The sequence below is a fragment of the Struthio camelus genome, chromosome 1 (assembly GCF_040807025.1).
Source record: "Struthio camelus isolate bStrCam1 chromosome 1, bStrCam1.hap1, whole genome shotgun sequence".
Lineage (NCBI taxonomy): Eukaryota > Metazoa > Chordata > Aves > Struthioniformes > Struthionidae > Struthio > Struthio camelus.
The window spans coordinates 128,766,589-128,910,767 of record NC_090942.1 but is presented as its reverse complement, the minus strand read 5'-3'; the positions used below and the strand labels follow the sequence as shown (position 1 = coordinate 128,910,767).

Here is a 144,179-nt window from a genome sequence, read left to right as displayed (position 1 = left end):
AATTATGGTTGTAGCTGCTGCATGGACATGCCGAGAATCTATGAAGAACCATCCTGACTGTTACTCAATCCCTTTCCTCTGTGAAATGACCATTTCCCAATTTTCGCTCTCCAGCATTCCTTTCACTCTGTTAGGATGTGGTTAATTATTCAGATGTGTTTAATTATGTGTATTACTGTAGCAGTTAGAAGCACAAGTCGTGTCCCAAGACTCAACATGGTAACTGTCATACCAACAGAAAAACAAGATGTCATTGGAGACACTCTCTTCTGAACAGGTTAACTCCATCCCACTTTCCCTTGCAGGCACAGCTCTGTTGGCTCTCGCGAAGCTCAGGAGAAAGGGTCTCGCTGGAGCCAGTAGGAGGGGGGAAGGAAACTTGCAGATTTACAGCTCAAAAAACCTCACTGTCTTCCCCCAAAGTAAACAGAGGCAGCTTTCATGCTGCAGCTCTCCTACACTCCCTCCCAGCATCAAATATCAGCAGAGACTGCTCTCTTCCCCTGCTTCTGTGTCCATGTGTCCTGTCCTGCCCTGTCTAAAGACGGGCTACAGCGGCAGGCAAAAATAAGCTTAGGCAAACCAGAGGTATAACTTCAAGGAGAATTTGCCCACCACTGTTTACCAATATGGCAACTTGCAATGGCTGCCCCCTTAGCTGCTCAGACATCCCCCTGCTCTGAGAGCAGCAGAAAGAGGAATGAGACTTAGTGTGTCCTGCTTCCTAATGGCATTTCTGGCTCCTGCAAATCAGTGAGCTTCATGGCATCGCTCTAGCTGAGCGTCTGGCTCTTCTTGATGTTAACACTGAGGGGGTCAAACCTGGGGATATCACACAGGGATTGTCTCAGACTAAATGCTGTGCCTTGCCCTTGCTGTTGTCTTTCACGAGGCAAACTGGTCTACCAGTTAAACTGGCATACTCCATCTACCTGCTGCTCTCTGTCCTTGCAGAGAGGAAATGTTGCCTAAATCATTGCGGGCCATGATCATGGTACCTGATTGAAGCTTGCCATGATGGAGAAAGGGAGCAGCCAGTCTGCAAACAAGATCAGCCACCTCTTGCCCCCAAAGCCCCACTGATCCCCAGTGCCCACTGTTTCCTAAACACACATACATTTACAGTGTCATCTGAGGGACGCCACCCTTCAGCAGAAGCCTTGCTAGCTGACTTCTGTTCCTAGCTATCTGTATGCAATGAACCTTCAGCCACATCAGTCCTCAGCACAACCCCTTTTCTTAAGCTTTATGAAACATACGACCGTGCATGATACACGCACAGAAACTCACACTCAACTCCACAAGCACAGTCAGTGCTGTCCTCTGCACTGAGTCCAAGCTGCTCCAGCACTAGTTTGCCCATACACATGCACTCTCTGTTGTTATCAAAATAGAAATTACCTCCCACACAGCTGCATTCTTGTTAGGTCTTAATTTCCTTTAGCACACGATAAAGCTCACCCCTCTTCCCAGAGATTCCATTTGGACTTCCCGTCGTATCCAGATGGGCCTCAATGAATCCACCAGCCTTTCCCAGCAAAAGCCACATAGAGAGTATTTCAAGACAGTACCACCAGTCAGTTGCAGACTTTTCCTTTTGTGAGCTCTCCCATTCTCAGCAAGTTCAGCCACTCCCAGCTGGAGAGAAGAATATTTCCCGGTATTTTGTGTTTTTCTGGGCAAAAATTCTTGTCCTGCTCCCATTTTTTCCTAGAAAAATACCTGATTTTTGGCTTTGTGCATGAATCGAGACAAGGTCAGAGAGATGCGCTTTAATGTCAGTCTACCTCTCTGGCCTCCTCTCCAGAGACTAGGACAGAAGAACTAGTTCATGATTCTGTATTGCTTCATAACTAACTACATCTTTGTTTTCTTCCTACTGCTCCTCTGGAAAAAGCATCTGCCTGAGGCAAGAAAGGCTTTATAGCACCCTGAATCATGCCTCACATGACACAGAGTGGTCTCAAGGGCAACAGTCAGGTTAAGAGAGTCTAAAAAGGTTCCTGTCCTCTTGCTACTCCAATATAAACATACTGGTCCTCAGGAAGAAGCTCTTTTTCCTAGCTTCATTTGTAGCTGCATGTGCTATTTTTGCATAGCAGGTCACTGAGTCTTTTAAATTTTATCCTATACTCCCTGAGCAGAGTTATCAGCAGTGCACAGATTTGAAAATTTGAGAAATAATAGGTGTTTCTTGAGCGAGTCTCTGCAGACCAGAAACATCTGAAGAATAGAAATATCCAGTGGAGAAACTTTTTGTAACCTTTTATCTTCTGAACATCAATCCTATCTGGTCATAAGGATGAGCACCTGAGCACACAACTCATATCCACTTCCTTAAATCCTGAATATAGTTTTTGGAGTCTGTTTTTTTTTTTTTTTTTTAGCTGATCACAAATATTAGGACACTGTTTGCCCTGGCCACCCTGATCACTGGAAAGGGTCACGCTTTCAAGGGTATGAAAGCTGCTTAGCATACAGTTAGAGAGAATAGACATCATAATGACGACAACCAACTCACTGACCAAATATAATTTCCCTTCTGGTGGTCCCCACGGTCCCCATGACACAGGCACTGCTTTTTCTGAATGTTCCTGAAGGAGTTGGTCAGCATAAAATGGGTAAAGTGCCCCTCTCTGCCTGTTTCCACCAGCACACGCGCGTGCGTACACACACACGCACACACACACACACACACACACGAGTCCATTTCATGAGTCAGTGAAGACAGCTAGAGACTGAGGAACATCCATTCAGGTGGACCACGACTTACTCATATCAGAAGTTCCTCTTATGACACAGAAGCTCTTTCCGGATTGTGCCTACAGAGCTCAGCCAAACCTTTAATGATTTTTGGTCATAAATCATTAAACATTTGAATTTATTCTCCTTAGTCTAAAATCTGAAAAGAAATGAACAAATTAGCATGAGCTCAGAAGATATTTTTGAAAATAAGATTTCCGACAGGTTATTTTTAAGACTACATCATTTCCAGACAGGCAGAACCTCCAGGTCAGTATAACGTAACAAGTAGTGGGAATATTAAGAAAGGAAGGGAGGTAACAGGGAAGAAAGAAGGTACACTAGTTCATCTAGTTTCTCTAGGTGCAAAAGTTTCTCTGGTGAATCAAGAAGACAACAGAAAGGGTGGACAGCTGAGATGCAAACTATGTGGTTTGGTTTGCTGGGAATGGAAGATTTCTCCAGGTGATGAGAGGGGACCCTGTAGAAGACAGCTTCAGGAATCACAGGAATCACAGAAAGAAAGCCTGATACTTCTGTAGCAGCCAGCTTCAAGGCATATAAACCCGTTGCCACTAATACAGTCTTCTTCACACTGAAAGAAATAGGTATGTTTTCTATATAGACTAAGAAATAAAAGCTAAAAATAGCCATAGAGTTCAATAATTGTCAATATTCAACAATTAAATAATACTGAGTCCTTGCACATTACATCTATTTCCAGAGCAGTGCACAAACAGTAATTAATAGTCATCATAACAGCTAAGAGATTGCAGAAATATTATCCCTGTTTTATAAATATGAGAAAAAGGGAAGGGGGAATAAGGGAAGGGGGAATAAGTGAAATGCCCAAGGCTACGGAGAAAAGTTACCAGCAGAGACATTTTCAGAAGGTGAGTATCTATGGAGCTGATCCTCCGCTGGTCAACAAAATGGTTTGTTACTTACACCAGCGAAAAGGGAGCACAGAATGTCACCAGTGGAGAATGGAGGAACTTTACACCTACCACTGGTGCTTTAAACGGCTGCCTAAAGTGCAGGCAATGAAATGTCAGGCTCTTTGTCTCCCAGACCCAGGTCCAGATAACGGCGTCCCCATACATCACCCTTCCCAGAAGGAAGTATGATTCAGTTACCAGAAACTGAGGGCAGAATTGGAAGTAATCAAGCTTAAGTTAAAGCAGGAGAAAATCTATATTAAACATTAATATTCGGAGATAATTTAAATATTACACAACAATAGAACACATTACAGAGGGACTTCATACACATGGGCAACTTTGTGCACATAAAACAAAATCCGGGCCCCACTGAAGTCAGTAGGATCAATATTTTACCTGTATGGTTTAACTGAACTCAATAATCTATCCGCAGGTTGTTGGTCTGAAGACTGTAAAGGACACCATATGATTCACCCCTCTCATTATTAGATAACAGGGAGAAACAAAAGGATGGAGGACTTTCATCTTCTAGGGTACATTAGGAATAATAAAATATTTCCATTACCCTGCAAAGAGGTGACGCGAGTGATTCCCCAGCCATCCCTGCTAATCCACGCTTTTCTCTTTCAACACCATTCAATGGTTAAGACAATATTTATACTTTGCCAGAATCACTTCCCTCTAAATAAAAAATGATTATACAAGCAGAGAGCACAGCAGCAAGATGCAATTGTGAGCTCCTTTTCTTCGTGTGCATGCCTAATATTTTGTTTTCAGAAGCTGACTGTTAAGTGCTGTTGGCAGAGCTGTCTCTCATGTGAACATGCTAGTGGCTCCAGTGACCAGAACGGAGAGCTGCGCATGCAGAGCAGGGCGATAATTGGGATCTCTAATTTTACAGTCGCACTAAATTATTACTAGTGGAGTTCTGCAGGGTGCTGAAATTGATCTCAGCAGTAAAACTACAAACATGGATTTTGTTTGTATCACCCTGTTTAAATTGGAGCAGTGCAGGAAATATAAACTATTATGCTTTCTTGTATTCCAGTCTTTATTACAGATATCGTCCAGCCTAAGCTATCGATAGGAGTGAGAAGAAGAATAACCCTTGACTGGCTTGGCTATGTCAGCAGAAACCTCTGGTGCAGACCCAGCTATACTGGCAAGACTTCATGTTTGCTGGGATAGCTTGGTTTGCTCATAAAATATGGCTTTATTTTAGCAGGACAAAGAGCAGAATTGTTGCCAGAGCTATATCCATGCGCAAAGTATTTTGTTCAGGTCAGTGTACCTATATTTCTGTATGGGTGAAGCACGTCTAGGACTGGCCTGGCTTATGGACTGCCATATATGAACTTTGAGAAACTTGCAGCAATCACTTTTATACGTGACCAGCTTCAGCTGTCACTCACCTCCAGTTGCAAAGGTTATTATTCCCTTAGCAACGTTAGGAGAAGGAAATGTGTCCTGTTCCTTGGTTGCTCCAAATTATGGGCCACAATATTAGTTCAAGACTTTAATGTACTGGGCTGTGAATGGGAACAGATGCAGTTGGGTGCATGCCCATTCTGCTAACTCTTACAAGGTCGTAACATTAAACGGAGGGAAGGGCAGCTGGAGATAGTAATAGCAAGGTCTACCACCTGGCAAAGCCCTTTGTCTTGAAATGGTATAAAATGAATTGAGAAATACAAATTTTTAACAATATATCAGCTGCTAAAGCTCCAAGAATAGGAGGAATATATGAGAAGTTTCCTTTGTGCGCTAGTACTGCCCCAGGATTTCTGTGTCTGAAACCAGGATCCAACCCTATGCTTTCCCTCCTGGATATCTCCAGTGAGAGAAAGGTGATGTTCCCTCACACTTCCATGTGCTTGCTGGCAAGGAAGGCTGAAGACTGGGACATTTCTGCTCCCTACATGTGTGGGCAGCATACAGCACACCTCTGAGGCCTGTTCTGGCAGACATCTAAGCACCCCAAGAACCTGCCTGCTTATTCTAAAACTCTATTCACCAAAATGCACAAGTCATTGAGCCAGAAGCAGAAGAGGCAAGAGGAAGACAGCTCCAGTCAGTGTTTAAGAAGGACCAGTTGGTGTGCTCTTCCAGAACACCCTAGGTCCTGCTCTGTGACAATTTATGTTATTACTGACATATGGCAAGAAGCAGAAAGCCCTACCACTTCCCAGGCAGGACTCAGACTCCCTGTTGCTGGCTTTCCTACTTACCCCATGAGGCTTGGGAGCAAGACCCAATCAGAGCCCCGTTACTGACTGCATAGGAGTCCTCTGTCAAAAGGACAGATAGAGGATGGCTTACGCTTCCTCCCCGACTCCCCAGCACGCTGAGTCTGATGGTTAGCATACTCTCATGTTGGAGGAAAAGAGTTTTTCTTAGGCTGCGGAGGGCTTGGAGCCAAGGCTGCTCACATTTCAGGCACATTTTCCACCCACCAGTCTTATTATATGGGGGGATGGCAGGGAGAGGAAGAAGAAAAAGACATACCACCACCACTACATTTTCTTATAAACGCTGCTGATCTTCCTCCAAAAGGCAGTATCTTCAGTGGAGTGAGTCATCCAGCATTTCCTATTCATTCCTTAAATTATCAATGGAGAGAGAGAGATGCTCAATATAAGACACAGGAAGTTTCTAGAGGCACCTCCTTCTCTCTCCTGACTGTACAGAGAATTTAGGCTGACCTAAATTAGATACCTTTGGATGTTTCTTTCTGTTTAGACAACACTAAATCAAGAGACACACTCTAGGAGCACATCTGTGTTGCTCCAGCTATGGACTGGACTTCAGCTCATGGGACAAGACTAGAACTAGTCCAAATAAAATCCTTGAAATTCAAGTAGCAAGGATGATGGGTCCTTAGCATCAGAGGACCACCTCTTGCTCTCCAAGGTCAGCTTCTCCTGCTGTTCCTTACTGGTGCTTACTGGCTAACGTGAACACAGCCAAAGCATAAACTGTGCTGTGCAGAGAGCCATGTGCGATCACGTTTATCAGGCTGGTGTACGCTCCCTTCTATTCCCATTCATCTGCTGCTCTCCCTCTTCCTCTGTTTCCTGCTCCCTGATCTCTCTTGCTGCCACTCAGCAAGCTGCTTCACTTCTAAGGATAGCTCTGCCCTCCAGGTCAGAGCTGCTGCTAGTCTTACTTCTTATAAGTGTTTGAGGAGTTCTCTCCCTCCCTTCTAGGTCTGTCTGCAACAGCTGTAGAGAACTGTCTATTACACATCTGCATCCCAACTCTAATGACACCAACTAGATTTCAAGGATACTGAACTAACAGTGTATCTTAGCAACAAATATTTATTTCAATAACAGTGCTTCTAGCTATGTTAAGCAAGCACCTACTGCAATACTCAGAATGCTGCAGAGCATTTTAGTCTGTCCCACAGCTCATTTTCTCTTGACTCATCCCCATTTAAAGAAGTTATTAAAGTCAATGTCACTGTCCCAGAGTGGTTGTCTTCACTGCCCTTGAAACTTTTTTGAAGGGCATCAGAGAAGAAGCAGACCACTATGCTCCTGCTACTCACCCACACAGACCTGCCATAGGGGCTTTTCTCTGATCACCCATTAGATAAATTTGGTTGCTGTTTATCGTAATCTACACAGAAGAGGGATGTTGAACTGTTTTCTTGCATGGACTGTTTACTGCATGTCCAAATATTGCACACCAAACACTCTTCAAACAATCCTTGACTGACATCCTCTCACTGAAGCCCTCAAGGAGAAGCAACAAGTAACATCTCAGCCAACTTCTTGCTATCTCTCCAGCTTGCAGTTCACCCAGTTCACTACAAGGTTCACCATCCATTTACATTGGCCCTTATTAGAATTCTGGGAAGGATATTTCTTTAAACGAAATTTTCTTGTTGAAAATTAGATATAGTGGCAACATTTCGCCCATCAGGAAAAGCTGCTAACATAACCACCTATCTTTGTTATTTTATTGTCATTGTACATTTTGCAGTTACCTTTTTCTCTCCCCTACTAGCCAAGCTGTGATATTTTTTGTGATATCAAACCATAATTTGTACGGTCACCATTATAAATTTGTGAAAGCGAGTAATAGCTTGTCTTACGGAATAAAATAACCCAGCATGAAATTATAGTAGCTTATCTTCATATTCCTTGGGCAGCATATTGTTGTTCTCTGATGGGTTGAAAGTCCTTTCTTTTAATAAAGGCCTCTTACTCTCACAGTAAGAGATTTTAGTGAGAATGATAACCAGAGACTTTTTTTCTCAGCATATTTCTATGCAGGATAAATTCAGCTGCTTTTATGCCTGGCCTGCATTGGAGAAGTTCAGCTTCGTTTCAAGAAGGGTATAAAATAGTTATCAGAAAGTATAGCCTCTATCATTGCATATTTTGATGGGATTTGTATAGGGTGCATTCTCCATCCTTTCCTAAAGAAAATATAGCAGGACGGATTTTTTTATTTTTTTTTTGCAAACTGCTTCACATCAGCTTGTTTGTCACCAGCTGTGAACAAAGTGGAACCTGAAAACCTCTGCTCTGAGGACTTGGTGCAGTCCAGTGCAGCCCAACAGACACTCACCAGGCTGCTGGGCATGACTCATCCTGGGCCAGCAGGCCCTTGCCAGCCTCCTGGACATGGCCGCTGGCTCGTCTCTGAAGAGCTCTTTTACCAGGTTGACTTCAGTCCAACTATTTTCTCTCTTCTCCCTCCTCCCCAGTACAAATATGTGTTTGTGTGCAGCCAAGGGAAAAACACCCTTCACAGTTTTATAAAAATAAATGGCAATCTGTCACTGAATTAGTGAGAAAGTTCTTCTGAGGTAGAAAGCAGTTCAAAAGCTGCCATTGTGCATTATTTAGCAATCCCCTTGGTGTTAAGATGGTAAATCTGCTGCCATATAAAGCGTGTGTGTGGGCAGGGGAATTAGTAATGGCACCCCATACCCTGAAACAACCATATGAAAGAGATGTTAAGGTAATAGTTATGGTGTACACCTAGACAGCTACACTTACTTATGTTGAAAGAGGAATATTGATTGGCTCTGTAATTCTTGCTTGGTAAAGGTCTAAGTCCAAAACAGACATTTGACGCTAGCTGTGCTCTTCCCCGGCCAAGTCAAGGATGCTGGCTAGTTTGTGTCTGAAAGGAAACAAGCTCTTCCTCCAATAATCTCAGCACAAAGTTACTAGCAACAAGGACTGAGAGTGAAAGTGACAACCTCGTCATTTGATTTGATTGCCTGTTGTGTTAATTTGGTGCGGAGGCACTTTGAAGCTATTGATTTGTTGCTCCATTTTTACTAGAGAGCATCTGATTATTGTATTTTGTTGCACTGTTATTAGTTTTGTAAATAAACTAAGGATCATGCTTGCTTCAATTTATGTTTGCTCTATTATCCATTTTGGTAGATTCTATAAAAAGGACACTAGGCTGATTTACTCTTTCAGACCACACCAAGGGCCACCTGCCTAATGGCAGAGGCAAACTAACCATTTGGCTCTTCTACACCGTCTATATACATGGTATACATCTGTCCTCAGTGCCCAGTAGCATCTCTCCCCCAGGATACCATATTCATAAAGCAAAACAGGCTACTCCAAATACATCACAGTCCTTTTTTTCCTGCTTTCTGAGCCGCATTTTTTGCAGTTGCATTAACCAATGACTTTTGCCAATGTCTCTCAAAGCCCTTAATAGCCTCAGAACAGTTTTTCTAGATGGAGCTTTTCTCTCCATTCACCCTGAGCAACTGCACGTATACAGGCACATGCATGTAGATCCATATAAAGTAGGGCAACCTGGATTCATAAAAGCAGGCAAGCTGTTGGTGTTTTTGTCTGTTTTCAGCAGTGCTGCACAGCTGAAGCAGGAAGCATTGCTGCAGACTAGCCATTTGACTTCCTGCTCTCTGAATACAAAGCAGTTTTCACCATTGCTGAGATGTTCATTTCTAGTCTCTTATTCTAAAAGAATCTGACATCAATTGTAAGGCAACACATCTTGGTATAATTTGCTTTTTAAGAGTCTCAAAAGAGGAGATGCCATGGAAGCTAAAGTACTGAGTGCTGCTTCATAAATTGTCCTTTATTTAAGTTTCTTTATTCACAGCTGGAGTAGCAATGCACGTCAAAGCACGGGTCGGGTTGTATGTACTTGGGAAATGAAAGATGAAAGATCTGACCTTTAAAAATGTTTCGTCTTCGTGTACTGAAAGTACAGCCATCTCTTCTTCCTTCCTCCTGCTAAGAACTATCTTCACCCTCAAGGCTTTGCAACACAGTCACCTTTAAATTAGCCTAGAAGAACAGAATGAAATATACTTCTCTTTGGAGACTGTAAGTATGCTTTGATCATGGAGGTTGAGAGCAGTTGATCAATTAGGTAGGTAGTTAAGTATCTAGCTAGAATATAACTGAGAAAATGATGGGGAAAGGTTCCCTCAAATATTTGTTTCTAAGCTGACAGATAATCCTGCTCAACCAGGTTTGCATCCCTTTCTTATGTTTTTCCAGTAAACATTTGAATTGCTCCTGTTTGTTTGCAGGAGTATTTGGAGAAGCATGGTAGTTCATCAGTGTTTGTACACAGATAAATCATGCTGCAAGAATTAGTAGGACCCAGGTTTAACCCTCACCATGCTGATGGGTGATGTTTGGGAGAAGATGAGGAAACATGGGGAGACCAGGGAGCAAGGCAGCCACCACTTTTGTCCTACACCCAAATAACTGACCAGTGACAGCAGCAGGGAAGAGAAGGAATCCTTGAAATGTGGTGAAATCCATGACCAGAGACAGTGTGTTTGTCATCCTTGAACATGAACGAGGTGCCTGACCAGGAACCAGGTAGAAGGGAGTTGGATGATAAGCGGCTCCTTATATGCACAGTCCTATTCTACCTCTGACTTTAAGGATCACTGACATAGGCTTGTTTGGAGGAAGAGTGAGCAAGTGGTAACTATTTAGTACCTGGTTCAAAATCTGACTGTTCTCTGAATGAAATGGACAGCTATTAACTCCACTGTCCAGAGGTTAAGCGTGGGAATAGAACTGGGCATCCTGGCAAGATTTCTGTTTGAGCTGAATTCAAACTGCAAACTAATACATCATTCAGAAACCCTGAAATCCTTATTACCCTATATGCTACATTGAATCAAGCTCCTCAGCTTTTGCGGAGCTCATTTCTTCTTCTTTTAAATGAGGCATTGTATCTGAAGACCAACTCTCTGTTTTAGGGACAGGCAATTAATTAAAATAATAAAAAGATTGGCGTAAATCATCACTCATCATTTGGAATAGTTCTGCAATCATTTGAGTCTGAAAAGTTCAGCTAATGGTTCTAATGTAACATTCTGCCATGAGATTTAATTCGCACTGCACAAGCCATTCAGTGGTCTAAACACAGATGCAGAAACTGCTAATAGCTATTAAGCCAGCATGTCCGTATCCAAAAGGGTGGATTTGTCCATAAAGAGACACGATGGGAATACTCTAGAGATGATTTTGGACAGCAGGCAGCAGCTCTAAACTCCATTTAATTATATGTTTGCTATTCTCTTATTGTATTTGTTTTCCATTGAGCCATGTATATAATCAGCTCTCACATGGGTTTTCCAGTTATGAACAACTAATTTCCATCAAGGGTTTTTCTTAGTTGTTTATCTGTCATGTCATTATCTGGACATAGTGCCAGACCAAGGACTGGCCCTTTTGTTTGTGGATTTGTGCAGATCAGTCATGACTCCAACAGCTTATGACTGATGTATAAGAAAGGACACACAGAGGTCACAAAAATCATAGAAGGCTGTAGTCATCATCTATCCAGTTATTTTCATTAAATTGTCCATGCTGTTCTCAGCATACCTCCGTGCAGTGTCTTTTATTGGTGTATGTGTGTTAGAAATGATATCACATCTTTCAGAAGCTATAGCAATTAATAGCATAATGGTTTGCAGCTACTTTAGGCAGTGTTGTCTCCTTGGTAATCTCTTCGTTTTCTTTTCAGCAATTGTAATGGCGGACTTAACCTAATGTGACATCTCTCCTGGTCATGTGGTCCTTGACTATAAAACTGGGTAAAACTGGCTTGAGCCCAAAGGAGCTTACCATAAAAAAAGTCTTCAGTTAATAAGCAGTGGAAAGGCACCCACTGGTTAAAGAGAAGAACATAAATGGAATCGAAAAGAAGCTAAGGAGAACATGCCCATTGCTATGGCAGCTAGGCGAAGGGTGTTCAGCCAAGATCTGACAGCTTTCTGTACCTCATCTGTGTTTCTCTTCACTATCTTTCTGCAGTTAGGAAGAAGTGATATGCTTCTTGCTGTATCACCTGCCTGTTACCCAGGGAGATAAAATTCTCCAGTAAAAATGTAACACAAGGCTGCATGCTTTCACAACCAAGCCTTATTATTTAAATTCAAACTTCTCTCCCCTTTGGGAAAAACAACATACCATATTTGATTTACAAACTTTTTATTCTCTAATTTTTGACTCACAGTATATATGAACAACTATAATTCTAGAAGAAAAGAGTGAATGCTAGTGTTGCAGAATCAGCTCCTGAATTTGTACAGAATTCAGAAGAAACTGTAAACATTTCCCTTCCTTGTTTTATTGTGCCTAACCAGTGGAAACTCCCAAATCCTAAGATAAGCCCTGGCACTGTATGGCCCTAAATTTGCCTAGTCATCTACCTTCCAGATTTAATCCCTTTCTGTCCTCCCTCTACTGCATTTTAGAATAAAACAAGGCTAAATAAGTTATTTTTAATAAGTGTTGATTACAAAATGTCCTAGTTCCATCTTGCTAAGATTGTGTGAATAGTCTACTGCTAGACTGTTCTGAACTTGACCCTCATTCTGCATCCAAAATTCAATGATACAGCTATTCCTCAGCTTGATTTTGGCAGTGTTAAAACATGCCCTCTGAAACATTATTTTTGGCAAGCTCTCAAAGTAAGAATGACTTTCAGTGTACAAATCTCACTGACTTGCTGCATAGTCTCCTTCATGATGCTTGATCAGCATCAGCTGAAGACCTTGGCTGACTAGCATAAAACCAAAAATAGTGTGTTTGACAATGCAAGTCCAAATAACAATTAATATGCAACTTCAGTGGTAACAGTAACTCAGTTTTGTGCACCAGCTACTCTGTGATTGCTCTTCCCAACTTCTGTGCAGCTGAGCTGGTCAGGAGGAAGTAGGTGCACAAGGGCTGCCTGCAGCATGAAGCTAATGATGTTGTTGTAGGTTGAGTTCTTCTGCAGAGAACTGTCTAAAGACAGTTACTGCAAAGAGCATGTACCTGAGCCTTTTTTGGTTAAAGAGGAAGTAGTAATGACTCTGCACGCTTTTGTAAGCTTTGGAAAATTTCAGAAGCATTTTTACTCTTTTTGACTGCCTCTAGCCAAATGTTAGCATCGGATTACCAACAGCGAAATGGCAGCACAGAACAGTCCAAGGGTCTCTCCCAGTCACTCAAGATAAGCACTTGAGGACCAGTTCCAAGTCTTTTTTCAGATCACCGAGTCTCCTCTCTTTACATTCTCAGAGCTTCTAGAGAAAAGCACAAGATACCCTGGGACCCTTGTATGAAATACATGAGTGTCCCTGCAGCAGTTCCTTGGAAAAGCAGCAGGAAATATTCTGTTGCTGCAGTGCTTTATATAATCCGGCAACTAAATATCCATATGGAAAGGCATACAGCTCCCCATACTGTGGGGATCTGCTCAAGTCCAGCGAAGCATAAATGACACTACTTTACCCCATCTACTCTCCTTCAGAAACCCCTGCAGGAAAAAAGTCGGAAGAGCTGCCCGGACCCTGGCACCATCTTCCAACCCCACTGAGGAAAAGCTGAGGAGCAGAGGTGATTCAGCAAAGGATGATGCAGCGTTGAATTCATTTGCCTGGCAGTCACCCTATTGCAGGTCTGCTATCTCTATTGTGCAACACCTCTTTCACTGATAATGAGTAAAATGAAAACCCTTTCTTTTCATGGGAAGGAGATACTAAACTTGCTTCAGTTTAGCTTTCTTTTCTAAAGATAACATCCTAATCTAGCATGTAGGAGTCATCCTGTGTAATAGCAACCTATATCTCCACTCTTTTAGCCACTTCTTTAACCCCAGTCTTCATGTTTCTCATAGTCTGGGTGTTGAATCCAACATTTTTCAGAGAAGGCCTTCAATACCCGTTTAAAGAAAGAATAAACATACACTCAGACTATAAGCTTGATTCTTCACTCAGTTGTGCATTATTTCACACCAATAAATAACTATAATGAAATTAGTGTTGTAAACCAGTAACAGTCATTTTGTGATGTGAGAGATCAGCCTCTATAAAACTGTATCCAGAAATTAAAGAAGTAAAACTGAAGCAGAGCAAACAGCTCTGGCATATCAAGGTAATTTATATCCTTTAATCAGAAAAAAACAGGCACAAGAGACCTTTGGAAGTGAAAATTAACTGAAACCAGGCTAATGGCATAAATAAGGGAGAAATACAGCCTCCAGGTCGGTGTAGCTGAGCTTGATGGATGTCACAAGCTAGTTTGCTAGTTTTTATTTTTAAAAGAATATAACCAATAAGGGAGGAAATGTTCCATTTAAAGCTGTAACAACTCAATTCAGAGATCTATGGGGGAATGAAAGACACAGGCACAGAGGAAAAAATAAGCTGCCAACAGCTCTAGATGATGCGTGTTGCGGCCAGAACTAATTGAATAACAAAAACCATTATTTGAGAATCATTTCTGTTGCCAAAGTTCACAACTAATGTTATTTACAAACTGCTGTATGACCACCTGCAGATCTGACTGAATTAAAAAAATACATACACATACACAAAATAGTCATGAATAACTATTTGGAAAAATGAGTGTAGAATATGCTTATTAAAAATGCCAGTTAAGCCAGCACAGTCTTCCCCTATTGCAAAGTCATCTTCCTCTGAGGGCATTTAGTGAAGGAATTTTCTAGGCTTGGTGCGCCTCTGCACCTAGAAGCCCATGGATGCTTCTAAGTACCGCAGTAGGTGTTGTCTCCAAAATTCTTCATTCCTTTTAATTCTGGGAAAAAGACTGCACATGCTCCTCTCTGGGGAAAATCTGGCCACGATTCTCACCTCATCTGTGACCTTGAAACTGTTGCTCTTGTAATATCTAGCTACGAAATCTTCATCCAAACTGCAGCGGGCTCTGCCATCTGTTTGATCCCCCACAGATCTGAGCAGAGCAGTTTTATGATCTGTGCTCACATCTACAGCGGATGATGATTTTAGAAAGGTGGAAAACGCTGCTGCTTAATAAGTTGTATGTTTTGGTTTATTTTTTATTTTGAATGCTGGCAAAAAATATCTTTATGAAGTTCTTATTTGTTCACTTTATCCAACCCTGCTTCTCCTTCCCACCAAGCAAATATTTGCTAAAATCATGGTAAACTCAGCAAAGCAGAAAGGATCAGCTTTTGGATTATATACCACTATATCTCATGTACCAACAATACTGCTTGCCAAATTCAGAGTCCACAACATTTCTAAGCACAAAAGTAATTTTCAAATCCCAGGCTAAGTCTGCAGTGCTGATGGTTTAAAATGCTCTCTTTTTTACTTGCAAGTTGACGCAATTTGGTAGAAAAATCTCCAGGAGAAAGCAAATGTACAGTTCTATATTTTATTTAATACTACTTTACCAACTACAGCAATGCTCTGAAGGTCAGTTGTGTTACATGCGGGCTCAGAAACAAACTCTGCATCAAAACATGTCCCTGAGAGGTGTATATGATTCTCTCATTTTTGCATAGAAATGATGAAGCTCTTTCTAAGGGTACTACCTCTGTGGTGCACCAACTGTGCAGCTTTTCTGTCCTATTGCTGCACAGGAATAGTATTCAAAGTATTAGAGAGACCTTGCTATGCTTCTGAAGTCACCAGAATCTAGTCAAAAAATAGCATATAAATGCAGTTGGCCTTGTGTAGCTTGTGCAATACGTGTGTGGCTCCTTCAGTTGTATATGGTGTGTAACTGTCACATGACAAACTTTCCAAAGGTGGCTTAGGTAATAAAAGATCCTGCTATAAAAGGATAAAAGATGTGATAAAAGACATGTTTGAAGGCTGGGCTGGGGCTGGGCTGGCACTCAAGAGAAGATTGTGCCTGTAAAATGCAAGCCCCAGGAAAAAAAAGAAAAACAAGCAAATTACTTCCCTGGAATGGAAAACGAAAGACACAGAGAGACTTATTTTGTTTTCTAAAGCCTGGAAGGTGTGCAGGTACTGAAGGGAAGAATAAGGTTTAAGTCTCAACCAGGCCCTCCAGCCAGCTGAACGCACCGCCCGGCAGACGTGCGGAGGGGTGTTCCTGGTCTCAAGGAGAGCCTACGTCACTGCCAGCACTGAGGACACAGAGCTTTGTTGGAAGATCCAGGAAGGATGGTCCTCCCCAAGGGACATGTTCACACAAGAGTCACTGAAATGCCTATAGTGATTCCTAGGCACTGACAGCACATTTTTCTTCCCCGGTCCATGAAGCCAGCAGGATGGCAGGGAGACAGGGGAAGTTCTGGTGCTGAACCTCAGCTCTTGAGTACCTGGCCAGAAGCCGCATGAGGAGCTGGACAGCATAGGACAGCCTTCAGAAATCATTTCTAGTGTGTTGCAGTATTGATGTGTACTCAGTCTCTTTTTTATCGTGTCTTTTGGCCAGTGAGATTGAGTATTGTAAATAAGAGACTTTTAAACATTCTTTCAAATGAGTCAAAAAAAATCTTGGTCCCATTTCCTAATAAAGGTGTACTTCTGTTCGTTGCCAGTGAAAAAAGAAACCTTAACAAACATACAGAGTTTGGGACAAACAAGGAAAAGAACCATACATTTCAAACACAATCAACCATTATAAAACATTATCAGTCTTCACTGTACACATTATAGAAGGAAAGTGCAAAGTTGATCCCGTGTTAATTAAAAATCTGAGTATGTACAGTCATAGGTCTTGATTCTATAGACCCAGTGTGAATGGCGAGGGATGCAGATTACATTTATACCTTACACATCAGTGATGGTGGCATTGTGGCTTGAATGCCATGCTCTGTGTTGGGGACAATGGCACATGTACAGACCCTGATCTCCTTGTCCCCGTGCTCACTGCTGATGCTGCTATCGATTTCACCTATGGAGCAGGCTGAGCAGCAACGATAGCAAGGACCTAAGAGACACTGTGAGGCAAAGAAGGGTGGAGGTGATGGTTCCCAAAAGCGATGAGAGAGGGGAAGGAGCCTATAAGCAGCAGCCACCTCAAGGGCAGGATATCAGAAAGTGATGTGAGAGAGTCACCCCCTTAGGGCTGCAGGGAGGGAGACATGCTGTGCATTATCTACCAGGAGAGGTGGCAGGACTTCCAAGTTTGACCTCCTGGTGCCTTTGCACCTCCTTGCCCTTCTGCTTTCTACTCACTTTGCCTTGAGCTCGTTGTCTTTTTGAGCCTGCTGCTCAAGCATATGGTGCTTTGTTTTCAGTGCCAGGGAGAGTCTGAGAATAAGCTGTCTGAATATACTTTTCATTCTTTGACCTGAGCCCATCTATGGGGGGTGGCCAACTTAGAGCTCTCCCAGATATCTTCTCTGAAGTAACTGACACAGAAGACAATGAAATTCTTAGCTTTTTACTGGAGCAGAGGGAAGGAAAAGAGTAATTGTGAAGTTCCCTGCGTTCTCCCTATTAGGATTTGTGGAAAGACACGCAGAGGGTAAGGGGACTTGACTAGACTCACTCTGCAGTGTTTAGCAGGCCTGTGGCTGCAACGGGAGAGGCTGGTGGGTAGCACAGATGCTGCAAGGTAAGAAAGAGCAGTGCATGAAGCACAGGTGTCAGTGAGCAGCAAGGACAGGGTGCTCTGTGAGAGAAGGAGAGCTGGGAGCAAGGTGACAAGGAAAACAGGGCATGGACCTCACTGACTATGTGTTCAGTCCCACAAGTATCTGAATAAGGACAGCAGAGCAGGTCCGGCGACAGCGATCAGAGCCCAGCCCTGTGATCACCAGGCACAATCCCCACCAAGGCTTCTCATAGCTTTTTTTTGAATAACTCTGATTCAAGATGTGACACCTGCACCGTTAGCTGAGCTGGCCCTGAATCTAGGCAGTTAAAGCCCTGGGAGAGGTAGGAGGGTGTGCTAAGGGCCCTGACAGGAAGAGATGGTTATGGTTGGTAAGACTGACATGGACTGAGTCCCTGACTGTTTGCTGCTCCTCCATTTAGAAGAACGGAATAGGAGAACTCCTCATACAGCAACATGGGAAATTGTCATACGGTTGTGGAAGAAATGAAGTTGCTCATTGAAAGAAACCTCAGGAGGATGAGCAGAGCGTCTCACAGAAAATAGCTGAGATATTGCTCTTCCTGAATGAAAGGACGTAGGTTCAGAGCAAGGGAAGAAGAGTTGCTCTCATCCACTTGCCAGTTCATGCAAGAAAAAAAGCAGTGCCTGAGTGAAGTGTCACATCTGTTCCTTTCCCCAGCATCACTGGGAAGGACTTTATTCCAGATACAACAACTAGGCCTCTATATTGTTTGCAATGTTTATGTAACAAATATATATACATACATATATATATATATGCAAAACCTGTCCTTAAAAATTAAGGTCTCTGCCTTCACTGGCACTGAGGTGTGCACAAGATACGCATTAAGTATCTTGTTTCTTTTGTTGTTTCAAGATTTGGTGTCAGTACATTTTAATTTGTCTGTTATGAATTGCTTTTTATATGTTATTGCTTTATCTAGCTTAATTCTATTTGTCAAAATATATCAACTATTAAATGGTTCCAATATTTTCTCTGTTTATTACTAGTATGCTGTTGTAAAATAAATGGCTACTTTAAAAATCAATCCTTTTGTTTTCTGAATGCATGAAGAGCAGTCATTGTTTAGAGAAGGAGGAGGAAATTTAGGCATTATGTCAAGAGAAAACATCCTGGCTTAAAAATTATGCAGTGTACGTCTGAATTCCTTTCACTGCGTACAGTCTCTTTTTGGCACCTCGACTGTGGCTTTGTATCAAAGGGCTCCTCGGCTGTCCATGGTCTCTGTGATTCTTTTCACATTGTCCCTTGTCCTCCTCCTTACTGAATAAAGTAAGGATTCCTCCGGGTCTCTCTAGGTATCTTCTTTTGTACTCCCACTGGAAGTGAAGTCCTGCTAGTGGTATCCTGGAGTTGACAACAGAATTAGTAGGTCAGTGAACTGGCACTGTTCCTACCTTGCTTCTCCTTGCCCTACACTATTTTTTCATACCAACCTAACATCATTTCCCAGTTCAGTGGAAGCACCACATCTTGACCTCCTTCTGCAGCATCCATGTAGTCCATAGTCTATTGGTTGCCTCACAGCTGAGCTTTCCCAGTACCTCTATCCATAGCCTGAGGACATTCAGGATTCCCATTCTGGCTTAAGCAGATGCACAAAGTTTAGGTTATGGCTTCCCTTCCTCTGGAACCAGGCTGAGCTGCATGTAAGAAAAAGCGTTCTCTATTCAAAGACAAACACTTTGCATAGCTCTGAAGTAATCTGGAAGATGAGCTATCACAAGCCGTCAAAAGTGCCTACCTACAAAACAGCTAGGAACTTCCCTTTTAAATTAAGGTATTTGCTGGGAAGTAGGCAAAATTAAGAAATGCATACTGGTGTTGTGTTACTGATAAAAGCTAGATTTAACATGCCTGCTTTGAGGGGAAGAGGGTTAAAGGATATCTCTCTTGCCTCCACACACACATGCATGTGTACAACACCTAAAACAGGTGCACTAGAATTGTGCCGAATTAGTGTCCTTATATACATTGAGGTTTGAAAACAGGAAGGGAAGGGGAGGGGAAGAGCGGGCCACAGTTTCAAGCAGTCCCCCCACCATGGATGAACAGCATGGAAAAGCATACATGGCCTTTATAAAGTTGACTTCCAAGCTTGGACTGGGAGACTTTGAGAATCTTGCTCTAGAGAAACCACTCATTCCAAAGGATTTTAAAAAATCCCCAAACCTCACAACTATGTAACAGAGCAAACAACTGAAAAATAATACAGTTGGAATATTATATTAAAGATACAGACATGTGAATCATCCTAAACTTAATAGAAAGACAAGAATCTTAATATTTAAAAAGTGTAAGTTCTAAGATGTTACAAAACAGAAAGGCTTGACCAGCTGCTGGGGACAAACTTGCTTAAGCTTCAGAAGTAAAGTTGCAAATAATTAAGTACTTCATTATTTAAGCAGTAAGGAGCAATTCAGGGCCAAAGGAACATCATAGCATGGAGTCCTTCCTTTGTAATCTAATACGTATGACAAAACTGCACTAAAGCAAACAAGGCAAGTAGATATACGTAACTGCCATCTTATTTCTGGGAAGACTAGATGTAATCTTTAACTCAATTTTGATAACCTCTGGTTATATGAACCAGTTTTGATCTTGTAACTGGTTAATTTGAGTTGTTGGAAGTGTAAAGTTCATTCTTTTTACTATTTTTCTCTCCTACAACTACCTCCTTTATTTTTCCTCGCTTGATATCTCTTTTTGACCTAACTTAAGCCAAAAGCCTTAATTTACTAGAGTATAAGGCATAAATGCATATTCCTATAACGCATCCTAAGACTTTCTCAAAAGGTCTGCAAAAGTTTCTCAGTATTACTAATTCTTTCTCTGTAAATACTGACTGCTTGCTCATCAGGTTTAGGTGGCATTGTGTCTCTCGATAATGCAACACCATCCTACAAGCTGTTTCCTGAGTTGGCGCTGAATATGAATTTCATCCTAACTCATACCTGTTGCTAAACTACTAAAGCTGGTGTCTGTATTTGCTCTCTTATCTCTATGCTGCAGGAGACTGGATCTTGTCCATCCATTATTGTAAATGGAGGTACCTTGGCTGACTTCATCAAGGCTATATTTGCCTCTTTACAGCGTCTCTGTTGAGAAATCATACTCTGAGATTGGCTGTGTGCCCCTTGTGGCTTCCTTGGGAAGGTACAAAACTCGACACTCGTACAAGAAACACTTGGGCTTGAGGCTGATGGATTGACCCCATTGGTGCACCTGCCAAAAGTGATGCAGCCGCGAGCAATGTAAAGATGGCTGGCTGTACGCAAGACCTTGGTTTCTTCAAGAGTAAGCATCACTGGAGAGGTGCACATGGACCCAGAACTCACTAAAAACACATAAGGTCAGCAAAATTGTCAAACTTTTCTTTTTTTTCCACTGCTTTCTGCATTTTGCTAAAAAGACTGTCTTTAACCTACAATGGACTGAACTGGTTAGTAGCTACTGTTAGAAGAGGACAACCATGGACAGGCAACTTGGAGACAGAAAGAACAAGAGAAAAGAAAAAAAGACCAGACCTCTGATCTCAGGGGAGGCTGAATCAAGCATGGATTACAAGCCTAATGCCCAGTGAAAGACAGCAGAGTTTGCAATCTTTTACCTTACACAGCACCATAGGGAACTTGGGGAAGGCTAGAGTGGGCACGAAAAGAACCCAGTACCAGATTTCATTATACCTGCTATAATTGCCAAAGGGTGCTAGGCTTTATTACACTTGATATAATTGCTGTTTATATCTTCCCACCCCTTTCTCCAGAAACCTCTTACTTAACTACCAAACAAACAATATTAGCTGCCGGTAAGGATGAAAGTCCTCATCTTCACTTTCTCAAATGTGACGTTTTCTTGTTGCAGGATGAAAGCTCCTTCTAGACTAATGTGTTGCAGAAAGACGGAAAGAAAGAGGATATTCCCTGTGTGCTATTAAGAAAAGTGAGCTCATGGGCACAGATCATTAGAAGAATCCTCCGAAAACGGATAGCGTTTTAAAGAAATACTTTTCAAATGACACAGTGAAACAAAAATTCCCTCTTTTTGAATAAGATCATTCTCTCTATGGGGAGATGTAAAGAACAATTATGTTTCTGACTTTGCAAAGCTTGACTATAGTACAGAAAATGTATCTTGCTTTAGAAAGACTTACTTTGATTTTGCTCAAGAAATATTTAGCACCCTCAAATCTGCAAAAATATGATAAACTAATTAAAAAGTTAAACGTGTTTTCAATGCAATAATTCCATTTAAGCCTGAAATGTTTGATGGGTTGGTGGTGTCATATTTTAATGGTATTTGCTATAACCAGACAGATTTGTATCCAGCTCCACTGAGATATTCTCATTTTTAATCCAAAATTTGCATCTACATCCAGTAAAATATGTGATGTTTCACTACATATCAGAAATTAATTCAGTGTTCCTCCAAATACAGTCTCAGTAGGATACTGTACATTAGGACGGGGATAACATGGAGTCTTTGTTTCCCAGTTCTCAGGACATCATCTTCTCCAGTGACAGGGACTGACATACTGGAGGAAGGAACTGTATTTCCTAACGTGGCTGTCTCTTCTTGCACCTCTGTTTTCTTTACAGTTCCTTGATGCAACCGTTTGAATTCCTCTGTAAGTTTTAACAACATTGTAAAGGGAGGATCTGTAGGCATTTACGGTGCTTAAATCCCTAACAGATTCTTGTGAGAAAATTCAGAGACTGATGTTTCTTACAAGAGCAGCTTTACCTTCCTCTAAGCCCTTCTGCTGTAACCCTGCTCCTGGAACTATGAAACAGGGGATACAACTGACAGTCACAGAAAGCAGAAGACAAAAGTACCTCTTTGGAGCAAAAGATCATTTAGTCGATCATTTAGTTTTCTGCCATGCAACGGAAGCCCGTGTTTTAAAACAGAACACTTCTCTGGATGTCGCAGGTTTAGCTAAGACACCTTCAGTATCTCAGGTTAGGCACTACAAAATGGAGTTAGCCAAGATCAAAGGCTATTTGCAAAAAAGTGTGCCACCATCTTTGTCAAAGTCAGATTTCACCAATGCAGTCATATGTACCTTCTCTTTACTGGATTTTTTAATCCTGGTTGATACTATCTTTTGTTCGTATTTTATTACAAACACCTAAAGGGGAAGGGAGATATGATATAACCACAGCTACTGAAATAAATGGTTACTGTCCCCTGGCCCGTGACTGAAGCATTTATCTTTTCAACGCCCAAGTGCGGGGGGCAGGAAGACAAGTTTCTCCTTTTCTTGCTTAGCTATTTTCTGTCAAATATCTTAACTGTAACTTTTGTACAGTGAATATTTATAACTGTTGTTAGTGTCAATATAATTTTTTGCAGTTATTGCACTTATTTACATTTTAATGGCCCAAGTCAATAAAGATTTATGCACCTGCCATCTGAATTTTCCACAAAAGTGGTAAATGCATCAAAACCAAGTAACTCTTGCAGAATACTCCTCCCCCAAGCATCCTTTAAATGCCTTCATTGTTTCTGGAAATAGTAAGCTTTCCATTAAAATAACCAACTCTTAAAGTTATAAGTCAAAACCAGCAAGCTCCTGCTGCATTCTTCATCACAAAACTTTCGCATATTACAAATGGACTTGCTCAGGGACTACTTTTTCTCTCTCTGTTTTTAAACATTGTCCTTTGAATGGTAAAGTCTGGATTATCACCTTGAAGGGGTCTCAGCTGCACAAGCTACGTTGTTTTCACAATTTGAGGAGAAATAAAAGATAAAGTTTGGGGCACTGCTTTGAGGAGTGTGCAGGCATGTAGGAGGGGAATGCTATGCTCCAGTGTTTGCTCCTACATACACATATCCTCTTCCAAAATGTGAGCATCACACAGGAAAGCCCGAAATCATTCCCGTCATACCTGCCCATGTTCTTCACGCAGCAGTTCAGGTTACTGAGGTGCATTTGCGCACAAGGTGCGCTTGCGCACTCATTCTGACCATACTTTTCTTGATGGGAACCGTGCCATGGGCCCTGACATCCCCATCCAAGGAATACCAGCGAGATCTATGCTGCTCTTCTGCTGCTAGCGCTCTGCTGGATCAGCTCCCTTTTAGCACCGCAATTTCTAGTCTTCTTCTAGACTAATGTGGTTATTTCTCTGCCATTCATTCATCCCTTGCTAGATACTGCAGTGAACTGATAGCTGTAGTGACATTAATGAGAAACAGGTTGGCTCCGGAGGGACTGTGTTATCTCTCTGGCATGTTCAGTCATTCCAGGCTTTTTCTGGCCCAGCAGAGATGAGGCAGGTCTGCATCATCTGCAGCTCACAGAAATGCAGAAGTACAAGGCTTCTGGTGAGTTTAGGCTAGGGTTCAATCCCAGATTAGTTTCAGGGTAGTGTTCTGACCTTGAGGCTGAGGCAAAGCTGAGGGTCAGATCATGCTCCAGCAGCACCCCAGCGCCCTGACCTGCTCTCCTAAGGTAACATTCACAAACCCTGCTGTCTCATCTCAGCCACTAGAGCTGACAGACAGAGAAACGTCAGAAATGGCAGTGCTGGAGGAGCCCTGGCCCCCCAAAAGAGCCGGTGCGGAGGTCCTGTCTTTATATACAGACTGACTCATCCGTATCATATGGCTGCTGCTGTCTTTCTTCCCAAGCAGCATTGTTTAGCAGCCAAAACACTGCTAAACCTGTGGTGCTTGTGCTCACTCTGGTTTCTGAACCCTGGCAGCTTGACTCTCTGCAAACAGATTTTCATCATGACACTGAAACACATTTCCCTCCATATGGGCAATTCCCTGTCCAATTCCAACTTCCCAGCCCCATCTCTTGAAGCAACGAGAGCAGTTCAAGTAAAGGCTCTGAACATCTTCAGTGGGAAAAGCCGGGGGGAGATCTTTGGCATTTGGAAAACAGAAAGGCTCTCCCGCTCCGTCCCCCGTCCCCGCGATGTATTCCAGAAAAATGCACCTCCTGGGCAGAGCCCAGCGCGCTGTGCCTACACCTCGGTACACTGATGTTTCCGTGAGCTACAAGCGCGCCAAGAAAAACAGCTTAAAACGGAAGGAGGGGCACAGCCGCAGCCCCCACGGCCCCAGAGCGGGTCCCCACTCGCCTCGGCACCAGCACCCCGCCGGGGCCCGGCCCTGGGCCTGGCCGCAGGGCCCTCCCGGCCGCGCCGGGCTGCACCGGGCCCACCCCGCCCCTCGGCCCGGCGGCCATTTCCCCTCGGCCGCGGCCCCCGGGCCCCGCGGCAGGTGCCGGGGCGGCGACAGGGGGCGCGCTCCCCCCTGCCCTGCCCTGCCCGTGGGGCCGGGCGGCGGCGGCCCCGCTCCCGAGGGGCTGCGGGAGGCGGCGAGGCGAGGCGGGGCGGGGAGAAGCCGCACGGCGGAGCGAGCTGAGCGCTGAGCTCACCTCCCTCCTCCTCCTCCTCCTCCTCCTCCTCCCTCCCTCCCCTCCCCGCCCGCCCGCCTTCCCTCCCTCCCTCCCCGCGCCCAGCCAGCAGCCGGGATCTCAGTATTATGGCATCGAGGAGAATGGAGACCAAACCCGTGATAACGTGTCTGAAAACCCTGCTCATCATCTACTCCTTCGTCTTCTGGGTGAGTGCGGCGCGGGGGCCGCTCCGCCCCGGCAGCCCGGCGGTGGCCGGGGTGTCCCACCTGCCCGGCGGGAGGGTGCGGGGCCGCCGGGGCCGCCGCCGGCCCCTTGCTGCGCACCCGCCCGCTGCCCCGGTTTGTCATTGAGTCACCCCCTGCGGGGTCACGTTTGCCGGAATATCTATGCGCGTTATCTATATTTAAAAAAATATATATTATTATTATTTTTTTTTTTTTTTTTTGCTTTGCCTCTTTTTCCGAGGTAGTGCGGGGGAAAGTTGCTGCGGCGGCCCCGGCTGCCCCCTTAACCGGCCGCCTGCCGGGCGGCGGCGAGCGGCGACCCCCGAAACAGGGGGGGCCGAAAGGTGGTGCCGCCGCCGGGTCGTCGCGGCCGGTGCCCCGCGGAGGGCTGCAGGGCTATCACTGCTCGAAGTCGTCGTTTATCGTTATTTATTCAGGTTAAATTCCCCCCCCCCCCCCGCCGCCACGGGTGGGGGGGACCGGTCACATCAGCGGCTCTGGAGCCGTTGGCCGGCTTCGCCCGTGTTGGCCGGTGTCTGCCGCGCGCGTTGTGTAACCCAACTCCGGCCCCTGTCAACCGTTTTTATGACCCAAATACATTAATTGAGCTGTAATGATTGACTAATGGGGGGGGGGTTGACTAACGGGGGGGGGGCCCTGGTTTCTCAGGCGGCCCCCGAGGTCGGAGATTTCCGCGGCACCCTGGCCTGTTACTCAGCGCATCGCGGGCGGGAGCGGCGTGTTGTGGCATCGCTCTGCGGATTTAAAGACCTTTTGGTGGTACATGGTGACAGCATAGGATAATGGCCCCGCTGCGTGCCACTGAAGGCCGTAATCTGCCCATCACTGATACAGTACAGTGAAGCGAATTTGTCACTTCCTACCCAGGCAAGCTTATTGTGTATGGTCGTTTTAATAGCTTTATAGCGTGAAAAGTGCCTGCGGAACAGAGTAACTCGGTTTTTCACCGTTCTGCTTAAAAAAATGTTTTCCAGACTAAGAGTTGCCTACTCATAGCAGTAATGCTGTACATCTTTGTAGTGAACCTATGCCTTTTCTCCTCCTCTTTTAACTTTAACTTCGTATACCTTTTAAAAAGGAAAAGCACCACCAAAAGTCATTCTGCTAATCCGTGTTTATAGCAGTACCCCTAGGTCGTTGTCTTTCTTGCCCCCCCTGCCCCACCCTTAAACATACTCTCTTCATTTTGGCAATATTGGCAGTAGACAGAGCAGAAGGGTCTGACGACTAAAATGGACAGGAAGCCTGAATCATCTTTTTAGTTGACGAGTAGATCCTTCGTGCTAGTCTCAGGTAGGTAGGTAGCTAAGTTTGTACGCTTACCACGGCTTACGGACTCATCCTCTCCAGTGCTCAGCTCTCAGTGGGCTCTAGGCAACTCCCCTCTTCTTCCTGTGATTAATGGGCAACTGCAGGGGCACTGGTGAATCCAACGGTGTCTTTTCACAGGATGTCTTTTTAACAGTGACCGCTGTATCTCCGTTGTATCCCGCATAAACACAGGACTTAAATTGGCAGGCCTGTCAAGCTAGCACATTTCATGAATGCTAATCTCATTAAAAAGGAGAGAACTGTGCATTAAGCCAAGCAGCTGGCTAAGGGAATTTGCACTCCAGGTAGTGCTGATGCCGGGCCAGGTTGACAGCTGTGACTTCCTGGGGTAAAAGACACAGCTGAGCTCTGGTTTGGGCCATAAGAGTGTGTCTGTGCTGGTTGGGTGCTCCGGTGCAAATTCTCTTAGTCCGACAGGCTCTCGCGTGTCCCAGTTGTCTTGGTCTTTCAGAAAGGCATGGCTCTTCCATGCACTTAACACCCAACAGCCGTTTGCCTCTTTGTCCTCTTCCTTGTGCCTGGAAAAGGAAATGAAACAGATGGAGACAGATTACTACAGCCGTGAGCAAAAGAGGATTGATTCCTTTTCTACCATGATTTGTGTTATGTTTTCCCAAGGTCATGTGGCACCAACCTAGAGAAACCTAGGCAGATCCCAAAGAGAAAAGTCAACAGAGGATCTGGTAAAGGTCCAGAGTATTTGACAGCAGACCCCAATTCTTTGTCGTTCTCTGTCATCCGTGTCCTCCTTTTGGCACACGAGGAGGAAATAAACCAACAAACAAACTGAAGTTACATTTTTGGCCCTTTTCTGAGGTATGAATCACCCCATTGAATAGAACTTGGAGTAGGCTAGACCTATTGCCAGGAGTGTAGCAGAAGTACAGTGTTCTCTGGCCACGTCCCCTCTTTCTTTTTGCAAGTTTGAGAGCTGAGGGATGTGTAGAGTTGTCTCAATCCCTCTCTGTTATTTTCTGGGATGCTCTTTATACTCTCTCCTGCTATTGCCTCCAAATGCAGAGTCAGTGTGACCCAGTGTTGGTCCCTGTGAGTTCTCAGAGCTGAAAATATGAGAAGGATTAAAGAAAAGGAACTATTTTTAAATTTTAATTCTTGGACTTACCTAAATATCAGAAACAAAACATGCTAGTGCTACAAAGTGCTGGTTTGCAGAATTTTAGTCTGAAGGCTTCCCTAGATTATTCAGGAGATTGCAAGTGAATTTGTGAAGAAGGTTCTGCATTGCTCCCCTGCAGATCATAAGGGTTTTGAGGAGTTGTCTGTTTTTTCTAGCTGTGGAGATGGAGGTGCAATATAACACACAGATGAAAGTAGTCCTCTGGCTGAGAGGTATGTGGTGGAAGTCCTTTGGATATCTGGCCAGGAGGTTATGGATTGTGATACGAGGGGACAAGGAGAGAAAATACTGGATTGAATCTGATGAGCTGTTTTGAAAAATCCAGAAGGCACTATTTGTGTTTACATGGATTATAAAAGCAGAAAACCTGTGCATGCAGAATATTCCCATCGTGAGTGATAATTTGTCAGACTTAAATCTGAACTGCATTTTGTATCAATGGGTGAGAGGTGTGTAGCTGAAGGCTTTCTGTATAAACCTTAAATAAGGCTCTACTAACTACACAGGAGCTGCAGCATGATAATGAAGAGACATGATTTACTCAGATTTTGTACTGCATAGCTCATTCCTTTCCAAATTGGTTTTATTTAACAGTATTTGATATTCTGATAGCTTCCTCTTCTCCCCCCGCCCCCTTCACCATACCTCCCAACTTCTTTTCGTAAATGTGTGAAAATGATAGAAAAATTCCATAAACAGGGATAACAAGCTTTTTATGTGCTCGTATGTATTGTTATTCATAGTAGACATTAAATGCCTAGGGTTACCAGTTTTAGTCCTTAAGGGATGCAGTAATAAAAATTCAACAGCCATTTCTTTCCTAATCAGAATTCTGTACTGAATGCATCTGGTTTGGAACTAGTAGATTAAAAAAGGCAGTAAAAGCACTGTTTGACTGTTAGCTATTTTTGTTTGTCTCCTTTTGTGTTTCATAAACTACGTGCATAAAAATCTGAGCTACAACTTGTCTTTTATTTAAAGGAAGGTGAATTTTGGATTAGAATTCAAAATGAATTTTCTGTAGAGGAGTGAAACCTTTAAGCACCCATTAGTACCTTTTATTTATCTAGTTCTTAAGTTGTCTTCTGTCTTAAAATATGTGTATTCTTAATATGAGTTCGTTACCAAAGCTTTGCGATATATTTCAATATCAAATTAACAGTTTGCCTCAATCTGTTTTGGGAGGGGGTTTTGAGGGTGTGTGCATTGGTTGTTCAAGTTACAGTGCTGCATAAAATGCGTTCTGTCTTACACACAAAGCTTACTGTTATCCCCAAAAGACACCATAGCAAAGTGATTATTTTCTATTTTTTGTTTTTGTTTTTTGGTCCTGTGAGACACTTCACACTAGAATGAGTGGTTTATACTATCATACCTGGTTTGGGGATTTCCTGCTTTTAATTCATGTAATAAAACCTTATAAGCAGAGCTTCCATTTGAATAAAAGGTGGATCATTGAATTGAAGAGCATCTTCCGACCAAGGTCAGTTATTCAGATACTAAACTAGTATCACTTGGCATACGATCAAATTGAGACTAAGATACCTTTTTGTAATAGTAATAGTTTAGTTTTCCGAGTTTTTCTTGCTGGGGAAATGGACCTGCCCACCCTCTTGGGTCGCCTTGCATGTTAGCAGATCGCAGGAGGACTGTGGACCGGTGGCACGGGCATGGCAGGACAGGTAAGTGCCACTTGGCCGCGGGGCAGAGTTGAGGCTGTGGACCTCCCATGGACGGTCGGTACCCTCGCGCAGGCTGCCTGAATAGTATGCCCAGAGAAGGTGGCATGAAAAGACAGCTGAAAATAAGTGTTTTTGTGTTGTTAATCTTTTGGCCATTTTCTCTGATCACCATGGGAGTGCTCTGTGATCTTAATTGAGGGGCGAGATGGTTAAGAGACGGTGCTGCGCACTGAGATCTGCCCAGGACTGCACAGAGGGGCGCGCCTCCCCAGTGTGAGGGGAAGAGGAAGGTGAGCTTCTGCTTCGGAAAAACAAGCCCTGCATCTCCACCTTCTGCTCAGCTCCCTGCAAATGAGGTCAGCGGTGCAGTGTTCATTTGCACTGGGGCCGCCGGTAGCAATCTTCCATGTTCCACATTCAGCAGTCAAGAGGCCTCCTGCACCTGGGAATGGCTAGAAGAACAGCTTTTAGGGCGGACAGTTTGGAGCCCTTCTGTCCCTCCAATGCTTCTGGAACGTTCCCGGTGCTGGGATTTAGACACTGAATGCTACAGCTGCATGGATAAGCTATAGGGCATTCGGTTATAATTTCAGGAGCTCACAAAGATTTTTTCTGGGAAACATCTGAGGCAAAGGACAAGCATGATAGCTTGCTCTATAACACAAATTTATGGGTGAATTGCTGACCCATGTTCAAATGCAGTAGTTGGAGCTGTGCATTATAATACGGAATTAACTTTGCATGTCCCTTCGAGTTACTAGTAGCATTAATCATCTTCACTAGGAATGTCTGGTTGGGTTATTGACATCACTGTTTTCTCCTTAGAACTTCTTTCCTGTGCTTCTGCATTCCTCTTGGCATGTATCTGCTCTTTCTAGTATGTCTTATCATGCTGGGTTTTTTCCCCTTATTTTTTTTAGTAGCTGTTAGCAGACAGTTTTAAAGCAAATACTTTAGGGAACGTTTGTGCTTCCCATGTGGCTTGGATTTTTGTGTCTTTTGGTGGTTTTGTTGGCTGCAAAATCATGATTGCTATACTTTTGGAAAGAAGTGTTATTGTAGGTACTTAGTTATCTGAAATCTAGCAAAACGGCACTTTCAAAAACACAGTATTTTTGATTTTTGAAATTCCCAGTCGTGGAGAATTTAAAGTGCACCACTGTTAAGGGACAAACCTCATGCAGTTGCCTCCTTAAATCAGTTATTTCCAATTCTGTTCTCTTAATGACATACACAAAAGATTGAAAATAATGGTGAGTACAGCCCAGGGTGAATTCTGTTGACTAAATAAATAACAGGATTAAAAAAAAAGAAAAGGCTAGATGGTGTTTAAAAACATAGCTCCAGAGTCAGCTTTCTAAATCCACTCTTGGGGTACCTACCCGATTTGGCTTGGTTTGGGTTTTTTTGATGCATTTTTCTTTTGTTTTTTGTTTTTATTAAAGCTGTAGTTTAAAAAATCCTTAATTACATTCCTAGCCAAGGAGAGCCATGCCAATGTAACAACTCTGATAAGTGAGAGTAAATAGAAAAGATAATGTTGTGATTTAGACTTATGCTCTGTGATAAGTGTTACAGCGGTTTAATACAGATAGCCTCAGAATTAAATACTAAAGAAGTTCCTTGCCTCCCCCCGTGGAATGAAACATGGGTAGGAAGGTTGGGAGTGAAAGACGTGTTGCTGCATGCTGACATTGTGTGGATCTACCATTGTTCCCTTTCCTGCCAGAGAACTGGTTTTATAAGTTTAGTCAACCTGCATATTGTGGAGCAGATGACATTGGCAAATCTATGTAGGTTTTGCATTGCTGATGCCCCTTCACATCCTAAAATTTGTGTGTGTGTGATACAAATGAGAATCGTAGGAGCAGCTCATTCAAAGGGGTAATTGACTTTGCTGTTGGTTAAATGCTCCGTCGTGTCTTGCTGTCTGTGTATCTGATTACATCTTCGCGAGATACCTGCTATGTACCTTGGAGATGGTACCTTGACAGTTTTGTGGTTTGGGGATAGTAACTTTTCTACATAACAAGTCGGTTTGGACTGGTGAAGAGGGATAAGTGGGTGAAATGAAGTGTTTGTATTTGGGAAGACAAGGGATGTATTTGTGAACAAGCTCTGGCAGAAGTCCTTGCTCCTTTGCAGGTGATGAGAAAGGAGTGTCGTGGAATACTGTTGTTTATGGGATAAACACTCTTGCTGTTTAGGGTTCAGTCCAGCTCTAGGTGATATGAAGAGCTGTTGTATAAAGTAAATAGCACAAAAAAATCCTAGAGAAGAGCGCTCAGTAGGTCTTGTTGCTAGCTTTTTTCAGTCAAGAAAACAGTATAGTCCTTTTTCTTGAATGCCAGTATGATATCATAGACCTTGCTTGTCAAGGAAGTGGAGGGAATTATCGTAGGTAAACCAGGATGAAATTTAAAATGGGTCCAAGAGCCTGATTTGATCTCTGATTTTGTGACTATTTATCAATTCCCTATACTGTCAGGGAGGTAAATTAGATTACCTCGTACTGTTAGTCATCTCCATCCCTGGATTTTTATCATCTTTTCTTCTGTGGTTTTAAGTGTCCTACAAATTTATGCACAAATGAGTTAATAGCTCAATATCCAGAAATGCTATTTGTGCATGTGAGTCTGTAGAAACATTCCTTCAGTCTTGCACATGCTTTTTGACTCGAATGAGGTTTCTTACAGAGATGCTGGCTCTCAACGGTAAGAACCCAGTCTCTTCTGCATCCACTGAATCAGAGGGTGAAAGTACTGTTGACCTCAGTGAGTTGCAAATATACATGGTTGAATCTTGAGAAGGAAATACACAGGGAAGACCAAGTTACCTGGAGAAGAAGAGGATGACAATTACTTTAAAGCCATTTTTATTTGAATACTGTCATTTCTTTAGGCTCATCACTATTAATTAGTACTTAATCACCTTTTAGAGAATAGATGTTCTGTATCAATAGAGCAGGCTTCTTTTCCATTTTAGCTTTCTTTCACTGTGATGGGCAGATGGCTCATACTTGCTGTAGGGAGTGCGCCTTTAACAGTTTTGGCGTTATAAGAGGGAAGCATTTAAATTTTTCTGCTACTAAAGGGACTCTGAAGCAAAGTAAGAAGCATGGTGTGCTCATGCCTAACTGGATTACCATTTTTTCATAGCTGAACAGGTTCTGTGAGCGCTGAGAGCAGGTCACAAGGTTTTTACGAGCTATGATAAAATATAAGTGCTGGTGTTTAATTTTGCTGTAATTTCCACATAGCGTTTTGCCAGATGTTTTCCAAATGCTCTTTTTTTCCCCTGTATCCTTCTTTTATATATCTTCTTTCATATATCTTTTCGTATATCTGAAATCCTTAGCATGAACAGCTCTTCCTGCAACTCCCTGAATTGCCATGCGGAGTTCACGGCTCACCTGTCCTTGGATTTGGTTCCTGCTTAGCAGGCAGGCAAGTGCTGCGTGGGATCTGCTACCCTGAGGAGGCTTCTCACTGCATGTGGCCGGGCTGGGTGCACTGCAAGCAGGGAGGCCCCTGCAGAGCAGCCGGGGCTGGCCAGAAGGCTAAAAGTGGTTCTTGTGATTTCTTGCCCCTGGGGTTTACTAACTGTTAGCTTTGAGAAGTGGGTGGGTTTGGGCTGCGTGTGACTTTGGATAGATCAGGTTGAATTTTATTTTATTAGTAGTAGAGTACATTTTTTTTAAGCCAAGCATTTTTTTTTAAGAGTTTTTTTGCTAGGAGAGTGCAAGGGCTTGAATAGTGAAGCGATGGACTTAGTCAGCAAACGTGAATCTTGGAAGCAGATCTAAGAGAAAGGATGGTGTGTGTATGTCGTGCAACAGAAAAAGATGAGGGGGCAGGAGAGGGTGAAATCTTGTAAGCAACACAGGGAGAGGAGCACTTACCCTTTCCCTAAAACTTGGAAGTGAAGGAAGCCCCTGCTGTATGACCCATACAACTGCTCAGTGCTTTAATACCTCCAAACAGAAATGAGCAGCTCAGATCTGCAGATGCCACAGGAGTGGAGCTGTCAATGAAGCTAATGGGTTCTTCAAGAAATTGTTACTGGCTAGATTTGTAGATACTGCATTAGGAAAAGTATTGCATGGGAACAGAAAATTGCCCTGAACTCCTCCAGCAAAGTCTGTGTACAACTGTCCCCTACCACACCGGAAATCAATCTTATTGCAAGGACCTGAACACTTTCCCTGCAACTAAAGTTTCAGCTAAACCTTGGTGATTTAATGCTTTGGCACGTTTTAAAAACATTCATCTTTTGAACCGAGTTTCCAGTGGGTTGCTTGCTGCCTGGCAATAGCTTTGAAGTTTTTATAAAATTCCTTATAGCGTTTTTGGCAACAGAACATGAAAAAGCACTCATCTTTGTATGTTTCTAAAAATAATGGCAAGCTGAAAAAGTTTTCAGGTATCCTCTTGGAAACAGAGCTGTATCAAAACCTGAAACTTATGATGGAGGTAGACCTCTCGGGGATGGAACCCCTCTGTGGTTTGGGAGATCTTAAAAAATGAAGTTTTCAAGAAAACAAGAATTTTCTCCATGTACCAGATAGTGTCCACATCCGTTTTTGTAGCTAGACTTTAAACTTTAGGCCAATTTGTGGCTTCATGGGGTGTGTTCAGCCAGTCCAATTAGGCGGAACCAAGGCTTGCCTTTTGATATGTGAAGTATGCTGTCTTCTAAGTCATAACTGGGGTGCATGTGCTAGGGGGTGAAAGTCTGTAGCAGGAATGGGGAACCTGAACCTGCAGCCTGCAGTGGTGTACGCCTGATGAGGATTTTTGTGCCTGTCAGAAAATAACGTGAAGGTGCATGATAATGCGCAGCTTGCCTGGAGCTGTTCAAATGGCCTACTCTGACCTCTTTCTAAGGGTCATGTTTAGAGGTCTAAATATGACCCTCCTTTTATAGAAACTCATGCAGAGGAGTTTCAAAAGCAGTTTGACACTGAGGATTATTGCAGTTTTCCAGTACAGTGAATGGGGGTGGGGGGGAAACGATAGCTCTTGCAGTTTGTATTTTTATTGGGAATCCTACGGTTTCTGTTATATTCCGTGACAGTCTGCCAGGCAAAGCCTCTTCAATGAAACTTGCTACTGCCACTGCCTCATCAGAAGACCAGTGAAACACCACAAGTTTGTCAGGAAGGTTGTAGCCTTTATTCTTGCAAAAATAAGATAAAACATAAGACAGGACTCTTTGCAGACAAGTAATAACACAAGAAAAGATGAGAACTCAATCCTCCTGTATGCCATTCACTTCAATAGTACTTAACATTTAAATGGCTCTAATTAGGCTTGGAATGATAACATAATTAAGTGTATGTATGTCACTCCTTTTTCCCCTTTGAAAACAAACAGGAAACTGGAATACAAATAAGTCACCCTCAGTATCTTGAAGTTCTTTTAAATTTCTGCGTCTCATTGATGTGATCAGTTTTACTGTTGCAACTGCATTGGGCTGGCTATAGTACTTCATATTCAGCTGTATGCACTGACTGCAGGTGCAGCATGATTAAATCTGCCTGTAAAATTATTGTGTTATAGGAACCCGACAACTGGTATTATAAGTGTTTCAAAGTTTGTTTGTTTGTTTTTTGGTTTTCTCTCCTTCTACCAATCACTGACATTATTTTTACATTTCATCAGAGCTGCTTTTTTGTATAGCTGTATTTTTTAAGTTGGGTGAAGCAGACACAGTTTGCAGTTACTAGTTAAAATTGACATCACCTTACCTATTATCTGGGGCTGACTTTCTCCTAGCATATTTTAGGAAAAATTGCCGAGTTAAATTCTGCAAGTCAAATGACCTAGAGGCTTAGATTCATTTCTCTTGTCCCAGAACTTCTGCAGACTGTTTATGTGTTACCTGCAGACTCTAATTTTTATTAGCATGCAAGTGCAATTTGAAAACTAGTAAAGAAAGAGCCAGAATCTCACGGTATCAGGGAACTGGCTAGCCTGAGCGTTTCAGTATTATTTCCTGGAACATACAAGCCAAGTCCAAGTTTATTCCTTGCTGCCTGTTCTCATAAAACAAGGAATGACGCAAAGTGATTGGAGCAGGATTTACTAACGGAAGGTCGCACCTTTCAGAAGAGGAAAATGTGTTTCGTGGGGACAGGATTACTGCTTCATTTTTGTCATGGTTGGTATGATCAGGTGAGCGTACAACCTTTCTGGGAGGCAGCAAGGCCTTCTTGTATTTGCTGGGTGTACATGCAGGATCTTTGCACAGCTTTCAGAGTGTTTGTGCAAGACTCTTGCTAACAGGGTAGCATAACCATCTCCATTGCCCATGACTTTGTAGGTAAATACTTTCTTATTAAAAACCATCCCCCCCCCTTTTTTTTTTCCTTTCTCCAAATCTCTCCCCTTTGATCTGCCTTCTGCAAAATGATGCTTTTGCTGAGCGTCCTTCCAGTATGGTCTGAACTGCAGCTTGGTGCCGTCTGTCCTGCTGCGCAGTGCTGAGCGGCTGTGCCGTCAGCAGCGCGTGCGGGCACGTTCACTGGTGCAGGCGTGTGAGGTGGTCCCAGTGCTGCCTGCGGGTTGGTGAGCAGCCTGCCTGGTGCTCTGCGAGAGACCTGCCCTGGCGGGAGCAGGCGCAGACCAGGCTGTCACGCTGTGCTCACCATCCTGTCAAATTACAAGCTGCAGGAAATGTGCTGGATAAACAGAGTGTGGTAATAAACTAAATATTTCATCCAGCAATTGCGTGTTTTTTTTTTCTTTTAGGCTGAAACCAGCAACAAAAATAAAACCTCCCACTTCCACAAGTGTTGTGTTTTGTAAGCAGTAGCTAGTTGCTTGCTTATTTGAAAGGTAGTCATCGTACCTAAAATAGATATATCTGTGGGAGAGAAAATTTTCAACCAGTGAAATTGTCCAAAACAATATGGAAAAGTTGCCTCAGTTTCTGTGAGCTGGTACTATATACTTGTGATATTAAAGCATATTCTTTTTCACTTGAAGCAAACCTGGTCCCTGTCTTAATGAAACCTGATCATGCTGCGCCATAGCTATTTTTTAACAGCAGTATCAGATTTAAAGTATTCCCTTCCCCCTTACTTGCTGACCTCAGATTGCCAGGGGACCAGCAAAGATGAATCCCTGTACCCTACAGAATTTCCAGTATTAAAGTAAGGAGGTGGGCTGTTTCCTAGAACAGTACTGTCCCCAAAAGATCAAAAGTGTAGCTGAGCTGCAACCACTTAGATGATTTATTCTTTTAATTTCATGAAGTGCTCAGCTTTGCAGTTTTGTGCCAGGTGTCAGACTAAAATGACTTCTTATTTTTTCCATCCCCGCTGAATATATAAAATACGTAAGATGGCAGACCTCTGAATCTACTGGGCACTGAGATTTTTTTTTTTTTTAATTTCATGCTACATCTTTACTCTTAGGCACACTTTCAAGCTATTAGTGATATAAAAATAAAAGTTATCTCATCAGTGAGAATTAGGCAGTTAAATAATTTTTCTTCTAGAACCATCACCTGTCAGATCAATTGCATACCCAAGCCTGGGTCTGTGTGGCAGTAACGTTTGCCTCCTGAAAGCATATTTTTTCTGTATCATATGCAAGTACAGTATTGGTAAGCAAAAGAACATGATGAGAAATGACATTATAAGAAGGATGAAATCGGCTGAGGTTGATGGTTACATGTGAGTAGGACTGAGCTTTGTCTGTCACAAACGTATAAAGCATCTTGCAGAGTCATCTTGCTCTTATGAAAATCAGTAGAAACCATATATGACCAGGCTGTCTTAATGCAATTGTGTGCAAGAACAGATGATGTTTTTTAAACTCATTCATGCTTAATCAGATGGAGTTTTTAAATGTTTTCTGTCATATTCAGGTTTGGTGAAAACGAAGGCTCTTCTGGCTTGTATAGCACAGAATTACCATAGCCTGCTCCTGTTCTTTTCCTCTGTCTCCTCATTGCTCAAAATAAGACTGGTAAATGTAATCTTAAACCTGCAATGCCCATTGGTACCTGGTCTTACTCAAGCTCGGGCTATTTTGTGTTATCCGAATGGTTTCTAAGGGATGGAGAAGCTTCTATCCTGTTCTCCTGTCTGGGTGAGAATTATTTGGAAATCACAAGCATATTGTAGGGAGAGTGGAAAATCTCTCATTTAAAATAAAGGAGCATGGGCATTATGGTTAGTTTAATAGTGGTAGAAACAGCAAATGGAAGTGTACACTTATTTATTCTTAACATTATTGGGTTTCATTCCCCAGTTTGTGATTCTAAGGTTCATGCACCAAATACTACTTTCCTTGGTAAATTGCAGCAGAGAGCCTGGGACTTGCTACAGGTTGACCCGAGAGTTAATGGCAGGATTAGAGTTGGGATTGGGAGGGCTTCTCTCTCATTTATGTGCTGGGTATCTCAGCAGGATAGACTGTTTTTCACCTTTCTCTGTCAAGACTGAAGAGTTGTGAAGTTCTGCCTCCTGTCTCTAGCTTTGCTTGTTTTAGTTGTGCTTTGCTCTTGCAAAACAGTGTAATTGTGCAAGAAGACACGTCCTTTTCCAGTGTGGTGGTCCACTGAATTGACCCCAAAAGATAAAGAATTGCTTTTAAAGTACTGTTGCTTCTATTAAAAAAAAAAAAAAAAAGCCTAACTAAAGACCATGAGACCAAAATACTCTGTCTGTAGATGTGTTGATGAGATACTGTACTGTGAGGTCATACACGAGTCAGCTGATAGATGAATACATGCTGAGTATTAGGACCAGAATTGGAGGGCATGGCGGAGTGCATGTTCTGTGGATTAAGTTCGGAAAAGAAATGGAGCCTGTTTACTTCCTATATGTTGATAAAAGAGATGATTACTTTTGATATTGACAGCCATGCATAATGTTTTCTCTGTTCTTTAAATACTGTGGTTCTTAAGAAGTATTATGTAATTACTTATGGCAAACTAAACCTTCAGATTTATTTACCAGTGTTGGTCCTCAAAATAATAGTCGTTATGCCCATTTTATAGAAGGAGACAGTTCAATGGTCAAAGTAGGAACAGTTTTGAATCTGTTTTTTTAAGTCCCTGATTGTAATCATTATTAAGTTGTAGCACTCACTTTGACATGTTTATTTCAATTGCAAGGATAGCAAATTGAAATAAAATTTGCATTTTACTTGCTCTTAAGATAGTCTGTAGAGTAGGGGAGTGTTTCTCAGAAATCTAATAAATATTGTTTGCAGAGAGGAATTACTGGGTGGAGCATTTGGCTGTTTCTGACCTATGAATTGGTACATTGTGGTTCTTCTTTATGTGGAAGTTGTATTCACATATCCGCTGCAAAAAGCACTTCACACTGCTTGATGTCTTGGGAGGAGGGAGCACAGCTGTCAGCCCATGGTGACAGGGGATGTTCTGCCCTGAAGCGCCCAGCTGAGAGGGCTTCCACAGCTGCCAATCAACTTTCCCAACTTCACAGATTGGGCAAGCCCTGCTGTGGGACAAAATCAGTTTCCCCTCACAAAGTGAAGGAAACGAGTGCACGTTTCTGTAGATGAATGTCCACCTCACTTTTGAAAGACCATTTGTCTACAGAGCAAGAAGTATTTGTTGACAGGCTCACCCCAAAGAAAGGAAACTTGATGTTCCTGCTTAAAAATGTCCTCGTCCTCTTTGTGCTAAGTACCAATAATCTGTTATCTTCCTAGCAGTCTGTCCCAAGCACGGCAAGCAGGGTCAAGTTTAAATGGTCACCTCCAAAACAAGCTAGGTTGCTTAGTTCTACCTTCCTTTGGACATTAAGATATGGAGAAGGTTTGCTAACATGGAGCTCTGGTTAAAGAGCAATATGCAGAATTTGGTGATTTGTGGATTCTGTCACAGATTTTATGCATGAAATTGTCAAGGACTCCTGAGGATTGGTTTTTCTTCTTAGCCAGAGAAGAATTTATCTGTAATTTACTTTTGAAGTGGATGCTGTGATAGTTGTGAAGATTTCTTGGTATTTTCCTTTGATAAATTTGAATGCAGACAACCACAAAGTACAAGCTGTCCAGGGATGGCAGCTCTCAGGAGTCTGCTGTAAAGCATGAGAAGCGTGTGAGCACCCATGGGGGCTCAGGCTGAGTTGTGCTGCAAAGGGCAGAATGAGGTTTGGAAACTGCCATTTAAGACTAGAGTAGGTTGTGAGGATAAGGGTTTCAGATAAGTAACTGGTCAGAGGAAGAATTTAGTTCTGGAATTTCTTCAAAAAGAAGGGGGCTTTGTTCATGCTGAGAGCATGATCTTTTTTCTCTCACCCCCGCAGTGAAGCATTTTTGAAAGAAATTAATGCCAGGTGTCTTTAGTTTTACGTCAGAGTTAATCTATGGCTAGGGAAAAGCCTTAATTTAAGTTGTATTTTGTTGTTTGGCCAGACAATAGTGTTGGGAAGGAACAGCTCATGAAAATGATGATCGGTTCATCCTAGTATTCATTTTGAAACTATGAAGATTTGAGTGAATGGAAGCTTGTTTTTTTCTTTCCTCTCTGATGGCCTCTTTCACTACCAAGGTAGCTTTATCCTTAAGTCTGTTGCAGTTTATTATTAGTCTATTGCTGAGTTGGTCAGGCTGAGAGAAGAGCAGAAGGGTTTAGAGCAGCCACTGTTTTGTTCTTACCTTCTTGTACGGCCTAGTGCACAAGAGGCGAAAGTGTTCAGCAGGGACTCTGCTCAGTTTGCAAGAGCTCATTAGTTTCTCTGTCATCCTGGCTTCTGCTACCTAAAGGAGAGAATTTTAGGTAAGCTGCGGTATGCATTCTGTTTCCCACTCCTCCTCCTCCATGAGCAGTATCATGTAGAAACGCAGACTGGCCTGTGGCTTAGTACATGCTTTGGTATCTTTATCGCCTTATTTGGCATGGTTTAAATTATACTTTTCCAGTGGGTGAATTACTGGTTGCTGTGTCTGTAGTTTAGACCAAACCTCTTAAGGGCGTTTTTGCTGGCAGTTTATTTTCTCCTCATGTAAGTAAGTAGTACCAATCTAGTATCTAGTAGGGGCTTCATGCTGAATGGTAGCAGATGGCCCAATGCTAGGTAGGACAGGGAGGAAGCCAAGGGTAGGAGCCAGTATTATCTACCTATATGTTTTGGATCTTGGTCTGGACGTTTCACAGGAGGGAGTTCTGCTAGCACCAGGGGGAAATGCTGCTGGCAGTGGAATTGTGGAAATTTATTTAGGAACATGTTTTTTGGTATTCTTTATTCCACGTCTCGACGTACTTGAAAATTAAAATATGTGGTTTATGTTGGGCTCTATCAATAATATTGAAATTATATCCCTTCTTGGATAAAATTGCTGTGTTTGCTGTTTTCCCCCTTTTTGGTTTATCCTGTAGTCAAAAGTAAGTATATAGAACAGAGCAGCCAGTTCCATTATGTAATCTTACTTCTATTTATGCTATACCACGTGGTAGCCTTAAAATGTTATAAATAATACAAAACTGAAAGAGAAAACACAGAATTAGTCTTAGAAATTTTGGACCAATTCTTTCCCCTGCTCGCCTTGGTCCTCTATGGAAATGCTTAGATAGCCATAGTGGACAGAAGGTCAAGTAGGAGAGGATGAGATATCAAATAGTGGCATTTCTCATAAGATGCCCTACAGAATTCTTGTTCTGGGACCATGTTTTCTTAATGCTGGGCAAGCAGCATAGTCTGGACTCTCATGACTTTTTTTCACATGTAGCATCAGTAATTTGAGCACGGGGAGTGTGGATGAAGAAAGATCAGGCTTTTGTCAGGGCTCTCTCAGTGTGTATCCTAATTGGTGTCTATCTCCTCTTGACTCTGTGAAACCATATTGTTGGAAAGGAGGAGACTATCCTTTTTCACGTGAATAAAAACGGTATAAACTTTTTGCTGAAAATTCCTTGTCAGACATGGGGAAAAACTTCACTTTGGAGTCCTGTTTCCTCTCCCCTTGCAGGAGCGTTCCATGTAAATCCAATTTAGAACATAAAACTTTATGCAGTTCTTCCCCTGCCCCAGTGTAGCATGTAAATCATCTGCCTTTCCTCCGGGTGGACAAAGGTTATGCAGTCCTTGCTTCATATAAAATAAAAAGAGCTTAAGTCAACTATAGGATAGTGTAAGAGTGCGACTCATTTTCTCTACAGTAAGATGATAACTTATAAGTTCAAACTACTCGGAGAATGATGTTGCAGATGACCAAAGGTGATCCTATCAGGATGACACCTTATCCTTGGACAGTTGAGGAAGCTGAAGATGCTTTGCCTCAGCCTAGCCTGGAAGCATTTCTGTCTCACAACTTTGCTTTTGAAAGTTGAACTTTCATAGTGCTACATCACTGGGGTAACTAAGTAAGCAATTCCTGCTGTCACGATCCCAGTCTTTTAAACAGTAAGCAGGAAAAAGTTGGCTATGTGTTGTGAAAAGATCCACGAGGACTGTCTCTTAATTGCCATGAGAGAGGAGAGGAAGTCAGTTGGTGAGAAGTACTCCTTTTTTCTCTTTCCCCTCCATCCTTTCCCCCCTCTCCCCCGCCCCAGCCCAGTGCTTATTTAAATCTAGGATAAAGCAAAATTCTGCATGGGCTCAGTTAGAAGCTGTTGTGATCATTCAAGAAATAGAGAAATACAAATGGTGCATCTGGAACCTCTTGCCAAATAATGTGAGACTTCATATTTGGGAAACCGCCTTCCCTCCATTTAAAACATCTTTTGCCTCATCCGGTATTAGAGTTGCCTCAAAGGCAATTAAAGCCTTCTTTGGGCCATTATGTGTTTCTGAACTTATTTTCTACCACAGAAGGTCATCTTTCTTGAGGCAGTCACTTCAGTGCATAGAAATGGATAGCTTTCAGGACTCAAGTGGCCTTTCTACCTTCTACTGAGTTTTCAAGATGAAGGAAGGGCTTCAGAAATTTCTCTTCCAGGTAATTTAAGGTTTCCGTGGCAAAGAGTTCTTGTTCTGTCAGCTTTCTTTCTGAACCTGCTTGCTTGCCCTGGCGAGGCTCCTCTCTGTGTGGATGGCATTGGAAAGTCAGAGGGGCTCTGCTCATGATAGGCTAAAAGCCCTTCTTCAATAAGATGTTAGTCCCCTGGGCAATGTTGTCACAGAACTGGCCATGTTTCATTGTCTCCTTTCATGTCCTTTCACTTTCACCTAGCTGGTCTAATGCTGGAAGTTCACATCAAGACTTGTTCTGTCTGAAGGAAAGCAACCTCCATCGTCTGCCTTAGGGCTGTTCCCATCTTAGGCATATGCAAGATATCTGCATGGTCTTTGTGCCGTACATTTGCAATGCACTATTTCTGGGTAGAGCCTTTAGAGAGAAATTCTGTGCTAGGCTCTTTGTTTGGCAACTCTAATATATGGAGGAGCCAAACTGGGAAAGTAGCAGGACTGCACAGTGCAGTTCTATGTAAAGACAGTGGAGTTATGTCGGAGTTAGACCTGTCTTCTAGCCTGGTGTAGTAGTGTTCAGAGGTGTTGGGTCATGGAAGTAACACAGTTGTGACTAAAGAAAGGCTGTTCCCTGCTTCTCAGGAGAATTTATTAGCTGCAGACCCGGGATGCATAGATGTGGCTATATGGTTTTCAGTTGTACAACTGCTTCACGGTGCTGTATTGTGCACTGTAGATGTGCCCGTAGATGTGCCCCTAGATGTCCCTAATCTAAATGGCCCACAATGTTTGAACTTACGGTTTCTGTGAAGGCACCTTATAGACAGTTCGGAGTGCCTCTGTGGTGCAGTGAAGTGATATTCAGACATTTGGGCAGATGGGTTATTCATATAAAACTTTTTATATGTATTTTATATCTATCCCCATGGGCAAGTTATTCTGTAATTTATCAAATTAATCAGAGGATGTTTTTGGTTTTTCATTTTTTACTATTTGTTCAGAATCCCTCAATTTGTGTTTAACACAGAACAGAAGAACTGTGGCACTGTTCTCACTTGGAATTGATTTTCTCTTATGAATTGACCAGGTTAAGAATTCAGATGAGTTTGCCTCTCGTGAGAATGCTAGAACACAGGTATGCCGCAAGATATTTTCAGAGCAGTAGGCTTAAATGATTGCCCCAGTCCCATGCCCTGCTTTTTGACTGATGGCCTCATTTGTGGAGGTGGGACTAGAATTGCATCTTTGGTATTTCGAGGGAAGTAAAGATGAGTTTATCTACTTCCCCCAGGCGACACTGAATATGTGGATGTGCAAAATGGTCACATGCACTTACTCTTGTTGGAGGTGACAGCTGAGTCTTTTCTGGGTTTCTTATTGTTTAGGTATGTGGTAAGAGTGCCGCAGCATACCTTCTGGAGAACAGCTAAGAGGGGAGCATTGCTTTTGTTCGCACCTGAATTGTTGAAGGAATCAAAGTATTTCAGCTTTCCCTTGCGCTCCCCTTTTCAGCTCTGCTCTTAAACTGGATACTATATGTAAAATCCTTTCTTAATGGACATGTGAAGTTACCTAAGAAACAGCAGTGAGGGCTGTGTACCTTACATAGATTCCTAATCTAACCCCTGCCTTCCTCCCAAAGCTTAAACGCTGGAGTTTAAATGTATCATCTTTCATTTTCAAAGATCTGTATGTATATTAGAAGTTGACAGGCAAAAAGTTCTTTACAATAATACTCTGACCTTGTAAGTCAGCCTTCCAGGCAGATACAAATTGGCAGGTTCCTTTTTGTGTGGACTTAGTTTGCTTAACAGGCAGTGCTAGAGAAAAAGACAGTTCATTAGCTGTTTAGGAAGGAGAATATCAGTGTCATAACACTGTCCACTACTGATCCTTTCTCTAGCTCACTAGGGAGGTATTTTACAATGAACCATGAGCTTTTTACCTGACTTTGAAACTGGCGGGGAAACCACAGGGTAACTGTAAATGTGTTAAGCACTTGCTTCCTGTCGTAGAAAGAGGTTATGGATTTTCACATTACTAATGCGTATTTCAAATAAGGTATAGCTTTGGGCAAAGGAAGTGAGGATACCTATGAAACCAGAAAAATCTTCTATGTTTGTATTCCTGCAGACAACAGTGTGAAAGATGATTCATCTAGAAAAGCAGGAAGAATTTTCCTTCCTTAGGTAACTTGATCTCTGATGATGTAATAAGGTTTTTTTGTGGAGAAAAAACTCTAGCATCGCTTGTTTTGAAGCTGTCATTATGAAGTGTTGTTGTTACTCAGAAATATCCTACTATTGAAGTTACAGACGTCTTTGTTCCTGACCCACCTGCCCATGTTTCTGCAGCACACTTGAGTTGCATCTTCAAGGCTGCCAATTTCAGTAATGGAAAGAGAAATCTTAAATAGTTTGTCCTGAAACACTTACAATGTTTTTGTTATGCATTTCTAATCCGAATTACTGTATTATTATTTTTTTAAAGAACATCCTGGGAGTGATCTTGAGAAGATTAGAGTTCATGCTGAATCTGATATTGTGGATGTCTTTTCCTTATGTTCTGGTAGAATAAAGTAGCAAAAGGTACATCACATTTGTCATATTTCTCTTTCGCTAACAGGAAGGCTCCTTCTGTCCCATTAGGTCATCACTTCCCAGAAGGCTACCGTGAAGGTGATCTGGGTGTCAGTGGAGCATCAGGGATCGATCTGTAGCATTTGTGCTTGTGATGTAAAAGTAGCCGCAAACGTTCATCTGACTATTTTTCATGGTGACTTCTTTATTTGAGTCTTTCTGATGCCTTCACTGGCAGGTAGTATGCATTTGCGCTGTAGTTCCAGTTACTTATATTAAACAGTCTTCCCACTATCCTCAAAGGTATCACCTTTAGTGTTCTTTTTAGTTTCTTTTAAGATAGACCCACGTGATTTGGGGTCATTATTCTTTTGGATAATGTTAATAGATTTTTTTGACTTTTATTATGGCCACTGCTACAAAGTGGATCTTTGCTAACAACGTTGCTGAAGCAAGCCCTGAGCTCTGGTTGGTCTTTGCTTGTCAGTCTGTCTTTCCAGGGTTTTTAGTAGCTTGGCTGTATGGAATCTCTGTTGCTATCTTCCTTTCACCTAGCCTTTCACCTGATGCTGCTAGTGTGTTGACATCCTCATTTAAAACCAAACATTTCAGTCCCCCATCACCCACCTTAGTATGTGTGATGCATTTCGAACTTCTACCATCTTGTGTTCAAGTATACGTATGTTAATTCTGGTTTCCTATTTTCCCATATCCTGTTTAAACAGGAGAACTTATTCAGACTTCTCTTTGCCTTTTTTTCCTCTGAATTTTGCCAACTTCTGTCCTGTCCCTAGCTTGAGGTTACAGAGCTTTTGTGACTTGATCTGCAGGGACTGCATCATCCTAAACACTATGTGCTTTTGCACTTCTCCCTTATCTTTAGTTTAAGAAGTCCTAGTAAGATCAAGCTCTCTTGCTTTCTCTTTATTTTTCTACCGAATTTAAAGGGTTAACATCTAGTTTTTGGCTTGGTTTAGATGAATCTCTTTTCCCCATGTGGGCTCCCTCTGTCCTGAAGCTTTACCAAGCTCCTAGGGGAGTCTGAACTCCCCCGGGGCTTTGAATTTTGGACTGTGAAGCCTAAGAGCACTCAGTGTAGGCTATTTTCCTTGTGATTTTTATCCCTATTTAACATTTTTGGAGAGTTACTATTGCGTGTCGAGGTGGGAGGATCTGTGCCTTGTAGATTACTAATACGTAGGAGATGCGTGTGTTGGCTCTGTTCAGTACAGAGCTATCGGGAGTGAAGAGCTCTGTGTGCTTGGCAGAGTGGCCATTTGCAAAAAGCGAGGGGGAACTGGGCTCTGCGGTGGGAGGAGACTTAGCCGCGAGGGAAGGGAGATTGGTATGAATGCTGAATAGGGCGACCATGCTAAATCCATCTTGTGCCAGCTGTATCTTGGATTTGTAATGCTTTCGTAATGAGGCTGCAGTTATTTACTGTGCATGCTAAGTGCGGCAGCCTGCCCTCCTACGCACCTGCGGTTGGGTGGCAGCTGCCTGACGCACTCGGTGCAGAGCCTGAGCGGTTCTGCAGTCCTCAGTGTCCTGTGCGGCATTTCTCTGCATGTGGCTCTAATCCATTTATTGTCCTTGTAATACACTTGTCTTTTTTGCATTCAGTGTTTTGCTGGAATTAAAAAAAAAAAAAAGCTGCACTGCATTTAAAAAAGGAAGGGGAAAGAGCGAGGAGAGGTGAAAAAATGGAAAATGAAGGGGTGTTGCCCCTGCCTCTGTGCAAAAGCATAAACTTTGGTGCAGTGTATGCTGACTCAGGTGGGAATGGCTTTGAACAAAGTACCTAAACTGGCAGAAATTGTTGGAAGTTGAAACTTGGCTGTAAGCCGTAAAAAGCTCTGTTGCGTCTTATTGGCAACTAACCTCCTTCAGACAGTATTGTCTCTTTATGAATAGATGAACTGTCACTTAGTGTGTGAACATCAGCAGTGCTGCACAGATATTACACAGATGTAGTGCAGGGAGGAGACTGCCTATATCGTGGACAGTGACCAAATGTCTCCTCCCGTGCCCATGCAAGGCTAAGCTCATCTTGAAAACAAACAAATCAAGCCCAGGGTCGTGCCACATTGGGCTTGCGCATTATCCTCCAGTGCCTTTTGATGGGAATCTCCCATTAGTTTGTATTTTTCTTTCATAAGTTTAACAACCCTCCGTAGATATTTTGTGTGTATAACTTTGTGGTGGTGCTACACTGAGGGTGGCTGCTTGGGACAAGTGTCCAGAGGTGGCTTTGGCAGAGCAAAGCAACCACCCTTTGATCACTCGATTGATTAATTTTCGTTATGCAGCCAAAGGTGTAAAATAAGAGCAGAAAGGATGGATTTAGTGAAAAGGGGGGAAGGGGTGTGGAAGAGCGAGTTAGCAGAGAAGAGAAGGGCAGAGGGAAACTGATGCTTGAGGCAACCAGCCAGTCGTTGGTTGATTAGTAAAATAAATAAGTGCGTAGATGGAATAAAATGGGTAGATGGAAGAGGAAATGGGGCTTGCAGGTCATGCTACCTTATTGCCATGTTTAGTTGCTTTCTGGAACATAGCACTTTTCCTAAGGTTGTCTGCGTTAGGTGCTCTGTGTATGTGTGTGTACATGCAACGGACGGCAAATATATCAGTACTGTGAGAATATTGTCACTCTAAAGGTGTGTGATACTGGGTAATTCTAAAATGCTGTAGTACTTGATGTGTAATCTTTGCTGTTGGGCCATTTCATGCCCCTCTCTCCCCCACTTCAGTTCTCCTGCCCTTGAGGTAGGGAGCTGCTGCCAGCATTGCCTTGCTGGCCCGCGGCATGGGGTGGCGAAGCAGGAGGTGGGGTGGGGACGGGCCTTCCTCTGTGTGACCAGCAGGTCTTGGAGGGGATTGTGTCAGGACAGAAGATCTCCTGGAAGCAGGGGGGTGGGGGGGGGGAAGACATGTCTGTGTTGCCTTGCACTCCGTCCTGGTATAGCACCCCCCTCCCCCATCTGCAGGTTGGCTCTGCAACAAAATCGGAGTGGCTCATGGGAGAAAGAGGAGGTGACATGTTAGAGTAGAGAGATCTGAAATACCCATCAGCCCCTTTTCCAAAAAGCTTAATAATACCGTGACTCTCAGTGGTATCATGATTCATAGTACTTCCACCAAAAGAAAAAACTTAAATGAGATTGATCATTAGCAGTGTAAGTGTACAGTCAGAGCCCAGTACAAGGGGACTCATGCCCTAAATCAAGCCTGTTCCCTTGATTATGTCAGCGCTACAGTATTTTAAGGCTGCATCTTATATTCTGACTGCACAGGGGAAGGGAGTGCATATCAAGGATACTGAGAAAACATCTCTGGCTGGAAGTACTTATGTCACCTTTTGGATGACTTGCTGTAAAGCCAGTTATAGCAACATCTTTGTCTGTCAGTCACTGGGAAAGCGGGTCAAGTTGCCCGTTGGGAAGTATAAATGCTTAAACCCAAAACATGCAAAGCAGTCTACTAGCTGTGTTGTTGTACGTAGCTGCTTAGTGCACTGCCTCTAAATGTGTGCGTGCTGTGGGAGTGGGGACTTTCGTGTAATCATAAAGCCAAAGGACCCCAAATTACCAATTAGCTGTGTGGTTGAGTAGTCTCCAGGTGTTTCACTTTTCAGTCGGTCCTTGTCATCACCCTACTTCCTCGCCCTTCTTTTTGTGCTGTTGGTTTATAAATCTGAGATCACTAATGATTCTATTTTTAAAAATAAGCTGCAGAAATTCATGAGCTGCCTGTGGGGGACAGAACATCTCTTTTGTCTACAGGAGTAAATCATGAGGTTTTTGGCAGAACATGCCTGCTACAGAATAGCTTAAGGAGACCTCTCTGATAAATCAGAGTAGGGGGCAGAATATGTTCAGATGCTGAGGAATGGTGAAGCTGTGCTGCTTTGCTTACGGACAGCAAGTCTATGCTGACAGCAAAATACTGTTTCAGAACATTTCTGCTAATAACCTTTCTTTGTGCTCTGCTTGTATATCTGCTTGTATATCTGCCTTGTCCCCTTAAATTATGGTGGATGATTTGTGGATAATTTCCCTCTCTGGTAAGCTACCCCCATCAAGTTTAAAGTTGTCTATTTTTAAAATGCCAGCTGCCTCTCACATAAAAAAGCCACTGCTGATGTAGCGTTGCTTGCAATGCATAATTCAAAGTCCTTTTTAGGCTTTCTCATATAAAGAGCTGCATTAATGTTTCAGCAGTTGCTGTGATTCTCTCTAAGGGGGCTCCTTGTCTTTTATCGCTTGGCACCCCTATATTTTTGTGCGTAGCAAAGATGCTTGGACTTTGAGTTACCTTTGATAGAGCAAACTCATCGTTTTCCAAGTTAAGCGCATCTTAATCTCAAAGTCAAAATTTCTTTTGGTTCGAGGCAGATGCTTGGTTTATCTAGATTCTTACCGTAGCCCTAGGAAACAGTAATGGTTGGTGGTGGGGGTGGAGTGTTTTTTTTTTTAATAGTGAACTGTGTGAATAAGTGAATTCACTTTAATAGTGAATAAGTTGTGCTCCATCATAACACTGATCTTTCTAGTTGGCTTTGCTAGCTGAGAGGGAAATTATATATAAAGGGAATTTGAAAAGAAAATTGAAACAGGTTGGTTTTCTTTACTTAAAGATTTACTTAGTAACATTTTTAAACATTAACGACATTTGTACTAATTTCAAAACCATGCTGAGGGCTGTTTTCCTCTTTCTCTGTATTAAATACAAAATCTGTGGTGAGGATGGTTTTTGAGAATGAACATAGTGATTTCCTCGCCTGAAATTCTGGCAGCAAAGAAGTACCAAGGGGATCCAGAAAAAGAAATGCTGGCTTTAAAGGATCAAGGTAGAGATAGAAAGTACCAACCATTCTGAACTCACTGTGTAAGAGCAGTTTTCTTAATCCATGGGGTTCTTTCTTCTTTCCTTCTGATGCTAAGATAAAAGATTCCTTTGGCTTGATTGTGCATGAAGGATTTTGACGCTGGGAGATGGAAATCTAGTGATACAAAGCTGTGTAGTAATTTTAAAAGGAGATTTCTCAATACCTCAAGCAATTAAGTGTTTGAAAGTAAGACATACGTTCAAAGCTGTTGTTCACCCGTGAAACGAGAGGAAGGGTGATAACGCTCGCTAAAAATCAGTGTTGCAGTCCCTTGGGGTAAGCGAGAACTACTGGCAGGAACCTGCTCTGCAAATGGAAGCAGTGGAAGAATAAACCCTGAAAAGTTTTATCTAAGTAAGATGGGGATAGTCAGCAAAGAAATGAAGTAACTACAAGCATCTAGAGGATTCTAATAGTGTATGGCTAGCCTTCTGCACTTTCGCACTGATAGGGAGCAGGCGCTCTCTTGCATGCCTACAGTATGCCCGGTTTGCGTGTTGGACAGTTTCTGCATTATAAGGACTGTACTTTGACATGCAAATGGAAGTTTGTGACTTTGTGAAATGCTAGAAATGTGGTGTTGTGAGCAGCGGTGGCTGAGCCTTCCAAAAACTTGACTTCTGATCTTCTGATTTGCTGTTGAAAGAATGATTTTACCCAGGCTTATTAAGAATAGCTTAATATTTCTGTCATAAGGCAGCAGAAAGGTGAAATTATGGACAAGAAATATTTTTTTTTCTCTTGACGCCGCTGTGCTTTAAGCTATAGTTCATGCTTAGTTTTGTCATTCAGTGTGAAATTAAATTGCACCTCTGGTTTCTCAAAGTAAACAGCAGTTTTAAAAAATCCTGATCCTGCACTCTCAAAATGTACAGAGGGGCTGTTTATTCCCTCAGGAAGGAAATAACAACTGTTGCTCTCGGAAAGTAAAGATTTTTTTTTTCCCTCCTACCAATTTCACTGAAATCATTCATGACTTTCTCAGTATAGTTTGTTCAACATTAAAAAGGAGCTTGGCTTACAAGCTGTTCAAAAGGTACAGAAGAGCATATTGTATGGTGCTGGCAAGATGGAGGGAATACCAAAGCAATGCTAATATATTTTGACAGAAACATTGTGTCTCCCTAGCTTTTGCTGGTGGGGACGGTGGTGGAATGAGGCACCCAAAGTGCTCAGAAGTCCATTGAGGTTGTGCAGATCCCATGGGTTAGAGCCGCGCGGTCCAATTGACAGAGCCCCTCAGGCGCTCAGCGCGGCTGGGAGAGGAGGTTAGCTGCAAGAGGAGGGTAGGACTCTGGAGGGGCAGACTGCAAACTTTGGCATTGCCATGTTCTCAATAGCAGATGAAAAGTAGGGGTTCACCCCATCGGGCAGCACCTGAGGAGCAAACGAGAAGAAGGGGACCCCCGCAGTGCCGTGCACGCCTGGCTGTATGCAGGTGCAGAGCTTTGGAAGGACGTGCTGCGGTTTTGTGACAGTCCGTTTGGCGTCTACAGGAGATTATTGTGTCACGTGCTCCCTGGCTGACCTTAATCTTCATAATATGGGATCACTGTCTGTGAGAGGGACAACAAACAACCCAGATTTTCCTGCTGATGCTAGTGGCAGTAAGCAAATCCATGGCTCCCAAGAGGAAATGTTCTTAGGGCTCTGTATGTGCAGGAGGGAAATAATACCCCAGGGAAAACAGATAAGCTAGAGAATTTCTTCCTGCTTGTCTTACAATGGATCCATCAGGACTGTGAGGACTAACATTCTCTAAAGGGAAGAGAGGGAATTTCATTCTTCTTGGCTTGTTCTTCCTGGTCAAAGAATTTTTCGCTGTGATGCCGGGACTCCCAGAGGTGATTTGACTCACTTCCATTTGCTCTTCCAAATTACTGCAAATATCTGCTTTTTTGTCCCTATCCCAGAAGAGAGAGGAAGCCATCCTTTCTGTTGTTGTTGTTGTTCTGCCTCCCTCCCCACCCCTCTCATTCAGAAAACTCTTAATTAAAATTAAATGTCTGTTACCAGTTAGTGCGGTAAGCATGTAGTCTTGCTTTTGAAAGGGTTACATAAAGGTCCTGGCTCAAGGCACCTCTCTGAAAACTGTTTGGAATAGTTGCACCCAGCTGCTTCTTCAGTAGTTTACACTCTTTATTTTGTCCGAGTGGTGGCTGCTAGAGAAGTTGAGCCCATTGTGGCTGGGGATTGGCTGCTGTAAGAACAGATGCTCAAAAGGAAGATGAGTTCATTGCTGAACTTGGGAATGGCTTAGCTTGGGAAATACAAACCAAATTTTTTGGAGAGTTCTTAAAATTTGTTAAGGATAAATCTTTTTTCCTGAAAGAGGAAGCAAAGGCTATGCATGGGAGGGAGAAAAAAGCAGTGACCAAGAAAGCAGAGGAACAAGAGTACAAATCTTCTGCGCAAACATTTGATCCAGTGTTTTAATGGTGTGAGTTAGCACATGAAGTTGCCTTCTTTGTGTAGCTTTAGCCACTTCTTTTAAGGTCATGTATTTCCTGGATATATACTGCATCAGTCAAATTTGAAAGCTGAGGACTAAGAAGTGAAAGGAAAAAGTGTTAACAGTCTTACCGTGAGATACATATATATCGTATTCCTGTCACTTTTCCTTCTTCCAAGTCTATCCTAAAGAAGTCCTCCAAAACTTTGTGGTTCAGTGCCTCTCTCGATGGGAGGCAGGTGTTCTGCAAACCCCTAATTCTTTTTTGCTCAGAAAAGGGACCAGGAGATTCAGATGAAGAAGCTGGTTTGTTTGGAGAAGGGCCAAGCAAACAGGCGCTTAAGCAAATCAGTGCTACTGACAGAGTGAGACACTGCTAGAAGTGACTCAGAGGAATTGGCTTATTCACCCTGCAGCTACCAGGCAGTATACAAAGCAGAAAGTCGTCAGCAAAGCATTTTGTGATGCGCTAGGTAGACTTGTTTTTAATGGAAACCAGGAAGTGAAGCTTGGAAAAATGTCAGGCATCGCTTATTAGGTGGAAATCGAATGCTATATCCTTGTATGTTTGTAAGACTGTAATGCTTATTTAAAAGAAAGTTAATTTGTTAATTAAATGTTCTGTCAGCTTGTTCCTCAGTGCCGACTTATCTGAGTCACCACCTATCAGCCCAGCCTTCCTTCTTAAGCGTCAAAGACTTAATTTTTAAATTTTTACCACAGCCAGTTTTACATGTGCCCGAAACGGAACTCTGCTCATTTAAACCTATGCAAATATGTGAGTGTTGGTTGTAGCCTAACCAGTGTGGTTAAAATTACCTCTTTTGTGGTAAACATGTTAGAATTGTAAAAAGCTAGCTCAAATTTTCTGCTGGGAGCAACCATTGTGTTGTTGACAGTATTGTACAAACTTTGGTTTGTACCAGTGGACGAGCAGGTAGAAAGCATTGGAACAGTTTTGGGTGGCTGTAAGAGCGCTAGAGAATTGAACTGCTGCTGTGTGAAGCGGTGAGGTAGCCCGTTGTGTCTGCAGCGGCGTCTAGATTTCCTCTTGTTTTTTTGCCTACTTGCCTCAGAGTTGGGGGTTTTGCTAGACACTAGTGCAGTGTTGCACAGCTGCAAGCTCTTCATATCCAGGTTCTTAGTGTGGGTCCCAGCAGAGGAGGCTTATGGGAGGCTCAGAAATGTAGCTCGAAGCAATAAGAAATCCATTAAGCAGCTGATGTGCCTTCTTTTGTCTAGACAAGCATCTGTTTTTAAGTCCCTAGGGGTGATGCCACTGCTGAGCTGCTCCCTCCAAACTCCAGAAAGGCACTCTGCTTTCAGAAAGGAGCTCTGGGTCAAAGTGCTGCCGTTGCTTGTTGTTCTTGCAGAGGAGAGGAGGAAAGGCCTTTTCTCCTGAGGTTGCTAAGCCAAGAGTCTTTTGCAGAATGATGCTAAGGAGAGCCCTCAGTTCTGCTGGTCGTGACATCCCCACTGTGGGGGCTTGGTGCCGTCCGGAGGGTCCACAGTGTAGGCAGGACCTGGCTCTGCTGCTGTCGCTGGCTCATGGCATCACCTTTTGCAGAGATGGAGCCTGGCACACTTGCCTCTGGTGACAGGTGAGGTGTTAGGCAAGTATCTGCACGGTTGATTTCCGCTCTTTACAAGAGCGTCAGTGAAAGGCTGCACATAATTCTGGTAAGCGTTTAGGTAGCTACCTCGATAAAAGGGTCAACTGTTGGAGATTTCATCGAAACAAAAAAGTAAGACTTTCCTGCAGGCTTTCCAGTAACTCCTTAAAGAGCAAATTTCACCAGTACAAAAAGAAATGGCTCTTTCTGCTCAGTACATCGACAGTGTTACTGCTGCATACTGAATTAGGTCTTGGGCCTGAAAATAAGCTATTGGGGCTCTTACGTCTGTTAGTGGGAGAGATTCAAGGGGTGTTATCCCCCTCTGTAAACCTACTCTTTCTTCCCGCACCTTTCCCCTTCTTGCTTATAGCTCTGAAATGATTTAAAATGACCACAGATGAGCCTTCAGGGCAGGAATTCAGAATTATCCAACCTCATCCAAACCTGGAGAGCATAAAGAATATTTTCTTGTGCTTCTGGGGTGGCTGCATGGTGTCCATTAGTGTAATGGGAGCAAGCAGTGAAACTCTTGGCTAGATCTTGCAAATGTAACTCTGTGCCTGTGTATTTAGAGGCTTTCCTGTCACATATGCCTTCTGCTTGTGAAGGGACAGCTCACCGACTCTGCTGAGCTGAGGCCTTGTGTGCTTATATTATAGATGGGAAAGCTAGTTTGGCTTGCAGAGTCACTAAATGGAGTACTCTGTAACTCTCTTGGCAGTGCATAGTGCTTCTGAATGAACTGTACTGTCCCTTTCTTATCAGCTCCTCTTAGTCCAAGACATCCAGAGAGGGCTAAACTGTGATACTCTGCAGGAGAAGGCTGATTTTTCCATGGCAGAGGCTGGGCTTTTATGTTCTTCTTTTCCTCCTTCTGCCCTCCTCCTGATGCATGACTGTCACTGTCATGACTACATGACTAAATTTTTTTTTAAAAAACCATGTTTTAAAAACGTGTTTTAAATCTCTTTCTCGGTCTGTTTGTTTTTATAGCATCTTCCCCGTGCCTCTGCTTTCCTCCCGGGACATGGGGAAGGCATGAGGGTTGTCATCCAACAGTGTCAACTAATGGAACTGCTACTGGGACAGAGTTTAGCACTGGTTACTGTACCAGGGGCGAGTGTGTTGCTACCCAGGAGTGAACTGTTTATTACAAATAGGGCAGTAAATAGAGTACTTTGATGGGGACTCCAAGGACTGCATATCAGTCTCCCTCTCCTTTCCTCCCCTTTCTTTTATCAGTGCTTGCTAGGGGAGATTTTCTATCACCTTCTTCTGTAAGAAATTGCTTCCTTTTTAAAAGATATATTGCTTTCTAGCAATCCTTGTTGACCTAGAGAGCCCTAGACAGTGATTGTGCAACTACTGGTGTCTCCTTGTTTTACTGGTTCCCTGAAGAACCATTAAAGGCTATAGATTGTCTGAAGGCGTTGAGAGGAAGGCAATGCTGCTACACAGGCTCTTGCCCGCAGCATCTTGCGTCACATGCTTTTTGGAAAATGTGATGCTTTGTTTGGGGTGGGGGAGAGGATTGACTGCCTTAGAAAGCTGCACAAATGATTAGCTGGAAAACACAATTTATCCTCAGTGCACTTTCCTGCTAAACCATACTTGCTGGCATAATTTGTCCTCATATGACTAGTCCCATTAGCTTGAATGGCTTGCATAATCAAGTTCTCGCATTATTCTCCCCTTCATTGTGTTTTGCTTCGCTTCTCGTTCTTGTCCAAACCTCTGAGGAAAAGCGTGTGCCGTTTCGGCTGGGGAGAAACCCACGCTTGTCAACACTAAAGTGCACAGGCTCTGCTTCTCTTGGGTCTTTTGGCCACCGAAGAAGCAAGGATAGCAGTTTTATTATTTTGCCCTGAACAACCTCTGGAACTACATTTTGCATTATAAGTAATTTCAGGGTTTGTATTTCTGTTTTCAGGCAATGTCAGCATCAGTAAAAAAAATAAGGATTGAGACCAGTAAAAGACTTGTGTAATCTGCACGCAGCGCTGGCAAATAATGGGAGTGCTGGCCTTAGTCCAGGAGAAATGTGACCCAGTAAACTTCTTAAAAGACTGTTCAATTGCTCTCTTTATTATGCAGAAGCATGCAGGCTATATCCAGAACGAATAGTATTTTCTTAACTGCTGCCAAAGGAAACATTTTCTACACCATGTATAATCATTTTCTCCACTTTGGTGTCTCACCTCACAGTGAAGAGAGCCGCTTCACATCTTTTTGCAGGGGTGATTTGTAATGGTGCAACTTGAAATAAATCGAGACACACAGGGACCCTTCATGTGTGTTTTTCTTCTTGCAAGCCTAATAGCAGTTCATTGCATCAGTATCTTGCAATGGAATTGCACAGATTTTCAGAAGTTGTATAGGTGAGGAGTGAAATAAATTTGTAGTAATTTCTTTTTAAAGAAAATTACTGTAAGCAATAGATAGTTGGATGGGAATAGACATAAGGAGGGAGAGACAAAAATTAGTTCTCATTTTCCTTCTGTCCATCTCTTTTGCAGTTCTGGTAGTGGCTGGCACTTAATAACATGTGTGCTGTAGTGAGGGCTAAAGGCTGTGGTCTGAACTGATCCTGCTGCGCCGTTCTGCAGGAGACTGCGCCGATCCCTGAGAGCTCATGTTTTAAGAGCCAGGAGAATTGCAAGTGCTGTGGGACTGTGTTTGTCTGTGTTGAAGCTAATTTAGCTTCCTGTCCTGGGAACTTTGACCACGATTTTCCAGTGTGGTTGCTTGGCTGGAGGCGGAGTGAGACGCCCTGGCACCTGGAGATCGTGTGCTCGTGTTATAGATAGAGGCTGTGGATCGTAGCTCCTTGTGCAGCCGCCTTCCACTGAGCTCCTCAGCTGCACCACTGCTTTTGGATGATGGAGGCAGCACCCAGACATATTGAGGCATATTTTGTCACCGCTTGCCGCTCTCCCTGGTGGAATGGGTGCCCCTCTGTCTCCACCTTGCCATCCCCACTGCAGCGGGTAGCAGGAGGGGAGTGGAGAGGCTCCTCAGATTTCACAGACGTCCTGGAGGAATCCAGGCTGCCAGCTAAGGACCTGGGGCTCCTCCATCCCTTTGCAGCCGCGCTCCCAGGCTGAAAGCCCTGGTTACAAGCTTGTGCCCAGGAGCAGTCTGCAGAGAGGCTTCATGGCCAAGTTAAACCAAGCACTGTACTGGAATATAGGGACATCTGGGTTTTATTCCCAGTTTTGCCACTGACATGGGTGATTAGGGCAATCAATTTCACTTCTGTTTTGGTTTCTCTACCTGTTAGAGGAGGGAAAGCGTACAGGTTTGGCTGCTGCATGAAAAGTGCTACATTTGAGAACTGATGTTAAAATTATTTGACAACTGCAATGATAAGATAACCGAACCAAAAAACCCAAATAACTTCAGAAATAGTGCAGTGTCCCCAGGTGTGGTTTTCTTTTCTTTTCTTTTTCTTTTTTTTTTTTTTTTTTTGGATACTTGTAGCCTTTTCTCTAGCCTTTGCCCCTTGGCAGTGGTTTATTACTTTCCCAAAATAGGTTTCCTGGGAAAAGAAATTTTCCACTAGATTTCTTCTGAATCTAGAGTGACAAGCTGTTTATTTATTTAATTGATTTTACCTTGAAAACAATAAATTAATCTTCTCTGTGTTTTATTTTTAAGTGAAGCAAAGGGAAGGGGGAATACATACCGGAGATGGTTTTTTTTTCTTTTTTGCATGCTCTACCAGCCTTTTGTTTAAATAAAAAGCTTAATTAGGCATACCTTTCTTATTAAACTCTGTATAAATGTGGAGCCTAAAGAATATGAATTGGGCTTAAGAGTAGTTTACTATTCCTATGTAGCCCATCATTTGCTTTACAAAAACAATTCTTGCATATAAGTATTTGGTTATCCCAATATATTTATTTTTTGCAACTTGCTATGTTTCCTGGCACTCTGACAGTCTGACCTTCCCCAGTACACAGATTATATTTTTCTCCCAAGCTTCTAAAATTACATTAGAGCGGAGTTCTTTCTCTTACTTTTTAATCGAAATTTGTTTTTTATGCTTCATAGGCCACAATGCTCACATATGTACAGCCCATCTGCACACGGTACAAGAATCAAATATGCAAGGTTCACTAGTCAAATACAGTGAATGGCGTGAAATGTTTAATTAAAAAAAAAAAAGACAGGGAGGAGGCTCAGTGAGTCACATGTTCACACAGTAATAGAGGTGGGGAAAAAAACTTTATGAATAATACGCTATTTGAAATGCAGGCTCCCTTACTTGCCCACGAGTTCCAGTCAACGTCTTTCTTCAAGGAAGCTCAGTCAAACAATACGCTGCTTCCTCAACTTTATGTCTTTTGGGAAATTATGTTCTTCTGTTGTGTTAATGGTTTCTGTCCCCAGTCTATTTTAAAGCTAGGTATTTCTGCAGTTTATAATGTACCTTTATTTAAGGATGAAACGCACAAGTCTCACCAAACAGTGGCCTGACACTTTTGTCTTAGAACTGAAGCACAGAGAAAATTGTATTCCCACTTAATTTCTGCAAAATAGCTTGCATGAACAGTCAAACTTGTGATATCCCTGCTAATCAGCACTTGCAAGGTTAGAAAAGCACACAGAGAAAGTAAGTGCTTCATTTATCTGGTTGGTGCTGTAAAATTGTGATGTATTTTTAAACCTCTCCTGAGATGCATGCTTCTTGTGAGCTTCTCATCAGTAGAGAAGCTGAACAGAATAGGGATAATTTCAGATAATTATAGGGTGACGTTATAGCTTGAAACAGTGGATAAGGAATGAACAAACACTTTTGAGGGCTCTAACCCTATCCCACATTGTGCATGCATGTAATAGCTGGGTCTGTTAGTATATTTTTAAGGTTATGTTCAGTCTCAATAGAGTGATGTTTGTCTGTGGGCTTCCCTCTCCTTCTGCTTGCGGCCAGTGTATTTCTTTCTAACAATGCCTGCGCTGTCTCTGTGCCGTGAGCCGAATGGGTGACTTATAAGGGGACTGAGATGTTATAGTCAGTTGACAGTGATGCTCTTCATTTGTATTCTGCTCAGGGGGCTAAGCCACTGAGGAAAAGACCTGCCAGAATGCTTCCCTTACAAGATCCTTTGCCCTCCTTAATTTTTCCTGGGACTATTTACCTCAGGGAACCCCAGGCCCTTTTTATTTCAAGAGGTAGTTGCTGCCGTAGCAAAAGGTTTGGGTTCAGGCAATGAAGCAGATACAGTTTGCAAGACCTATAAACCTGTGGGTTGTTTTGAGGTCTTATTTTTGTCTGTGAAGTGCAGCATTAGAAAGCAGAAAGCTGCACTGAGAGCAGCTAGTGCCTGCTCTCCTCCTGGCGGTGCAGTGGGATTCACGTGGGCAGAGAAATGTGAAGTGTGTTGTGGGTGCAGGGCCCAGTGCAGAGCTGCTTCTGAAGAAATAGCCATTTCGGCTGTTTAGGGAAAGGTGAGCCTTTGGGGCTTGTGGATGTGACGTTCCCAAACTACTTTTGCTTTGAACTGAAAGAGCTGTTTTTATCTCTTGATCTAAAAGGTTGTATATTTGGGACTTGACCTGCTAATACGATACGCGCTTTCTAAAATGAGGCAGTGCTGCATCCTCCGTGACGTGAACCACCACATGTAGGCAAAACACAGGGTGCCAGTTTCCTCACTTGCTCTGCAGCTTGAGACAGCGGTAGCCTTCAGACGTTTCAACGATTTGAAGTAATTTTGCTCTCAAGTACCTTCCTCTTAAAAGTCTTCTCACTTTGTTCTGTGTTTTTTCAGGAAATGGAAAGGTGCTGGTTTTACATACTCATTCGTTCTTGTTCTAACTGCAGCTGTTTTCAGCTCTGTTGCATGACAGTCCCATTCAGGACTGCTGATTACAGCATTGCTAGTGCTGCAGCTGCAGTGCTGGAGCTTACCGCCATCGCAGGAGAGAGCAGACGCCCCGAGCGGTACCCCTGTGCACTGGACTGATGGGGCCAGAGGGCCGTCGTCTCTCATCGCTCCATGATTAATGTAAAGCTCAACAGCACCAACTTTCATCTTCCGCCATATATGTCATCCCCACCAGTGAGAGAAAGGCTGTTCTGGTAATAAGTCTAGTCTATGCCGCTATCCACATGCTGGTGCGATTTTTCTCTCCTGCATCCTTTCTGCAGCTCCCTTTTGCCCCCTGCCCTTAAAGACTCCTGTGTAAAGGCCAGTGCAAACATTTGCTCTGAGAGGAAACTGCAGAACAGAGAAAAGGCCATTTTGTTGAGAGTTGCGGGTCATATGTCAGGTCAAATCAATCCCTGATGGAAACAGCAAAGAAAATGCAACGTTGCGAGCAGTAATGAGAACAAATGCAGTTTGCTGAGGCAAGGCCCATGGTTGTTGTCGATTGCTTCAGAGCCATCTACAGGGCTACATACAAACCTGCTCTGCAGTTAGACTTGTGTGTGGTGCCGGACTCGTTCAAGGGAGGACGATGAGGATCAGAACGAGGTTGCTGGACATCGGCTGAGGCGAATGCCTGACCATTTGTGTAAGTGTCATTAGGAACAGAACAAAGCTGTTCCTATCTTGAGTGTCCCAGGGAGCACCAGGACATGAATGAAGGTGCCTATCAGTTGCTGTACTCTACTGCTTGTTTCTTCTGTGGCTCGCTCTGTGTGTCCATCTGTCCTCAAAGACAAAGGTCCAATTCTAGCTTTAAAGAATCACAGGTAGAGTCAAGGTCAGTGAAAAACTTCTGGATAAATGCCTTAAGGAAACATTTTTTAGTGCTGCTTCCCAAACCCTTTTGCTATGTTTTGAAAGCAAAGCTTGCTCCCTTCCTGAACTTTGGCGACTCTTGGTATAGTGGGTGCTTAGGATCCTGGTTATATTACTGCTGATGTTAGGAAGAGGGAAATTCATGTCTTCTTCTTGAAGAGCTTTTTGGATGCAGGCTTGGTAACCTAAAAGGAAGTTCAAACAAATACAGAGAATACTGTATCCTGGATCCACGATAAACAAGCACAGATGGTAGCAGAAATAGAAATGGTACAAAATTTCAAAACAAAGGTGGCTGCAAAGAGAGAAATAAGTGCTGTTACAGTCAGAAAGCTGTGTTTGTTTATCGGATCCTAATGGGAATATGGATCCTGTATATAGAGCAAGAACAATGATGCAATATTCACACCAAGCCCTATCCGATAATTTTCATTATTCCTTGGCATCATCATAGGTTGGCAGAAAGCAAAGTCCTGTCACACTTTTTCCTCCATCAAGAATGAATGCAAGGAAGCAGACTTTTTAAAGGACACTGTGTCACAGGAAAAGAGACAAGCAGTTCTGTGACTGATGTTGGATAGAAATAATAGATGGGAGTCTTTTGTCCTTGATTCATTCGGGAGTGGTTATCAGAGATCACAGCATCCTCTGAACAGAATACAGTGATCTGTTGAAGTCGCAAAGCACTGCTGTTTCCATGTGTTACAGATCTGTTCCTGTCGTGACCATCGCTGTGTCAATGGAATTTTCGTAAGGGATTAGGAAGAACTGGATCGCTTTGAACCCTGAGAACAAAGTAACTTTTTAACAACAATTCACGTTTGTTTGTGCACTGCGTATTGATGGGAAAACAAATGCCGTAGATTTTTTTGTGACTAAAGAGAATACAGTCTGCAGCTGGAAATGTCACTTCTTTTAAAGTAATTTGATGTGTTGGCTACTGACCATTTTTCATCTGAAATGAGATATGTCCCTTGGCCCCTCTGCATATCTGGGTTTGAAATGATGAGGAGTTTCTCACAAATCTTTGCATTATCTCTGTTAGATATCTTCCTTTTTGGCTACTCCCAAGACCATACAAATTGGCAAGAAGAGAACATGATTCAAATTATTACTGTCAAGCCTTCTGTTTTTCTCTCACACAGGAATTTTGCTATTTCAGAGCTAATCTTTCAGGCACAATTAGGCATATCCAAAGCGGATGAATAGATAAAGCAGTCGCCCTGCTTATGAGTCCTAGCATAAAGCCAATAGATGTGGTTTGTGCTACTGGTTAAGCAAAATCTGTAGCTTAACTACATTTTAAGCACGAAAAATTTAGTTTTGGGTTGTTCTGAGAGCTGTGCAGTATATTCAGGTGTTTGAGTAAAGGATCACCTCTCTGTGCTGCAACTTAGGAAGAAATCCTAAGAATTGAATAGGCCACCGTCCCTAAACTACTCTCCTGATTGCAAGTTTTCAAGGCCCTTAAGGATGATGATCTCACCTCTTTCTAATACTTTGACTATTGACTAGATTGAGCCTCTGGTGCAGACATCATTGTGTACTGGATTATTACGGCAACATCCTGGAGAGCAGCTATCTACAGTCAGACAAATCTGTACAATTGGACACAATGAAGTGTTGTTTCAACGCCAGGAAGGGGTTTTATCTTGTATTGACAAATGAAAGACGCACCCAAATATGAATTCTCCAGGTTTCCTATAGCAATCAGTTGATGTTCAGTGCCTTTTTGACAGAAACCTTTTCTGCCGGTCTCCATCTGTGGGAAAAGAGAGGATCCCTGAATATGCCTTTTTAGGGGATGTTCACATTTTAAAGTTTGTCTTCCTTCTGTTTTAGAGCTACTTGAGCTTTCTACCTGGCTGTAGAAATCCTCTTGTATTGTATCTGTTGGATTTATTACACTGAAGAGCAGGAAAGAGTCTCTGTGCTTGCTTGAAAATGTTCTTTTGTTATGAATAATTTTTGCCAGATCCAGCCCATCTTTTATTGCCATATGAAGTTTCTAGAAAGAGATGGACACTGACTTCCAAGTATTTTGATTTCTCTAATTAGAAAAAATTATCTTTGTGCTCTTCAGTAAAGGAAGTTTATGTGCCATCCTTCCTCTCCCAGCACCAAAGTGTATTTAATGAACTCTGTAGTGTAAGAACGTAGAAAGCACAGTTTTTGCTGGATGTGTAAGAAGTAGCAGCCACAGAGTGTCAGGAGGCAGATGCCTGGTTGTTGGTCAGGCTCTGTGCAGAGGCTGTAAGTAGTCTGAAGTACTGGTGGGATAGACTTGGGGCTCTTATTAGTCTAAGAAAGCAAGCTTTGAGGTAAGCGTATATACATGTCCTGTCTTGGTATTTTGCACAAAAAACAGATTGTAGTGCAAGAAGTCTCCAGCTGTGACTTCTTCCGCTGCTGGTTATCTGTATTGTCACTTCTGGGGCAGGAGTTTATTTCTGAACTTGTGGCGATGCCATTGCAGTCAAAGGAGGATAGCACTGTTAGTAAGGTAGTGTTTATGTGATCGTCAAAATAGAGAGAGTTGCCTCAGTGCTGCGCGGTCGCGCTATTCAAGGTGGTGCTATTTACTGTGGTAAAAGTAACTGCTGATCTGAGAAGTTCTGCACTGTGCAAAAGGCCCATTAGCCACAGGGTTAGGGGATGGCACTGCCCGATCTTTGTAATGTTTGCACACAATTTCAGTCTGTGTTCAGTATCTCTGGTATTTATAATATGCAGCCACGAACAGAAAAGCAGACCCCAAACCTAAAGTATGATCTGAAGCATTATGCTTCTGTTAGAAGAAGTTTGGCCTAATGTCTCAGTGAGAATATAACAGTAGTTATATATCTCTGGTAGTTTCCTAAAGTGTGTTTTAAGAAAAAAAAAAACCTCGAGAGTCAGGGCTAATGATAAAATTTTCAAACAAATTTTACTCTAAAAGTATGCTGATACCTGTTTTGGGCAAAGATCAGTAAGAACCCTCCAGCGTTTTGAAGTGTCATGCTCCCTTATGCAGAAAGGGATCACAGTCTTTCCAGAAGACAAATGTAAAATCCATCTGAGATGTCATGTGTCAGTGCTGTAGAACATCATCTGTCTGTGGCCTGCTGTATTGATCAGGAATCAGGGAACTTATTCTAAACATAGGTTTCTGGATGAGTTGCAGTTTATACATTGTACATGTGCATTGTGACATTTAGCTGTTACCTGTGCGATAAATTGCATGATTTCAGCCAACATGTCACAGATTTTTTATATATACATATATACACATATATACATATACATATATATATATATATATATATATATAACTTCTGCACAAATTGCTTTTTTTTCTCCTCTTTATGGGTCTTAGATGTGACAGCTGGGGAGAATGCAGATGGCACGCGTGGCGCTGACAAATAAATGCTCAAGCTGAAATAATCCCGAAAAAGAGTCTTTACACAAGTTTGTCTTTGGGTTTCTGCTAGCAGATGTCTGCAGTGATGGAAGAGGCAGACTCCTACTGTGAAAGACTGTAATAATTAGAAGCATTGGATGAGCTGATTCTGTTTCCTTCTTCCTGATGAGTCGATACTTTAAGAGTACAAGTAATTACAGCAGCTTTGATCAGATTTAGTTTAGGTGCAACTGGAATTGATTCCAAGAGATGCAGCTTACATGGACTGAAAGGTAACTGAGATGTGACATGGCTGGGTGTACTGTTGTGTTGTTCTTTTTCTTGTTTCTTCTTATTTTCTCCCTTCTCTACCTGTTTTCGCTACTTAGGACTTCTTTTTTTTTTATTTTAAATACTTCCTTAGCCTTGACTTGTTAGGGAGTCTTTAAAGTTTTATGGTGTCACGTTGGTTACCTGAGTATCAGAAGTACATATAGAACGGTCATGCCTCTGTATGGTAGTTTTACAGTACAGTTCTGCTATAGTAGACCTGAAAAACTCCCCCCTCTGTTGCTGCAGCCGAGGTATGCTTCACTGCCTGCTTCTGACTGTTTTTGAAGAAACTGGGAGGACTTCTATGGGATGAGAAATTTCAGTGGCTCTGACTAACACTGCACTTCATAGCAGTCATTCCAGGCTAGTGGACTGGAATATTTCCAATGAAAAGGGTACTGATACCAGAATATCTTCACACATCGCTGCTAATCATGGGAAGGCAAGTGCCTGAGGGAAGGGCAAAATTTTGTAAACAACTTTGAGATGGAAATATGTGTTGCAATCTCTTCAGTTGTTTCGACCCAAGGTTGACCAGCATGTGGTCTTCAGGAGGTCCTTGTTTTCTCCAGAGTAAGATAACATTTTAGAAGTAATCTCCCTCTACTTTATTTGCCTTTTAATTCTTGTCACATATTTAGAATTGAAGAATAAATGGACAGCAGTTATTGTTTCATAGCCAACACCCCAGGGAAGTGGGCTGACAACCTCTTCACTGTTCTGTTAACCAGTCGCTGGCTTTCCTACAGAAATTACATGCAGAAACTGTTGTATGTAGCAGGTGTCCCGCTGCCTCTGACAGCTGTGGCTGTGCTGTCTTTGAAAGACCCTGCTCTGTAGGGAATTAAAATTAACACGCCCTTCCCCCTCCCCAAGGTCTTGCCTCGAGGTCTCTTTTGTCCAACGTCCCTGGCGTCATTTGCACTCTCTCTGCTGAGTTGGGTGTGCCCAAGTGGCCTTGCTGCGATCGCTGGCCCTGCGAAGTGGAGCATAGAGGAGGCCAGCTGTCGAGTCTTCATTTTGCTTGGCTTCCTCCTGACTGGCAACGACAACTGGTTTTTGGATAGGCCTTTTCTGCGCTTTAAGAGACAGTGGCTACCATGATGATCCTTACGCCTCCAGGCTTTGATTGCTGCCACCTCCACACGTTTTTGGCCGGTCTGCTTCCTGTTGCCCGTGTTTGCTCGCTTTGAGATTCTCAGGGCTGTAATCTGGCTTTCTGTTAGGCTAACAGGAAGAGAATGGCCTAGGGTCTTACCAGAGCACTGGCCGTCTGGGCTTGATGTAAGCAGCCCCTAGCTCAACTTGGCTGCTGTCACTTGGGCCTGTGGTTAGCAGGACAGGCCACCAGCACATCCCTCGCTCTGCTCTTTCTCCTCGTGCTTCCACTCATACCCATTTGGGTTCATACTTCATTCAGACACGTCCGAGTATGTATTGCAAGGCTGTGCAGTTCAGATGAGTATGTCTGAGGGGAAGGTAAGGGTTACAGTGAAATGTCATGGCTCTGCCTTGGGTAAAGCTCTGCAGTCTCGTTAGTGGCTATCTGCTGTCAGTGAAGCGCAATTACTAAGATGTGAGGCTAAAGAAGTAGAAATTGGCTGCCAGTTTTGGAGGCATGTATGGGGAAAGAGACAGATCGGTGCTCTGATTTATTTCCTGCGTGGCAGTCAGCAGTTAAATGGTGGTTGTGAAAATCGGGCAGATGAGAGCGGGTCATTTTTAGACTCCCATTGGTGAATGTGTCGTGGAGCTGTCTCTCTTCACACAGTCCTATCGGCAGGGTCTTGAGAATGAAACCCGCTCTATAATTAGCTGGGTGGCAATGGGTAGCTGCGTGCTTCTGTTGCGGGGATAGAATGTCTGAAATGCTAAATGCACAAAGGTTTTTTTTTTTTTCTTTAATGACTCCGTTTTCCCAATGCTTTTTGCAAAAAACAACAGTTTTTTTAAGATGGATATCGAATTGATTTATATTTTTATTTTGTAATTCAGTAGCAGGTTGATCTTTTATTTCCTGAGTAATTATAGAAGATGTGATGAAACACTAAGAAGCCTTATTGATATTTCTTTGTAACCTTTGGTCTAATCAGAAAACCCCCACTGATTAGCTTATGTGCGGATCCCTTTCCAGAGACTGTCTCAGTGCTTCCCTTCAGCCTTTCTCCTTACCCTGTCACTCTGCTTTGGTTGTACCTCTTGGGAAAACAGGAACTCATATGAGGCTGGAAGTTCCCTTTCCACCAAAGACTTTCTCTTTACTTTGTGTGGTCAGATCATGGGGTTATTTTTGTCTACAACTGTTTTCCCCACTGGTGGATGGATTAAATTATGTAACCTGTCCTCTCTGACTTGGACCGTTTACCTCCCGTGTCCTCTCACAGAGAAGAGGTTTGTCTCAGTGCGTGCACTCTGCCAAATGTTCTTTGTGCAGGGACTAAAGCTAGGGCAGGATACAACACGCTATTTGCTCTTTTTTTTTTTTTTTTTAATCAACAGCGTGATATGCCATTACATCAAGTTTTATACTGACTTCTAATAGCTTTCTGGGGAGGGGGAAGGGCGTGAGTTAGCTTAAATGATTTAGTACCTGCCTCCTGGGACAGATTATCCATTCCTACTATTTTTTCTGTGATAGCGGAGAAGGAGCTCCGAGAGGGTACTCAAGCCACTGTGAGTTGATGGTCCCGCTGAAAGTCCTTAGCATTAAATCCTTCTTCCCCTCTGTCTTTGCATCCAAAGCTATTAACCCCTTAAAAGGAAATGAAAGCCATGGCAAAGCCCATCAATTGGGAAAGTGTTGAATTAGTTTTAAAATTATAATGTTCTCGTAAAGATTTCTTTACCCAGGTTAATTAATGTATCCTCTGAGTGCAGAGTGTTTCTGTATTTTTTTTAAGTATTTCTTTAATTTATGATCTAGCTACTAAGAAAGTTTTCATCTATCAGCTGAAGATGCATACACTTTTTTTTTTTTTGCTTGTTTTGCTTGTTTTAAGAACAGGAGAACAGCTTTTCTTTGGAACTAGAAGGCAAAGGTTCCTACTGAGGGTTGAACAAGATGTCTTAAATTACACCCTCTTAGTCTTGCCATATTTTTTCATGAATCCAGCTGTTCTGTTTATCTTCTGGGTGGAAGCTAGGAGGTTTCTTTTTGTAATGCAGAGGCCAAGAACTGGCCTAACCTCCTCTCCTTCCTCAGAAAATGTTCACCATACCTCAGTTTTTATTTTTTTGTTGGCATGTCTTGCTTCAGCACTAGCACTTTGCTGGCGGTACATAGCAACATAACTCTGGGAAAGGAGAATGAAGCCTCACATCTTGGTGAGCAGAATAGGATCCAGCAGTCTGCATTATATCAGTCTGAGAAAGACTGAATTTGACCTTGTTCTATCAAACTCGAATACTGATGATAAGAGCTTCAAACATGAACTCCTTTTGGTGCCTGCAGTTGCAGGGCATGACTGGCCTGCCTTGCATTTGGTTAGAGATCTGGACAAGCAAATTTTAAGTATATTGGATACTGAAGACCTTTTAAAAAAAAGTAGTCAAAGTTGTCTGTTCTGCTTACTGTGGAATTCGGGTTGTGCTCTGATAGCCCCTTTTTGCAGTTGTGATCAGTCCTGTGTGAGAGGTAGAGCACAGCTTTCCCAGACTTTGTCTTGAGTTCAAGGTATTGGTTGGTGTGGAGTCTCAGCTGATGTGTCAGCGCTTGCACAGCCTCCTGCTCCCTTATGCAAGGGGAAGGTAGGAAAAAGTATGCCAAGAGCTCAGCAAGTCTGTGCCTGGATCTCCATGGCGCAGCTTCAAACCATTAATCTCTCCTGCGGTTGCTGATGTGCATTTGGAAGCATGAAATGACACCATACACCTTTAAAGCCTACACTGGCAGATAACTTTGCAGTTTTATCTTTCAAAGTCAAATGTTTTTTCTTCAAATCTGTAAGTATGTTCTAATCTGGAGCACCTTGTTTGTCCCTGTCTCTTTCCTTTGTCTGCCCTGTTTTATGAATTATTCACTGTTTCATAAATAAATAAGGACCTGAGTACAGTTTTGGAGATTTCACAAATGCTCTTTCTAGAAGAAATTTGAACAGTACAAAAGGTAGCTCTAAAAAGTACTGGACATCAAGTAACAAAGCTGTAATCCTAAACCCTGCTTCTCACCTGGGTTGCCGTGTCCCAGAGGATCAATGGATAGGTCAGGAGTTTTTAGGATGATGCTTGTAATGTATCATACCGGAAGCGTCTGCTTCCTGACATATTGTGGAACTGATATACACCCTTAGTGGTTGTATTTATAGCATGCAACAACCAGATACGCCACAGCAAGCAGAACTGCACTTCATTATCGTAGGAATTCCCTAGTGTTATGTCTTAACAGAAGGACGGGGCCATCTCATTGCTGAGACATTTGGTACTCAAACCCTCCAAAGTAATTTTCGTTAGACTGTGCCATGTGCCTTTTGTGCTGAATGTTTTATGCCGAGGCTGGCACGCACCAATTTGTTGAAGGTCTGTTTATCTTATATGCCATACTATACTGCGTTCCAGATAGCGACTGGCAGTGTTGTGCCTGCTGTCCTCATTGCCTTGGAGAGGGATTAGGGTGGTGAGGGGAACATCCGCTGTAGCTGCTGTTGTCGCCCGTGTATTTGTTACTCGCATAACCGATAATCTTCTGCGTTCAGCACTAAGCATCCGGAACAAAGTGCTGCTCATTCCGTTCCACTGCTGACATCCATTCTCCCCGTTTCGGTCTTGCTCACGGTTTTTCGTGACACCAGCTGTTTCTGCAGCTGCTGCCCCTCTCACGTTGCATTCGGGGTTCACGAGAAGCTGCCTGACAGTTCCATCCTGAGGTCTGGCAAATTACTGCTTTGATACGTGGTTAGTTGGGATTTTTCATACTGTGGTGTAGGTATGTACGTATATTTATATAACACACATCTAAAATCGTACACGTGAAATTTATAGAAGAATAATTAGTTTACTATATACTATTGACTGCTTTGCCAGGCTCCTCTCCTCTCCTCTCCTCGCCTCGCCTCGCCTCGCCTTGCCTGGTGTGCTCTCTGACTTGTTTCAGTCCTTAAATGGCTTCAAGCATTGGACATATTTTTCAGTCAGTTAACCTGCCATAGAAATATTTTTCACCTCTGGACCTCCAAATTTCTCTGCCCGAAAGCAATTGAAGGTGTGATTTAAACAACGATGACTTTAATCACGTTTTTGGACTGCTCCCGAACAAGATTTATACCATAAGGGAATTCACCCCTGCTAGTTGTACTTGTAGCCATTGCATCTTACCTTGGAAAGGACCCAAGATACCAGTTTTTAAAATTCCTACTTTTTTACAAGAAAACGTAAATATTTTACATCGTCATAGAGACTTCTTTATCATCCTCCAAGCCTTGAATCCATCATGTTGAAAGGATACGGTTAGTTGTAATAACATCTGAAAAGCTCTCCAATACATTCCTAGAAAGGGGACATATGGAGAGGGCAGAGTAGTGTGGTGTAAGGAGAGCTGCATCTTGTAATCCAACCCCAACTGTGATTTTACTACCTGTGTGCAACACACAATTTCAAACTCATGCTTGAAATTACCTCACACATCCTGCTTCTCCATCATATATTCCAGTCCATACTCTCAAACCCTGTTATAGAGTGATTTAAAGGGACTCTCTGAATTTGGCCAGAAGAATGTGTCTGCTGAAGAATTTCTGATGCATCCTTCTATATTTTAATCATCATTGACAGGGGATTTGGGGAAGGGTGAGAACCTGAGCAAAGTGTGTACAATCTGCTGCCAACAGCATGATAACTAAAAGAGAGAAGATAACAGTATGTGTAATAATATAGTTACATATGCACAAGGCAGAGCTGATCTTAAAGCTGCAATTTGGGTATTTCTGAGCTATTTGCCTTCAAGACCTACATAATGCTGCTGCTGCATTCATTACCTTAGGGTTTTTCTTTTGAATTTCCAGCTTCAGAAAAACAAGCTTTTTTATTTTTTTCTTGCCTGATGGCACTCTCAAAACCTATGTTTTTGTGAAATAAGACTCACTGCATGTAAGATGTTATGGGGTGGTATGGGATGATAAGCCATGTTGCAGAAAATACTAGTAGAATCATTTGGACTTCACTGTCACAGAGATGGCATGGTTGAGCTGACTGTTATGTGTTACCTCCCCTTGCCGGCTTTTGACTTAGGAAGCTACAACTAAATTTTCTCTATTGCTCCCTGACATCTGGTGGCAGCACCGGGTAATGCAATTAATTTGCGTAAGATCTTGTCCTAGGACTATCCTCAGATGTTAGATCTTGAACCTTAAGTAGCTTTACTGGAACCCAACTAACTTGGCTCTTGGTACTGCATTTTTGAGTGATTTTTCTCCCTGGGTGCAAACATCCCTAGAAGGATGGGATTTGAGCAGGCTAGACCTTTCAGTAAATTGTTTTAGTACATGTAACTTTAGAAATTAAACGGTAAGCTTGAGTTACATGGTGAATCTCAACTTCTTCATTAAAAATATTGTCAGTGAAATTTCATTAAGAACGGCTTTGATGTATAGAGCGTAAGCCTGATGATAGCAATGCTGCAGAAGTGAGGGCTTTTGACTGCCTCTTCAATATTCTCTTGCTCTAACAATTGATTTGCCTAAATGAGCTAGAATTTGCCAGTTAGCTCTGAGAAAATGACCAAGTTTGGAAACAAAACTACACTGTCATCCTCAGCTACAAAGATAATTATATTTGCTCTTGCTAGAAACCATTGAGTCTTTTTTCTGTTCCTTTTCCTTTGCCTCTTGTCTAAGTGCTTTCTGAATAGAGCCAGAAATGAGGATGAAACAAGCAAAATGGGGGGGTAGATGTACCTGTATGTTGCAGGGGCAGCAGTATATGAACCTGCTGCAGTTCCAGCACAGGGGCTTGAGTTTTGCAGGAAGGACGGTTTGCTTTGTAATGGTTTGTTTTCTGTTCCCTGGTTCCTCTTGTAATACCCGTTTCTGTCTTATCAGTGGGTGAGAGTGGTGAGGCATCACTGGGAATGTAAAGTGATAGTGATTATTTTTTCAAATTGTTTTTGCATATTGCCACTCTAGTTCCAATTTTGCATAGAGTGCTTGAAAAATCTGTGTTTCTTTTCCTCCCTAATCGCCAGGAGCAGAACATGAAACTAGCTAGCTGGTACCTGGGAGCACGATCCCTGTAGCTGCTATGCTACAGGGATTGCCGTGAGAAGTATAGTGTTCAAGACGGGCCTTACACACTGCGCCATCTTGCCTGTTCGTATATGTGGACTGCATGGCGCTGTAAGCAGTTTGTCCCATATTTTTATAGCAACAAAATGAGCCAGGTGCTGTAAGTATCTTCTCTTTTGTTCTGTGGGGTTTTTGTTTGTTTATTTACTTGTTCCAAATCCCTTTTCTTATTGGAATTGTCTAAGAGATTGTGCGGTTCTTACTTCTTGGACATGGTTGCCATTTGTTCATTACCGTGACTTGTCTGGCACAGCAGATTACTGCATATTCTAATTCTTGGTGTTTGTTGCTAGACAGCCTGGAAGCAGGGCAGAGCAGAAACAGTGATGGCTCTTTGAACAGTCCTGCTGGCTGTGCCCAAAGAAAACCTGCGATAAGTGCCAAGGTTTATGTCTATCAATCAGCTTTGCAGGGTTGAACTTTGAGTAGAAGAGACCTTGAAGGCTGACCAGGATCAGCAGATGGAACAGTTTTGTTGCAACAAAAGACTCCATGAAGGCTCCACTGCCTGTTATTTCCCACTGGTAAAGTGGCACTGGTAAAGTGCCAGTTCGTAGGAAACGTTAAGCAGAAGAACAGAGGTGGAATTTAGGCTGCTGCTTGGTGATTGGTTGAAGATGCTCAAGGCTCCTTCAGACTTAGGGCTTAGGAGGCTGTTAGCTGTATTATTGAAGAAGCAGCCCATTGGGAAGCTGCTCTCTAAGAGCAAGAGGGTTTCACCATGATGGTCTGGAAAGTGGTCATGCATATACAGACAGTTGTTCATAGCAGAGCTGTTTACAGGGGAGTAGATGGCAGTTGGGATAGTGCTGAAGCAATGCGCTGCAACTGCGCAACTCACAGGAGCCGTCTCCGCTGAAATCATGGCTTTAGCTCTAGGTGAAGCTGACACTTGCCCTTTTGCCACAGCCTCTGCCTTCTCCCAGACAGGTGAAGTTCTAGCACCATGAGCTGTACCATGCTCGTCACACAGGGTGAGCGGGATCACAGAGGGTGTTTGGGGAGAACAAACGTGGGAAGATTTACAGTGCAAAAATATTAGAACAGACTTGCATTTACATGGATGGAGAGAATGCTGTTCTCCAGGACAGTAGATGAAGATAAGATATATGGTCCTTCTGGGCCATCCATTTTCTCTTGGAGGGCAGCTGCACATTGTCCCTCTTGCTCTGGCTGATAGAGCCAGCTGTTGGCCAAAAGTTCTGAAAGCTCCAGGGAAGAGTGGCAGGGCAGAAAGAGAAAATAACATCAGGGTACCTTGAGCTTATCATCCTTTGTCTTGTTATTGTTTGCTTATGAAAATTATGACAGAAATGACAGAATATGAATATACCCAAATTGTATTACCCTTCCTATGTACTAAGCATCCATATGCCTTAAAGATAGTCGCTGTTTACCAGCTCTATCTGCTGCCCCAGTGCTCCACAAAGAACTGAAATGTCTCACAAAGATGTGTCTCACAAAGCGTTGCTGGTTGCCTGGGGATGATACAGCTGGACTGTCTACCACAGGAGTCCAAAGTGCACGGATATTTCAGCCCTCTGGCTCCTCTAAGTGCCCTTGTCCTTCTAAAAGGAAGAAATCGGTGCCCCCATTCTGATTATCTTCCCTACTGACATATGACAGCTTTAGAAATGTGTTTGAAGTATGTGTGTTTTAGGAGGAGGTTATGTCCTGTCTTGCTAATGTGACTGTTTCCCGTTAACAGTTTATCTCTTGGTGCTACAGGCTCCTGGAAACCTGTGTGTCTGTGGGCTGTTTCCCACCTGTCTCTCACTGTAGTCTCTTCCAGAGCCTGTAGGTTTTACTGCCTAAGACCATTCTTATGACGGAAGGAAAGTTCATCTTCCCTTAATTTCAGTGAACCCATCTTGTCCAGTCATTGGCAAGATGATGAGTTTAATCCATTGTTTTGGAAGGACTTTACACAGAGACTTTGGAGATAGCGTCTGCAGAACCTTTCCCTAGCTTGACTGCTACAGAAAATTTTCCCCTATTTTAGCCTCATCCTTGTTCAGTGTCAATATGCCCTCCCGTGTCACAGAGCAGAAACTCCTGAAAATGAAAAACTGAATTTTGCAAGAAAGTGTAGTAATCTGAATTATACCCAAGTCCATTATAGCTTATTGTGTAAAATATTACCCATATGTGTTTTCCCACTGTGAAAGACAGCTAGTTTTGATTAGATTTTTAAATGAGTCTTCAGAATGACTCAGAATGACTTCAAAGGAAGCTTTTGGTTTTTGGCAGAGGCAGCGTGAAAGAGAATGTGAGGTTATGGAAGTGCCACAAGGTCTCCCAAGTGATAAAACTGCCCTGTTTAATATTTCATGTTCGACATGGCTTAATCTTAACTTAAATAACAGTAATTTACTGTTCACTAGAGAACAACTGGTCGTCACAAAAAACTCTGCCCAGTTGTTTTGTGAGAAGCCTGCAAGTGCACAGATTTGGGGTTTTTGCTGAACCCTGGGGAGTCTTAGTCTACCCTTTGTCTTGGAGAATGGTGTCCTCTTAACAACAACTACCATCTTCTGTATGTAGCAAAGAATAATTTCTATTCTCCTGCCTGTCTGCTGGCTTTTGTGTGGATGAGAAATAATCTCATGATGAAATGTTGGGTTTTGTACAGTGCAGTGGCTCCAAATTCTTCTAAAGTACAGACCACACCTAAATAGAGGGATTGTTTCATAGAACTTTAATGTTGTTTGTTGCCCCCAGAGTAGTTACAGCAATCGCTTCTATATGAAACTACTGATTTAGTGTATTTTAGCTACGTTTACTGCAGTTTAGCAATTGGGTCTAAGTAGTGAAATAAGCTTCATGTGACAGGACAGCTCTCTGCTTGCTGTCACTGTACATGGCATATGACTTGAGAGCCAATAGCATTGCGTAATGGTAAGAGATGTCCCAGCACTGATTGCTTTTAGCATAGCTCTGGGGAAAATGGGCTTGGGAACCTGCCACCACAAAGCTAGGAAGTGTTGGCAGTTGCAAGTTGTTCCTTTTGTATATAAAATATCTCTGCATTGAAATAGAAGATTGTAATTTAAGAGTTTCATTTAACATTTGAGAGAGATTTTTTCTGTCCACTTATCATTGTTAAAACGGGTCGAGATTGAGATCCAGACCATCGTAAATCACTCCTCTTTAAAGGCAGATGTTTTCCTACGTGGCTTGAGGGACTGAAATCAAGTCTGACAGGCGTATAGGCCTGCATTTTAGTCTTGGCTTTTCTGTACTGTCTCTGTTTTATTTTTCTCCATCTGGAAAGCAGTGCTTACCTTGCACTGATGTTGCAGGGATTAATTAATCCCTCTGTTTGCACAGTACTTTGAACATGCCAAAACTGAATGCTGTTACTTTAATTGCCTTGTGGCTCGGTGCAGCCTGTCGTGACAGTAGTGTGAGTGCCTAATGAAGTGGCAGAGTGAGGCCCCTCTGCTCCGTGACCAGCCTGGGCCACCTGGAGGGCTTCCTTCCAAAGTCCAGCAGCCCCCTGCCTGTCCTGGGTCCCAGTCAGCCGAAACAGAGCAGGAGCACGTCCTCGGAGGTCCCTGCTGTTAGTTGCACCTCACTTGCCTTTTAGGACACGTGCAACCTCTTGGGCTGTTGGCTGTGCCCCATCACCAGAGCAGCCTCTGTCACTTTCCTCTGGAGGATCTATCTGCACTGGAGACGAGATTGCCAGGAGAAAGCCTTCCTAAACAAGGCTGATATGCAGGTTGCTGTGTGTAAAGACATGGCTAGCTGGAGCAATCTAGCACAGACTGCTAAAAATCTGGACCTAAATTTAATGGCTACATGGCAATATTAAGTCATCTGTTGCTATTTGGAGCACAAGAGAGGAGTTGGCCTTTGCTTAGATGATGTCAAACCATAGGTTAATGTGTGTCATCCATTACATGCAAATGTTTGAAGACAAAATGGTGACCAAGCCATCTTAAAGATGGATTATCAACTTTATCTCTAACCTCAGAGCCCATAAACCAGATCCCTAGTGCTGTCTTTAGAGGGCAGCAGGGTTTGTGTCTTTTTCTGGAGGAGGGCTGCCTTATATGCTTGTGGTCTCACCTCCTTGAATTTTCCTTATTAAATAGCTAACTCTGTTATTTTGGGCATTTTGGTTTACATTAAAACAGGGGTAGTTTAGAAGCATAACAAGGATGTTAACCACTTTTCGTTACAGCAGTAAGCACTTGCATACCAATACTGTTTTTCTTTGCATCTCTTCTTACAAAAATTGCACTAGTAAAGCATAAAGGGCTGCACAGAAGGGCTTTGAAATATTAGTAGAAAAATTGTGGTATTTGTCTTGTTTCCTTCCTCCTTGTGTGCTGAACAAAAGGATGTAGTTGGGAACTGAACTGCCACATAGGTGTAGCCATCAGAAAATTCAGCTCAGGCATGAGGGAGGGAGCTGTGGAGAAGGCTTGAACTTATCCACTTATCTGAGGAAGGAAAAGCAGAACATGACTGTAGCTACAAAAATCCACCCAATTGCCTCATCAGTGCAACACCACCCTTCTTGTGTGTGTTTCCGATATGAATGCCAGTGTGGCTGTGAACATGCTTACTACACATGATGTAAAAAGATCCATTTTGGTCCTATAAGAAAGAACTGAATCCCATCCAGCTTTATTTTCTCAAGTCTGTACTGCATTAAGCTTGCCTGCTTAAACGGAAGGTTTGTTTATAATGGAAAACCGTGATAACTGTGGTGTTAGGCCTGTGTGTTTACGGGAAGGTCAGAACTTGGAGCTGACAAACTCAACACAAATCTCATGTGATGAGGTGTGGATTAGTGTCATTTCCATCTTTCTCCATATTCTTTGTCACAATGTAAAAGCCTTATAAATGCCATTTGCTATAAAGCACCGTCTGTAAGAGGTTCAAGACTAATGATTGATTAGCAGCACAGCTGACAGCCTGCATATGTGTCACTTTAACATACACCGACCTGCTTTGTTCGTTTAAAGCTATATGCCCTTTGCTGTTCTCCTGCCATGGGTTACAATTCACAGCATAACCCAAAGTCCTCTCGAGGGCACTCCCTTAGTAATCAGGTTGCTCTTGGCCATCCCTGGAGCTACTTGGTAACTTCTTGACAGTGTCCCCAGTGCTAACTAGGCTGATGCGAGCTCCTTAAAAAAACAAAAAAAGAAAAAAAAAAATTAGCACAGTAGCCTTGGGAAACGTTCATTCTGCTAATGTGCTTTGCTGTGATAAGAGGAATGACTGTCACTTGAGATAGCTGGGAAAGCAAATGAGGAATTTATTCAGCAGAGTACAAATCATACTACTTTCCTTTCCAAGGAGCCGGCAGGTACCAGTGATTGGTGTGAGGGGGAGGATTGCATGATATCTGGGAAATAATCATATTCCAAACCACATAGATTCTTTCTCTTTGCTTTTCATTCCTTAACTCTGCTCTCCTTCCCCTGCTCTCCCTAAAAAAAGTTGAAAGGCTAGAGGCACTTGTCTATTGTTCCCTGGCCTTAACGCTCTCCTTACGCGTTGCATCATGACTGTTAAACCCCATATGGGGGTCCTTTACCTCTGTAGGGTTTTTTTGCCCTTCTTGCTCAGCCCATGCAGGGTCCGGGCTCCTTTACACCAGCTCTGCTTAGGCTGGGAGCTGCTTCAGAGTGGTGCAAGGGGGTTGTGCTCTGAAGGGGAGGAGGCTAAGTCATGGGTTCAAGTCCTGCCACCCTCCACTTGGGGGATGACTGGTATGTGTGAATATTTGGGGCCTCTGACTGAAGCGTAGGTGGTGGTGGAGGCTCTTCTCTTTCAGTGGGAAATGTCCAGGCACCCCCACAAAGTTGCATCTATTTACTGAGCTCTTGCTGCCCTGATTTTTTTTTGTTTGTTTGTTGGAGGGGAGAGGGTTGGTAGAGTTAGTCTCGGTGAACAGAGGGCTACTCTTGTCTGGCTTTACTCTTTTCTGACATGCTGCTGCTCTTTGGCCTCTTCTGTCAGGGAACTTGATGGTGTGAGAGCTGTGTGAGCAATGCTCTGCCAAGCAGGTGTGGGACAGGGGCGTTGATATGTTACACAGTGCCACTGAGACCCAGCAAGGTTGCAAAATTCATGTTCCCTTTGGTACGTGGCATGGCTCAAATAGCTGTGGGGTGTATCGTGTGCCCACCTGATCCACAAAACCCTGATTTAAGTCCTCAGTTTTTAGGATGTGAGGCCTCGGTCTGTTCAGTATGGCCTGAGGAGTCACGTGTGACCTGCAGAAGAAGGCAGCTGGTGATACCTGAAAATCACAGTGGGGCAATCCATGAACTTTCTCCTCCTGTAAAGTACTCTTCATCTTGAACTGGGGGATAGGACATAGAGCTCATCAAAGGCTTTTCCTCACCATAGGCAAAATTAAATTTTGTCATCCTAAGGGCTGGTCAGCCTTACTGTGAAGGATGGGAGGGGGCAGAGGGGGAAGGAGGAGAGAGGCTTGCTGCTGCTGTCGGAGGAACGGTGGGAGCAGCCATCGTGCAGCCCAACCAAGCAGCATCTGCAGCCCTGCACAGTGCGTCTTGGCAGCCTTGGTCATTTGGTCCCTCACCCTGGTCTCAGGTCCCTGCTGCCCTGCGCAGCTCTGCGCTCTGGGGGTGCTTTTAGCCAGCAAGGGGAGGGGGGGAGGGGGCAGCCCTGGGGCATGTTGTGTACCTCCTTCATTTGCTATGGTATTATAGTGGTGCCACTGAGGCAGCAGCTGCACTCTGTGCTTTTTGTTGTCGTCTTAGTAGCCATCGGTGTTGGAGATTACAAGCTCAGCAGGAGCGATGTGTGTGCTCCCTTGCAGAGATTGCCTGGTGTGGCTCAGATGCCTCTCCTGCTCCCCCATTGCCCCCTGTATCCTCACTGTCAGAAGAAAGGCAGATTGCCAAGAAGCTGGGCTTTTATGTTACAAAATGCACTTGTTTTGTCTTGCTTTATTTTTCCCAGGAGGGAGAGGAGAAAGAAGGAGCGGGGACCAGAGAAAACAGATTCATTGGTACCTACTAAGCTACTGGCAGGATGTGCAATTTTCTGTGGAGAGCGTTTTCTCCCGTTTCCCACGTGCAGCCCTGAGGTGCCTGTAGAACAAATGCAAACTACTTGGGAGCTAACGTGGGAATGGAGGATGAGAAATACACACGTGGTTTTCAAAGCAGGGGGCAGAACTGAGAAAAGGACTGAAGTTGTTTTAATACACTGAATTTCTGTCCAGATTTCCTGAGATAAAACCATTTGAGTAAAACATACAAAGTTTAGTGTCGAGTTTGTATGGGGGTAAGGGGAATGGGCTAGTGTTTAGTTTTGATTAAAATATTTTAAAAATAGGTTAACTGATTTATAGCATTTTTCCCATCGTGTTACTATGAGATGTTTTGTGTTGTATTTTACCTCTAAATTGAAATAAAGAAAATACATTTAATCAAGAACTATTTCTGCTCAAGCATTTTTTGCATTTTCTTGGTGTGTCTTAAAAGCTTAAGCTTAGTTCAGACCTAAGTATTAATAATTGCATTGCATTCATTTATTTTTAACTTGACTCTAAGCCTAGAGGCAACCAAGCAGAAAAAGTATTTAATAACAGCGGAACTTAGAGGAACAGTACACATAGCCCAGTGCTGTTAGCATCCTTCAGCAAAAACGATTAAATGCTACCGTTGTCAGTTAAGCTGCGGGGGGAGGAGGCAGAAGGGAGACGTCTGATCCACTTAATGCGAAGCATAAATTGATGTCATTTTAATTTTCTTATAAGATTTACTACTTTACATGTAAATACCAGCCGGTGATGTGGCTGTGCAGGATTTTCTATTCATAGGGCGAACGTGTGCATCTACTGGAACTTAACTGATCACACTGAGTTAAGGGAAGGATAGTAAAAAGCTATGGGGTGAATAGTGGAAGCATGTAGAAATGAGGCATAGGGGGTAGAAGATAGAATACAGTGTAATTTTGGAGGTAGAACTAGAGTTGAGATTAACTGTATATTTCTGGACATCTGGCTGATCTAATACTTGCATGACAATTATCTTGCAGTTGTTAAACCTGCTGTCCTTACGTACAGGATTAGATTTGTTTAAATATGCATGCAGAAAGCAAATAGTCACTGATTCTGTGCAGCATAATTTGTATGAATCTTAGTTTGGAGTTGAATACTTTTTGTTTCTGCTTTAATTCCTATGTATTTGATTCTTGTTTTGCTCTTTCTCAGAAGGTAGTATCAAAATATGAGGATTCATGAGAAGCTTAGTGATAGGGAAGAGTTTAAAGTAACAAGCAATTATCATTTTATAGGAACTTTTTTAGGAAGGAAAATGAGGCTAAAATGCATCTTCTGAACAATTACATGAAAACTGTCATCTAATAATACTGTATCTGTATTTAAATCCCTTTCACTTTAACTGATTTTTAATTTAAGGGGGGAGGTGTCTTTACCCTAATTACTTTGAGATCTTAACTTTTGCGCTTAGCAAAAACGGTTGCAGGAGCTCTGCTGACATCCCGTGACTGTTTGTAAAGACCGAAAACAACTAGGAAAAGCACACTAATACGAGCTTCCATAGAAACACTCAAGCATTTCATTAGCAGTAGTAAGCTGGAGCAATAACAAGGAAGACTGTGTTAGACTAGAGATGATAAATGGAAAATTGGCAATAGAATATCCAAGTTTCATGATAAATAACCCCTCGAAATTGCACCATCATCTTATTGTTTGTTTATGTGTTTGCATTTCCATCACACCCTGATCACAAGTCTCTAAGACCACATAATAAATGAATAAACCAACCTCAACAAGCAAAAAACCCCATATGATGGCTCAGTGCCAGCGAAAATACTCTGCAGCCATCTGGTCCAAATCAGCACCGTACCAGCCAGCGCTTTATGAGCAGGAAGTACAGATCATTCCTGAAGGCCTGATGGTCAAAATGTCACTGATTCTGTGTTCTTTGCTGAGCACATTTAATGTGACCTTTTCCTTACAGGAACAGTGTCCTCTGGTGTTTCTAATTATACATCTATATTAAAAATCCATTGTAAATGTATTGTTTCTGTATTAAAAGACTGAGGGTATGATGATACTAAGCTGGGGGGAGAGGCTAACACACCAGAAGGCTGTGCTGCCTGAACCAGGACAGGCTGGAGACTTGGGCGGAGAGGAACCTCCTGAAGTTCAACAAAGGCAAGTGCAAGGTCCTGCACCTAGGCAGGAATAACTCCAGGCACCAGGACAGGCTGGGGGCTGACCTGCTGGAAAGTAGCTCTGCAGAGAAGGACCTGGGAGTCCTGGTGGACAACAAGTTAAACATGAGCCAGCAGTGTGCCCTTGTGGCCAAGAAGGCCAACGGTATCCTGGGGTGCATGAGGCAGAGTGTTGCCAGCAGGTGGAGGGAGGTGATCCTGCCCCTCTACTCAGCCCTGGGGAGGCCTCACCTGGAGTACTGTGTCCAGTTCTGGGCTCCCCAGTCCAAGAGAGACATGGCACTCCTGGAGAGAGTCCAGCGGAGGGCTACCAAGATGATTAGAGGGCTGGAGCACCTCTCCTGTGAGGAAAGACTGCAAGAGCTGGGCCTGTTCAGCCTGGAGAAGAGAAGACTGAGAGGGGATCTCATCAACGTGTACAAGTATCTGAAGGGGGAGTGTCAAGAGGATGAGGCCAGCCTCTTCTCCGTGGTGCCCAGCGACAGGACAAGAGGCAACGGGCAGAAACTGAACCACAGGAAGTTCCATCTGAACCTGAGGAAAAACTTCTTCGCTGTGAGGGTGACAGAGCGTTGGAACAGGTTGCCCGGAGAGGTGGTGGAGTCTCCTTCGCTGGAGATATTCAAAACCCGTCTGGATGTGATCCTGTGCAATATGCTCTAGAGGACCCTGCTTGAGCAGGGAGGTTGGACTAGATGATCTCCAGAGGTCCCTTCCAACCTAAACGATTCTGTGATTCTGTGATTCTGTAGGGAGTTGAAAGATTGAAGAGTTTGGCATATTATTCTAAGATAGCTTAAATGAAAGAAAAGCCCACACATGTCAAGGGATGTGGGAAAAGGGACAGAGTAATGCAGTTACTCTGTGTGACAGTGACAGAAAAACAACGTTGGCGTAGAGCCAGATTTCTAAAGCTGTTTAGGTACCTAAAGGTGCAGGTGGGTCATGGCATTTTCAGATGGTCTGGTTGGACCTCAGTGCGATGAAAGACAGCCTTTGGAAAGTGGCTGCCTATTTTCTATTGGGCTATCCCCTCTTAGTTAAGTATTGTGGTGCTTTTGAAAATTTCCCTATTTACATGCTGGGCTTCTTACAGCCTATGGTAGCCTGGGTTGTAGTAGTTATGAAAGCTGCTGCCTCAGTATTTTATTGTCAACCCTGTGCTGCCCGTTGTTGGGTGAAGTGTTTGTAGGTTAGTAGTTAATGTTGACAGTCACATGTCAATGCTGGATTTGTGGACTGAGAGATTAATGAAGGAAAAAAAGGACATGGGAGTTCACAACTCTGGCTTAGCATTTAAGCACCTAAAATCTATTAAGAGAAGCGAGTTGTAGTCTACCAAGTGTGCCAGTGAGTTCAGACTGCTAAGCCTTTATTTCACTGTCTCTGCAGAGTCAGGCAGTCATTTATGACATGGATGTGGGTGCTCGTTGTACTGGGAAGAGCTAAACATTTGCTTATGTATTAAAAAAGGAAAAATGAGATCTGAAGACTCTATTCAAGTAGTGCTGAATGGGTTTACTTAGTGAGCCATCTGCTTGCTGCTCCCGAGTTAGGTTTGAAAGTTTAGCAGGCTTTGTCAGGTTGGAATACAAAACCCGTAAACCACAATGAGATCTTCCCCACAAAAATTCCTACGTTCGCTTTTACAGCCAGATCTAATTTAAACTGGCTGTTACTCATAGTCACGTGGGTCATGCATGCTTGCAAAAAAGAGTTAGAGCATAACTGGAGAATGACCTTAGACCTTGCACTTACTCAGTCGTGAATGTGACTCGTGCCACTGCTAGAGGAGGAAGAGGAATCCACTAGGCAGCTTGGGAAACTGCAGTTATGCAGCATGGATGAAGGCTCCCTGCAGGCCCCAGCGTGACCCCAGCATGTGGTCACGCACTTGAGTTTCTGATGACTCAGTCCAGGGAGGGATGTAGATTTGCAGGGAAAAAAAAATTAGTGCAAATTTGCAGCTTGATTTCTTGTGCTACCTTTGATACTTGTCTAGGTTCTGCTCCCAGGAAATGTGTGTGTTAGACTTGACATCCAAATGGCATTGTGAGCATTAAGTGCTGTGCAGCATGAACACAGGATTATCCATGATCTTTGGCAGCGTGGACCCCTTCAAACTTTAGCGTTTTTGAGGGCCTAGGTTCTTCTCTGTTCTGCCTACAAGTCAGGGAGAGCAGAAGTCTGTTGCAGAGGGCCTGGATCTGGACCAGTCACGTTAAAAGATGGCTTATCTGTATGTTTTAAAACACTGAGAAAGATCTGATGTGAATTTTGTGGTGGGTAGATATTTCTAGAACTGTAGAAAGACGGGATTAGAAAGCATCTCCTGGGAGAAAGAATCTGACTCCCTGTGACCACCAGACGCTACATTGCCTAATGCCTTAATATATTGACCAAAATCTATCTCAAAGCTAACCAGCCATTGCTCCCATCAGTCTTACTGAAATGCTGTTCAGATGCTGACGGTTAGACATCTAGTTTTATCCCCAGATGATACCATTTTGTATTACTGCAGTTCCCTAGGATTAAAAGAAGGGAAGCCAGCTAAGCTAAAGGCAGTCAAATTTATTCTCAGGTGGTGTTGTGTACAGCTGAGCAAGCCACACTCTTTTGATCATTTGTCATACAGCAGGCTGATGAGAGACGGAAGCTTAGCTTCTCTTCTTTGGACCTTTCTCACTCTCATTTTGTCATGTTTGAACATGGCAACCAGAATCATAGTCTATTCCAGAGGAGTTTTCATTGGTGCTTTGTTCTGTAGCACTCATATTTCCATATGCCTGCTGGAAATGCCGTGTTTGCACAGACTTTCTTCACACCTGCATCACGTTGGCAGCTCATATTTACCCTCTGAGTACCTCATAAGTCATTTTTCATCCATAGCTCCTGAGTGCTGAGCTCACCGTATTGCAGAGATCGGTATTCTTATGCAGAGGACTTTGCACTAAAACAGTGAATCTTGTTGCTTCTGTTTTGGTCTGAAAACTCATCCATTTGCTCTAATATCTTATGATATTTCTCTGTGTGACAGCGTTGGCCAAGTGTATCAGCCATAAACTTTCCTTAGGATACTGCTAACGTTTTTGTGACATTCCTTCATAAAAATAAGTCAACTCCAATGCTTGCAGAATTTCTGTAACTCCAAGCAGTTTCTCTGTCAGCAAAGGCTGTTGCACCTTCCCCCTTTTTGCTAGCTCCTTTATCATCAGCCTGCTTTTCTACAGCTTTCCATTTTGTTTTCCATGTAGTGCTCTCTCAGCTGATTTACTGAAGGGAACTCGGATGGTTCCAGTCACATTTCTCTTGTCAAAAAAATGAGTTAGCTTTTCAGAAAGAGTTTTGGGGGTTAGTTTGCAATAAATAAGCTTCAGTAAGCCAAGTTGCTACACCGTTTACGAAAGCAAGTGAGGCAAACTAGAAAAAAAACCTTGTTTTAAAAAAGTGTCCATTTAAATGAGCAAAACAATCTTTAGCTTCATTTAGCAATAGTAGGCAATATTGCTAAAGATGTGTACTGGTGACCTGTCTTTGAAAACTAATGTTGCTTTTAAATTTTGAAAGGAACATTTTCATAATATTGATGCATTTTATTGGGACATTATCAGTTTAAATAGTAACGGTGAAGATAATACCTTGCTGATAGCTTACTGCCAGGCACCAGCCATTCCAAGTGGAGCAGGCAGTGGCTCATAGCTAGTGGAATGCCTGACTGTAAATGTGAAAAGAACTTTTTTTTTTCAAACTGGGAGGGGTTGTGGAGGCTCCATCCTTGGTGATATTCAAAAACTGTCTGGGCAGGACTCGGTTTTCTATTTCTCTTGGCACTGTATCAGTTTGGACAATGAAAGTCTCTCACCAATTTTTAATAGGTTTTACTTTCTGCAATCTTTGCTTTTTTAAAGAGTGTGAATCCTGTAGTGATGCCGCGGGTGAGTATTTCCTTGTATTGACTTTAAAATATGCATTTGAACGAGAAAATGTGTTCATCTTGACATCTATAAATGTATTTCAGAAGCCCTTTAAGTTCTGAGTTTTGTTGGCAAGTTTGATCAGGTAGTACCCTTCCAATCCGTCAGCTACTTTGGCCCTTGTTTTGCCTTCTTGGGAGTTCAGCTTACTACCTCAAGTTAGCACAAAGGAGAATTTGGCTGTTTGGGCAGTCCTAAAAGGAGGGAAGGGGAAGTATGTGGAAAGGACATATTTTCACTGTAGCTTAAGCATAGCTTTACTTTGAAAGATACCCGTCTGGATGTGATCCTGGGCAATATGCTCTAGAGGTCCCTGCTTGAGCAGGGAGGTTGGACTAGATGATCTCCAGAGGTCCCTTCCAAGCTAAGCGATTCTGTGATTCTGTGATACTTACTTTTTCAGATCATATAAATGATACTTAGAGTAATACAGCATAGTGAAAAAATAGAATACCCGTGTATGGATTGTCCCAGCTTTTATAAATGTACGTCTGATGACTGGATTCAAAGTCAGGCTGTGAGACATAAACTAAACTTTAAAAAAATCATTCTGGCTATTTTATTTTTAAAACATTTGATTCGTGCTTCTCAGCTAGACCTTTGATGCTTCACGTAAGGCCAGAGTCTTTCATAGTGGAGTCCTGACAGTGTTTTCATGTTTAGAAATAGCTGTTTACATTTTTTGTTCCTCAAAACCAGTGCCCCCTTTTAAGCATGATGAGCTAGGTAGATGTTTTGAGTCTTTATTTTCTAAGATAACAGCACTGGTCTAACTTCAGGTGTATCAAGTATGGCCGGAACATGGACTTGGAAGCTGATCAAATAGTTAATGAGCAAAAAATAGTTTGTTTAAGAAAATGAAGAAAGTCATGCACATGACTGCAAGACAGTAAGAGCTCATCAAAAATGAATAAAAACCGCCCTCTTTAATGTATTCTTTGGTGGAGGAGCAGAGGAGAAAGGAGGGGAAATAACAAGAGCTGATTTTTGACAGCAGCCTTCCCTCCCTCCCTTCCTCCCCCCCCTTACCCCTCTCCCCCCCAAAAAAAAGGCAGTCACCCAAGGGTGAAACTTTGAGCAGTAGTCAGGACTGAATACCCCATGATTTTTAAACCACCTAAACAAAATCATTCTGTTCACATTAGCCAAATTATTTGAAATCAAGTAGGGGAGAGCAGAGATTATCTTTTTCCAGTGGAGCATGTTTAAATGGCTAATTTAGCCAGTTTAATGGAAGCAATGTTATTTAACCTACTATTGACATCCCTAACTGGTATGGGAAGACCAGTAAAGACATTTTTGGAACATACATGCATATCAGCAAAGGTAAGGGCAAATTTCTAGATGAAACAGGGAGAGTATCCAAAATGGAGATGCCTGAGGAAGGCGTTGCCCTATCCTCTGTGTAATAACGCTAGTGATTTTCCAGAGGATGGCAGTCGCTCCCGCAAGCTGAGCTGCTAATTGAATTGGCTTTCTCTTATTGGAGTGCCATGAAATGGGGAGAAGGAGTCATAACAGGCAGAGGGAGAGCTTGAACATAGACATTAATAGCTAAGTGGAGAATGTCTCGCTGGAGTTTACTGGTGGGAGAAGGTGGTGCTGTATGGTGGAGCTGTTCTGCCCTACCTTTTTGTTCCCGGCAGGTTGTGAGCGGCCTTCAAATGGGCTTCCGTGGAGGAGGAGATCTAGAGCCACTAAAAGGTTTGGCAGCATCCCCGTGGTTATTTACTGACTTCCTTTTTACGTTGGGCTGGCATTTACAAGACAGCTAACCAGCCTTTGGGCCGCAGAGCCCAAGTGCCTGGCAGGCATGCCTAGAAGAGGGTGCCCAGTCACCTGTGAAGAGTAGAAATCATGGAGATGGAGCAAAGTAGCAGCCAAAGAAGGAAGAGGAGGAGAGAAGGATGGCAGAGGCTGTCTAAAACACTTTTCATTTGTGGGAGGAGAAATATACCAAAACTGTCAGATAACAAATGTTGGCTAATTTTCTTCAGGAAGGCACATTTTTCCTTTTGGCATTTTGTTTTTCCACATATTTATGCTCTCTGTGCCTGTTTCCCCATATTCCTTCTTTATTTATCTTCTTTCTGTTCTTGTTCTCTCAGTAACTGTGTGTGCTGGTCAGTGACTTCTATCCCTTCTGTGCTCAATTTATGGTGTATCTGAAATGTCTTTTTGAGAGTCCGGCCCTTTGGCACAAACAAAAAAGACTCATTCTTGTTAAGTTGTTAAGTGCCTATAGATAGTGATCTAGATTTTCACGTTCCTTGATGTGACATGTTTTAGGATGGTTTCTACTGATAATGAAGACTGGTAGGTATGGCTGCTGCTGCAGTGCAGCAAAACGCACCATTTGCTGCAGTTGATCTTTATGGTATATACTTTTGTAACAGAAATACCAGGATTGGTACGAGTGAAGTATGTATGGAAATGTGTATGTGAAACCTCCTTAAGAAACAGCAGAAAAGGAGTTAAAGGAACAGCACGTGTTAATTGCTACAGAGCACCCTTTGTATAAATTCATTCAAAGAACCAGATAGCATGAAGAGAAAGAAAAGCGTGACCTAAATACAAGACTGGAGCCATAAGATACCCAGATAAAAAAAGAGACAGAACTGAAATTCAGGAATTTTTGCTTAAGACTTCCAAGAGGGATGAAACAAAATAATGAGGCAGAAGATTCTGAAAAATATCGGCTGCTAAATGATACAGAAGACCAGCCCTAACATATTTTGTTATCGCCCATCAACAAAAGCCCAGGGGATGTCATGAGGACTTGACAGCCAGTGTTTCCTGGCCTCTATATTTTAAACAAGTGATCCTGCCCAGACCACTTGGACATGTGCATCTTGGTTCTTATAAGTATTTGCATGTTAGAGTGTCGGTGGTTAAAGTCAACTTACCTAGCAGTTTTATAAGATAAAATCACCTTCCTCTTCCATAAAGTCTTGCACTGAGTTTAGTGACGCAAATCTCCTACTACTGTATGCGGAACCTGGAAGTGCATAAGGGTTCTCAAGTTCTACACTGAGAACATGAATGGTGATGTAGACTTTCTCAGAGTTGGGTTGTATCTTCCTCTCCAAAGGCTGATCTTGGAGCACCCACTGTCAGTAACAATTAAATGGAAATAAGATGTTTTTGAAGACCTGGAATTGATTCAGACCTGTCACAATCCCAGGCTATTTGTCAGGAGTGTCATGGCTGAAAGCAGCTTTTGTTGCGCATTTCTCTCTGTGACTCCTAGGAAAGTACATGTCTCCTTAACTTTGCCTTTGGCAGTGTTTGGGCAGGATTACTCTCCAAAAGTTGGAATGTTTGGGAGCCAGGAAATCCATTTATTAATATAATTCATATAGAAGTTCAGGTCTTTGTTGATATTTTTATAATTAAGAAGGAGGACATATTGCTTTTGTATATGAGTGGAGTGGAAGTGAGAACACTTGTGGGCCAACACTGTGGTTGGCAACATGAAATGGAAAAGGGATATCTTGTCTTTCCCAGTAGTGCTTTGTACTAGGATTATGATTATTTCCATTTTATTATTATATGTAGGTGACTGTTTTGTGTAGCAGCTTTATTTGCTGTTACCATGCTTGCTGATACTGCTGCTGTTTTGTTCCTGGGCAACCAAGCTCCTGCACCATTATGTAGCCCGTTCTGTAAGACATTGTGTCTTTGGTGGATCATCCTGGCTTAACAGTGAGTACCAGGTAGAGTCAGATATTCGATGGCAAATTTTGGAGCTACACCTCTGTCTGGAGCCCATCACAGCACAGTCCTAGTGACAGCTGCTAGCAGTGTGTAAGAGCTGATGAAGTAAAATAGGAAAGCTTGGTAAACGTATGTAAAAGAGAGAGGAACTAGGAATTTGTGTAGCTGCTGCACAGCCTTTTAATGCCTTCCATTTTCTCTCATTAGTAGATGGTTCCCCAAATTGGAACCTTTTGAGATCATAGATGAGACTTGAACAAAAATGACTGACAACAATGCAAATATTAATTTTGCAACGGCCAGTCAAACGAAATAAAGCAGAATGATCTGTATAGCAATGGTAATGTTAACTTGCCTTACTGTTCATATGAAGACTAGTAAGATAAATATTGAATGTCGTTAATAAACCATTATTATACTAGCATGAAAACTCCCTTCAAAGTGTGATTCTTTTTGAGAAAGAGGTAATGGTTTTCTTTAATCTGTTCAACAGGAGCTCTGCACTGAATCATTTCCTTTAATTGCTATTCTAAAACATACAACAGGTTTTTTTAATGCCTACTTTTTTTATTTATCTTTTTACTTTCCATTAATTGCGGTACTTCCATTCAAGCTTGAAAATGAAATTGCTTCCTCACCATATTTCTTTTCTGCTATATGTAAACCTAGGCTTTTTTTATTAGCCCTATTTCCAGTGAAGCTGAAAGTGCACTAGCAGTGAATGCACTGGGAGGCTTTCATCAGTTGTCTTAGTTACAGGCATTTTAAAGGAAACTCAGAAGATCTGCCATGTAGGACAAACCTGATCTCTTGCTCTTGTTAAGGGGAATTTATCTCCTGTTTTGGGGACTGATCTGCAAAAGCTTCATGCTGGATTTTATCTTTAATTCAGTAATTCAGCTTTAGATTTTCACTTTTCTCTGGAGGTGTCTGGTTTTGAAAGATTTAGGCAGTGATTACGTCAAGCTTCTTTTGCCATGCTTTTAACGGACTGCTTTACAGTGGAGGTAGTAAACCAGAAGCAGTGTCAAGGCCAGTCAGCTCTGCCTTTCCAGGGGCTGCTCTGCGTAGCTCAGCAAGGCTTTTGCTAGTGCCTCGATCAGCAAGTTAGAGCCTGCAACTGTATGTTCCCTGGCAGAACTGGGGCTCATGATGAAGTCCTCCTCTCCCCCTTCATTTACACAGTTCATCTACTTCATTTATTTGCTTTGATTTCAACTGGGTTTGATTAGCAAATCTGTCGGTGTTATACTTAAACCTGGTCAGAGCTGATGAGATGAATAGGAATAAAGAAGCCTTAAAATACTTAAAAACGAATCATCTTTAATAGCAGTAAGATATGCAAGGTCTGGTATAATTCAGTACATCGTTTGAAAGCCTTGCATCGTGTGAAACACCCTTTTTTCATTTTCATCTTTTTCTGACTTACTCTTCTTTTCCCCTCCCCCTGCTTGCAAGATGTTACATTGCTTGCTTACAAGAAAGGGATAGTGTTAAAGAGGCAAGATGAGAATAAAGTTGGAAGGTGCTCAGGAACAAGCTTATTAAACTCACCAGCTTGGGGCAGGGGGGAAGAGTGAGAGGACTGTACTTACTTCAAGAAAAGTAAAGAAAACATGAAGGAGAGAGGAGCAAGTGAGCCATGCACACTGTCTGTAGAAATCCGATGCGAATCTGGTACCAAAAAAAAGTCCTTACCTTCTGCAAATCTTGCACTGCCTCTCAAAAGGCGGGAGGATTACTGCTTAGAAGTAGTTAGGTATTTATTTCACTGTTTTTGACCAAGGAAGTTTTGCAGGCCACGTGGAGTTACTTGAGAGGGTATATATAAATGGCCCACAGCTGAAGGCACCAGGCGTTTCATCATCAGACTTCTGAGGCCCCTTTGAAGGGATTCAAAGCAGGTTAGCTAAGATTAGGGAGAGCGTTAGTCCGTGGGACTCCCAGAGGAGCTGCGGCAAGACTGCAGGGTGGAATTAGGAAATCCTGCACATGTCCCACAGCTTCTGAAGCCACCCCATAATGTAAAATGAGTTTAGTGGTGGGACCACTATGATCAAAAAGCTTTTCTGATTGCCTTACAGTTCTGACACAAGAATTACAGTTGCAAATCTGTTTGTCCATTTATAGTGGGCTCTGAGACGTGAATCAATATCTCTTATAAACTTACAAGAAAAGCTTCCATGCTCTGCTGCAAAGAAACAACTTTTGTGTGAAGGATATGCCTTTATTTTCATACACATACACATGTGCAATAACCACAAACACACGTACTCGTATATCTGAACCATTTAAGAGACAGTGTGCATCTATAGAAATATAAAATACAATTACGTTATTTTTATTAATGTAATCCAGAAATTTTTGGTCATTGCTCATGAACTGTTTCAAAATAATATTTATAAACTAAAGACTGTCAGACATTGGGATGATCCTTTTGAATTTTGATTTTTTAAATTTAATTTAATTTAATTTAATTTTTGATAAGATGGCGTAATTACTGCAAGGCCAGTTCACTGCAGTCTTGTGCTAAATGCTGTATAACTAGGAGCATGCTAAGGAATTTTAGCTTTTCTTTTGGAATCCTTCAAAGCTTTCTACCAGTATGACTTGTGGAGTAGTCATATTTTTTCTGCTGAGGATAAGTTTGTTCTGAAAGTGTTGCTTCACATGCACAACTGAGCATCACTTACCTGAATGATTTCTTTGCTTGCAGATGAAGACATCGCATCCCTGTTAAACCTGCAAGGGAGGGAGAGGATGTTCCCTCTAGCTGGCAACTCTTCTTGCATAGAAGGACTGTGACATCTAGTACGTGTTAAAATTTTGAGGAGTGGTTATGGAGGGCCAATAGCAGTCATACCCTCACTCATACCCTCCACAATTTTGTTTTGCTTGTGTATGTGACTCTTACCATACCTCTCTAAAAGCCATTCTTGAGTGACTGGGTTAGTGCCAAATCTAACACATGGAGATCTACAGGGATCTCCATATCCAATTTATTTGTAGGCAGTTGTAGATTTTTAAGGAATGTGTATTCTAAAAATCATGAAGTACTACTTACCCACTGCACAAATGACTGGTTCTTTAACTTTTAGAAAAAGTCAAGAGTTGGCAACACCCAGTCTCTATTTACTATGTGGACTGTATGGACTGTGAAGGAACTTAGAAATTTGAATTTCATCTGCTTTCTTCCTCCTCCTTTTAGCTATTAGGAAGATATGACTTGGGAGAACCACTTTGGTTATTAAATGGTTACTGCTGGTTATCAGCCAGCAGTCCAGGAAAGTCCCAAGAGCATCTGTACAGCACAGTTCTTAGGAAAGCCTTCCTGTCAGGATTCAGGGCAGATGTTTCCTTCCTCTCTCCAAAAAAACATTTGGGTATTAAAAAGAGCAGCTTCTGGCTTTGACTTTGACTTCTTTAGTAGGAGTGGCCCATGAAAAACAGGGCTGTAAGTGAATGAAAAACAGCAGTATAAGAAAAAACTCTTGTGTAGACACAGAGCCAGGATGCTGTATCCTCGACTAGGACAGACTAGGTTATCTGGAGGTGGAGCAAATCATGCCTTTGTCCTTCTTAGCCCTGTTCTGTTACCTTTCTTGTTTCCTTGGATGCATAACTACCTTTGTCTGGAAGGAGGGGCAGTAGCAGAGGTGTGGGTGGGAGCAAATATAGATGGTCTTGGAGAGCATTGTTTTTGATAGACCGACTTGGATATGCTGCTACAGGAACGCTTGATTTCTCATGCTGGCCCATTTCAGCTGTACAACAACATACTGGGAACCCGTCATGTGTATACTGCTTGCCCAAAGCAAGCCTGAAAGGGGGACAGGAAAGTGCTGCTAGTGCAAAAAAGAGGGAAAAGAAAGCCCGGGAATCTAAGTATAAAAGAAATGCATCCTTTCTAAAAGAAAACAGCCCTGCGATAAGAATGACAGCTCACTGCTAGTTCTAAGCATGACTGGGAGAATATAAATAACCTGTGATTTTTAAGTAAAATGGGATCAGTGCATTAGGGGTATAGTAGCAATAATCACATGCTTTTTAAACTTTAAACAGAGCCCTTATCAGATCATTACATGAGCCGATTTTTGCATGGATTGAGCTAAAGTGAACACTGCAGCTGACAGCCTTCTTGGCAGAAGAGGCTGGGTATTGAACGACTGGAGACCACGAAACCCCCTCCTCCCCCGGCTCCCTCTTCACAGATCCCAGCCAATTAGGGAGTTTATCGGGGCCCCCCTGCTTTCCACTCGTGCCGTTGCCCAGCAGCCCCCCTCCCACGGATGAATGGATGAAAGCTGCCCATCTGTCATCTTTCGCAGGCAGCGATTGTGTTACCTGTTTCACCTCCTTCCCGCCCACTCTCCCCTCCTGAGAGGCAAAGGCTGTCGCAGAACCTCATTACTCTCGTTTGCAGCCTAAATGTATTCACGGCCAGCGCACGCTCGTTTTGTTCTGGCGCACTTGTCCTTTGGCTTAACTGGCGCACTTGTCCTTTGGCTTAAATAGCTCTCCCTTGTCTTTGGTGTGTAATCCCCTTATGGGCAGATTCCCCTTACCCCTCTAGCCTACTTTATGCAAGGCTTTAAAAGCCAAGCTTCTCATCTCCTGCTAGTGAGACTCCCCATTCCCTGATCATCCTAGGAGTTTTTCTCTGTCCGTGTTGCAGTTTCACCTGGTCTCTCTTGAATGGGGTAACTGGACTTATACCCGCCATTGCAGATGGGGCTCAGTAGTGCCTTATGCAGTGGCAGTCTGTTCCCAGCCTCTAGGGGAAATATCTTGCCTTTGGAAAAGTATTTTTGGGTTGCATGTGCCTTTTTCTCTTACTTGTATGACAATGAGTGGTTCCTGATGATAAATGTCAGCTGCCATTCCAAAGGTCTTATCCTCCTCTATTAGTTGTAAATGAAGAGCTTGAAATTTCTGGCATTGGTTACAGTAGCATGACCTTGAATTTGATACTATTGAATTTCATCACATATCTATTAGTGAGCTTTTCAATGCCATATTCAGCTATTTCTGCAGGATATTAGGGGCATAGATGCTTGACTACAGAATGGTTCCAAGAGAAATTCACACCAGTGCTGTTGTGTGCTGTGATTAATGAGCTTGCTAATCACTTTTTAATTCTTGTCAAGTTTCCTTACTGTTAAATCTTAACTTCTTAAAAAGCAGCAGATCTAAACCTGATAGTTCTGATTTTCCTCCAGTTCCCATAGTCAGAAAAGTGAGAAATCAATCAGAGTCTTGGGCTGCTGTGGACATCCTTATCACCTCTTTTTATGTTAAGGAGGAAACTGTAAGGCTGGTGAAGACATAATTACAGAAATTTCATAGCCACACGGACAATGGCAGACTAGTACCTAGTGAAGGATGGGACTGGGTTAATGCTACTCTACATCTGCCCAAGAGTTTCCCTGTGCCCGGTAGACCTGGTTGCTACCCTCTCTCTCTGGGCGTGTTCCTTGTAATGGTGCAACTGAGAATCTTTTTTCCATATGCAAACTATGTGCATTTGTTAGATGGATGCAATAGTTCCCTGGAGGAGCTTCCTCTCCTAAACTGCTTTCCAGCAGCTCCCATTCAGAGAGGCCGTTTTGCAGAATCTTTGCTGGGTATATCTTTTCCGACGACTTTTATGGTGTTTGTTGTCATCTAACGCTTGTGCTAGTGCAAAAGAATTTATTTCTTTCTGTATGTTTACCTCAGAATGCGCGTATTGTATTTTCTTCCTCTCTAGAACTGCATGAACTGCACCACATGGTCACTGTATGTGCATTGCATCTTCTGTTTTTTTTTTTTTAATTTAATTTACTTTTATCTTATTCCTGGTGAGAGCTGAAGAAGTTTAGATGATTCACTTGGGTTTAAAGTGTCCTGGTGTGGTGCTGTGGTTTGTTGCTAAATGTCTGCAAACATGTGCAGGGAGGGATTCCTCTGCCAAGTAATTTGCTGAAACTACCAAACATTCTTCATTAGAGGGGCTCTCAGCTTCTTTCCTACCCCAGTCAGTCCTAAGGTACAGGACTGTCTTTCTATTGGAGTCTAGATCATGTATGTGCTTAATGTGCGATTTGACTGTAGTACTGATCTGATGGGCACAGACAGTGCTAGATTCTGTTTTTCAGGGTGTTCCATTTTCTTCTGTTCCTTTCTTTTTATGAGGAGGCAAGTGGTTAGCAAGAAATTTAAGAAATAAGAAAAGATTTAAATAGGAGTCACTCCTGTTTCAAAGCATCTAGTTTGAGGTCAAACTTTATTATGTGGTGTAAACCACGTTTCTGTCACCTTTGTGTGTTGCTACTGCAGGGTTTAAAAGTGTGAAAGGGACAGCTGCTGCCTGGGGAGGAGACACTGAATGTGAGCTTCCAGAAACTTGAGTCCCACAAGAAAAATATTCTCTAGGTTTATCAGTTTACTAATGAACAACTATATCTTTTCTGTTTCTTCTATTCCACAATATATAGTACTAGACCTGGCCTTCCCTAAATATTTGTAAAGCAAGCAAGTAAACAAAACAAAAGGCTACACACTTGAAAGGAGATTCATAATCTTGAGAACCCTGCTGATCTGTTTAGCCAAGCGAGTGTGGGTTTAAAATATCTTTCTGAAAGAGTATGGGTCGGGTTGGGTCCCCGTTTCAGCTGCTGGCTTGCCGTGCTGTGCTGCTGGTGACATCCAAGGCAGAGCGCAGTGCCAGTGCCCGGAGCTGCCGGTGTGGCCGACCCTGCCAGGCTGCAGGCACTGCCGAGCACCGGTCTCCAGACTCATGTTGGGGGCAGCGTGCTGCAGAATGGGGAAGAGCTGTGTTTGCAACTCTGATGTGGTCGGTGGACAAAATGAATGGCTTGTCTTATTTAGATGACAGTGTTACAAGGCTGCTTTGCCTGACTATGAAAACCTTCAAAAGGGAAGCACCCATTCCTTGCCAGAGACAAAACAGGAGAGAGACTAGAAAGTCAGTGCTGAGGCTGGCTGGCTGGCATGGGAAGTCACTCCATCTGTTGAAGCTCAGCAATGAATAGCAGAAAGGAAGAGCTTGAAGAGGGCCATAACTCTCCTGGGACATGGCTCCTACACCAAGAGCCCTCTTGTAGTCTAGGACAGTAGTTTGCTGGACGTCAGTCTTGGCCATGCTCCACCAGTGGCTGCATTGCCAAAGAAGAGTGAGAAGAGAGATGTGGGCACCCTGATTTCTGAGAGCAACAGATCTAAGCAGAAATCTTCAGTGGTGAAGCAGACCCTGAGTCTAGGTCAGAGTGACTGGTGAGTTGGGACTCTTGCCTTTCTGCATTTGTTTGTGTATGTAAAGTGTCAGGGCTGGAATTCCTTTGGTTTTCCTTATACATGTTCTGCCCTTTGCACACTACACTCCCTCTCTGAAATGTAGACAGTAACTTCGTTTCTTCTCCTGGACTCCTCCCATCCCAAATGGTGCCTGGACCATTAAGCCTAGTTTTAATTAGGTTTAATGCAAGTGCCAGAAAACTCTTTGTGTCACCTATGGGAAAGCCATTTCTACTTTCCGATTCGTCAGCCTACTGCTATGCACGAATTCTGGAGCACTACATGTTTTGAGGGTTTTGATGAGCACTCCCCTGACTGCTAAGAGTTTGGGTGTCGTTAATGGATAAGCTGCATCCAGGCTTTTGTAGCAACACCCTAGCCAAATAGCAGATAGACTGGGTCCTCTTTAGGGAGCACATATGATAGAGGAAGAAGGATATTCAGAAGAAAAATCAAGGAAGGAGCAATCTTGCTGCACACAAGGCTTCAGCTGTATAAAGCAATGCTGAGCACAGCGTTTGCAGAGCAGCCTGTTGGAGAAGGTGTGTCGGCAGGCAGCAGCATGCTGCAGAGACCCTGCTTTACTGCTGCATCAGGTCCTAAAACTCAGCTGTTGAGTCCCACCGTGGTTGTGTTCCTCTTGGGGCGCCCGGGGACAGGGAAGGTGAAATTGTAACTGATGAAACACCAAGTTTGAGTTTGCCAGTGGATGACTGAGGAGGCTCTTGCACGGCATCTGGCTCGACGGGCTGAGGCAGCAACACCAGTTTGTCGTACTGCAAAATGCCGTCCCCGGAGCTGCCTGGTGGCAGAGTGTCCCCACATCACTGGTCTCTGGCTGAGGTGGGGGCCTGTCTCCTTCTTCCTGGCCTGCGTTCGGCAGCCCCCCGCCACTCAAGCCAAGTGCATAAACGTGTCGATCAAGACAAGTACGCTAAAATGCTTTGCCGAGTAGAGACCTTAATCTGTAAAGACTAGGTAGGATTTGCACTATGCCGAGGACTGTGTGCGCCTCCCGCCCTTGGGGGTGTTTGAGGAGCCTCCAACCCCAGGCACCTGTTCCTGCCCGAGGCCTTCCCCCAGGACCAGGGGGCCCCACAGCGGGGCCAGCAGCTCTCCTTTTTCTGCGCTGCAAATTGTTTGCAGGCCCCAGTAATTCGTATCGTGTCAAAAGCTATGCTGAAAGCAAGCTAGAGGAAGCTGGGTTTTCATTTATGACTTTTTCCGGTTTCAAGCCATTGAAATGACCGGTGCTTTCAGTCCTGGTGTTGTGCCTTAGCCTTTGCCCAGCTCACATTCCTTGAAAAATGGGAGTTGTGTGAACCCGGTTCATTATAGGGCAGAATATGGCTGCCTGCTGTCTCTAAATATAATTGGACAAATGCGATGTGGGTGAGGGGGAGGTGAGGCCGGGGCCCGCTTTTGTTACTGTTTGGGCAAACAGGTCACATGTGGCTAACAGCTCGCGGGAAACGCGTGGTCCCGGCTGACGCAGGTTTAAGCTCCACAGAGAGTCTGTCTGCTGCGTAGATTTAAGCTTAAATGGTTTAACTGCTCTCTGGAAACAAGGGTACGCCCCCGCTAGCGCGCTCTGAAGCAGGCTTGTCACTCACTGTTCTGGTTTTTGTTCTAGTCGCTACCAACTGCTGTACAACTTCCTCGCAAATAACCCAAATTTACATGCGTATCGGTGTTGTGTGTGGCGGAGCAGTATTCAGAAAGTGCAAATGACTGCAGGGTTCTGAACTGCACTCCGCAAACTAATGATGGATGCTGAAGGCACCTTCTCTCTCTAATTATGCATTTTAGTTTGCAAAGCAGGATGATGCTGGGTTTTTTTTTCCCCTAAACTGTAAGTTCTTCTTCCTTAGACATTCATTTCTGCATATTTAAAGCTAAGTTTCAAGTAATTAGCACTGAAAATTCCCAACAGACCTGTATTTTTGCATTTTATTTTTACCCAAAGATGACCACATTTTTGTCTTAGCTGACTTAAAAGCTACATCAAATTAATAGAGCCACTGGTGACTAAACCATAAAACAGAATATTTTCTCATTTAATGAAGTATCTTGTATTAAAAAAAAAGCATAAACCTCAGAATGAAGAGTTTAATGTTACTAAGATTTCCTTGCACTTCTGTAAGTGCAACGTGGAATAAAGCTGTTTTTATTGTGAGAATATGACTTATTTATTATAACTGTTGATTATGTATCTTAGCATGAAGATCCTGAATCTTCCTGTAAGTGGCATGTAATTAGTGATTTCCATATAGGAAAATTCTGTAAGAATAGGTTTTGGTACTGTATTAGCAAGGAATTATTAGGTTTGAGCCACACTGCAAAGTTGTTTTCAGGCTGCTGTGTTGCGTCCCCCCAACGTTGCTCTTGTTGTTAGTGCTTTTAGGACTTCTGAGGTCATATCCAATTCTTCATCCCGAAGCAAAATAAATGACTTTCTCCCTACTGCTGATTATAGGAGCATTTTCCTGTCCTCCTGGTTGCAAGGAGGAGCTGTGGGAAGGCTGTTATCCTCTGTGTGATTTTTAACTTCTCTTCCCTACAGAACTAGTGACGCGCATTTGATTGTTGTTTCCACCTCAACATCCCAGTCTGGGTGGAAAGCATCATCAAACTCTGGTATATTAGTGTACGGATGGGTAGGTATGCTGGGAAGTGCCTGAGCTGTATATACAATGAGGACTTTCTATGAGAGTTCAGTTAACTCTGCCTTTTTGTTGTTAAGGGAGGCGCTCGTAAAGTTAGCGGTAAGTACACCGTTTTTTCTGATGTCAGTGATGAATAGCCTCATCAACTGAATTCTCTGTGATAACTTAGCATTCACTTCCAGCATCTATCTGAGAGCGGGAATTTTATTTCCTTTTCATAAATTTTTTAAGCAGTACTGCAATTTCATCTCTGAGGATATTAATCTGGTAGCAGCTCACTTATGACAAGCATTCATGTGCTTGTAACAGTGTTACTGCAAGGAAGAACAGTGTGCCTTTGAAAATATTTTTGAAGAAGAAATAGGATACCAGTCCACTTACAGAAAGTAACTGGGAAAGAACAAGTTGTTAAGCTCTGCATCCAATCAAAAATTGGTCCACTGTACCTCAGGGCCATCATATCTGGTGGCTGTACCCTGATCCGGACACCTTAAATACTCCAGCTCTTACCGGGCGAGAGATGGGAACCGTGGTAGCGTCCCCCTTGCCATCATTTCACGTGCTGGCATTTTTGATGACAGTTACAGTAGAGAGAGCATGGACCAGTGATTTTAGTACATAGGAATTGCAATTTCGAATGAAAACAGCAAGAACAGTAGTACATAATCTATTTTCTGACAGTAGCTGTCAGAAAGCTAAGCGGCATAAATCAAACAGATTATGGGGGCGAAGGGACAAGCCAAGAGCCGTTATGCTGGGCACCATGCACGTCTAACGCCAAGAAACAACTCAGAGCCCAGAGAATTTCAGCCTACACAGGCAAAACCAGCAATTGATGGCAGAGAGGAACCTAATGTAACAAATTCATGTCATGACACTTTTCTTTAAATCCTTTGAGGAGGATTTTCTTAGAAGGGGATTATTTAGAGGGGAAACTCTAGCATGAAAGAAGAAGAAGGAGGCGAAGAAGAGGAAGAAGAGAACAGGCCTAGGTTAGAAGAGAAGGGAGATGAGAAATTGTTATGTTGGGTACTGGAGATATGTTACAAATGCTGAAGGCAGGGATTGGGAGGAGCTGGAGCGGTTATGTACCAGAACGGCCACTGAAGATGTTTGCTCTTAATATAGAGTCTGCAAGTGGTCCAGAAATAGCTATTAATTGGCTTTCGTCTTTTCCTTGAGTAGGGTCTTCACTGAGTACAGTGTAATTACAATGGATTAAAAAAAGAAAAAGAAAATAAAGTTTCACCTGAAACATTTGTTTCTGTCATTATTCAGGAGTCTCCTTCTCTCTCTTTTATTTATTTATTTATTTTTAGATTCCAAGCAAATTCATCTGTGGTGGTAATCCTGGGCAGTAACACTGGTGAGATTATACCTTCAATGGGATTGGTTTCTTTTTGTCAGCGTGCGTTCTTTTTTATTTTTATATGTTTTGTTCTACACGTGCAGTTTCTTCAAAACTGTCAGTTTGAATATGACCTTTTTAAAGACTGTGAGGGCAGGGAGCTACAGCTGTTGATACTGCCACCAATTTGATATGAGAGTACGAGCAAAATCCTAACTTAACTGCACTTTGACACCTACGAATGGTGTGAACATTGTCATCACATGTTTTTTAAATAATTAAAGGGAATTGTTCTGAAATGTGGTAGTTTTTCTGATGGGGTGGGAAAGGCATGAAAGAGTTGCCGTCTTCCAAAGATAACAGTGAATGACATCTTCCTTTCCTGTTAGTTCCAGTAGAGGTCAATACTTTGCAAAAGGTAACTGAAGTTGTTTTTTTTAGGTCTAATCAAGTTCACCAGATGTGAGAAAAGAAACTTCAGCGATGTTGCTGGCTTACATACATCATGTTGCCTCATATCTTTTCTTACTGCTGTGCTCCTGCCTGTGAAGAGCTGACATTGAAGCTCAAAGGAAAGAAGATTTATATTTGTTTTAGTCCTCTGTCTGCCTGATTAAAGCCCAGAGGCTGAGGCAGGAAAAGATTCAAAGCCAGCCACTCCCACTGCTTGGCAGGTTGTAAAGCAAGAACATTTTGAATGTGATCCCTTGCTTATTTTCGGAAACTTATAAAATTTTCACAGGTAGGCCAGTTATTTTTAAACCTCTCTGGACATGCTTTTAATGCAGGGTACGTTCTGGTTGCTGTCAAGGTCGACCATTTTCTTTGTGAAAAAGTTTTCCTCCTTTAGGGAAATGTCTGGTAGATCTAATTAGCTGTGTGCCTTGGTCCCCTCTCGGTTCCTCGAGCCTACTAAACCTCTGGGACATCACTAGACCTTTCAGTTTCAGCCAAGATGGATTGCATTAGTTCTTGTCTTCCTTCCTCTGGCTTCATCCATTTTATTATAGGCTTTCTCTAACCCATTTTGAGGAGAAGATTGCAATAGAGCTGTGCTGACAAAGCACAGCTCAAAACATGCAGGATACCAAAACCCAGGGTATCTGGTATTTGGAAAAGAAAGTACTGGAATCAAAGAGATGAAAATATCAGAAATATGGATGTTTGCCTTGCATTTGGCTCTTTTTATGCAATTCGGGATCTTATTTTAAGTTGTATACATTTCACATTCATGTAACAGGGTTTGTGGTTATGAAATGTAATAGAAAAATGATCCCTACGGTGAGATCCTGCTTAATGAAGCTGGCCTCCTGCTTCCAAGTTCTGTGGATAAAAGTCTAGTCCAGAGAAATGCTGAGCTCTTCAAGCTACTTTTGAAAGCAATAGGGATTGCTGTGTCCTCAGCACCAATCAGGATTGGGTTCTAAGTCTTATTTTGCCAGCGCTTAGGAAGCAAAATAGCTGACATCTGTAATGAACAGGAGGATATGAATTATGTAGAGAAATAAACTAGCAATTATTGCTGCACATTTATCTTCACCTCTGTAAATGATAAACTTTAAATGTTCCATATGGAAGCCCTGCGTATAAATTAGTTCCTCTGCATTTGGGCCTCTTGAAATCTCTGTGGATGTGAGCTGTTGTAGCTTTTATTTCTCCTATTTTAGTTTAAGGCATTGGTTGCCTTTATACTGTGCAACAAATGCTCTGTGAATTTTGGGTCATGAAGAAAAAGTAGATTCAATTAAGATGTAATATGGATTTTGTTTTAAGGGTACATAGTGTTTTTCTGTGTAATTCTGACAGAATTAAAACTAGTGCACTTTCGACAGTTACTGTTTGAATCCTTTTCTCTTATTTATGTGTTTAATCTCTGTTAGCCCAGAAAGAGGGGGTTGATTGTTTAATCTTTGTGCTGGCACTATTAAAATAAGTGATTCTTAAACATCTTTATCTTGTCCTCTGTTTAGAAACTGAGTTTATTAAATATTAGTTCTGTTTTCAGAAATGCATCACGTTATCAGACTATCATTGTACCTGGGTCCTATAACGCTGTAACGCGTGCCCTTGTGTTGAAGTTATTGGCCGTATCTTTGCCTGTGTGTCTTTTAAAAGTGTATGGTTTATTGAACAAGTGAAATTAGACCTAGCATTCAGTCCAGTCGTGTTTCTGCCCGTCTGTACCATGTTAACTTTTTCACCACATCCAATCAATTTCAGAAATGGGGGCAATATTGTAGGTGACATTAGGAACATTAGCCCTGACTTTGGCCGGCAGAAGAACTAGACAGCTTGCCTTTGACTAGAGTTGGTTGACTGGTGGGGTACGTCCGTGATACCATGCTTAAGGAGAGGTGGGGCAAGGCAAGGAGAAATGCTTTGGTGATGTGTGTGTGATTTTGGAGTCCTACTGACAATCCCCAGTACTTTCAGATGCTAAGTAAGGGTGTATGTGAGATGCACAACAGACGTTAACCTGGAAGGAGAAGGAGAGGATAGAGGTGCATGGGATACCAGTGGGGTTTGAATATGAAGCACGTGGCCAAAGCAAGGGGTAGAGCTGGCTGGAATTTTTTTCTCAGACGCTTTTTCTAAGCCAGAAAATGCTGATTCATCTGGCTTGAAACACTCCATAGGAACTTCTTGATTTCAGTGGAGTTTTTCTTGGAAAAAGACCAGGTCGCCTACCTGCTTCATTTCCTGCCATCTAGCCAGTCAGGGGCTTCACGGGTGTATTTGCCAAGCCTGAGTTTAGAAGCAATGAAATGTGAGACCTAGCCCTAAACAATACAATTCCTAGCTGCAAGTAATCTTTAAAACCCTTTCCCTGCTTGGATATCTGCTATATATATATTTTTTCCTTTAAGATGGTTGACCTAAAAGGAAGGGCAGGCCTAATAATATTTTATTAAATACTACGTCTTAGGTTTCCAGGCTGAGGAAACATGAGTCTAGGGGCTTCCACAGCAGTGAATACATTTTTGTAAGGCCCTGGGACATGACCTACCGTGATGAAATCCAGGATAAAATAGTCTTCTAATAATGGTTATGGCTGGAGAGAGAGCACGAAAGAGAACCAGAACTACTTTTTTTTCTTTCTTTTTTGGACCCTGAAAAGGAATAACTAGTGTTAGAAGCTGGCTTGTCTTGAAAGATCAATGCAGTAACACTGTATCAAAGGGTTTCTTAATTTTCTTAACTTTCCTTTGTTTGATCCATCTCAACCTATGGATCTGGAACATGGAATTAGTAGCTTGCAGTCCTCTGTGCTACTGGGAGTCCAGGTTCAGTCCTGCTCACTGAATGAGCGTGGATGGGTGAATGGAGTGGAGAAAAGGCAAAACCCTACTACTCTGTTTCACTCTTCGCTCTCCTTTTGTGTGAAACAGTGTATTCAGCTTGCTAGTTCCAACAGTGAGGTCTGTAGCATATTAAACACATATGGAGATATTCACACCATCTCTCCTAGGTTACTTTAGCCTTCTGCCGTATGTTCTTCGCATTGCATGTGATTTAGACTACGTGACTATTCTTTTCCTCCCCATTGTGTCAGCTGGAGGCAGGGGAAAGGACAGTCAGCTTGAGGAGATAAGATTAATGAGCAAATAAAATGCTATTAATTAAAAAAAATGTAACTACTTCCTGCAAAAATGTAAAAAGGCTTCAAGCTTGTGTTATTTAAGGCAAATTTTGGATCTTGAGGCCCATCTTACTTTTTTGTCCTTTTTTCTGTACTTGCTTTTGTTCAGTGGACTGTTTGTGAAGCATGTTGATGTATTGCTGTTTGAAAGGCAGGAGGTCTCTGGTGAAGCCTGGCAGGGAGCTCGCAGGTAGCACTTTCACACGTGCCTGCCTTTTCTGCATAGGCAAAATGGTAACAGACAAGCTAGAAACCTGATCTAGGACAAATCAGAAATAATGAGACTTTTCCCACTCAGCAGTGAGCACAAGAAGGGAGTTACGTGGTGCTATGTGATGAAGGCTTGGTGGCCTGGCGCAGTATGTTGTGCTGGCTGGTGGAGGGAGCAGCCTGGGGATAACTCCAGCCCGGGTTGCAGTCTGTGACCCACATGTCAAAAAGGACTTATGACAGGCTACCGTTGTGCGAGAGCAGCATTGCAACAATGAGCAGTTGCCAAAGGTTTTTTTTAAAAAAGACTATATTTACTCACCCTTACTATGGTGATATTTGTTCCTACTTTTAATAGTTCTTAAAGGCCTTGTTTCTCCTCTGTTACTAGGAGTCAAAGGAGGATGAGGTGCTTGGGCCTTAAAATGCAGTCTTGTAAAGATGGAAGTATTTTTTTCCCCTGGCAGGTGTGCCTGTTGCATCAGATATACCAATACCATTCCTGCTTAGTAGTTTTTCAAGTGAATTTTATTGCAGCTTAGGAAAAACTTTCAGCTTGCTGGGGAGGTGAAGACTGCTTTTCTTTACCATCCAAGACTTTAGGACTGCTGCGTTGGTTGCAGCTGCTAGATGGAAGTGCTGTGGGTGGTTTTAGGGATGAAGGAGTTCTTCAGGCAGGGCATGGAAGTTTCAGGCCTGGGATGTTTTATTGCTAGTTGGGCTCTGAGGCCTAATGCTTTCTTGACAGCAGCTATGTGCGAGGCTGGAAGAAGAGCGCCATACATCAGGAGACGAAATAAAGTGCTTCATCCTGGAAATATATGCAGAAAGTGAGTATCAATCAAAATAGATTAAACAGCCCTCTATATGCGAGAGGCAGGACAATCTGCAAGCATTAGAAAGAGCTGACAAAAATCAGCACTAACAAACAGCTTGCAAGCCCATTCATGGACATGAAACTTGTCTGAGTTTCTGAAAGGCTTGTTATGTAAACTGGACTTGCCCTGAACACAGATAAATCAGGGCTTCACTGACACTTGGTGCAAATTTATATCTCTAATGATGTCATCTATTTGGGTATGAATATGTGGTTTGACCATTTGTTACGCCTCCACATTAAATCTGAGCTGTTAATTTTGGCTTCTAGTCATAACTGATAACAGTTTTTTAAAGCCCTTTTTTCCACACAAATCTTAGGTTTTGAAAGCTTAGCCTCTTCCCCAGTCTTTGTGTTGAAGTCATCATTGCTGTGTCCTGTGCCGCCAGCTCTGCCTGCAATCCTTGTTGCCCGGTCTTGCGAGCTCCCCAGCCCTCACCGCCAGCCCGTTTCTCTTCTCCCTGAAGTCCAGTCCGTTAAAGCCCCTGACACGTTGTACCTTCCTCCTCCCAGTGTCCTGTAGATGCCTTGATCCGGCATTCGCCTTGCTGGCAGGGTACCCAAGAGGAAGGGAGGAAGAATGATGGAGAACCTGAGAGAGTGTCCTGAGGATGGAGTCAGCTTACTGTAGCAAGGGTGGTGTACCAGTTTGTGGTGTTTTTCCTCTGTGTTCAGGCTACTCACTAAACTCCCTCTGAAACATTTTCCCCAACTGACAGGGAAAAAGAAACAGTTGGTTTAGGCATTTTTAAATAATTTATGAAACCATTGATTGGTAACTGAGCTCTCCTGATTAGCAACTCTCTTTTAAATACCTGCGTGCTATTGCAAGGCAAATGCTAGTGCAAATTGAGTCTGCAGCACCTCGGGTCCATGCAGAGTTTGTGTTGTCTCCACCAAGTTGGATATTGCCTTGTCTTTTGTGACACAGAAGACTTCTTCCCATGGTAACTCTTCATAGCAATTGGTTGATAGGATGTGTATATCCAACCATCTGGTAAAACTAATCATGCAGTTATTTGATTTGCAGTGAAGTAGATTTGCAGTGTATATGTAACACTATGGGTGGGGATAATGTTGGCCTCAGATGCTTTAGGAAGGTCTCTGCAATGTTTAATAGCTCCTGTTTGTGAGGAGAAGGTAACTGGAAATGATCTTTGCCTTGCTGGAAATATGTGATGGGTAGTCAAGCCACACAAAAAAACCCAAAGCCTGGCACTACATCCCAAACTTCTGTAGACCAAGTCAGTGCTCTGAATTCAATTAGGAGATGTGACCACTACCACTGATGAGTAGAATGAAGAGAATTTCAGTGCTCATGAAATGACTGGGAATGATTACAGAGGAAATAGATTTGCAGGACTAGTCCACCTGGCCTAGGTCACCATTTCACAAAGCTGATTCGAGTGGCCTTGAAAATAGGCTGACAGTTAGATCCTCGTGTGGGGTCAAAGCTGTGCAAGGCTTCTACCAATGTTAGGTCAAAGTTACTCCGGGACTCAGCAAGACTGGCTGAGTATCCATGTGAGGAGTCCAGCTGCTTTGTTAAAGAATAAATTACTTTGATGTCTTGCTCCCATGTTCATCAAGTGGTAACACAGGCACTGGTTCCTCTTTGCTTTTGATAAGCAGTTGGAAAGGTACTGTGTTGACTAAGAATTGGGGTATGTCTTGCCTGCAGTAGCCGTTACCTGTACAGTAGGGTTTTGCGGCATTGGCAGCACTCAAAAGGATGGACGTGAGCCCAAGGTCTTCTGCGTTCCTTCATCCAAGCTATTTCCACCAGTACAGACTGTGGTGTCCAGGTAGCTTCTGGAGTTGCTGCGTGCTCGTGGGTGGCTGACGAGGTGCTGGCTGGTGGGAAGAGGCAGCTCTCCTAGCAGTGGATTTAGAAGACTTTCACACTTGGAATGTTTCTTAAAAGAGCTGGCAGTGAAGCGAGCCGAAACCGCTGCCTCTCGGCAGGGGCCGATTAAGGCAGTGGGAATCGACACCAGCCTGATTTTGTCAGGGCCATTCAGACCAACCATCTTCACAGAGACCTCTCCAGACTATGCCCTCAAAGATGCTATGCTGGCTTATCCTAAGGCACTTTGTTTTGTCCTGAGGTACCACACTTGTCACAGTGACCATAGCCATGTGCTCTTTCCATCTGTGTTTGTTCTCCTGTTACTCTATCTTCTGGAAACAGTAGGCATGTTTGGCTTGCGTGACATGTGGAACTGCTGCGAGGCACAGGACTCCTAATTATAGGCCACTGAGCTGGATTTTATTCAGGTGTGGGTTATTACCGTTGAAACCAGGGTTCTCACAAAGTCTAAGGAAAACTCTTGGACCTCTTTTTTGGAAGTATTTTAGATGTTTGTAAGTGGCCTTGAAACTGATATTTTTGTTTTCTCTTTTGCTTTCTTTTAACCACAGTAGAGATGAAGACAGCACAGAACGCCAGACAAACTCATCACACAATAACTTTTTTTTTTCTAGTAGTACTTTTAGATTCTGTATCTGTAAGAACGGAGGGCGAGATTCCTCTGCTGAAATACAGAGATCCACACTGTAGACAGTTCCACCTCAACTATTCGTTCCTGGCCTCTTTATAATCAATGGGAACAAATGCCTTTGATGAAGGGGGAGTGCACTAGCCTGGCTAGAGGTGGGCTGGAGGAGAAGGAGAGTTTCCGTGTTAGGGATCGCAGCAAGAGCTCTGTATGAGCCGTGTTGCCCTAACCCGTCTCAGAGCTTGAGCACTGCCAGCCTGGGTCCGGGCGAGATTGCTTTGTGGCTTAATTAACCCTACCTCCAGGGCAGCCACATGCTGGCGTGATGCTGCTGTGGGTCTGCCGCTTGCCCAGGGATCTGTGCCGTGCACTGTGTTATGCTGTGGAGACGGATCTGAATATTTAAAATGTCCTAGTTATCTAGGCAGCCCTTCTCTATGCATCCTTCCTGTGATCATCCAGCTCCATGTATATTCAGACACTGCGTTGGGAACTGCAACACATCCAAAGTCAGAAATGCTTCTTGTGCTTGTACGTTTGGGGGGGATGTTCAGGGAAAAGGTTAGTGCGGTGGTTTGGTGTTCCTGATTAAAATTTGTATGTGTTATCTGCATAAGGAAGAGGAAAAGAGCAGGCTTGGAGCAGGCGGGAACAGCAGGAGGCTGCTGCCTTTTACTGGCTCATCAGCTGCAGCTTTCAGACTTTCTTTTTTGTTGAAGGAGATTGGGAATCAAATCCCTAGCTTTGTATTAAGGCCAGAAGCGAAAATAGGAAATGACCTCATGGAGGTGGCACCCCTCAGAGAGCTGTTTTAGGGAGGGTGCAAAAGCCCAGGCTGCCCTCTGTCACATTACGCTTTTCATGGAGGGCATGTGTAAAAGGGGGCCATGGCCTGGGGTGTCCGGTCAGACACTTTGGCCTCCCCTGTGGGCTGGGGAGGAAAGGAAAGAGGGACCTGGTCACTGCAGAGAGCAGCTGTTTTCTCCCACAGCTCTATATATTTGGGCACTATCTTTCCTACTGTCTCTTTTTTAAAAGGAAATCTCTTTTTTTCCTGTAAACGCTTGCTTTTCAGTGTGGCTTCAGACTCCCTGGTTTTGGGCAATGCAGGTGGTGTCACTTCCAGTTAGTTTCTTCTGCGCCCGCCGAGCAGCTCGGGCATGTTTGCACCTGGTGATGGATACTGCTCTGTTTGTTTTAGCCAGGCCTTAGCAGTAAGGCCTGGTTGACAGAAACATCTACTGGTTCCTGAAACCCGAGTTCTTTATTACATAGATGAAAGGCACAGGCCTATTTTTTATTGTCTTACTATAATTGTGCCACCTTTTTAGCACAGGCTGTAGTCATCAGGCTATCTCCGTTTTGCTTTAGAAGTCAGCGGGTAGCGTAAGACTGTTGCTGTCTGGCCGTGTATATACAGACTTTGGAAAGTGTTTATAAACAGAGCTGCTCTGGACAATGGATCTTGGTCCTGGTCGATTCTAAAAGTGAAAAAGTTTGTAGTGATTTTCGTGGGTCTGTCAGGATATCTAAAAAAAATTTTTATCTATATATCCACCACTGTTTTGCATGATAGTTTGGTCATCATGGCTGTGCTGGGGGAAAAAAAAATATACATGCCCATGCAGGTAAGGCCTGATATCCCAAGTGACAAGACATTTTTGTTCTTTTATGAAATCTAAAATTTTCTAGGGGGCGTACAAAAACCTGATTTCATAATGAGCAGAGCCATGTGAAGAGCAAGGATAGCTCTGAAAGGCCTCGAATCCTTCTGAGCTTTAGTGGATAAAAAGCCAGCCTGAGTCTCCTGATGTGAAAACTGTTTTTATTTCTTGAAAAACAGACAAATTTGAAATATAAATAGCCATATGCCGTTGTTGTTTCGGATTTGCTGAGGGTAAGCAGTTCTGTTGTAGCTTTTGAATAACAGGAGGAAGCTGTCATTTTTTGCAAATTTCTTTTGGATTTTTAAGCCCTTTGCAGATATTAAAGCTACACAAGATCTCTGTGAAGTAGATGGCATTAACTCTTGTTCTAGTGAGGCATCCGAGAGGTGAAGGAGCCTACCCAGGTGCAGCAGACATTTGCAAGGACTGGTTAGATGAACCCAATAATGAATTTATGTAGCTGAGTATGGACCAGGGTAGTCTTGGTATCTTTTTATAATGATGGTCTGATTGCGCAGTTTGTCTTTGTGTAGGTCTCTGCTCTGGGATGTGAGGTAGAGTGCAACAGATACTCCCTTTTTTGAATGTGTTTTTTTTTGTTTGGTTGGGTTTATTTATTTTTAATGGGATCGCCAGTTTTCCACAGTGTTGCTAAGACAGCCCAAGGGAACGTAGATGGCGAGTTTAGAAATGTTAGAAGAAGAAGAAGCAGCAGCTTGGTGTGCTGGGGTGTTTCCTCGCATTCATCTTTCCAGTGTTTCCTGTTTGAAATGACTTTTTGATGCTCTGATACCTCTCCTGTGAGCTACACAAGGATTGGCGACTTACCTTACTTACTGTTGCCAGCAGAGCTGCTGGCTCCATGCTAGTGCAGGAAATGATGCTTGGCTCCCTGGGCTACACTTGCGTAGCCTCCCCATGGGGTCGTGCACAGCACAGGGGAGATGTACAGGTGGCAGTCAGGGACCTCCGTGTATATAGGAACAGCGATGAATATCGTGGAAACACGTCCTTGTATCATGGATGTGGCTCGTGCCCTTTGTCTCTGACTACGCCTTCAAGTTGCCTGTGCTAATGCTGTAAAATGGAACACTTTTATGTGGAGAGAGAAAAGGGTAAAGTTGAGCATAGCCCTTTATATTCTTCATGTGTATATGTTATATGCCCTTTATCGTTTATATTGCAGCAGTGCCTTGTGGCACTGGCCAGGATTGGGTGCCACTGCAGGACACCATTCAGAGTCTCCATCACACTCATTTATATAAATGTATATCATCACTGGTTTATATAAAATCGTTTTGTAGTTTACTTTGATTACAGTACATTCAGCCTTTGATTTTTACATTGAAAGGTACTGTAATGGCCGTGGATTAATCTGAACAAAAACGGTGCTGTGGGAAGGGCAGGAGGGGGAAGACTAGGAAGGGGGTGCGCATAACAGGTGCTTTCAGTTTTCTTTTAGGTGTGAAGGGACCCACACCACCTTGGTCTTTCAGCTATTGGGTCTGACGCACAGGTCACCCTGGACAGAAAGAAGTGCTTTATCAGTCAGGTTGATGCCTGCCGTACAGGGCTGCTTTCCACAGCCCGTTGGGGAGCGAGATGTGCGTCTGCTGGCAGTGGGAAGGATGGCAAATGGTGTGACAGTGGAGATGTCAGACGGGGTCTGTACTGCATCATGCCCACAGGTAACAGCAGCAGTGGTGTCTCTGCCTGGTGCTGTCTTTGCAGGCCATAATGCTAACAGTATCGTGGTCTCCCCACCACTCTCGTCCCTGCCCCTCTTAAAGAAAACAAACAAACAAACAAACAAACAAAAAACCAAAAAAGGCAGCTAGTACATTAACTGTTCCAACAATTACATGATGGAACAGAGAGAGATAAAAAGCACATCTTAAAATTAAGGAACGCAAGTTTCCCTTGGGGTAGAAGTCAGCATTAACGAGACTGCTGCTCATGCTCTGTTAAATAAAGATCATTAAAGGACTGGCAGGAAAGTCTCCTGTTCTCTTCAGGAGCAAAATTCCGAACTGTGTTGTAGAGACTCTAGCTGTATCTAAGGCATTTCCATGTAGGACTTCTTTTCCCATTGCCTGTCTGCACAGTGCCACTGCTGGAGATTTGCTGGGATTTTATACCTCACCACGAAGTGCAAGATTTTTTAAAGTCATGGAAATCAGTGTTTTATTACGAAACAGAAGTGGGATAAGCCATCAGTAGTCTTGGCTCCTTTCTTCCGAGGACTTTATGTATCATAGATTGGATAGGTCCCCCTGAGATATAAGAAAGCCAAACTTTTAAAAGGCTCAGTTCAGGTTTAGTAATTGTTTTAAATAGTTGAATAAAAATGCTTTTTTATTGTATGGCTAGTGTTCTACCTCAGATGTGAAGCTGCTTGTTTCTTTTGGCAATAAAGGCTGATTTTTACTTCTCTCTGAGGACAGCGGTAAAACTTTCAGCATCTCGGGCACAGAAACCGGCCCTTTGCCTAACTGGAGGCTAGAGACCAAAATTTGTTCTTGGGGTTTTTGAGTTCCCCACAACCTCACTCTCTGACTTTGTTTTTAACCTGTTCATCTGGAGCTTCTGAAAGAATTTTTGTTTGGGAGAAGAGAGACCGAGGTTAGGATATTCCCTTCTTTCAGAGGCATTGTATAGGCACAAGGCAAAGCTCAGACGGGATGTTTGATGTCTGTGGTTATGCGTGCTACTTGGTAATTTTTCTGGCATCAAGTTTCGGTTGATGGATTACAGGGGTAAAGGAATCGGCACTTTTCAAAGAGTTGCGTTGAAAGATGAACAGAAGTTGGATTTACTCTTCACTCCACCATGGGCAGGAGAGCAGAAATCTCTGCTAATCCTGCTCTGAAGGTAGACCAAAATATCAACCCCTAGGGTAGCTGATCAGAAGTGAGAAAGGGAAGTTTAGAGAAACAGGAGGAGTCGATATGTTTCCCGTGACGGTGCTGAACTCTGGCATGCTCCGAGGAGGAGCCAGCAATGGGTGTTTATGTGGGGGAGACGTGAAGGCCCCCGGACGGCAGGGCGACACCGGGAGAAAGTGCTACAGGTTTCCTTTTCCTAGTCCTTGGGGAGGTGCTGGGGGAAGAAAGAAAGAGAAAAGGCTAGAAAGTGTTAAAATTGCCAGACTAGGTGATTTTTCTCGGCCGTGTAGAAAGGGTTTTCTCTCAGACTGAGTGTACATTCATTCACTTTTCTCTGCTTGTTCTCCTCTTGTTCTCCTCTCGTTCTGTTTCTCTCTAGTCTCTCTTTTTGTAGTTTCTTTTATCCCCTGTATCCCTCTCCCCGTATGTTTCTTCGGAGTACCTATTTTGTATCATCCCTGCTACTGGGATTTTCTTTATGAGGCCCTGATTATTGGGCGTTTGCCCTGAGTGTGGTTCCCCCTCCAGAAGAGGAAAAGTGCTATGTCTGAGCAGTGTTTGCTGTCACTCCATGTATGCAGGTAGGATGGAGGAAAGCTCCTTTACCCACTAGTACAGAGTGGCAGGACTGCAGAAATGACTGAGAAAGGAGCGACAAAGGTGCACCCTGTGTAGTCCTTTTTGAGCCAGCCTAGGGAAAAAATTTTGTTAAGCAATTGCTTTCCTTTTTCCTTTGAGAAGACTTTTCCTGAATTAATTCATATCACCCATTACAAATAGTGGCTGAAAGAGAGATCTTGCGAAATAGCTCAGCTGGGAGGTTTTTGGTGCAATAAAACTGTGAACACAGGTCCCCTCCATGAACAACTGCGGGGCCACCCTGGTGTAATAGTGTTGAATTTCCAAGGTTTCACAGCAATATAAAGGCACTCACAAGAGAAGGCTTGGAAAGCAAACAAAAGAATACGGTCAGGATATTTCTTCCGTTTCTCCCTTTCGCCAGCGGCCTTGAGGAGCTAATAAGTAGTTCTGAGAGATTTCAGGAAGCATTTGCAGACCTGGGACTCCCAGGCGGCGCTTCATGTTTCATCTTTGGGTCGCACCGTGGGAACGAATTATGTTTGTACGGTCTTGAAGCAGGTGCGTCAGCTCTGAGGCATAATAAACATGCGCAGTGAACTAATATTGGTAGTGATTAGTTTAAACTGCTTTTCAGCCACAAGGAAACCGGGAGTGCTTTCACCTACGCTCCTTCCCCTTCATCACAGTCATCCGTTCCCCAGATCGCCCCCGCCTCCACATTGTCTACCATTGTCTGGGGGCTCCACTGAAGATTGCCTTAATGATTTTTTAATTCATTTTTTAAATCACAATTATTCTTGTTAACAAGATAGAGCCATCGGGCTCCCATTGCTGAGACCTGTTGAGGCCTGCTCTGAGCACCTGAGCAAAGCAGGTGCAGGCATCATCCCTGTTCGGGCTGCTGCTCGCTCTTGGCATGGGGCACGCCATGGGCCTCCTGTGACCCCACTGGCACTGGGAGCTTGCGCGCGCTGGCTGCCTTGCAGCACAGCAGCCTGTGCTTGCATATTTCAGGCAAGAGGCTAGGTGCTCCGGGGGCCTGCTGATTTCCTCCTGCCCCCTGCTCAGGGCAAAATTTGTGCATGACCAGGGTAACTCAGTGAATAGACTGGGGAAGCGGGAAAAGACTCTTCCGAAGTAACATGCTGCAAGGGATGCTCCTGTCCCTGAAACTGGGTGCTTCCATGTTAAGAAGGAAGGAAAATCAAGTAGAAGGTTTGGATTGTTCAGGTAGTTTTCATGGCAAAACTCAGGGCATGTGAGGTAGCAGTGGTTACTGTTGCTTTTGACAAGAGTGATTTAGTTGGCTACCTTTCCCAGGCACGCTATAGGAATAGAGAGTGTGTTTCAAGCCAGAGTGGTGCTACCTGTAGGCAGAACAGTATATTATCCCCGAGCAATGGTCAGTATTGCAGTAGTTAGTCCTAGACGTTGATCCTCCTCTCGCACCTTTAATGTAACGTCTCCAGATACTGAACATTAATTTTCTTTGTCAATCCCACTGGAATTCGTGAGAGTCTTGAGGCTTCCTTTCTCCATGACAACAGCAACAAAGAAGTTCTCTGGGATCAATGTGTACTGAATTTGGACGTCTTTACTGATAGCTCCTAAGTGTTTTCTCCTCTTGCTTTACAGATCACAGGTGTTATCCTTCTTGCAGTTGGAGTCTGGGGCAAGCTCACTCTAGGCACATACATCTCTCTCATTGCTGAAAACTCCACCAATGCCCCCTATGTGCTCATTGGAACGGGTACCACAATCATCGTCTTTGGGCTTTTTGGCTGCTTTGCCACTTGTCGAGGCAGCCCATGGATGCTGAAATTGGTAAGTAAGCCAAAGTGTCTTGTGGTAGTGGGGGAGAGGTTTTGTGGATGTATTGAGATTTTACCAGATGTTAACATGTTTTTTTAGACTTAGAAGCTAGGCTTTATTGACCTTAATGTTCAACATGTGTGTCTTCTGGACAAAGTAAGGAAAAAAATGTCTTTGCCAAAACCATTTGATGATTGAATATGAATGAATTTTGCTACTGCACAGCATACAGGCCCGTGTGTGTTTGGGAGCAAGGGTAAAATGCGGCTGCTGAATTACTCTGTGAGCAATCCTATGATTGTTCTGGTGTGAAGTCTATGGACGAAACAGTTGGTACCCTCTAAATGCACACCAGCTTTTTTTTTTCTCCCTAGCATTCACTAGAATAAAATAAGTCAACCCCAGAAAACTAAACTCTGTACTATATGTTTGTCAACATCTCAAGAGCCGCATGGAATTGAGGTGCACTAATTATAGGTACAACAGCCATCTCTCTCTGTATAATTTTCTGTATTCTAAGTTTTCCAGTCTGCCTTAAAATGCAAAGTAACTACAGGTGGTGAATTAGAGAATGATAAAACAAACTGTGTTTCGAGGAGTACTCAGGAGTAAAATTTTGCATATGTAATGATTTAAAGGGTGGAAATACCACTTGTGAAGCACTGAGGTAGTGGAAAAGGGCTTGACAGTACCATGCATTTCCTGCTAGGAAATTTTGTGGCTTATTTCCTCGGGAGATGCGATGATTCTTGTCCAATTGCAACCAGATTTGAAAAGGGACATCCTAAGGAGAGTTAATTTACTAAATTGATGGCTCAGTAGGGGAGGACTAGCAGACGCAGGTGGGTCCCAGGTGTGTGCTGGCTGGCCAGTCAGTGTGGGCCTAATACCGTTGTTGGCGTACCACTGCTGTCTCTTGCTGTCAGGGTGCGTGTAGTGCCTTGTCAGAGTTATCACAGCCCAGATGAGAACAGGATAAAGGGGGAAAGAGGATATAAATCCACAGGAAATCAGGCTCTACTAGTTGCCCCATAAGTCATGTCACTTGTTTAAAGAAAAATCCTCTGACTTACTGTAGCACATGCTGTTCCAAACACATGGTTTTATTTTCATTGCACACACAAGAAACATTTCAAAACCGTCTTTCTTTCCCGAAAGGAATACTGACAGTGATTTGACAGCTGCATTAATTGTAGAGAATACTTTCTCTAGTTCTGCCTTTGCTGCTGTCCTCCCTTTCCCAACAACCTCCCATTAAAAATAAATTTCCCTTTCCATTAACTCCTACAAGCACTGAATTTAAAGTATTTCCTTTTTAATTAACTGTTGAGTTATTTAGCACATGAAGAAAAAGGGATTTTTTTCCCCTCCAGGAGATTAAGCCCCAACTTCAGATGTGACCAGCTTCTTACATAGCACTTTTTTTCATTATTTTTTATTATATGTATTTTTAATAGTCTGTGAGCAACTACACTGAAAACTCTTCTGCCTCCAAGGTTTGTTTAGTTCTGAATCCAAATGCTTCTCCCAAATCCAAACACGGACCTTGACCCAGCAAAGTGTTTGGGGCATCTGTCTACTATTACTATGAGACTATTTCCAGGGAAGTCAATGGTTCAGTTTGTCCATTTAAGAAACTTCTAGAGTTAGGCTGCAAGTCGCAATCTTGCATTGAGATAGATATACATGAACCGATACACCTGGATAAGCCTATTTACTTTAGTAGAGTGCCATACAAATTTAAAGGGTCCATTTGTATTCCTTATGAGAAGATCAAAACCTTAGTGACTCGTGATCCATCTCTGCCGTGTGAGAATTATGTGAGCATGCTAAGCAATGTGCGTACAGCTATGTCAGAAAGGCTAGTAACTACAGAATACATATCATTTGTGAGTTATATAAAAACATACAGTGTAGTATTCATGCAATAACTTATGCAACTCCTCCAAAAGACCTTGGTTTTTTTGACACCTTTAAAGAGGATCTAGAACAGACAGTTAAAATTAAATTTTTATGTGATAACTGAGCAGTATTTGTGCTGAGACGAAAGCATGTCCTGTTCAGACTTGTCTTGCCTCTTTTTCTTTTCAGTATGCCATGTTCTTGTCCCTGGTATTCCTGGCTGAGCTAGTGGCTGGCATTTCAGGGTTTGTGTTTCGCCATGAGGTGAGTGGAAATGTGCTGAGGTTACACATGGCAGCGCCTCTCTGAGCAGGAGTTACTGAAAAGTCCTTTGGAGCGTAAAGAATTTGTAGGTCGCTGAGTTCAGCAGTTCCATATGCGTCTTCAGGGTTGTGGCTGATTTTCAGCAGTAACACAAACAGCTCTTAAGAACTGATATGTTCCAAATGAAGGGATTTAGCCAAAGCTCTTGGCCTCAGCTGGCTGACATTTACTCCGGAGCTATCATTTTTTGTGTGTCCATCATGTAAGATCGTCTTTAGCCTTTTGCATATGCTGAGGGCTGCAAAATAGATTAAATACTTTTCTTAAATGCAGCTTCTTCAGCCAGGCAGAGAGTATTTTCTGAAAATGCTTCATCAAACCAGGCTAGTTTATTTGAGGGCTTGTGAATCATGTGCGTGTGTGTGATAGTTCTTCTGTTCTGAGAGTAGGGAGAGGTTAGAAATAGCATGGGGTAGGAAACTGGGGCAGAGAAGCTTTAAAAGAGCATGATGATCTAGATTTGTAGTAGCACTTCTGCTTTACCTGCTGTAATCGGATTATCTCTAATTTTAAGCCCATGGACCTACATGCCATTAGTACTGAGCCAGGACAAGCCCAGAGACCTTCTCTGTCTCTTCTCTTTGCATTAATTGGTTTTATAGTCTCCTCTTCTGAGCTTTCTCTTGGTATAGGCTTTTCTGGGGTCTACCTTTACAAGTGGTGGACAGTTTTTAATGTGATCCTGAAATAGCTGTCCATTTGTTGAGGGTTCCCGTTTCACCCGGTCTAGCTGGAAGCTGGGCATCATGCTGCTGCTCCCTTTGGGAGAGGCGCTCTCTTGTGAAGGTCGCAGCAGTGCAGGTTGCCCGAGTCACCTGCCACCCGTCCCTTTTACCGCCCAGTTTGAGTGCCTTTTGTGGTGATGTGCCTGACTTTCTCCAGCTGGGAGGGCTCTTGTTCCTTACCCAGGCACCTTTGATGCCGGCGCTGTGAGGTAGGGTTGCTCCCTCTTCTGGAGCGTCACGTTTCCTTTTGATGCCACTGTCCTCTGTTTCCTGCCTGGGTCTGTGTGACAGAGAAGGCCAGGCTGCTCCCTTTCCCTACCTTTGCTCAGATCAGCACTCTCAGCTTTCTGGCATAGACCTCCCCCCTTCCACCAACCCTTGCTGTGCGTAAAAACTCCCAGGCTCGCAGAAGACAAAGGTGTAGTGCAGCTAGGAAGATAACTCCAAACTACTTTTGCTTTAGTCCCTTACCTTATGCCTGTTTGACATTGCCCTGTGTTTTGTGAAAGACCTCATTTTCGCTATGTGCCCTTGTGACGTTCTCAAGTGACATGTTCCCTCCTAGTTTCCCAGGGTGCTCTTGGTCAGGACCCTGACTTTGGGCCCCCCTGTCCAGGGGTGGTAGTCCGTGCTCCCCGCCCTGGTCTGGTCTGTGGTACCATGGTCCCTGCCACATGTTTTGCCAGAGCGTGATTCAGTTCCAGCTCCCTGTGGGTGTCCATGAACAGAGATAAGCACAGAGCCTCCTTCAGACTTAGTGCTGGAAGAGCAGAGTATCTGTGGAGAAAGCATCAGTGGATATCTTTCTTATAGGCTAACTCTTTCCCATCCCCTCTTGGTCACCTGTTAGGCTTGACTTCCCCAGGCGCTCTAGCAGGTCCCTGTGCATCCATCTGCTTCTCCTTGGCAGCTTCCTTGTGTTTCCTGAGGGACCTCCCTGTTTAACCTGTAATGGCTTTTTATGTTCCTTTAGTGGTCATGTTTTTGTATTTTTTTCTGATTGTAGCTAGTTTTTTTGGTTAGACGGAAAGGGAGGGAAAATCCTAAAAACCAATGATTTTCTTTTGATCCAAAAAAAAAAAAAAAGCTAAAGCTTTATTTGGATGATGTGAAGCTATCAGTTTGCAAGTCCATTGCACAAGGATGTTCTTTACCCTGTTATGTATGCTAAGGATCATGACCCTGAAGCCTTTGCTTTGAGGTGGGATGCATGGCACCGTTTTTTTGCCATCTGCCTTTCCTTCTAGTCAATCCCTGTGGAACTGAATGAGTATACTCATGCCCCAAACATCCCAATGACCAGCTTAATGTGTGTGGTGTTCCTACAGTAACACCCAAACCATGAGAGTGGAAATGTGCCTTGTTAGGGTTGGAAATGCATTTGTTTCCTGCAAAGACCATTTCAGATGTTACATTTTTCATTGTTCACATTGACTGTTTTGTTTCCCTGCCCTCTTAGATCAAGGATACTTTCCTTAGGACATATACTGAAGCGATCCAGAATTACAACAAGAATGATGAGCGGAGCCATGCAGTGGATAACGTCCAGGAAAGTGTAAGTTTGAAATAGGATACTAAAAATGAATAAATAAAAAGACAAAAAGCATACATTTTGATGTGATCACAGAACATTAAGTGCTGATGGCTCAATCTGCAAGCTCTATTTTTTGCAAGCAAAGTGCAGCATTTAAGGTTTGATCTTGCTCCCCAATTCTGACTGCTTGCCGTGTCTGGTTGCTTGGCTGTTTTATGCAATAACAAGTCAGGTTTCCAAATGGTTGAGATGACATGTTGCCCTGGCAAAGTCAATGGGAGCTTTCCCATGTGCATCAGTGACACTAAGTTTTGTGTTAGTCTCTCTAGGGGGCCCTGTTTTGTTTGGCATGTTCATTCGATACCATGCCGAAGGCATCAGCACATACCACATGACGATATTTCAGAAACAATACTGCAGCAGCATCTTGTTAGTACACTCTTAATGCTGCTGCTTTGTCAAATCAGTTGAGATTACCTCTAACCTTGGGCCTGGCCTACGTTAGAAAACTTGTACCATTGGGATGGAGATGTCTTAAAACTCATGAGATAAACTCATATAAACCCAAAGTAGAGACTGATAAAACTGGTCTTAAGAAAAAGTATTTCGATCGAGATATTTGTATGAGAGTGTTAAATTTTAATGAACTAGGTGCACGCTGCTAATAAAAACAGGGCCTGTGGTACTTGCTAGTTGCTGGTCCCAGATCTTGAATTAGATTTAGAGCTGGTTTCGTCTTTAAGGACAGTGGAAGGTGGGCAGCTTTATTCTTAAGGGAATCTATCAGTAGGATTATAAAGAGTTATAAATGTGACCTGGATCAGACAGGAGTTTATAATATCGCATCCTATGTCATTGGTAAGCAGCAGCAGTTCTCTTCACAAAATACAATGAAAGATTTGTCACGGAGACCTAATGAGTTAAAGTCAAGGGGAGAGACGGAGTGTGTTCTGCTTGAAGCGAAGACAGGAGGAAGAGCGTGGCTGCTTGCCAGTACTCTAGAGAGATGTATAAAATAAACATTTTTCCTGTTCAGTAGTTGAAACCAAATAAATATAAACATGGAGAAAATGGGAGACTCTCTTGAAGGAAGTTTGAAGGAAGACTTCAGTGTTCACTTCAGTGAAATAAGGCTACCAAAAGCACCGTGTTTTACCCATGACATGAGGTAACGGAGGTCAGGCTTGACGGCCCTGCAGTAATGAGACCTGTTTTCTTACGGTGTTGGAAGGATGGATTAGGTACTCTCTGAGAAAGCCTTTCTGACCTGAGGAGTGCTGTGACGGGAAAGTGGGAGGTTTCCCAGCCTTCCAGTGGAGCGTAGAGCATGAGCAAATGCCACAGCATGGCTAACTGTCTTTATTTTGATAGAGTTTTAAGCGGGCACTGATGATGGTTTCAATTATTTCTCTGAAAGGGCAAGTATTAAGCTGTTTCTGTACTGGTTTTAATTCTGATTCCTTTTGGTTATCTACCTCTTTTTCCTCATAGCTGAGCTGCTGTGGCATTCAGAGCTACACTAACTGGAGCACCAGCCCCTATTTCTTCAAACATGGCATCCCTACAAGCTGTTGCATGAATTCCAGTGACTGTAATACTCAGGATCTGCGCAATATGACCGTGGCTGCTACTAAAGTAAACCAGAAGGTACGAGTAACTTTGTGCCAGAGGCAATGGTTATGAAACCGTCTAGCAAATCACTGGAGCGTATGACTGTTTACAATTGCATTTTGTTTCAAATGGTTGATTGATAAGGATTGTATTGTTTATTGGGATGGAGCGATGATAAGAATTAGTTCTGCATTCAAATTCTTTAAGCTGACAATTCTCAGATAACCAGGTGCAGGGATATTTCCGATGGAATGGGAATTTGCTCCCCTTTCTCATCACATTAGTTCTGGTACGGCATTGCACACAGAGGCGATGCTGATCAGGCAAAGGAATATGTACAGCATGTGCATTTGACTACCTTTGAGAGTTAGGACAATCAGCACTTCTGTGCTTGTTTCTGCTGAATGCTGTGGGTTTTTTTGTTGAGGACCAAGATGTAGTTAGGTGGAGGGAAGAACAGGTTTTACTCTTGCTTAGTTCTAACAGAAATTTCAGTGCTGGAGCCTGTCATCCCAAAAAGAGAAAAGAAGGGTGATTGAAAGAAAGCATTGTGGTTGGTTGGATACGTTTACAGTGCCTGTTAAAAAGCATGGATGCGTGCCATTGTAAGCATTGCGAAGCCAAAGTGAGCCCTCTCCTGAGGTCACCTAAAAGAGCAGGTTGGAAGAACAGAATCAAGGAAGAGGAAGGAATTGAATTGCTGGGGAATAAAAATACATAAAATACAAAGGCAGGAGTAGGAGGGAAAATAATGCAGCATGTACAACAAATACTGCACTGTAGAAACACAGCTCAAGTTATTCCTTTAACTGCTGATGCACCATCAGTTCTTTCCTTCTCACTTAAGATTTGCAAGAGATGCAACAAGACAGCTTGTTGATAACAGAAATGGTTTTGCAGCCGAATAGCCAAGCTAAATTGTGGCATAGATCAGTCAGACTTCTGGATGATTTCCTTTGCCCTTTCTATTTCCAAGGCACCTGCTGAATACAAAAAAGAAGAAAAGAAAAAAGCCTGAGTTGATAACAGGGGAAGTACGGAAATACCTGCTTGTCTTCTGTTTTAGACTTTTTACCTCAGTTACATGTGATTCAGGAAGTTGGACGGTGTGGCTCGGCACACCCTTAAGGATCTTTCTCTGAAAAGCAGTCAGGTGGATGGTGTTTTCTAGCATGTGCCAAAAAAAGGGTAACAGAGGATTATCTTCCACTAACCTTTTCTTTAATCACAATAGTCTAATGAGAGCCAATTGTTACAAATATATTTGGAACAGTAGTGACTCAGTCTGTTACAAAACTCACCATAGTCACCAGCCAAGTAGTCTTGCTGTGTTGCAGGAGTATAAAGGATAAGCAGTTCCATTTGTTTGCACTTCATAAAATTGCAGTGACTTTTCATTTTTGTAAAAATGAAAAAAAGGTGAGAAGCAGAATTGGGGGGGTGGGGGAGTGGATCTGCTGGATGTGCAGGACATCTGGCATCCCCTGCAGGCAGAAGTCCTTCTCGGCAGCTCACGCTTGAGCCCTTATTTCTGCCACCTCCCTTCCAGAAAGGCTCTCTGTTGCACGTGCATCCTTGGTGATTACTCTTGTACGCCACCAGCAAGTCCCACCTTCCCACTTTTGGGTAGCTGTGCGTTCTGAACCTTGCCCAGCTGCCTAACTGCGCAGATGCCATCTGTGTTGCCACCATGGGTTTCCCCAAAGCGTCAGACTTCCTTTTTATGCTCTGCATAACACGTATGCTCAGGTAAATCCTCGTCCACATGCGAGTTCCTCTTGTAAAAGGGATACCTTGGAAACTTGTACAGAGCAGCTACAGGATGAGTGACCTTTTCCAGTGGTTGTAGATCATTTCTAGCCATGCTCTTTCCTAAGAAGTTGTTAGGCTCTCTCCTATCAAATGCTCAAGTCACCTGACAGAAGACGACTGCTGATTCTTCAGCAAACAGTTGGATTAGTTACTATATTTAATTACCCAGAGGTAGTTTGAACATCCTACAACATCTGAGAAACTCTGTTCCATTTTCTGAGATAGCCACTTCTAAACAAAGGCGGGAAAGAATTCTGTTTAGCAGTTGTCAGATCTTGGAGTTATCCCAAAAGCTTGAACAAAGTTGGATTTTTCTGAAAGTGGCATGAGAATAAAAATAAAGTGGAAGGAAATGTTATTTCACCTTACGCTTTAACTTGAGATAAGGAGCAAACATCATTGCCTCTGACGCAAGTCACATGCCTTTCTTGGAAATAGGTACTTTACTTTGGTGTGTTTTGGAGAAAGCGAAAAATGTTTGTGCCTTGTTACTGTTTCTGTAGAAAAATATATTTGAAATGCATCTTTTGGGTGGATCTCGCAAAACTATCAAACAAGTTCTCAACAAGCTAATCAATTTACCAGCAGTTTGTGAGGTCTAATGATGAGTTATCCGAAGAGGCTTAAACTAGTGGTCTAATTGCAGGGCTAAAAGACAAATATTCCTGGATCTTTTTTGCCAACTCCGCCACTAATTTTCTTAGCCACAGTGGGTACATCATTTAATCTCTTTGTCTGTTTCTTGATCTGAGATCAGGCTAATACCTAACTTTAAGAACTATTGCTAGGATTAGCTGATTCATCTAGTGGTTTTAATCTGCGGTGGCCGTTACCAACAAATCTCAAGAGCTCCTTTTCTCTAAAATTTGAATAAAGGAACAGATGTGTGGAATTGACGGTGATCACATAGTTGCTGAATTGTCACTTCTGCCTTGTGAATCAGCACCCAGTTGTATGCACTGTAAGCACAGTGCTTCACATACTTTTGTACTGTATGTGCAACTCTTGGGTGTTTCTTCCACTCTTATCCATGTGCACAGTAAGGACGGCGCAATAAGCCGTATTTATGCAATACACTTGAGGAAACAGACTATTGTGATTTGGGAAGACATAGTCTTCACATGAGGAAAGAGATCAAAACTATCCCACTTGCATGTTTTTCTAACAAGTTCTGTCTCCCTCAAATTGCCTTTACTGTTAGGTGTTATATCTTTTGAAGACTGTTGAACAAAACAGATTTCAGAAAAGCTGGGAGAACATTAAGCCACATCAGACAAAATGAAAGAACTGGTTGAGAAATCTAATCTCATTTCATAATGTGTAAGACACACACAACTATAGTGGCTTGATGAGTTAAATAAGTAAGCTCGAATCTAGCGTACTGTAGACTGTTGTAAGACATAATTAAGGATTAATACGTATACTTAAACGTTTCAGAACTCAATTATGGCTGTGCTGGTCCTGAGTTATGATTATCTTTACCACTTCATTACTCTCAGGATTAAATAAAATATCTTCTGATATTACAGAAGAGGTTAAAGAAATGATATAATTTAGGTCATGAGTGACCTCTCTTTAACAACTGACATTGTCCTTTCCTTTCAGTTACTTTGTTTTATGTGCAACATAATGCCCTGTAATCATGCAAAGAGTTAGTAAAGTGTTTGCAGAAGTGGAGTGTGAGTGGCTGGTGGGGGGATGTGGAGACACTGCTCGCTGGTAGGACTGGAGTCCAAACTGGGAAAGGGAACTCACTGTTATTTCTGTTTTTTCCAACTTCTGATAAAGTGGATAAAGTTATAACATGAACTGAAACGACTTGGGACTAACTTTAGACTAAAAGTGTGTTATTGGTCATTTGGGTAAGTGTGGCCAAAGGGACTGAGAAATGGGTTTGTATTGTATGGGCAGATAGGTTTGTAATGAAAGAAAAAACGCATGTTACCTTTTTTTCTTGAAGTTTTATGTCACATATTTAGATTCATTTAGGTACCACAAGCTAGGAAAGCTAACTACAAACACTTTTGGGGGGGATGGGGTAGGCAAGGGGAGAAGCTTGGAGAAAATAAACGTACTGAGAGGGACAGCTCAAAAAAGCCTGTCCAGGAGAAAGGATGTATGTGAATTTTCTGGCCCTGGTGGCTACTGTGAATTGAGGTGCAAGGAAGCAATTCAGCTGATGGAACCAGGGTCTGATCTAGGGACAGAAATGTGGTTGTGGGGAACAGGAAGAGGATTTTTCATGTCTTAGAGCAAGCAAACCAGAAAACCTCATACAAAACCCTTGGCAACTTTGTTAAATATTTAAAAGTTATAAAGTATTCCATACTTGCCTGGTGTCCTTCGACAGAGGAAGGCAGGCAGAACAGCTCACTGCACACCTGAAGCATGCTTGCATTAGGCATCTGGAGTCTTAGGAGAGCAACCTCATTTATTCATTTTTGACAGCCTGTATTGTATTTTGTCATTACTTTGTAGTTTGATTTCAGACCAAAGCTATAGTAATGTTTTTTAAATCAATGCAGGCTGACTTTATTTAATACATAAGACCTATAAAAATGAGTGCAACATCATATTTAACTTTTAAAAATATCAAAATACATTTGTGCCTAAAAAGAACTATTTCTGTCACCACATTTCATCATACAGTCAAAATTGGTATTAAATAAAAAAGTGACATTGTTGGAAATTACAGCGAAAATACCAGCCCAAGTCCATTTTAGATGAGAGTAAGTATGTATGTGTATGTGGCAGGGAAGAGCTGTACAAGGAATGATTATATTTGTCTCTGTTTTCCAGGGCTGTTACGATTTGGTGACCAGTTTTATGGAGACAAATATGGGAATCATAGCTGGAGTGGCTTTTGGGATTGCATTCTCACAGGTAAGTGCATAAATACGGTGTGGATTTTTTGTTTCTTCTGGGGAGGGGAGAAGGGTCATTCCCCCCACCCTTTACCCGACTTCAAGGAAGGAAGGATTATGGTAAGGGACTGAGCTCAGCATGCTCATTAGTCTTGAGGTCATCTGTTCATCGATTTCCTTTTTTTCGACTTAAATGAAGTTTCTCCTTGGGAATATCAGTTATGGTTGAGCTAATGACTAGCTCAAGGAAAACAACTTGTCCCTCTACTGGGTCAGATAGAGGTTAACCCAATGAAACATTGGCTTAAATGGAGCATAAACAGCTAAGAAGACAAATAGCTGATCCATTGTTTGGATAGGCTTCTCTCTTCTAAGCACAATTATTTTTCTTTAAAGGAATCTAGGATTCAAATAATGTTAAGTTCAGGCCTCCTCGTTCTGGAAAAGGGGAAGAGAGAACCTGGAAGGGGCAACTGGTTTTGGTGGCTGAATTTTTTTTTTTATTTTTCCCTTTTAGTACTGAACACTGAGCAGAGATCTGCCAAAACCAGAAGTCCTTGCCTGTACCAAAATGAGCTTGGTAGGGAAAGGAAAAGAGGACAGCTAAGAATTGGCTGCTGCTCACTGATATTTAAACTGCCTTTACCTAGACAGTAATTGGGGAAACTAAAAGGTCTGTTGAGAATCTTTTAGTCAAGAAGTGGCAGGAAAACACTTCCATCTTTCAAAAAGTCTGACTCTCTTATACTGTTCACTTTTTCTGCAATGGCGAGGACTCTTCAGGAAACGCACAGAAATAAGAGAGGGAAACACAGGTAATGCAGAACTGCTTGCAGGGTGGTGCAGCAAAAGGCATGACAATGCGTATGATGCCTGAACCACTTCTGTTTGAGAGCAGTCTGCCTTCTCTCTGTGGAGAACATGTGGTGCGACTGTGAATGTTGTACTTAAAAACTATCTTTGCAGCTTTCATTTGCTTCATTCTCACAATATTAAAAACCTGGGGCCTGAGGCACCACTTAAAAATAAATATTTCTGTGGAATGATTTATTTTTATCCAGTATTTTGAAAAAATGAGCTGCTAGGACAATGTATGTGACGACTTCTTAAAACTTACCCAATCCAGTTATCATGCTGTATGTTTACTGCACTGGAAACAAGTGATTTGCTAGTGCTGTTGCAGGAGATAGGCAAACAGATGAAGGGGCGGGCTGTAGTTCCCTTCTTCCTGCTGGTGCCCCGTGCAGTCAGTCTGCGCTTGCCTGCGCTGTGGATCCAGGCAGAGATTTCTCTGTGCTCAGCCCTTCTTCGTTAGGGGCAGCGTGGTTGAGCGTTACTGTAGAAGGCTACCGTGCTGTGCCATCTCCTCTCATTTGGCTTTAGTCCAATCTCTCCTAGGTTTAATTTGCCCAGCGGTTACAATGGCCTTCAGGTTCTTCAGTGTAACTGCCCCAAGATCTGTGGGAAATGGTCCCTGCCCCTGTGTCCTCTCAGTCTCTGTAGTCACAACCGGAAGCAGCCCTAAATATGGGTGGGCTGAAGCTGCCTTCTCTGCGTTGGGCATATCCGGAAAAGTAATGTCTTCTTGCCTGTGTTTAGATGCAAGAAGCCCAGTGCTTTGGTCTTTGGTCCTGTTTACTGTGAACCACGTAGGTTCATCATGCTTGCAGCCACACAGAGCTTGCATGTGGGTATCAGCTCTTTGGGAGCTAGAAGTGGGGAAATCACTAGTTTTGAGTTGGGGGGGAAGGGAGGTTTTTGTTGTTACTTTTCTTTTTTTTAATAGGCTGTTCTAGTTCTTGTTGACTTGTCACGGTTGTCTTGATCCTCTTCTCCAGCCGTGATTATGATTTAATTACCGTTATAGAGCTCCACTCTTTATTTTAATTTGGTTTTTAGACAGCCAGAAGGCTATATAGCATCTTTGAAAATATCTCTTGTAAATCTATCCAAAAAAATAATGTGATGGCTAGAACTTTACAAGTAATTCATATGCTACTGGGGCAAATGCCTCAACTGGGACTGATATTAATTGAAAACCTTTAATCAGTCTACAGTATGTGTGATAGGCAAAACAATGTCTTAACTTGCCGGAAAGTTGTTTGCACCTGGGACAGAGAATATAGGAAGAGTTCAACTGGAATTGTTAGTATTTTGACATTTGTCTGGTTGTTTACTTTAGGCCATCAGTCATTTGTAAGCTTGATAAAGGAAGGCAGGAAATGGTGCAAAGAAGGAGAGCAAAGCCTGCAGGATGTGGTCCCTGCAACAGGAGCTTTTTGACACAAGGCAAGATTTATCACGATAGGCTGCGGGCAGCACTGTGGGACACGCACTTTGCTGCTGTGGCTCCAAGTAAAATCAAAGTGTGTTCTGATGTGACGTTGGCAACTCACTCTGCCTAATGGCTCTCCTGCCAGCTGGGGATGTCACTCCCCATTGTAAATGCAAGGTTCTAGCACACTGAGCAGATATTCCAGTGCAGGAAAAGTCTGCTTGGGTATGTGTGAATGTTTACAGAAGAAAGGAGATGCTGAGGAGGAAAATGCACCTATCCTGGTGTGCGAAGAAGAATAGAAGGAGACTAGTTACCATTTACTGATGAATCTGTTTTGCTGGACCCGCTTAAGAATGACGTTTACAAAGTGATTTCAGCTTAGCTGTGGCTGGCAGTAATGCCAGGCAGTGTTCCAGCTGTAGGCGAGGTTTCGCTGCTCCTAGTGAGAATAGTTTTAATCTAAATAAAAGACAAGTTAGATCGTGTTGCTCTTCTACAGTAAAGTAAGCTCAAGGGCCTTTCCTTCACATGATTTGTTAGGTGTTGACTAGCATGAGGAATGTGCTGATTCTCTAAAATGAGAAAAGTGATGTAATGGCATTACACAGCTTGTAGCTCTGGCATAGACATCTCAATCAGAGTTTGAAAAGCTGCTGGGTTGCTGATGTTGTATGCATGTTGAGAAGCAGGCATTGTTTCTTGGGTTTAAAATAATAATAAAATATGATTTGATTGTTTTTTGGAATGAGATGCCAGTGCTGCCTTCCAGCTGGAATAATTTCAGTTTAGCGGGTGCTCTTCAAAACAGCAAAATGATCTCTGCGTTCTGCGCAGAAGAGAATAAAATTATGCAAGCAGTAGAGATGCTGAAGAGTTTTGCCTCGATAAGACTACAGTGCAGACATTGGCTTAAGGGTCACAAGAGACAAGGTTTGGAGTATTTAGTAGATTGTGGTTGCATTAGGTAGGGGTTAGTTGCCAAGTAGGGGACTCTCAATGCAATCTTAGGGCCACATTCTTCCTTTTGTACTGAGACAGAAAGACAGGTGCTCTCCGCAAGCTGAAAGCTAGTCTTTCAGCATGCACAGTTCCCATCACATGAGGACATATTCTTGGGGGATGGGATCCCTTTTTCTGCAGTGCAGTGTCTACCTGGCATGCTAACTGTTAACATAAATATGAGTAGCTCTACCTGCTTGTGGACACAGTTCTGGTAAAGTCATTATCTACCTTATCTAGTGTAACTCCTGGCTGTGTATGGACCAAGGCTGAGACTTGGCCCAGCTCAGATACTCCTTCATGTAAGAAATGTTTTTAAGGTTTTTACCCTGATTTTGGCCTAAGTCTGCGTTACTGTCTGAGAAGAGCAAACACCTGACTCAGAGTAGCTGTATGTGGACCTGCTGAAGATGAGGAAGGGACTCTTTGGCAGAAGATGTTCTTTCTTACTGGTGAACTTGGAGGGAGAACCGATGAAAGGGCAATGCTATTCTTTCACTTTCACTGCTCTGTTCTCTCCTTACACCTGCGGCACACAGGCTGGCAGTGACGCGCGCAGTTATTTTCATTCATCTGCTCTCTCGATCTGGGAGGGCGTAGGCATCTCTCTGACCCCTTGCACCAAGGTTAAGGAGTTGGAGACAAGCTTTGGCAGTGCATGGAAGAGAGAAACTGGGATCCAGTATGTGACCTGAGATCGAATATGTGGCTAAGCTTGTTGCTCCTAAGACTTATCGCTCTTTATTCAGTGTCGAGATAAGACCTTTGCCAGAGGCATACCCCAGCAGATGAGGCTGACTCAGGTAAGTGACATGAAACATGAAAAATTTACTGTCTCCTAGAGTCAGGGAAACTGGATGCTTGGAGCTCTGCATGTGGTGAATATGGCAAGAAAAATCATCGACCTAAACTACTTTTCCTGATAGAGAAAAAAAAAAAAAAAACTTTAGCTTACCCGATCCACTGATGAATTTCCAGTTAGTTCAGCTCAGCAGCGCTTGCTTTCATAGAGTTTGACAGAGTTCCGAAGAGTGAGGAATGGTGACGATACTAAGACCTGAAATGAAATGGAAGTTCAAATTGCATTTCAGTTTCTCTTCAGCATAATAAGATATAGTGAATATGTCATGTGGGACACCTTCCAATCAAGGTAATTCCCTGTGAAATAACTATATAAAAAGCCAGTCATCGAGTGTGTGATAGAAGCTAAGATTGCTAGGAAGTTGCTGTGAATGGATTTCAGTGGTCAGATTTGAGATATGCTGGAGATTACTTCTAGAAAGCACTGAGAGATGAACAATGCATGCACTGGATTGGGCTCATGAGAATGAACTTGGACCAACAGCATGATAAAAAAGACACACCTAAGGGATATTGGTTTCCCAACAAAGAATTTTTCCGTGTTTTCAAGTTTCCTGCAGCAAAACCAGAGGTACCAAGAGGTACCAAGGAAAACCCTGTTTTGCACAGAATAGTTCAGGAGCCCGAGATAATCTTAAAGGAAGAAAATGAAAATGAGAGAGAATACCAACAGACCGAAGCCTGGCACTTCACATGATGGAGTGATATTTGAACATTGTCATTTTTAGTGCTCAAAAAAACTGGGACTATAAAAGAAAAAAGTGGATGAAAGTTGAAATGTGGCACTTGAGAGCTGATGGGAGCAGTGGGATTGAAGGGAAATGAATGCACCTTCTAGCAGGTAGCTTCTTTGCTGGAATCCTTTTATGCTAATTCCTCTGGTTTTTCAAAGGAGCTGCAGGGACCTGCTGCACAATGGGAGCAGGGGCTTCCTCCCAGCTGAAGAGCAGAGGTTGCAAGTGATCAAGCGAATCCAGTGAGCAAAGGGGGGCAGAGAGAGCTCATTTGCCGTTCACAGGCTGGGAGCCTCTAACCTGATTTGAATAAAGAGGACTGTAGTTATGACTGTAATGAAAGGGCACTGGGAGGAGAATGCAGCAACTTACTATAATATCTCCTCTTCTTGGATACAGAAAGGACAGTACTCTTACGGTTAAATGTGGAAGTCCGCATGGCTTGTAAAATATACATTTTTTATATGTGTTAAGAGTACTTGTAAGATATTTATTATAGCTCTGCCAACTCCTAGTAATGGCTAGAAGTGCTGTATAAAATCAGTGTATGTAATGTCTTGATATACATACCTTTACTTGGGAAATAAAGAAGTTTAATAATATGGTACTATAACTGCTTAAAGGTGCAAACCAGCTTATAATCAGAGCCAAGAAAAGCAGTAAGTGGAGCAAAGATCACAAAGATGCATTTATGTGGAACCTGACATTCGTCTTATGATTAACTAGATTAAATCAAAACATTGTCAGTAGCTGCAAACGCTACAAAACTTACACACTGCAATTACTAGAGAGTTATAGCCTGTATGAAATGTAAGAATCCCTAATTAAAGATAGTTGGGAAAGTCTGCTGCAGTCTTTTGTGGGAGGAGAAAGAATGGCTTGCCATTTTTAAGGGTTGCAGTATCTTTCCCTTGTGAAATCATTCACCCCAAAATCCAAAACGAGCAGCAGACTCTGGTAGGGGATAGTGATGGCAGTAATCTGGGTCCTAACTGAATTCATGTGTTTCTCAAGTCATTATTGTCCTGATTTTCCTCCCTCTCCCATTTGCATGGGAGTTGCTAACCTCTCTGGGCTGTCCCAGAGCAGAGGTTAATGTGCTGCTACATGGCACCAAATATAAAAGTTAGAGAATGAAAGTAAGGTGCCCATGGATTTTGTTTTCACATGAATGAAAGGGCATTCCTTACGCTTTTGTGATGCAGGGGCTCTAGGACTTCATGTTATAATGTTGCAGTGTTTTCTGTTTCTTTATGAATAACACCTAGCAATTTGGTTTTTTTGGCCGTTGTTGAGCAGATGTTTCCTTGAAACAATCACTCATAAACCTAGTGTCTTGTGCCTGGTGGTGAAAGTCGGCTTGTAGTCAGGCACTATGTATGTGAAGCTATGTTATGTGTAAATGCTGCGGAAAACCTTTTAGATCGTGAGTCTCTCGGTCGGCCCTGCCTGCTGATAACGTTTGTGCAGACTCGAGTACAGCAAAACCTTCCTCTGGGTTCGTTGCTGGGTCCTATCACAAAGAGTAGGTATGGGATTGACTTAACGTAGCTTTGGTTTCCAATTGATTCGTCTCTGTCGCTGTGATTGCCCTGCCTGCTGTTGCAACGTTGTACCATGGAGGACAGCCAGACCATTTCTGGCACTCCCCAAGTCTAATCAGTGTAGCTAAGACCAGGGTCCAACACCAGCAGGATTTTGCTGCCTAAGACTGTGCAATTCAATGTTCTCTGAAACAGCAGCAAATGAAGACTGATATTCTAGGGAGGAACAGGAAATAATAGGTATCTTGTGGCACAGGCAACAAATAGTAAAATTGAATGTACTGACATTGTTGGCCATTATAGAATGAGTGGGGAACTGATTTGGGTCTGCGGTAAAGTTTGTTCAGTGAAAATAAATAGGATGAAGAACACTATGAAGCTCATTGTAATGAAAAAGGTAGTAAAACAGAGAAGTAACCCCCATGACCAGCTGAGGAAGATGAAAGAACAAAAAGTTACCACAAGGATGAAAAAACAATAGAGAAGCAGGTAGGACAGCACCCAGTCAGAATTACTTATTCTGTTCGGTATGTCAAAGCACAGAGGTATACTTATCAGGGATGCACTATAAGGAATATCATTCTCAAAAATGAAACTGAGATAAAGAAACATCACACAAGTAAGTAGTGGAAGTGTTAAAGCCTCTCTAGTAAACCTGCAGGATACGATGGGTTTTCAGCAACACTTTGCAAACTGCTAGATTGATAAAAATCACCCCCCTAGTGGCTGGAATATTTCAGCACTGAGATCCAAAGCACAGCAGGATAACACTGCCATCGTTGTCTTCACTGGCCTACAGATGCTTGGGCAGGTGCTCAAATACACTGCTACTGCTCCAGCTCCCAAAGAAGCTCCCTCTGCGAGCACCCGTCCAGAGATGTTCAGGTGGAAGAAAAGGCAGTAACTTCACTAAAATGTCTTCTTGGTGTTGAGATTTTCAGAGTTAAAGGAGGGCTTTTAGCATCTAGATCTCTTTGGGTGGCTGTAAAAATACAGCTCCCTAAATCTAGTAGCTTAGATTTTTAGTAAAGGCTGTTTGGGGAATGTTATCTACGACCTAAAACTAGTTGTAACTGAGGCAGGATCATCCTTGTTACTTGGTGTTAAAATCTGGGTTCGCTCGTTGGAGATGGTGGATGTTCAGACTGCTTTTAAAAATGACTCTGTGCCCTTTTGAGGTGGAATGATGAAACTGGAACGATGGTGATCTCGCACAAGTGCCTTTCCACTAAGGCAGGCTGCGCCCGCTGCTTACAGGGAGCTTTGAGGGCAGCTGTGCTGGGTAGGCTTCAGGCGGGCCCTGAAAAAGGAGAAGGAGCGATCTGGGCAAATTTCAGACAAACGAAGTGTGGTCTGGCCAGGAATACTGATGTCTTAGGGGCACAAAACATCTGTGTTTGAGGTAACCTGACTTGATCTTGCTTTGAGCCGATGTCCACTCACCTGTGATGCAAGTGGTGTGTCACCGAGTTGGGCTTCTTACAGTGATGTCCGGAAATTTTTTTAGAGAAGAAGTAGCACTTTCCAGCCTAGAAGCAGTTTTGCTATTTAGATGCAATCTTAAAGGGTGTAGCAAGAGGTGTAGCATAAAGCAAGATCAAACAACTGGCTGGTAGAAAAGGTGGCTATTAGGGTGATGATCATATTTACAAGGAGCACTGATTGTGTAGGGAAAAAAATCTTGAGTGTAAAGTAAAAGAACAAGCCAGTTTGGAGGAAGAGCCAACTGGGCGTTAACTGTGTGCACTCTGGGAGGTCTGAGGGGAAAAGGAGCTGCGGTGTTGCTGAAAGGTTGGGAGCTGCCTCCTTTCTGATGTGCTCTCCTTGCAGCAGAAAGAAGTGTGCAAAATGAGTTGGTCAGTCTCCCCTAACTCACCAGACACCCCCGTGGGCACAAGCGGATGACCTGGAACAGCTGCAATACCCCCATCCTTGGCAAAAGCGGCTGTAGCTGTTTGGAACAAAGTCAGTGAGCGGCTGGCATTTCTGCAGAGACAGCCTCCCCGCCTCTCCCCTGTAGCTCATGATGAACGGTAGCAATCTGGATATGCTCGTAAGTTAATTAATTGACCAATCCAGATGAGAAAAGTGAGGTGGAATTATTTATTACATATTAATGCTGTTGGCATATACAGGAAATGCTAACAAACTGCAACAGGCAAAATGTTAACATGACTGAGAGCTTACTGAAGAATGGAAGCAAGGGATCTGTTTTCAATAATCTGAGCGATATCCCAGGGCATAGCGAAAGACTTTTTTTTTGTTTCCGCATTTATAACATTCATTTTTCAAGTCGTGCTTCATTTGTAAAGAAAGCACAGCTGCTCTGGGGCATTAGGAACCTTCACGCCAGCATACTGTTAACACAGGTTTCTGGTCCAGTTTGTAAGTTTTAAGCTTTCCTGGCCTGCAGCTTTAGAATTGAATTTGGCAGCCAAGCTCTTTTCTTTCTCGTGTGCTGCTCCTCCGCAGCGACGTCGGTTCAGCGGGCTGAGTCCTCCTGCTGGGACCCTGAGGCCGTCTATCAGGGGCCATCGGTAGCGGTGAGGGACTGAGGTGGACCTGGCGAGACAAACGCCGTCAACGGTGTGCTGCTAAACATACCTGTTTACCCAGCCACGTCTGACTTGGCCAGGCAATGAAAAAAGGCTTGAAAAGTAGTAAAAATGCATGCTGTCTCTCGAGTAAAGAGGTAGGGCTCTGATAACAGTCAAGAGGAGGACCCAGTGAAGAAGAGCAGGACATCTTAATGCTATTGTTCTGATTAGAGCTGTCTTTAAATTAGGGCATAAATTCTGTTGTGCATAGTAACTCCAGAACGTGAAACCTTGGCTTACCATGGCCTCTCCTCGCAAATCTACTTTGTGTTCTTTTAACTTAACTTCTTTTTTTTTAATTCTATTTTTGTCTGCAATAGTTGATTGGAATGCTGCTGGCATGCTGTCTGTCCCGGTTTATTACTGCTAATCAGTATGAGATGGTGTAACAAGGTGAGTTTCTACTACTTTCTGCATGGTATGCCGTCTGTGGTGCATTACAGTAGTTGTGTTCTCCCAGTGAAGATAGCTGGCAAGTTTTAGGTGCTCAGTTTGTTCATCAAAAATTACATCTTCCTGCATGATCTTTGGTTTGGATTTTGTGTTCCAATATTGTCTGGTGAAAAAAGGGGGGAACACACTATTCAGTGTTACTTCAGAATTTTTATTAAAAAGAGAGAGGAAAACATCTCTTGTGTGAACACCGTTAGCAACTAAAACGGTTCACCTCTTTTCTCTCTCTCCTCTCTCTCTCTCTCTCTCTCTCTCTCTCTCTCTCTCTCTCCAGTCTTTCAGAAGTGAGAAATCTAGAGCCTGTCTCAAGATCGGGAGCTGCAGAATTCGAGAAAGACTGAAAAGAATGTTATAGCACACACTGTCTCTCGCCCGCACGCACACCCACACACACGCAAGCACGTGCGCGCGCACACTCACACCCCGTCTCCTGAAGTCTGTCCCATGCGTAGTGTACCATCCTGTGAAGTACCGCAGTGCCGCAGAGAGTAGCCTCAACTGTTCAGCATCTAGACCCGACCTCCATCCTCAAGGCTCTGCGTATGATGGCACTGTACGTATGTTCTTGGTCATACAGTAGTTGCATTGTAAGTTAACAAAGGTAATTCATTAACAACAGCATTGATCAGGCTGTGCATGTAGTGACTGGAGGGCATAATTAGCCTTTCACCATGGTTAATAAGTGTTGCACACATTCATATAAACCGGTATAGGAAGTATATATTCTTTTGGGTTCCTCTTAATTTCTTTCGTTTATTGCTTTACTAAGGTTTTCATCCTTTCCCCCTTCCCTGCACCTGTCGCCCTACCCCAAAACCCAAGAAACCAGTAACAAAACATAAAGATACTTGAAAATGATGTTAAAATGTTGTGCTTGAAGGGAACCATTATTCCTGATGTTCTTCTACATCTCTGATTCTTACTCAGTGTTGTATGCCTAGTGCGTATCCCAGTAGGCTTTGTCTAGTGCATTTTGCCTCTGAACCTGTGTAATACTGTTATTAAGCTGTGTTGTTGCTTACTGTGAAGGCAGTAATTTTGCTTCCTTTATTTTTATTAGATAGTTATGAACTAATTGAACTGTGCTGTACTGCGGCCTTCATACTTTTTCCTGTTCTTTCTTTTTCTTTCTTTTTGCATTGAAGTTGCAGCCACCAAATACATTGCTGAATCAAATCAAAATAAAAACAATAAAAAACCACACACAGAAAGCCAGGCATATGGAATATTTTTGGGGGAAAGCAAAAATTTAAAACCTTTTTAAAAAAAAATAGGACTTTTTTAATAACGCCTCTGTCTAGCATGCCAACGAGAATGCGTTGATATTGTGAGTATTTGTGATATACATATTAATAAATGGAACCATTACAGATTTCTAGCTGCCTCCTTTTTGTTCTTTAGTCTTAACAAAATGCTTCTCTGGGGGAAGAAGTGAAAATGAAACGCAAGTGCACAGCTTGGAGTGACACATTTCTGTATGCGTGTTTTAATTTGCAACTTGCTTGTGAGGGGAAAAACGTTATTGCCCAGGAAAAAAGAGAAAGAGCTGGAATTGTTTCAAAACTCCAAGAAAAACCTTCCGCAGCTGGTTTTGCCATGTGACAAATACATACCCTCTGCTTTGCAATTTTTCTTCTTGTGACTGATGAAATCCGCAGTATTTAATTATTCTGTCCTTAGTGCTGTGCACGATTTTGGTTTTAGGCATTTCTCTCTGTTTGGTTTTGGTGAGTGTGTGGCTGGGGAGACGAGGGATGGGGGGGTTAATAGCTGTCTTTGCTGTCTGCATGGGAAGGCAGACATGTTATCTATCTCTTTCGCTTTTGAATATGTCAGGAGTTGAAGGTCTGATCAAAAGCCCCTCTGGAAGTTTTGGACCAAGCCCTTAAATTGGCAGCTTGGGCAGAAAAGAGGAATTGAGGGAGACTGTAGCTTTCTCGGAGGTAAACTTTCAAGCCTTTCTAAATGCAGTCAGGCAAACGCAGGCCCTTGTTGGGATGAGCAGCAGTCTCTCAACCTCTCAGTCCTCTGCAGCTTCTCAGCTGCGGAGGGGCTCTGTCATGTAGGTGTCCACACAGGCCCCGGAGCTGCAGGAGTGCCTGCATGTCGGCCGGCGCCGCCCTGCCTCAGCGCCTGGCTATTGCAACCCTTCCTCCGTCTGCTCCCCTGGAAAGCAGCCTGACGGTAGTGCACCGAAATACCCGGGGCTAGTGTGAAAGTTGTTGTGCTGAGGTCTAAGAGCTGATTTTGAAGTGAGATAGCACATTGACCGTCATTAACGTGGGCTGCAAAACGATACAAACTGTAGTCACGGCCCAGGCCTTTATTTTGGGTTCCAGCCGACCTGAAAGGACAGAGGAACATCTGGACATGTCTTGGATTAAATAGATGTCAGCGCAAAAGCTGCACTGCTGACTGCACTTTCACAAAAGCCCAGGCGCTGCTCCAAACGCTGTCCCCAGGAACTCTCTGCCAAACACAGATCCTCCATCTGCCATCTCCTTGTGTGGGGTTTTCTCTTGTCCATCCCATCCCGCCCCCCCCACCCTTTCCCACCCCATAGCAGCACGACCTTTGGTTCCCTAATTAGCGCTGGGTAAACAGCTTGGATCAGGTCTTACGTGAGGTCTTTGGAGGAGACCGTAAGTCATTTTGCCAGCTAGCGGGATGCCTGTGGTGGGGAGCCTGCTGCAGGGCTGGGATCTGAGTGCGCGGAAGGACCTGGAGCCTGAGGAGGGCTGCCCTGGGTGCCAACACGCATGGCTTCCCCCCTCAGCTGCCCATAAACATTTCTGAGTAGTATTGGTGCTCTCTTCGGTGGCATCTTCAGCTTTATTCGGAGTATTTGCAAAAGAGGGAGCTGTGGGACTCTGCTTTGCCAGGGAGGTGGGAAGTCAGTACTCTGTGTTGATCTTGAAATATAAGTAATGTTTTTTTATAGATTCGATCCTCTTCCAAAGGGAAAGCTCTGATTTGCTGCTCAATCTCTGCTTCTGTATTTGATACAGCTCAGAGCTTCGTGTTTGGCTTCTGTCTCAGTCTGCGTTTTTCAGTGAGCTCTACGTTGAGCCCTGCCATGCGTGATCTTCAGAGCAGTTTGAGTTCCTGTGGTGCCCGGGAGCCTAAGTGCTGGCTGTGCTAAGAGCTGTGCATATTGAAACGCATGTCTATAGGCTTGTTTTGTTTCACAGCCCATGAAAAACAAGAGCATTTTGTAGGTTTTTTTTTTAATCATCATTGCTTTCCCTATTATAAGTTGCTGGTAAAGGGGACAAAAAGGCTTAGTGCATGTGTGTGTGAGAAGCATTAAGTTGTGGGGGGTCTGAAGCATATTTTATTACAGGAGTCTGTTCTGGCTGGGGATATCTTAAGGCTTTCAGCTGAAGCCTTTTCCCGCAAGGTCTTCCATATTTGAGATGTTCCCCTACCACTGTAAATGAAAAGCGCATAGAGAATTATGCAGTACTTGTCCTGTGAAAGAATGTGGTTCCCCACCGCACACATGCACGCACATACATGCACACGTGTCCACACACACACAACACTCTCTCTCTGTGTATGAAATGTAAAGACTCACCCATAGATGAAAAATGGTTGAATTTTTAATTTCTGAACACTTCAGGTTGAGTCAGAAGAGCAGAAAGCTTTTGTTACGTGCAAGGGAAGAGTTCCTTTCCTAAGCATTTGCAGTTATTACATGTGAAAGCGTTACTCATAACTTTTACTAATTTTAGAAGCTACAATGCAAAGCACGGCAGTGCTCAACAAATCCTGCTTATCTCACACAAGTCATTGTACTGATTTTTTTCCTACCAAGTAAATTACGTTACCTCAGAGCAAATAAAGTGCTCACAAAGGCAATTTTTCTGTCACTCTTCTCTTCCCACTTCTTCACTGCCGTAGTCTGTCCCTGAAGTTCAAAACTGTGGTAATTTGAAATAGAGATTCATAAATAAGAGAAGAGGAAGCTCGTTCACAAATTTAAATTTGTCCTGAATGCAGTTGCCTTCTGCTGTTTTGCTGCTCTGTTTTTCTGCAGTCTGTACTGAATCCGGAGCAAGTCTCTGCTAATTGCATTGCAGTTCTCAGAAAGCCACCGTTAGTGGATTCTGCTCTGTGCCACTTAGTCGGGTCTGCCCGTAACCGCCAGAGAGCAAACGCTGCAGATACCAGACAGTTCATCTGTGCCAGCTGAAGGGATCAGTTAAAATCTGGAGGGCTCTTTTAGGTTCTTCTGCATCAGCGCCTTCCTGCACTGCTGCTGTCTGGCTGCCTCGTGTGCTCTGTGCTGCACAGCAGCAGATTGGGGGCATTGCTTTTGTGCAGGACTGATGGCCCGCGTAGGTCACTGCTTGATTTATTCGCCTTGCATACAATTTGTCTCTTACCAATTGTGAGTGCTGTCGATTCAGACTGGTATAACTTATATGGCCTGTGGATTGAAGCTTTGTAGCTTGGTCCCTGGTTTGTGCCTTTGAGTTTTTTTTTTTTTTTTTAATCTCCATCACCTCTGCAGTTCTGCACTGCTGATTCTCGGCTTAGGAGAGCAAAGAGCCATCTGCCTTGAGGGAGCAGGTCATTTTTTTGGCTCAGCCCGGAGGGAACTGCTTTTCCCTGTGACAATCAGAAGTGCTCATGCATCCCCTCGCTTTTGACAGCTTCGCCTTTGGTGAGCTGGAGTGCTCGGTGTTAGGCCAGCGCAGACCCTGCTTCTGTGCTTGGCTGTGCAGCAGAACACTGTTTGTGCTTAATTAAGTGTGGAGAAGGCCAATAGAGTATCTGCGTAAATGCTTGGCAGTTTGCGTGCAAGTTTTAGAGGCAGTTTAAACGCTCTCACTCATTCTCCCCTTCCTCTTCCTCTCTCCTGTCCATCGCAGAGGATGTTTCCAGGAAACCTGTTTGTCTCCCAGCAGCTTTGCTCTGCACCTGCAGGACAATGTGGGCTCCTGAGCTGCCACCCAAAAGTGGGAGCTTTGAGGACAGTTCCTGTATGCTTTGCCTTTAGAGATCACTTGGATTTCGGGGTACACAGGACCCATTAGGCCCAGTACTGTGGTCTTTTTACTTTTGGAAAAGGCCTAACAAAGCTGAGGGGAAAAGGATTTCTGAGTTGAACTCTGTAGTGGTAGAACCGCAGCTCTCTTTTGTTCAGCCATAGCTATATATTCTCTCTCTTCCTGCTGAAACACAGTCCTTTCCCTCCCAAGCCCAATGAAACTACAAGAACTGAATATGAAGCAAGGATTTGGAGACAGAAAGGAAGAGCTGCTCTGCACCAATTACTGCACATCTCATCTGCAGTTGCTTCCAAGTGCTTAAAAAAGTAGTAGTTGCTCGTTCAGTTACTGGGACTACGAGATGCTGGAGCAATGCCCTCCCTTACAAACACAGGAAGTTTGTAGAGGAACATTTTTCCGTGTACCAGAAAGAACTAGCCCACAAGCTGTCCCAGTTTTCCTTCCCTATTCACCTCCTAGGATGTTTTACCTGTTACGTGTAGGGGAGAGAGGAAGGCAAGACTGCTACCTCCTGCAGGAGTTAGCAGTGAGCTTCAGGAGTGGAAAAGCACGAGCCTTTCCTCAGTGTTTTTTTTTTTTTTCTTTTTCTCCTTCCTGAAAGAAAGAGCTGTTTGTGTCAAAAACTGTTTCTTTTGAAGATACTGATGTTGGATGACAGGTCAGCAGGCCCCCAAACTGCTCCAGCTTGCCTGTGCCCATTCAGTAAAGTATGTGCTCAGCTTTAAGGCATAAGCAGTGAATTAAGTCCATTCAGCAAAGCCCTTAAGTACGTGCTCAATAGCACTCGTGCTTGTATGGGGTAGGTGTGTTAATTGGGCTCTCGAGAGCTTCCTTGGAGAGGAACAGTCTCTTGAGTGACCTGCCAAGGACTTCTTTCATAACCCCCCACAGCGCACGCTGGAGGCATGCAGCAGCTCCTGTAGGGGTGGTTGTCTTAAGTTGGTGCCACGGAGTCCCCCACCGCAGCTGGCTGATGGGCCTGAAGGAGCAGCATGCCCACGTTTGGAGGTGCAGCATGCCCACGTTCCCCTCCGAAGAGATGAGAGGGGAACAACGCTGCTGCTGTGGCAGAAAGGCTGCAGTGGGGTTAATGTGAGCAAGACGGAGCTGCTCGGGATTTTCTTCCCCAAGGCGAACCAGCACGGGACGGCCACTGAGGGTGCGGGGTGCCAGGGACGCTCTGCTGTGGAGCTGGCAAAGCCAGGTCAGTCCTCTCTTTGTCCTCAATTTCCTGTGGGATCTCAGCATGTCATCTCTGCTTCTGCTCTCCTCTTGGCTCTTTCTCCGTCTTGTCCATGTCTAAGATTTGGGCTTACAGCCCTGCATACAGATAGGACCTTCCACTCAAGGGCTTCAGTTTTCTCTGAGGGCAACAGGTACTGCAGCACTAGAAACGGGAAAAATAGCCAGTAGCAAGTTCTCCAGGCCCCGTAAGCAACCCTTGTGTGAACTGAAGGCAGCAAGCCTGAGAATCACATTTTCTTTGAAAGTGACTCTAGCCAGATGTCAGAGCTCACTGGTCTCTTCACAGTGAGTGCAACGCGGCACAAAAGGTGGTAAATCAACAGCGTTAAAAGTTGGCACTGCTAACAAAAAGTTTGTATGGAAGAACATTGCTCTGGGGGAGATTTGCTTTCTGATACATCTGGATTTCAGCCTGCCGCTCCTCAGAGAACCTAGTGCAATGGCCAAAATGATTTTATCCTCTGTAATTTTTTTCCATTGACTTTAATAGGTTATTACTGTTTAAGGTAATTTTGAGAGTGGCAAATTAATTTACTATCAGCCAAGCCCAGTCTAATATTTAGTTGACACTGTATAAAACAAATGGCATCCCACTGGAAGGTCTGGGTTAATGAAGGTGTGGAGTTCCACCAGGGCTGATTTAGGGCTCCTTCAGTACAAATGCATATAGTAAAAATGTAAATCTTGATGACTTATTGTATTAATGGCACTCCTGCTTTTTTGTAGGGAAAAGTATTTTGCCCCGCAAATGTGAAATCTGGTCAACTATCTGCTGTTTTTTTTTTACCAGGTTGGCCAGATTTTAAGGAAAAGCTGTTGCTTTTGCATGTTCATTGCACCAGTTTCTGTTGCAAACTGGAAAGGTTTTATTTAAGTGGAGTTTCATTTTTATCCAGCATGATTGCAGATATTTGGTTTGTGTAATCTCACTACAAGCAAGCCATGCTGAGGCAGAAACTCTTCTAGCTCTGAAGTCTGTTCTGCTCTGCAGTATTGGCAATATGGCCACTTCTGGTCTCTGCTGAAGTTATTAAGAGGTGACGCTGAATACTTTTAGCTTGCAGTCCTTCCACATTATTGGTAATTGGGGGATGTATATATACACATATAATATCCCTTCTGTGCTATGCAATAACGTAACTTTTGATGTGATGTACATCCCCAGTGCAACTACTGAACCACCAGAATGCTATTTTTTATTCATCATACTCAAATAACAGAGTATCTGGGCCAAGACTTTCAGAAGCACTAGATTTTGGGTAGCCCTCCAGAGGTATTTTCAGAATGTTCTCACTTTCAGAAAATGCTGAGTGACGTACCTTCTGAAAATCAAGCCCTTTCGAAACCTCTTACGGCACTCGGAAGTGAAAAGTTGCATTTGAAAGCCCTATATGTTCTTGAAAAGGAGACTATTCATCTAAGTAAAAGCCATTAATATTTTTTTAACTGCAGTTATTTCCAGAGGGGAAGCAAGAACAGCTTTCTGGCTCATGGGGCAGGAAACCGTAATGTTTTTATCTTCTTGAGGACCAGAAAATATGATGTGAGAGAAGGCTGATGCTCAGTGGGAGAATACCTTCTTTTCCCCCCTCATCTCCCCAGTCAAGAAGATTTGAAATAGGAAGTATTTCAGCTTGCTGTAGGAACTGCAAGAGTGCCCGGACAGGGGAACAGGAGCAGCTGAGTTGGCCTCAGATCTGACGCTGTGGTGCCACAGTCTTGAGCTCGGAGCTGGTGCAGTTCCCGTGGTTCAGGATGGTGAAACGGGAGTTTGCAGCCTGATACGGAGGGGACCGTCGCATGCCAGGGCAGCTCTCATGTCTTGATCTGTGTGAGCGGGCTTTTGTGGAAGTCTTCAGGTGCAAGAACTGGAGACACTGGGCGTGGAGCCTTGGTTCATCCTGCATAGGTCAGGGTTGAGCTCCCAGTAGCTTCACCTCCCAGTCCCTTCCTCCACACACATGTCCTCGCTGCGGCTAAGTCGGTGGAGAGCCAGTCTTCCTCACTCTCTCCGTCACAAAACCTCTCTCACGGCAGAATCTGGTTGTGCCTGTTTTTCCAGCTGTATATTGTTTAAGCTGTGCTGAAACCTACTGCGGTTCACACGCAATGAACTTCATGGCCGGCATAAATCCATGGCACTACTTGAGGCTTCACAGAAGCTGTTTGACCCTGAGACTTTCTTACTCTGGTTCCCATAGGCTTATTGCGCTTTTGTGGGATGAGCCTTCTTTATTATTTTTGTCGTTGTATTTGTAAGTTACTGTGTGGTCGAAAAACTGGTTGGTGCTGATGTTGATTACTAGGTATCTCCAGGCCTAGTTATTTGTAATTAAAAACAAACAGACAAAAAATTGCCAATAATTTTCTTCACCCTGGAAATCTCTGTGATCCAAATGTTAAATGTGTAAGGCCTTCTTCCAACTATAGAAAGCAGTATATTGAACCACTGGGTTATTGTTGTGTACCACTCCATTTACCTTTATGCAATTTCTAGTAAGTACTGGACTGAGGACTGCTTCGTTTCTTCACACAAGGTAAAATTCAGCCCCACGCAAGGGACCAGCACAAGCCCTGTGTGCCCCTTATGTCTCGACTGCGGAAAGACCTATCAAAATCAATGGACTCACTCGGGGGAGAACAGAAAACAGCCTTTAGCCCGTTGTATGAAAGCATGAGGCAGCGTGAAGGTAAGAAATTCTGAAAATCCTGGCCGATACCACAGCTAGCTCTACACTGACCCGAGAATACAAAGAATGGCTTAGTCCACCTATCTTTATAGTAGTAGGATTTCCTCCTCATGCTTATCTGGATAACGTAGATGTTCCCGATTTGTTTTGACTAAGTATTTTAGATGTTAGAATGTGACAGGGAAATCGGAAATGGCTTTCCGAGACCGATTCAATAAAAAAGCTATTGGCAATTAGCACAGTTTTTTTAAAAAACTAATTAGCCCTCCTGCCCTGAGAATTAATGAATGCTTTTCATTACACCCCAAGGGGTAGTCAGCGCAATGATAATCCATTTCAGATTAATGTTGTTCTAAAACTACATTGTTTGAAGATGCAGGCGGTAAGATGATCACAAACAGGAGGCAATCATGCTGTGATGAACATTGGAGTGGGTTGCTTCCAAAATGAAAGGCCATTAATAACTTGCTCAGTTTAATGCAGTAAAGGGAACTTCTTATTCATTAAGGAGATGAAGTAAAGCACACAAAAAGACCAATACCTAATTTGTCCCTGGGTGCAAACTCTATGAAGTCAGTGGAGAGGTACTAGTTACTACCTTTTGCTGAAAATGCCTGTAGAAGTTTACAGGGTAGACTATGACTTGTCTGGCCATGGTGATTTTACCATCTGAGAGGTGTTTGGTAGCCAAGTGGCAGAGGGTTATGTGTCCCCACTTGTCCCCCCTTCGCCACATAACTCTTTGAAAGTACCATGTGATGGCACTCCTTCCCCCGCGTCCCTATTTGGTTGTCAGCATTTTCCATGAGATATGCTTTTGTGTGGATAGAAAATTTGCATTAAATTCTCAATTCAATGGCTGAGTAGCCTTATTTCAAGCAAAATATTGTTGTCCTGAGTCTGAGAAACTATTACTGCGTGTGCACCAGGAATTGATGTTTACAGTGTGTGTTGCCTCTCCTGTGCTGACACCCATTCATGTTCAGCATGGTTGTTTTCTCTCTCCGCAGTGGTGTAAGGCATGGGATGAGCAGGTGTTCCTTGCCAGAGGGAAGCCCTTGAACAGATCAAATGATGATTTCCCTTCTGCCCTGCCCTGAGAGCATCCCTCCCACTCCTTGGCACAGTGCTCCCCCTGAGC

At 43.1% G+C, this 144,179-nt stretch overlaps 1 protein-coding gene across 1 annotated transcript; it reads left to right on the top strand.

The window, feature by feature from the left end:
- The first annotated feature begins 24,837 nt into the window (after positions 1-24,837).
- TSPAN7 (tetraspanin 7) lies at positions 24,838-135,461 on the top strand. Its single transcript, XM_068916736.1, has 8 exons — positions 24,838-25,118; positions 113,671-113,859; positions 115,939-116,013; positions 118,258-118,353; positions 119,824-119,979; positions 124,555-124,638; positions 133,953-134,025; positions 134,360-135,461. The coding sequence occupies exons 1-7, from the start codon at positions 25,038-25,040 to the stop codon at positions 134,019-134,021; spliced, it is 750 nt and encodes a 249-aa protein (XP_068772837.1). The 5' UTR covers positions 24,838-25,037; the 3' UTR covers positions 134,022-134,025; positions 134,360-135,461.
- The last annotated feature ends 8,718 nt before the right edge of the window (positions 135,462-144,179 follow it).

What these genes read in the sequence shown, in the direction of transcription:
- TSPAN7 (XM_068916736.1), top strand. Translation starts at nt 25,038, where the DNA reads ATGGCATCGAGGAGAATGGAGACCAAACCCGTGATAACGTGTCTGAAA. An exon ending in GGTTTGTGTTTCGCCATGAG is followed by an intron (nt 116,014 to 118,257) that starts GTGAGTGGAAAT and finishes CTGCCCTCTTAG; the next exon opens with ATCAAGGATACTTTCCTTAG. An exon ending in TTGGGATTGCATTCTCACAG is followed by an intron (nt 124,639 to 133,952) that starts GTAAGTGCATAA and finishes TGTCTGCAATAG; the next exon opens with TTGATTGGAATGCTGCTGGC.